At 37.5% G+C, this 123799-nt stretch overlaps 2 protein-coding genes across 2 annotated transcripts; both read left to right on the top strand.

The window, feature by feature from the left end:
* The first annotated feature begins 29304 nt into the window (after window positions 1-29304).
* LOC120364701 (translation machinery-associated protein 7-like) lies at window positions 29305-29499 on the top strand. Its single transcript, XM_039471520.2, has one exon. The coding sequence runs from the start codon at window positions 29305-29307 to the stop codon at window positions 29497-29499; it is 195 nt and encodes a 64-aa protein (XP_039327454.1).
* Window positions 29500-32543: 3044 nt separating this feature from the next.
* Window positions 32544-100621, top strand: SESN3 (sestrin 3). The gene is made up of 10 exons (XM_010332757.3): window positions 32544-32964; window positions 72376-72441; window positions 74297-74494; window positions 75923-76105; window positions 80526-80762; window positions 81391-81565; window positions 87127-87245; window positions 88042-88232; window positions 90590-90734; window positions 92816-100621. Exons 1-10 carry the CDS (start codon window positions 32887-32889, stop codon window positions 92900-92902), a joined length of 1479 nt encoding a protein of 492 aa, XP_010331059.2. The 5' UTR covers window positions 32544-32886; the 3' UTR covers window positions 92903-100621.
* Window positions 100622-123799: the final 23178 nt, after the last annotated feature.

The following is a 123799-nucleotide window of genomic DNA, read 5'->3' as shown; positions in this document are numbered from 1 at the left end:
AATGTACTAATGTTACTGAATGTAATACGTGCATTTCACTGAATCCTATATGCAAAAAGCATTTCAAAATACTTTACAAAGTCTCTTTGTAACCTATTCTTAGAAAGAGCATCCTTTCATCTTTGCCGTATTCTATTCATTAGAAGTGAGTTACTAAGTCCATGCACATCAAGTCATTATGAAAGGGCATGAATACAAGGAGGCAAAGATTATTGGGGATAATTTGAGAAACTGCCAATTACACTTTCTATCCTTTACCATATTTTATTTTCTTCATAGGACTTAGTATTCACTAAAATTATTTGTTTGCGTATACATATATGTAAATATATATATATATATATATATATATTTTTTTTTTTTTTTTTTTTTGAGACAGTCTCGCTCTGTCACCCAGGCTGGAGTGCAATGGCAGGCTCTCTGCTCAGCACAACCTCCACCTCCTGTGTTTAAGTGATTCTCCTGCCTCAGCCTCCCAAGTAACTGGGATTACAGGTGCACTCCACCACACCCGGCTAATTTTTGTATTTTTAAGTAGAGATGGAGTTTTACCGTGTTGGTCAGGCTAGTCTCGAACCCCTGACCTTGTGATCCTCCCACTTCAGCCTCCCAAAGTGCTGAGATTACAGGTGTGAGCCACCACACCCAGCTTGTTTGCATATATTTTTATCATCTATTTCCCTTCTTTAGAATGTAAGCTCCATAAGAGCAGGGACTTTACCTGTTTTGTCTGCCACATTATCCCCAGAACCTCAGCTGTACCTGGAATATAGCAGGTATTGAATAAATATTATTCAGTTGGTTAATCAGTTGATACATCTGACAGAATACAATGGACTGAGAAAGCATGTTTATTCATCAAGAGCAAGGTCTGTTGAGTCAAACAGACTTGAGTTACATTCCTGTATTTGCCACTCACAAACTGTGTGACCTTCAGCATATCACCTAACAATTTTCTATCTCAATTCCCATATTGCAGTTAGTTGACTTGCAGATTTAAGTTGACCTTGACATAACTCAAGAGACAAAGAGAGAGAACTTGGCACATAGTAAGTGTCCAATACATAGTCATTATCTTTATAATTCAAACAATGGTTCTGATCTGTATGTAAGACTAAGCCCAGCAGCTCAGCCTTGCGCTAGGACCCATTTCCGATGAAGACACCTGCCAGGGAGGAGTCTGTGCATCACTTCCCAGGAGGCTTCACCTCTTCCCCACCCACCTGGGGCCTTGTTTGGTAGAACTTACCCAGGGAGAAAAAGAAAGAGGGGGTTGCCAAAGCAGAGATCCACCTTGCCAGGAACCCATTTCCAGTCACTACCCAGCTCCTGGACACTGCCCTCAGGCTGAACTGCTGCACTCTGCTGAGTTTGTGCTGACCCCTCTGAACTCTTTCACTCTGTCCCCCTTGAAACGGAAGGGGAGGCCTTGCCCTTCAGAGTTTCCCAGTACCATCTGATGCTGAGGCGATAACTAACCCCAAATAGGAGCGTAACTGAGAAAACCAACCTTCTGCACACAGTCTGACTAACTGAACTAAACCACTGTCAGGCCACAATCTGATTAAACAAGTCAAGTTGGTTGAGTAGGGGTTAAATTTTTTCACTTACCTCAGATGAGCTAAAGATTTTCACAGTAAACAACAGTACATACAGACATTTATAGTAGTTAGAACTTGTTTATTATTTATTTGTCCATCTACCACCACATTTATTTAGTTTAGTGCAAAGAACCATGCATGGATCTGGTAAGACTGACAGATGGAAGAACTGATTGAAGAAACTTGTGATAATACTGTGGGATCTGGGAGGGAATGCCTAACTCGGGTATTCATTTACAAAAAATCTTTGAAATGCATCCTGAAGAATAAATGACTCCTTTCTTCAACTCATATTTATCAAGTTTTTACTATATGTTGAGGAAAGTATTAGGGAATAGAGAAAAAACAGTGAATTAAGGTCAGGTGCAGTAGCTCATGCCTGCAATCCCAGCTCTTTGAGAGGCTGAGGTAGGAGGATTGCTTGAGTCCAGGAGTTCAAGACCAATCTGAGCAACATGGCAAGACAACATCTCTACAAAAAACAAAAAATTGACCAGGTGTGGTGGCCCATACCTGCAATCCCAGCTATGTGGGAGGCTGAGGTGAGAGGATTGCCTGAGCCCAGGAAGTTGAGGCTGCAGTGAGCCATGTTCATGCCACTGCACACCATCCTGGACAACAGATTAAGACTGTCTCAAAACAACAAACACAGGCCGAGCACAGTGGCTCATGCCTGTAATCCCAGCACATTAGGAGACCAAGGTGAGTAGATCACTTGAGCCCAGTTCGAGACTAACCTGGGCAACATGGCAAAACCCAGTTTCTACAAAAAATGGTGGTATACACCTGGGCATGGTGGTGGGCATGGTGGTGTAGGCCCAAGCCCCAGCTACTTGGGAGGCTGAAGTGGGAGGATAGCTTGAGCCTGGAAAACTGAGGCTGCAGTGAGTTGTGATTGTGCCACTGCATTCCAGCCTGGATGACGGAGGAGACCCTATTTCGAAACAAAAAAACAGTGAAAGAAATTCCTCAAATTGCTCCCTGTTTTGTGGAAAATAAAAAGGTAGGTGGGAAGTCTCTAAGAGCAGGTGGGTCCAGGATTTAAGAAAAGAGAAGTTCATGACTTAATATCTTAGTATGGCTAGAATGCATGAAATGTGGACATGAGGGGAACTGAGAGGGAGTTCGTGGGAGACAAATCTGAAGAGAGGTGTTTGGTCCAGATTTGAAGAGCCAGGTGTCAAGCTAAAAAGTTTGAACAGGATTCTGTAAGCAGCATCAGCTGTAGAGGGGGTGTGTAGGGGAACTGCATTATCAGATCTCTGTCTACAAAGATTCCACAGGCACTTACGTTGTACAGTGAGAGAATGAAAGCAAGAAAAGCTTTACAGTTTTCCAGGCAAGAAATAACTGGGCCCTGAACCAATACATAGGCAAGTAGAAACAGAGAGATGGGAGGGAGTCAAGGCGTAGATCAGAAGGAAAGCTATAAAACATTGGGAGATACTACCTACTCTCAAAAGAGTTTAGAATCCTTTTAAGTCACCTACTCCACTCCTATTTCACAGGTAAGAAAACTTTCTTCCAGAGGGGTCAAGTTATTCGTTCAAAATCACACACAGCTGGCAGCTTTTCCCAGTCTGGTCATTTTGGTTGTTGTCATATATATTAGTTTGCTACGGCTGCTGTAACAAAGTACTACAAATTGGGTGGCTTAAAATCATAGAAATTTATTGTCTTCTACCTTTGAAGAAGTCCAAAATCAAGGCAGCAGCATGGCCAAACTCCCTCTGAAACCTCTAGGGAACCCTGCCTTGCCTCTTCCTGGCTTCTGGTGGTTTTCCAATAATCTTCAGGGTTTCTTGGCTTATAGAGGCACCAGTCCAATCCTGTGTGTTCATGTGGCTTTCTTCCTGTGTGCACCTGCCTTCACGCTGTCATCTTCTTTTTTTTTTTTTTTTTTTTGAGACCAAGTTTCGCTCTTGTTGCCCAGGCTGGAGTGCAATGGCTCGGTCTCGGCTCACCACAACCTCTACCTCCCAGGTTCAAGTGATCCTCCTGCCACAGCCTCCCGAGTAGGTGGGATTTCAGGCATGTGCCACCATGCCCAGCTAATTTTATATTTTCAGTAGGGACGGGGTTTCTCCATGTTGGTCAGGCTGTTCTGAAACTCCCAACCTCAGGTGATCTGCCTGCCTTGGCCTCCCAAAGTGCTGGGATTACAGGTGTGAGCCACCGCTCCCAGCTGTCGTCTTCTCATAAGGACACCTGTCATGTTGAATAAGGAGTCCACCCTACTCCTGTATACCTCATCTTAGCTAATTATATTCCCAAATAATGTGACCTTCCCAAGTAAGAAATTTATTTAACCCATGATGCCATATCAAATTGTTCTGACAGAAAAGAAAAATGACACTCTTGGAATGAATTGGCTTCCTTTTGCCCAAATATAGGTAAAGATCTCTTAGAGACAATATACAGAGATTCAATTTACTCAAAAAAAGGCAGGTCCTAGAAATAGAAATTCCATTTGACCCAGCAGTCCCATTACTGGGTATATATCCAAAGGATTACAAATTGTTCTACTACAAGGTCACATGCACACGAATGTTCCTTGCAGCACTGTTTACAATAGCAAAGACCTGGAACCAATCCAAATGCCCACTGATGATAGACTGGACAGGGAAAATGTGGCACATATACACCATGGAATATTATGCAGCCATCAAAAATGATGAGTTCGTGCCATTTGTAGAGACATGGATGAACCTGGAAACCATCATTCTCAGCAAACTGACACAAGAACAGAAAATCAAACACCACATGTTCTCACTCATAGGCAGGTGTTGAACAATGAGAACACATGGACACAGGGAGGGGAGCATCACACACTGGGGACTGCTGGGGGGAAATAGGGGAGGGACAGTGAGGGGTGGGGAGTTGGGGAGAGATAGCATGGGGAGAAATGCCAGATATAGATGAAGGGGAGGAAGGCAGCAAATAAAACTGCCATGTGTGTACCCATGCAACAATCTTGCATGTTCTTCACATGTACCCCAAAACCGAAAATGCAATTTAAAAAAGATATTTTAATTAGAAAAAAAAATAGGCCAGTCCTGCACTCTTGGTTAAAGGTATTCATTTTTAACTTCTCCATTTGGACATGAAGTGATTAGAATAATGGAGGTACTGTCTGGAGATCTCAACTCTCTGTTTCATTGTTTCCACATTCAGTATCTCCATCCTGACGTTCTAATGTGATCTTTCACAAGTCCCGGAGCTTAACCAGAGGCTCAGGGACTCTCTGTACAGTGGGACAAAAGAGACCTTCTCTACATTGCAATAAGCTAAGCCTTAAGTGGACAGCGAATCTAAGAAGTTATATCTCAGTCAGCAAATGCATTTCTCACGAGAAAGGACCAGTGGCTATAGCAGAATGTTGCCATTTCTGTAGTCTTCTTGACTACTGACTAATGAGGAACCAAAGAGTCCAAAATAGCTCATTTGCCCTCACCCAGGAAATGCATCCCCTACCCAACTTCCTCCAGAAGTCTCTGGGTTCTACAGCTGCTATAACCTCATACCTTCCCAGGGCTTTCACGCCTGCACAGCCGCCTAGTATGCTCTGCTCTTTCCAAAGCTTTTCTAAACCTCGCTGGGCACCAGAAGCACCCCTTGAAGGATGTTCAGATGAGGAAGGGGAATGGAGATAACGGGATTGGTTCAGATACTTCACATTTACATCTCTCTTGTAAAGAGTGCCAGGGCCTTATAGAATCATTTGAGGACCCATTGCATTAATCCCAAGGCTCCCAAACAAGTGAAAGTTAGATCACACTAAAGCCACCTTCATTTAGAGTTTGTGGTCAATCAAACAGAGCCTAAACTGAAATTTAATTTTGCCCTAGCAGTGAGAATTTGCTAAGCAAATTAATGCTAGATGGCAAACAAGGCTTCTTGAGTCTGCCTAAGAGCCTTTAAAGGACAACATGCTTTCAAGGCCTGGAAGCAGTCTTTTTACATGCTAATTACAAATCCTACAGTATTTGTGAAAGCAGGTTCCTCTGGGATTTCTATTAGCCAACAAGTTGTTTATTTCCAGTTTAAAGGGGGTGGAGGGTCTATGAAATATTGAGTAGCTACTATGTGTTTTGCCTGTGCTTGGTGGTGAGAGTTTATCTTCACAACCGTCCTTGGAGCTAAGTGTTGCCCCAGTTTGCACCTGTGGGATACAGAAGTGGCTGGCAGCACAGAGTTGGTAAGGGATGGAGCAGGAATTCAAACGCTGGAGAGTCTAAACTCTGGAACCTGTGCACTCTCCTCCATCCTATTAACAACCTTTGAATGTAACGTCTGCTTTTCTTAAAGGAATATTCTCAAATTCAGCCTTCTTAATGCTTCAGAATAGCCCATCCTTAATTAGTTCAAATTAGTTAGCTTTGTAAACCCTTTTTCACTTCAGTAATGAGGAAAACGAGGCATTCAGCCAAGAAGCAAACTGTGGAAAGGTAGGTTGCAGTCCGTCTGGGCTAAGAAATGGTAATCCATGGTGCTTCCTGAGACCTACCAAGGACTCCGAAAGAAGACAAAATGAAAAATCACTCTCTCTCTTAGATACGTGTTTCTTTTGGAAAGATGTGTTTTCACCACTCACAGGAAAGACTGCTTTCTAGCCTTAGCACAGAGATTGTGCTCAAATGATACTAGTGAGAAACAGCCTGAGAGGTCTAATCAACCTGGGATGTGTAAAAGGTGATGTCAGGTTGGTAGGTTTAACCCTTCAATTGCACCCTTTCCCAGTACAGCTGTCACTGCCTACTAAGATCAAAAAAAAAAAAAAACTGAGGAAATATAGGGAAATAGCTTCATGTTTTGAGAAATGCTACAAAGCCCCTTCCCCACCCCCACCCATGAGACAGTATCTACAAGTCACATCATATCCTTCCAGCTTAGACTTATTTTTAAAGCACACACAGAACACATTTTAGTGTAATTTTAGAGAATTTGTGCTTTTACCCCAGAAATGAAACTGCTGTTGATTTCCAAGCTGCTTGTCATTAAAGAGAAGACTTGAAACATCAGAGGCAAGTTCAAACTCTCTAAGATGCAGTATTGAACTTTACTTGTAGCTGATGTGCCAAGAGCTGCCCAGCAGCACAATGCATGAAACAAAACAGGTTTCAAGCCATTATAAGGCACAACATATAAATCAAGACTTCAGAATATTTATTAATGCTGAATTTTTTATTGCAAAAAAATACTTTCAGAAAAACAAATATGACTCTTATGACTTATGAAACTGGCTGCTTGGATGCAGATCATCTTAACTGCTTGCACACTCCTTGGTATCTTTTCAGCTAAAGAGCCATTCAGGCTCAGCTTCAAGCGCAGAGGAAGTGCAAATAACCCCTGCACTTCAGAGCACAGCCTGCTTTGCTAAGAGACAGTTGAGCAAAATCCCAGCTCGCTCTGATTCATTCTGCCTGCTGATTGGTCGTTCTCCCTGGCCGCTGACATCATCCTGTTGCTGGGTGGAAAACGTATGCAGCACAGCCCTCATACAGACTTCAGATTCTTGTGAAGGGGATGTTGTTGTACTCAACTCCGAAATCAGATTGCAACTCAAATGGAATCGGAAGATACCTTTTTTTGTGTGACCCCTTCAGTCATCTGATGCCTCTTACATTATAGCGCCCTCCCAACCCCCATGCCGTAATCTAGCAAATGCTTTTGTGTGGCAGTTTCTGTTCCAAGCCACCCAACCCCCAACAGCCTCTAGAATACAAGAGAATAAGAAAAAAATCTTACCGTTTGCCTTTGACTGTAGATGGAAGAAGTCTTACATGTCTCCTAGATGGGGCTGGCTTTCCGATTAGTTCATTTGCCTTTACCGTCAGAATTAAACTATGTCTTCACTTGCTGCAAGGAATTGTGAAGTCATATTTAGGACTTTCTATTAAAAATGCCTTTTTACCTCTATTTATTTTCCCAGCATTCTGTAAGCCTTAGGTAAACTGGGGAAGTGATGGCAAAGGCCAGCCTGTCTGTTGCCCTTTACAGTGTGCAAATAACTTTTTTATATACAATGCCTCATATGTTCTTCACAGCAGTCCTATGAATTAGCTACTGTTACTTTCCCCACTCCATAGATAAGAAAACAAACCCCCAAATAGTAAACCCTTTGCCAGCCACATAGCTCACACATGACAAAGCTGGGACTCAAACCCATGTTTTTTAATCCTAATTTCTGAACTCCTTTCACTCAGACATAGGATCTTTCAACCTTCGGAGCCTAAGCCATTTTCAAGAACCAGTCCAAATTAAGCAGTTAAACCAGTGCCAGAACCCAGCAATTCTTGTTCTTTACACAAGGCCTTTTCTTCCAAACCTCTTGGTAGCTCTCAAGACAACATTGGAGATGAGCTTAGATACACATTTATTTTAGAAATCTTTAGGCTTTCACAAGCTTTTACTGATTAAGTGCAGCTTTGAGGGAAAAAAATAGAAGCCTAATAATTCAGATGCACATTTGCATTTATTACATAAGGCTTCTGTGAGGGATAAGATTATCCAGTTGCAGGCTTATTTTAAGTTTTAATGGAATGACTTTGACAGAGCAGAAATAGCAGGCTTAGTAACCAGCTCAGTAACTTAGATGTCAGAGACATTTCCATGGTGGATAGCGGGGCTCCTCAGCTCTCGGGAGACACTGGATTTCTCTTGTTTATCTCTGGCTAGGATGATTAACCACCCTTTGCTTGGCTTTCATCTTTCCTGGCACAGCTTTGTCTTTCATCTCATTGCTCCAAAACCTTCTTCTCTTTAACTTCTAATACACACACAAAATATTTCAGCTTTCCTAAGTTATTTTTACATAAACAGAGCAGAAAACATGAATATACTTCACGGAGGCTGCCACATCTGGTTTGCTCAGGTGAAAACCATACTCCCTTACCCATCTTTATTTTTAAATGAGACAACGAATCCTTCAAAAAAAGGCTTAAGAGACGAAAATGTTGGACGAAAGGAATGGAAGAGTGGGGGAGAAAGATTACTCAGACATAGAGGTGAATATTTTTATTTTCTATCTTGATCTTTATGACTGTAGCCCCCAAACACAGTGTTGTGACTTATATTTCACTATCTACATAGCTGATTCCGTGCACTTTGCATTATTCTCTCATTTTCCAGTTGCCTTTTTGGGTGGTGGGGGGACATTGCGGGGCCGTGTGTCCCCTGGACAGGTCTTCTGCTTTCTATGTATGACTTAGGCATATATAGCTCACTCTCAATTTCAGCAAAACGTTTTCTCTGAAAGTGACTTCATTTCACACCACTCAGATCTTCACATTTTCACTGCCTGTGGAAATACAAACTTACTGATTTTTGTCTTTCTGTGTTATTTGAAGGTAACAAACAGTTTGCTGTGTAGAAAAACAGGATCTTTGCCTCATAGACTCCCCAGAGTGAACCTGGCCAGTTCCCACATCCAGCTCTCTCTCTCCCTGTTCAGTGGATGTACCACACCTTTGTTCCTGCTATCTTTTTTGCCTGAAGCGTGTGTCTTAAAATATGGCGCAGTAAATGCTGAACAAAAACAACAATAAAATCCTATGGTCACATTGTTAGTGGCAGTTAAAACTGAAATTAGACCCCAACCTCATATGATTATTAAACAAACATTTTAATGATGAAGAAAGACATTAATGAGGTTTAAAAAAAAAAATGTGTGCACCATCCAATTCTGAAACTCCAGACAGGCACAGTGGCTCATACCTGTAATCCTAACACTTTGGGAGGCCAAGGTGGGCCGATCACTTGAGGTCAGGAGTTCAAGACCAGCCTGGCCAACATGGTGAAACCCTGTCTCTACTAAAAATATAAAGAAATTAGCCAGGAGTGGTGGGAGGAGCCTGTAATTCCAGCTACTTAGGAGACTGAGGCTTGAATTCTCGAGGCTCGAACTCCAGAAGGTGAAGGTTGTAGTGAGCCAAGATGGCACCACTGCACTCCAGCCTGGGCGATAGACCAAGATTCTGACTCAAAAACAAACAATAAACAAAAAAACAAAATTGCAGACATGAAATTCCGTCCTGGGAGTCTGGGACTTGGAATCAACCCACTCAGCCCCCCTCCCACTTCATCCATTTCCCTTACCTATTTTTTACTCTGGGAGGTTCATTTTACCCAGAAAGTAAGAGCAAATCAGGTCCACAACTAGACATTATGTTCTAAGCTAGATGATCTCTAAGGACACTTCCAGCATGGCATTCTATGTTTTTGAGCCCTTTGCAAAATTGTGTGCTTGGTTAAGAGTTCAGCCTCTGGAATCAGGTCCCATTCAAGCCTCAGCTCTGCAACACACCAGCAGACTACAGGGAGAGACAGAAACCAAGATAAGAGTGGGGATGATTTACCCTCCCTCTGTCTATTTCTTTTCTTTTTCCTTCTTTCTTTCTTTTTTTTTTTAATAAATCAAGCAGAGTAACATACCTGCATCTTACAGAAGAGGATTAAATAGGATAATATCTATGAAATCCCTAACACAGAACTGGATGTGGGATGTTCAAAAATCCCAGTAAATGTTGTCAAGTATTTTTGCCAAACTGATAGAAACTCGGATACCTTAAAAAAAAAAAAAAAAAAAAAAGATGGAGAGGAATTGAAAGCAAATTTCAAAAATGAGTATCTGTGGTACTCATAGTTTAATTAATCAAAGAAGAAGGCAAAACACGTGGGGACAGAATGAAAAACTATAAATATCTCAAGATGGTTTACATCAAAAGAAGACTTTTTTCTTATTTCTCTTTCAATGAGCTTTCCCAAATTAAATTGTAGTTTTTATTATATTTAGTATAACGTTAACCAGAGTTCTATTCTCAAATTCCAGGCTCTTTCTACATGTCCTGCCGATGAAACTGGAGATCAGGGGATTACACATCTCTTCTCTCCTGATTTCACTGCATCATATGTGGAATCTCTGAGATGATCTGAAGATACTGATAACTCCTATGACATATCAGGAAGTGCTCCAAAGACCTAAGTGTATGATTCTGTGGAGCCAACACCAACGCAGAAATGTGGGACCCAGATCCTAATCACATAGAGCTAAACTGGCCGCAGACCTGAGAACTGTCAGAAGGGCTAAATTTATATTTTAACCCTCAAAATTTATCAAATAGCTTGGGTGTTTGGAAAGTCCATAGAAATCATGCAGGTTAGGTCACTGAACATTGTTTATTGAGTGTCAGTCACATGCAATACGTGGTGCTCAATGTTGAGACTATAGTGATGAATAAAACGGCAGCCCCATACTGACAGATACATAACAGTATTAAAATGTAATGTCACAAATAGTGTAGCACAGGTGTTCACAGCTGCTGTGGGTGCCCATAAATAGGGCACTTATTTCTAGCTATAAAATAGAGAGAGGCTTCCCAGGTAAAAACATTGTATGGTACTCTACAGGTACTGACCAATCAATTAAGAACCACCTGGAAAGAAATCTCTAACTGGTGCCATGCTAAAGGGCTTAAGGACCGTCTGAGACCTGTCATCAATTTTTTTTTTTTTTTTTTTTTTTGGAGACAGTCTCACTTTGGTGCCCAGGCTTCAGTGCAGTGGCTCACTGCAACCTCTGCCTCCTGTGTTCAAGCGATTTTCCTGCTTCCACCTCCTGAGTAGCTGGGATTGCAGGCACACACCACCAAGCCCAGCTAATTTTTGTGTTTTTAGTAGAGATGGCGTTTCAGGCTGGTCTTGGACTCCTGACCTCAAGTGATCTGCCTGTCTCAGCCTCCCAAAGTGCTGGATCCATTTTTTAAATAAGATCTTGAGTTAACACAAAGAAGACATGATCATCAGATCTGCATGTAGCATAAAGTTGGAAGAGAGAGCTAGTAGCAAGATGCAAAAAGATACAGCAGGCTGGGAGGATGGCCTGAAACCAAGAAAAATGTAAAAATTTGTATTAAAAAAAATCAAGTGTATAAGAACAGGAGGTGAAAAAACTGGTTCAGAAGCACTCCATGTGAGAAGACACAGGGAATGGTTCACTGGAACTTCTTGGTTTGACTATTAGCTTCTTTAATGAAGCAAAATGTCATTTCTAAACTGTCATATCCTTAAGGGCAGGGATCACATCTTAGATACTTTAATATCTCTTCTTTGTCTAGCATATGGCCTAAAACAGAGTATGTGCTCAATATATCTTTCTGAAACAGAGTCAAAACTAAGAATGCCCAAAGGAACAGTCTCCACTAATGAATGGGCTGTGATCAGAACCACCAGAGAAGGCTGTTTCAGTTTTTCTCTCATGTACAGTCTTTCTGACACTGTTCTGGGCTTTCTCCTTCCATTTTCTTCTTAAGATAAACATCAAAATCTTTTGCATGATTTAGAAGGTGGGACCTCTTCCCCATTTGACCTCAAGCCCCACTTCCCACAGCTCTCTTCCTGGCTCACCTACTGCTTCCACTCTTTCAATTCCTTCCAGTCTGCACAAGTGCCAGTCTCTTTTCATGGAGTTCTTCTTGCAGCCTCTCACACTCACACACATGCACATACACTTTCCACCTGTTTAACCTGTTTCATCTCTGCTTGTCTTTTTAAACTCCCCTGAACCCACAGCCCAGGCTGAGTCCCTCTATTACATGCTCTCCCACTTCCCCAGCACTAATCACAGTCATTATTCAATGCAAGCCATTATTCCGGGTTAATTATTGTTTCAAAGCTGCCTTCCTGCTGGAGTGGAACCTCCAGGAAGGCAGGAACGTCAGCTGTCTTCACCATCGTATGCACCTGGGTCAGTGTTTCTCAGACTTTAATGTACCTGTGAATGATCTGGGCTCTTTTTAACCTGCAGCTTCTGATTCAGTATGTCTGGGGTGGACCCTGAGGACCTGCATTTCTTGCAAGCTTCCAGGTGCTTCGGATGCTACTGGTCACCTGACCCACTTTGAGCAGCAAAGCCCTGTTGCACAGCCTGGCCTCTCATCTTCACTGCCTTTAAACTAACCCCAGCTTTCCATCCCCCCAGCTACTGCCATAGTGGCATTTCTTGGTACCTCTCGTCCAGATAATCTAGTCTCCCAGCTGGATTTTCTGCTTCAGTTTCCTAGAGGTCCAGCCCATGGGTCGCATACTTTCAAAGCATCATTCTAAAATATAAACTTAATCATGTTGTCTCCCTTCTTTAAAAACTTTAGATGCGCCCTGTCAACTTGCAGGAAAAAAAAAAAAAATCCAAGGTCATCAAGGCATTGGCATGGCATTCAAGGCTCTATCATGAGCTTATCCCCAAATAGTTTTCCAGTTCCACCTCTTCTATACCCTTATCTCACATTTCACATTTCTGCCCTATGACAGCCTTTGTAATTCTTTGGTCACTAGACTGATTCATTCCTCCGATCTCTGCTTAGGCCACTGACTCTTCCTGGAATACCTTCTCCCACTTCCATCCACCTGTCAAATGTCTACATTCCTCTCCTGACTTCCCTCCCTTATGTGAGAAGCTCTTTAGGGATCCCCCTAAATGGCTGCTTTCTCATTTAGGTTCTGTTATAGCTGCCTGTGCTTGACTGGCCTATTTACATGGCCGCCTCCTCCTTGTGGGCAGTGAGTCCTTTGATCACAAAACTGTATCTCATTCATCCTTGCTATCTTAATGCCTCGCACTTGGTTAGGACCTAAGAAATGTGTAACACAAATGAATTAATGCTATCATGCTCTGTTCCGTATTTTTCAAAAGGATGATTTGACACAGGGGAGTCCTTCTAAGGAAAGAGCAGCAGTATTGGTCAAGAATATCTGTGACATGAGAAATGGTTTAAAGAATGATCTAAACATACAGCCTGGAGAAGAAAATGTGTCTGTACATAGTAGGCACTCAGTAAATATTTATTGAATGAAAGAATGAGTAAAGTGAGACCTAAGTTCTCTCTTCACGTGGAGTTGTCAGATGAAAGACAGATTACATGAATTTGAGTTTTCTGTAGCTTCAGAAGCTGGAACATTGTATTTAGGTCAGCAGATTTTAGTCCAATAATACAACACATTTCCTGATAACACCAAGACCTACCAAACTTCACTTCCATTAAGAGCCATCTAAATGAGCTCTTTATTTTGAAAATATAAAAACTAAGTAACATAATATAGTCTCTGTACTAGTGTTATTTTTGTGGCAAATGACAGAAAAAATAAAGTTGTGGGCAATTTAAAGCCTCTAATGGTGCAATCAGGACCCTCTGTCTCTTTCTCTTTCTCTTTCTCCCCACTCCCACCTTTCCCTGTGTGGCTTCAGTGTAGGAGCCTCACAGGTCCAGCACATTTCTCCCCAAAGCAAAGGACAGCCTCCCACTCGGGGGCTCCTCTGACAAGACCAGCTGAGTGTATGGATGCACAAAGCCTCATGACCACAGCGAGGGCTGTTCCCTGGAGGAACAAAAGATCATATGCTAATGCTAGACCCACTGCATCTCAGGGAGGAGACACCTAGAAAAAGGACAGGGCTGAATGCAAAGGAGGGGGCAATTTCGCAGACCCAAGCTGGCTAAGAGTTACCCAAAGAATGACAAAAGTAGCAGTTACGTACTGCAGCCTGAACACTAATTCCTATCCTGAAACTTACAACTACATTCAACATTACATTTACACATTATACACGATAAAAATTCAGTTTACAACCACTAGTTATTAAAAACTCTTGAGTAATGCCACTCATATTTGATTAACCTGATAAGAATTCACTATTCCTGTGACATAGACCAGATGACTTTTTTGCATGGACTTACTTTATTCATTTTCTTCCAAAACATTATTGCATTGAGGATATAATGATGAGAAAAACTGTCCTCATGAAGCATATAATCCCGTGGAGAAGGCAGCCAAGCAAAAAAATGATTGCAAAGAAGGTGAGAAGTATTGCAAGAAAATAACCTGTATCCATATTATTGTATCAAGATGTAAAATGATAAAGTGAAACAGTTTAATCAAGCTCCTTCATGAATAAATATCAGTTTTCCACATTAACTTGATGAAGATGGCAGAAAGGTTATTTTTTGCTGAAGTAATTTCAGGTTTTTTTTCCTGGCATATCTGAAGAAAAGGCATCTACTTGCTTGGAGTATCCAGTTTCAAACTCAGCAAAGACACTACTGTAACACAGCAGACACTGAAATCGGTACCTTCAGAGGGACAGAAAACATAGCAGATTAGTTCAGGTCAAACAAGTGGCTTCTGTCAGTGGTTGGGGTTGTAAAGAACAAAAAGGAAGAAAAGTGAGGATATTGCCAATGTCTCGAATCCCACACCCCCTCCATCCCTTATGTCATCCATAGTTCTGATGTGGGTCCTGAGTTTCACTTATTTTTCTCAGATTGATGCTTTCAGCTTTTTCTCCCAGGGTGTATGACCTCTCAGGTGTCACCTGTGCTGTGGATATTCTTTTTTCTATCTGCAGTGACATGGCATATGACTCAACCTTCAGAATTTGAAGTTAGTGAAAAGGTTTGGATGATCCTCACTCTTTTCCTGGGCAGAGAATAGCAATGCTTTATCTCACTTGCCACTCCAGCCTCCATCATATATTTCAAGTTCTTTTGCTCCTGAATAATGACAGTGGTAGCTGAATTACGAAGTTCACTGGAATTCTGATCTCAGCTTTTCACCTATTTTTAAAAATGTTTCCTGTTGCTTGTCAAATCTTAGTTGCTATTGTTAAGTAGCACACTGTATTTACAGTGAGTTAAGGAACATCAAGAAAACTGCTCTGGCTTACTTTGTCAACTCTTTTACAGAAAGCACAGATGCACTACCCTCAGGTGACCTAGGAGGCAATGGGTTCCATTGTCATCGTTGGCCTGCATTGTGTACCCAGCTGGACTGACATTTTAATTTCTGCCTCTTTTGTGCCTTCCATTATCCTGGGGAGCAAGGTATAACGTGTCTGGAATCACAATTTGTGGAACGTTAGTAAAATTTTGAAATAGGGCCAGGACCATTCAGTGCTTGGGATGGATTTCTTGGAGTCTCTCCAAATGTATGGGTTGTCCATTTGTGCCATGTGGCCAGACTTGAGTCTAGAATAGACAGTTAAGACAAAATTATGCTTACTGCAGGCTAGTTTTACAATGGAAAAAAACTGAGGGGACCAGTCTGGAGAGGGTTTCCTCTGTGCTTTAGAAGGCTTGTTCCATGGGGGAATGCTGCTTGAACATAGTAAGGCTTTAGGAGCCTTAGGAGGCCGCTGCTATATAAACGATGATTTAAATGGAAAATGATGGCGAAGACTGAAAAGCCTCTGGTTCTTGGCAAATGTTCTATCTACTCAAAAGGAAGGTAGTTCTATGTGATGTATAAAAGCAGGGCATTTTGATTCAGCCTCAGTTGGTATCCCAGCAGCACCAGGTATCAGCTGTATGAATTTAAGAATGTTAACTTACTTCTTAGAAAAGCAGTGGTCTTATGAAGTTAGGGTTAAGTGAGTTATTACATGTAAATGTTTAGCATGATACCTGACACATTCAAAGTGATCTGCCAAATCTTATAGACAACTTGAAAGATTATACTCTAAGGTTTTCAGGGTCCCCTTTGGGAATCTGATGAAAACTGCAGATTCTTACTCCTCAGGAAAAATATATATACAAAATTTTTGCACAGTTTTAGGAAATTCAAAGATCCAAAGCAGTACAGTGTTTTAGATTAAGATCCTTTGTTCTAGGCTTAGACCCATTCCCAAAGGAAAGAATAACATTCTCAGTTTAAATTATATTTTATATATTTTTGATCATTTACAATCATAATCTCTCTTAAATTTAGAAGGATCTTATCTAGTCTAAATCACTTATTTTATTTATTTTACTTTATTGAGGAATAATAGTGCTAAGGTCCTGAGAAAAATACTTAGTATTTCAGTTAAGCAGAGAACTCTTTATCAATTTTGCATCTCTATAATTAAAAAAAGAATGCATTTTATCTTGATCCACTACGTTTCATATTTGAGATCCTCCTTAAATTGTGCTTATTTCTACTTTGCTCCTAATCCTGTTCTCTGAGATACATTTACAGCCCTTATAAATTAATGCTTATTCAAAGGCCCATGATGGATATAACCATCTTTTCGTTTCTGTGTATTTAAATTAGCACATTAAACTCTACCCTGCCATATCCAGTTGACATTGTGCTATTTAATGGAAAAGAACTTCATGCTGTGCTAGAGTAATAACTTCATCAGGTATGAATTTAAATTAACAAAGACTTACTCACCTATAACAGGTGAAGCTTCATTCTATGTCACCTCAAATACATGAATGAACAGAATCCAGACACAATGTGTACCCTCATGAAGCTTCGAGTCTAGCAATAAAAATGGTCTTTCTTTCAGAAGAACATTCTGGGGGTGGAATTCAATTCATGGGTGGGGCCAGGGATGAGCTGCAAGTTTACAGCCATGTGAATGCCACCAATGTCTCCATTACCACTCCAGAAGGACACTTGCTTTCATTTGCTTAAACAATAGCTGATTAACGATGGACAGCATGAAACACAGGATGACCAAAGTATGTCTAGGCAAAATCCCACCCATAACTTCCCTCTGGCAGGAGCATGAACCATGGGTGGCAACTAGGACAGATTTAGGTAAGTCATCTCTAGGCTTTTTACTGCAAAAATATTTTTAAACTCTTCTACTTTGCTACCAGGATAATTTGGGTGACTTTTGAGGAGAATTTAACAATAGAGCAAAGGTCCTAGGGTTTAGCAGTTTGCTCTAGATAGAAGGTGGCAGGAAGTAGGGCAGATGATTTAGAAAGAAGCAGATTAATAAAAGGGTTGGGAGACTGGGACATGAAAAATTGGAAGTAGATCAGATATATGTGACAGGGCCAAAAGCAAGAGACTTGAAGAGGGCTTGAAATCATGTTAACGTTGTTGAAACTGCTTATTCCTCAGAGCCCTGGGTCCCAATGACATGTTAGCTCTTCTGACTTTGTGTCACCAGTGGTGATCCATGGGATCTGATGAATTCACCTAATCTTACCAGGTCGAATGATGTTGCTGCAGCCCCGTAGGCAAAAGGCAAAGAAAGAGAACAAAATGAAGAGCTGGCTCAGAGCAGGTAGGGTATGGCTCCAGCCTCTACTCACCCTGGGTTGTTGCCTCATCTAGGGGAATGGACTGCTGGTCTTCATTTCAAAGGTACTATGGAAAGCACCAGGGCTATGGAAACTGTGAGACCAACGCATAAAAGCATCTACCTTTTCCTTTGCTTTTTCCACTCAGAAAAATGTTACCCCTCTTGGTTACCCTCCATGTCTAGAAACTTATTCTTGTGTGGCTAAATATACCCCCTAGTTCTTTGAAAAAGGGAGAAACTCTTCTCAATATTCTTAGGAGGACTGAACTCAGACATTGCTTCGGCCCCTCTTGCCTGAGATGTCACTGCACAATGAGCTAAGGACTATAGGTGAAAGGCAGAAATTAGCTTTATGACATCTGAGGAAGGTGAAATCAACCTAAACGAGTTGCATCATTAACTCAAGAGAACAAAATCATTTATTTATGACCTGGTAAAGCAGGACTTTTTCATGTACTCTCATAATTCATAGGCCACAATATATTTAGTGGAGGAATTGCTTTTCTCTTCTTCCGGTGAATGCTTTCATAGATAACAGTATAAATATCCTGTAGGATGGGTCTATGGTTTTGTAAACAACCAGAAATAAATAAGGCATTTTGCTTGATGACTGAGCCAGACTTACAAAAAGGCTTCAACAGACAGAAGGCAATTGTAAAAGGCAAGGAAGGCCTTTTAGAAGAACTGTGGTGCTCAGAACACGCTTAAATACTCTTAGCTATTTACCACCAAGGGGACTCTCTCAACCTGGCCCCATATTTATAAAAAACAGACTTATTTATAATATGTGTGGATTATTCCTTGAGTCATACAGAATATACTGGGCATATTATCTTTTACATTTTGTTCATATCACAAAAGGTAATTGCTTCCTGCAGAGTAAAAGTAGAAATCATTAGCTAAGCTAGTAGACAAAGCTCTTGAGGTATTCCAAAGAACTCTACCTCAGTTCCAGCTCGTCAATGGGAATAATATTTCCTTTTCATTAACTGGCAAACTGTTATTTTTCAGTTAAAAACTTAAAGGATGGTCTTTAGCTTAGAAAAAAAAAAAGAATTTGTTGAAAGCAGGACACATAAAGGTATATATATGTGTGTGTGTGTGTGTGTGTGTGTGTGTGTGTGTACGTACACATACACTCACCTGCATACATATGTAAAGCCACATTTTAGAAATCATCTTTCTTCATTTAGAGAGAGGTTAGAATGAAGAATACATTCGTGCCATTTAATTTCTCCATGACCCTAGCTTCTTCATTATCCAACATTATCACTGATGCTAAGTTTTCTTAGAGTGTGACTGGATAGACTAACAAAAGGCAAAAGTGTACTTTGCAAACACAAGTGCAGTAAAGATGTTTAATGATAAACCCTGAGTGGTAGCAAGCACTTGAGGCCCTTTTAAATCAAAACAAACTGTCTTGTTAAACGGTACTAGGGAATCCCAAACATTAAAATTCAAGTAAATTTTGATTGCTATTTAAAAAATATATTATTTTTGTATGCAACTTTTTAAAAATAATACAAATAGCTAACATTTACTGAATACTCATGATAGGAGAGACACTGTTCTAAGTGCTTTACATATGTCTTTTAATTTACTCCTCACCAAAAGAAAAAAAATATAAAGTAATGAAAAGTGAAGTTTGAAGAGTTTTTGAACAGTGACTAGATTATACAGTATTGAGGTTAAAAAAAAAATAACAGAAAATTTTCAATTTGACCCTTATAGAAGTCTTAGGCAATACATTTTAGGTCACAGCTAGTTACACTTGCATAATGAGAATGTTTCCATTTGCTTCCATTCCTGTACATTCTAGTTCCCCATAGACAAGTGGAATGCCTAGATGTTCATGTCTTCACTGAGAATAGAAAATGCAAAGTGACAGGTCTGGTATATACAGAAATAACAGTAGTGCTATCTCATCAAGAGCAAGGCCAGTACAACCACAACCCATCTAGTATTGCCCAGGGAGGACATTTTCTTTTCTTCACCATACCTGAAAGATGGCAGAGTGAAGTACCTCCTTTATTTTCCAGAGGTTTAGTGAATCCTAAGAACTATTTCACATATCAGATAGAAAATGAGTTCAAGGGTTGCTGAGCTCAGCATGAGTCCAGGATAAACTAGGGAGAGATAGAGAGACGGAGAGAGTGAGAGTGAGAGAGAGAGAAAGAGAGAGAAAGAGAGAGAGAGAGATGGATTTAGAAAGGAAAGGAATGAGCAGTGGCTCCCGCAGAGATGAGAAATATGATACAAAGGAATGGAAAACCAGAACAGTCTGGCTCTACTGTGATTAGCTGAGTCTCCTCTAAAGTTAGCAATTGACCCTAAAGAAACAAATCCGTTAGTTGTCCAGGGACACTCTACCTCTGGCAAGTTGAGCGAAATTAAAACATTTACACATGTTTACATTTCCAAAACTAAATGACCTCCTAGTATCCACCTGGTCCCCTTTATAACCACCCCACAGAGGCTACCACAGTGATATTTAATTTGCCTCCTGACAAAAAGTGCCCTCATTCCCTTTATTTTTGTCCTGACAACTTCCTTCTTAAAAGCTTTTGAGGAAATTTAACTTTGATTTTTGTTTTTATTGCTTTGTTTTTCTTTTTCGTTCATAAACTCTGGGAAATCATTAAACCGGACCTGGAGGCCTTAAGTCTGAATGAAGGATCATGTGTGGAAAGGGAGAAAGCCTTTGTCTCTCAGTTTTCTGTGTAGGCAACTGATAGCATAGACATACTAGAATCACTTTAACCTGAAACCTGGAGAGGTGAAGCACTCTGGGTAATAGACTACTGATTGTTGTTCTCTAACTTGAAACAAAAAAAGGTTCTAAACAGTTTGAGGTTTTTGCACAGCAAACATTCTTAGTGAAACATAGACTGTAAGAATTTTTCTGTGTAAAAACTGAAACGGGGGTTTTCTGGCTCAGTAAGTTCTAGTTCTTTCTTTTGGAATGTCCTGACTTTCACATCCATTTACTAATGAGAACTAAGGGTAATATTTCGTATGTATAAGTGCCTGACATTGAAATGAAGGAAGATTATTTCCATCAGTCTCTTTCGGTTGAAAGAAACAGAATTAAGTTACTTTACGAAATCAGCAGTGGGAGGAGATTAGATCAGTGAAGGAAATTATTACAAAGATACACAAGGACTGGAAGTGGAAAGGCATCAGGATTTAAGGAACTCTAAATGCCAGCATCTTAAGCGCCTTTGCTTGCTTTCTGTGTCTTGCCCCATCCTCCTTCCCCTCCCAGCTTCCTCACCCTTTGCTTCCTATCCGTTTTGTTCCTTCTTCGTTTTAGTTTGCATATGGTTCATGACATCCTCTTACAATCTGACTTTGCTGCCAACTGGCTTAGCATCATAGTTTCCTGATGCCAAATTTCCAAGAAAGGAATCTGATTGGCTCAGATTATCATCTTGAGCTAGTCCATACAGATGGATGGCTAGGTTACAGAATGACTGTATTTGAGTCAAGTGTCTATTCCTTGGTTGACTCACATAGCATAGAGCATGATTATTTAGAATAAGGCCACCAGCAGAAAGATTTATTTGGAGGAGGCTGTGGATAGGACAGGTTGATATGAACATCTTGAATTTGCTGGCAGGTTATGTGGAAACAAGTTTATTCATCTTATTTCTAGAGAATCTAATCCTAGCTCATTGCATTAGACCTGTACTTGCCTTTATATATCATGTGAAAGTACCAACAGTACCTCCTTCTTCTGCCCTTGTTAATTTTATCAAATTCATCTTTATCATGTCCATCACTTTATCTCCATGACTAGCCAAGTGCTTAGGAATCTTCAGACTTATATCTCAGAACATTTGGAATTTTGACTTGAGTGCCAACAAAAGTATTTTTTAATCCAAAGGTCACCCAAAAATTTTTTTTTAGCATAATATGCCAGTAGGTAATAAAATACTAGAATAGAGAATAATGGATATGGGTCTTTGTCTATGTTCATAGGATTTATTTCAATAGGTGTCCAGTGAGTTACATTTGGTGGGTGTACAAGAGATTTACTCTAGTGGAACTTATAGTTTTATAACCTAACAGAGATAGTTAGTTCAGAGAATATTTATAAAAATGACTAACTGAATAATACCAAAGCATGATTTCATACACTGTAAATGCTGGTGGCATCAAGCAGATCTGGGTTCAAATCAGAGCTCTACCTTGTGTGACTCTGACCAAACTTTCAATTCCTACAAATCACATGTAAAATGAAGATAATAATTATTATTTCATAGGCGTTTTATAAATATTAGGCACAATAATGCAGGTAGGTTATTAAATAATTATTGGCACATACTAAGTACTCAGTAAATGATAGTGGTTGCTTCTATTACTATATCTATGATGATTATCACTACCATTAGGATGGTGGGGATTACAGAATATAGATTAGAAATATGGTGGTTATCATCAAGTACTTTACTGTCTTAAGACAGATAATATAGATGTACTTGTTAAAAGGTGCACACATATCACTTGCACATACAAATGGAACTCAGCAGAGTAGGAGCTAAGTGTGAAATGCTAAATGTTAGATAATAAAGTGATACTACTTAATTTGGAAAAAGATATTAAAATTTTGGTGAATTTTTAATAGGGATAGTGCCCGTTAGAAAAGAAAGGAAGATTTGCACTCCTCATGAAAGTTTGCTTACTACAATGTAAAAAGCCAGGATTCACAGGAGTTTTGCAACTGGAACATGAACTATATTAAAATGGGGAACTGAAACACTCGGAAAGGACCTACTAGGTAGGAGATCTGGGAGTTACTGTTGGAAACCAGGAGACAGCCCATTTCTTGGGTTATTTCACTTCCTCAGGGAGGCCTAGAGCAGGTTTGATCTCCTGGTCTTTGTGTTCCCTTCTGGAGTTTTCCCCTACTATGACACTCATTACACACTGGCATTATTTGTTTAAAGTCCATCTTCTCTGCTAGTTTACAAATTCTGACTCACGTTCATCACTTGTGACCATGACTAGTCAAGTGGCTGGCACGTAGTAAGCACTTCACAAACACGGAGTGCTTGAATGCATGAATGAGTGAAGTAATGAACATGGAATTAGGAGATGATTTCATTATACGCTGCTTTGTATTGTTCTCTGGTATTCATAGGAGTTAAGCCTACCTTCCTGTTGACACTGTAAATTGCGTTGAAACACAGCAAGAGTTTTGCATCATACGTCTTCAACACTACCACTGAGATGTACCCAGTTACAGGCATAAATGCACAGAAGATCTTTCAGGACTCTGCTGATAATCCTTTTTATATTCTATTTTCTATTTCTCCTCCGTACCAATGCAGAGATTATACTTCAGTCTCACTGTTGGATTATAAGCCTGTCCTTTGTTACTTTTATCACCAGGACTTACTATTTGGTAAGGGTTCAATAAATAAATGACTAATAAAGCATTATCTAGACAGCATATATTTCAAACCATAATTTTCCAATTTTGCAGCTTTACAGAATCTCAAAAGTAGCTGCTGTGATTCCAAGCTTGCAGTTCATGTGAGAATGCACCATCCCAAGACATTTTATCTTTGAAATTGCTGTCTTTGTTGCCATGATTTACATACGTTTTGTGAAATGTGTCTTCTTGCTCATAAGGCAAATTTTACCTCTGTATAAAAATATATTCACAATTTTAAGACATTTAGGAATTGTTTGGTTAAAATAATCTGTTTACTTGATTTCAGGTTAACAAACTCTAATATATCCAATCATTTCATTCAGTGAGTTTTTTGACCACTTCTTAGATTCCATCTTTGTCCCTAAAGATGCTCAAAGTCTGGATGTGCCATAGTCGCATCCAGAAGATCTGAAAGTGGAAGTATAAATTATTCCCTTCAAAGGGCTCCTTCAATCCCACCTATGTCCTGTGTCAATTTCCTGTAAATTCCTTACAATAGAATACTCTTTATCTAAGACTTCTAAGTCAACAAATTGTAACTCCTTTGTACTTTCATTAACCATATCCTACTCACAAACTGCCTTATGCCTGTGTGAATTTTTCTATTCTATTAATCTATTTCCCTCTTTAACATTGAGACAGCCAGTATATTTTACAATAATGTTATATATATAATATTTCTGTCTTAATTACCTCATTTCTGAAGAAGGATTGAATATTTGGGACAGTGGATTTGGAAGATCAAGAAGACTGTGGATAATAGAAAAAATAATTCCTGAGAGAACAAATGAAAACCAATACAACTCTAGAGATATCTGAGAAAAGAGCTGCTTTTACTTTTTCCCTGCCTACTTGAAAAAATTCTCCTGCTTCTCCTATACACTGTTTCCACTAGATTCTCATTAAAATATACTAAGACAAAACAAATTCACAAAATTATGAAGTTTAAAGAGGTCTTTGAAATTCTCTGCTCACACATGAATTAATCATGAATTTAATAAAGTTTAAACTTTAGGGTCTCTCATTAGCATTGGCCCCTTTGAGGCCCTGGGAGAGGTCCAGGCAATTTACTCACATGGTCATACTTTTTAAAACATTCCAAAAGTAAGCTATTATAACCGCTATTGGTAAAGACCACAGTTTCTTTGTATTCCAGTTTCCATCCTTCATAGTCTCCCTCATGCTGGAGGCATTGGAGAAGCTGTGGGTATCACTGTTGATCTGGCTAAGGGGAAGTTGAGATGGATATACCTTTAGCTTGAGTTTAGTGAATTAAATTTATGGTTATCACAGTCATTTCAGGTATGGTTGTTATTTCCAGTGGTCCCAATAAAAGAATGGGCTCTAGGAATACTCCCACTGCCCACTGGGCTAATTCGCCAGGCATAATATCACAAAGATGTAAGATTACAGACTATTTCAAGACACACATATGTCCTAGGACACTCAGCACCGGGAATGTGTGCTAGGAGAAAGACTGAATTATCTTTCTATTCCCTCTAAAAAAGATAGTATTACAAAAATCATTAATAGGCCAGGCATGGTAGCTCACGCCTGCAATCCCAGCACTTTGGGAGTCTGAGGCAGATGGATTACCTTAGTTCAGGAGTTCAAGACCAGCCAGGCCAATATGGTAAAATCCTATCTCTACTAAAAAAAAAATACAAAAATTAGCCAGGTGTGGTGACATGCACTTGTAGTCTTAGCTCCTAGGGAGGCTGAGGCAGGAGAATTGTTCGATCCTAGGAGGCAGAGGTTGCAGTGAGCCAAGGTTGCCTCCCTGCACTTTAGCCTGGGTGACGGAGCAAGACCTCATTCAGAAAAAAAAAAGAAAAAGAAAAGAAAAAAGTCATTAACACATGAAGAGGAAATTGGAATATACAGCCTGAAAGATGTAGGGAAAAAGTAATATAGGGTTGTGTCAGGCAGTTAATAAACATATATTATTTATCTGGATTCTGTGACTTTATAGTATTTTTCATCTTTTAAAAAATGTATTGTGATTTTATTTCTAATTTTAAGTGAGTATTCAGTTTCATAACTATTAATAATTTTGCATCCAAGATTTTACATTCCTTTTTTCAAAGAAGGTTCCTATAGCATATAAGTTTTGGTCCCCACAAAACCTGATCTGCTTTGACACGATTTAATCACCCTTCCACATTTAATAGATAAGGAACATGAGGTCTAATATCATATAGTTCATAGCATTACTGAATTAAACCCTAGGTCTCTTGACTTTCTGTACAGTGCTATTTCTACTATCCTATACTATCTTACTTTTGAGACAAGTATCCCAAAATCAAAGCTCTTCACTGGAAAAGAGAAAAAGGCAAATTTAAAAAAATCTCCTGGGCCAGGAGTGGTGGCTCACACCTATAATCCCAGTACTTTAGGAGGCCAAGGCGGGAGGATCACCCGAGGTTAGGAGTTTGAGATCAATCTGACCAACATGGAGAAACCACAACTCTACTAAAAATACAAAATTAGCCAGGCGTGGTGGTGCATGCCTGTAATCCCAGCTACTCGGGAGGCTGAGGCAAGAGAATCACTTGAAGCTGGAAGGTAAAGGTTGCGGTAAGCTGAGATTGTGCCATTGCACTTCAGCCTGGGCAACAAGAGTGAAACTATGTCTCAAAAAATAAAAAATAACAAAAAAGACTCCTGACAACGGTATATAATAATGTTACTTACATGGCATTTATCATAAGCTATGCATTGTTTTAAAGTGCTTTATGTAAAATTCATTTAATCTTCGAAAAACTATATGACAAAGCTAATCTTAATATCTTCATTTCTGCATATGACAAACATTGAGATGCAGAAAAGTTCAGTAACTAGACCAAGGTCACACAGTATGTGGAGATTATAACATCCTTTATATCGTGTCAGATCACAGCAAGCACTTATTTAGGGCTTACACTGTTTCGGTCACTTTGTTGAGCACTATAATGCATTATTTTACTCCATCTTTACAATTACCCTTTGAGTCAGGTAGCATTGTTACTACTCCTCATCTTACAGATGAGGAGATTGAAAACATAAAAAAATTTGCCCAAGGTCATACATTTAGCAAGAGGCAACGTCAGTACTCAAATTTATGTCTAACTCCAGAGCCAGGGCTGCTAGCCTCTATGTGACTGCCCATCAAATAAAACACTCTCAATGCATCAGGCCTGGCTTCCTTGCTCTTTCAATATTACCACGTTCCCTGTGGCTCCTTTATCCTAAAGCGACAATTAGAACAGGGATTTGAGCAGAATAAGGATAAGAAGTAGAGTTAGCAACATAAAGGACATAGTAGTTCCTTCTTAGTTAGATAATTTTCCTCCCCATTGTGAAATATATATATTTAGTGTATATATGTGTGTGTGTATATATATTAGTTCATTTTCACACTGCTGATAAAGACATGCCCAAAACTGGGAACAAAAAGGTTTAATTGAACTTACAGTTCTACATGGCTAGGGAGGCCTCAGAATCATGGCAGGAGGCAAAAGGCACTTCTTACATGGTGGAAGCAAGAGAAAGATGGAGAAAAAGCAAAAGTGGAAACCCCTGATGAACACATCAGATCTCAAGAGACTTATTCACTATCTCAAGAATAGCATGGAGAAGACTGGCTCCCATGATCCAATTACTACCCCGGGGTCCCTACCACAGCACATGGGATCTCTGGGAGATATAATTCAAGTTAAGATTTGGGTGGGGACATAGCCAAACCATATCAATACGCATATATATCTTTTTTCAGGGTACCTGATATCATCATACATCACAATATTGCTTGCATATTCTTAGCTTTTGTTATAGTAAAGAGATGACAAATTTATTTTTAATTAATGTTTTCTGATAAAGTTAACAGTGATAACTAACAGATCAGTAATTGAGATACTGGAGGTTTATGGAGTTTGCATATTCAAATCCCTACAAAGGGTGAGAAGATAATAGAAATAAAGTGGGAAAAATTTAACCCCTAGGGAGTGGCAGGGACTTTAGTCCAAACCAAATACCAGGTACGGAGCTCGACAGATGGTTGCCATGCGGGAATATAAGCCCAATGTGACCAGATCTGATAATTTTTCTAGAGAAACTGGAAATCCAGATTTTTGGTGTAAAAAAAAAATCCTAAATTGTGAATATTTGAAAGCAATTCCAAAAAAAAATTTTTTAAAGCATCATGGTAGCTGACATTGTATAAGCCAAACAAATAAACCACACCCTTCACATCTGTAGGCCTTTTGTAGTCTGCTTTATATGGAGGTTAAATACAGAAAACTCTGATCCAAAAGGTTAGAATAGAAAGCTGACAGGAATTTGGGTCCTGGTGGAATATTTTTTTTTTTGAAAAATGAGATTTGATAAGAATAATCTTAGTGGAGGTGGGTGATTGAAGAGGTGAAATAAGGTGGGAACTAAAGTAGTGGCTTTTTGGGAACAGATCATCTTATTTTTCCTTTGAAGTAGTATTGGTCTTGGGCCTTAGGAAAAAAATAGCAGGAATCTAATTAACAGCTCTAAGGGAGCAATCAATTTACAATTGTGTGAAGTGTAAATTCCTTTGTGCAAGAAACAAATTAGAGTATTTGCAAATGTGTAAATAATGCAGCACTTTCCAAGCAATCCAAATGCTTTGGGTGTCCCCATGAGAAAGAAAAAGAAGCTGCAAGAGGCAAAATGTTAGAAAATGACTTCTTGTCCCAAGAAATGGAATTTTAAAAATATCTTTAGTAATTAATTTTTCTCAATTAACTCTTTATCTAGAAACTATAGACGATCTCAGTTTTTTGGTCAATAAAGTGAGAATATTTAAAGTAGTAAACAATTTCAAGTCCAAAAGTCACAGCATATTAATAACAGGGTAACTTATTTCAAAAGTGCTGAACACAGAAGTTTTCCTTCATCCCTCCCCTATATCTCTGGTTTGTAGACAACAACTTTCATTTTATAAAAGAAAGAATGATGCCCAACCCATAATAATTAACATGTTCAGTGTCAGAGAAGAATTGGTGAGAGATAAGAAGATGAACCTAAACTCTCTGCTTCAAAGTAGCAGATTTTTGTGAACAATTCAATTCACACTTATTGGGGCACTTAAAGAGTGAAACTCATTACTTTCTCCAATGTTTTTTTGAGCACTTCCCTATGGAGTGAGCTGGGAGCCAATGATACAAAGTAAATGTTACTTTATCCTGCCTTCAAGGGGTTTGAAGTCTAATGAGAAAACAGGATTTAAATCTATCATTTCCATAGTGAGTTTTTTGGTAAAGAAGAGGTATAGAGGGGCACTACGGGCACTTGGACAAGTGCTTCATTCAGCAAATGTTTCAACAGAAGATATTTACCAGGCAGAAGGAAGAAAGGAAAGGGATTAAAGGTAGAGGTATGTGGAATACTGACAGGCCTTATGCAGAATTATAGCTTTCAAATGATTGCACTCACCTGTGTTTTTGTTGTTTGTTTGTTTGTTTGTTTGTTTGTTTGCTTTTGAGACAGAGTTTCGCTGTTGTTACCCAGGCTGGAGTGCAATGGTGCGATCTCGGCTCACCGCAACCTCCGCCTCCTGGGTCCAGGCAATTCTCCTGCCTCAGCCTCCTGAGTAGCTGGGATTACAGGTACGCACCACCATGCCCAGCTAATTTTTTGTATTTTTAGTAGAGACGGGGTTTCACTATGTTGACCAGGATGGTCTCGATCTCTTGACCTCCTGATCCACCCGCCTCGGCCTCCCAAAGTGCTGGGATTACAGGCTTGAGCCACCGCGCCCAGCTCACCTGTGTTCTTATTCAAATCTTTCCACAAAATATTTTAGCAAGTTGCACCAGGCGCCTTAAGACATGTGTATATCCCTTTACTAAGAAATTCCAGGCCTAGGAATCAGAGATGCTGCCAGAAACTTAACATAAACTTACAGGAAATTTCATTATTTGCAACCATGAAAAACCTGAAACAACCTACACATTCAACAGTAGCATAAGAATTAAGTAAGTTATGGTACATCCAAGCCATGTGATTTTATGGATTCCTTGTTTTAAAAAGATCATATTTTAAAAGAATATTTCAAAGTAAGCAAAATGACTATAACAGCTTTGAAATGATATGCAATGTTTGTTCATTATCATCCTAATTGTGTAATAAAAGAATGAAAAAGTAGTCCAGTGGCAGGGTCTGAGGAAGGGGTGGCAGGTGCCATGTCCATCCAGGAAGGTGGCAAGAAGAAGCCCCTGAAACAGCCCAAGAAGCAGGCCAAGGAGATGGATGAGGAAGATAAGGCTTTCAAGCAGAAACAAAAAGAAGAGCAGGAGAAACCTGAGGAGCTAAAAGCGAAGGCCAAGGGGCAGGGGCCCCTGGCCACAGGTGGACTTAAGAAATCTGGCAAAAAGTAAGCTGTTCCTTGTCCCTGAGGAGATGGTGGTCCTTTATTTCATCTTTATTTAAACATCTGTATTCCCTGCCATAACATCTTTTGCCACCGATAGCTGGAATTAAGTGTTGTCTTGGAGCTGTTGTACATTTAAGAATAAACTTTTGTTAAAAAAAAAAAATTAAAAAGTAGTTCTCAATATTGGGTGTAATTTTCACTCATATCCTACTTTTCTAAAGTTCTTTCTTGTTTGAGACATAACAGACAACAAAAGGGTGGAGTTTCTCCTTGTTCTATGTAAAATAAAAAGAACTGGCTTTTGTTTCCTTCCCTCCTGGGTTTGCAAATCACATTCAGCTGGCTAGGAACGGAAGAAAAGCCAGGTGAAGAATGGAAGAGAAAGGAGACGTCCAAAATTGGACATTTCCCTGGGAGAGGAGAACAAGTATGATGGGAGCGAGTGTGTAGGGACAGGCCAGGAAGGGTGGCTGCTGTGTTAAGAATAAGGAACTGGCATTGAATAGTTGAGAGCAGTACATAAACACATATATGATAGTTCAGTATAAGAAATGTCACAATGCAATACATGATTAACTGCCAAATAAATAGTACTATAGACAGTACATATTATAATAGTTCAGAGGAATTTGGTGGAGAAAGCCATCATATGTCAGATACATATATGTGACCATATATTATTGAAGATATTCATCCTCTAAAATCTCCTGTTAGCAATCTTTGTTAGAGGGTGTTATTGTATAGGGCTGGATTCTCTTGGCTTTACTTTCTGGGGGATTGAGTTACTAAAGAACTTAAAGGATTTCATTTTGAAAGGATTTTTAGCTGTCAAATGAAAAAAGAAAAGGTTATAAGAAGAATGTGCTAGAAAACAATATGAATTTAAAATACTATTTGAGAAAATTCAATCTGCACAAAAATTCACTTCATCCTTCAATTTCTCCTTTCCTTTAAAATGTACTCACATAAAATCTGCTTTAAAAGACAGAACCAGCCAAGAATATAGCCCAAGAAATTTACCACTAAATGGGGACACATATGTGTTTCTTAGAAAAACTGTGCCTTGCTGACTTTCTCCTTAGATTTCTTGGTTCTCTGCATCGAAGGGCATGTGGTAATTCCTTCCTTTTCTGAATTCGGTTGCTTTTACAGTTTCTTCTAACTGAATCTTAAGCACCTTCCCCACACTATTGCTATTTAGGTTATATATGTCTACACAGCATCAAGCGACCTTAGCCAACACTGGCTAAATGGATCAACACCTTTACCCAACTACATAACTTAGACTCTTTTGGGGTTTTCTACTCTATTTTAATCTATTTAAACCTGACACCAGCAGATTTCCATTTCCTTTGTTCCTTGTGTAGACTAGGTTTATATGTGTTGGTCTCTAAAAAGGGACAGAGAGGAGACAGCTGTTGAGAAATGAGATTGGCAGTTTTAACCACACAATTTGGTCTAATAGCTTTGATATGCTAAACTTGCTAGCTTCTCCAAGTGTACCTTTCCCATTTTGCATAACACCACCCTGAATCCCTAAGGAAACGAATTTTTTTTTTTAAATTAAAAAGGAAAGAAATGCAAACCAGTGAAACTGTTCTTTTAAATCATCTCCACACAGATTTCATTCTACGAACTGCAAGCCTTCACAAATCCTGATACGCTAGAGACCTTTCAAAGAGGAGAAGCCTAGAATGCTGATTAGGTTCTAAAAATCGAAAACAGGTGATGTCATAATGCATAGTCCTGTGGCCACGGCCATGGCCGAGTGGGGAGCTGGGCTCCAGTGAGCACAGCGCTCCGTGCCGGTAGGCGATGCAAGTTATCTCTGAGGCCCGGAGCACACGAGTGAGAACCCGGCACCAATCAGGTTTTCACTCTGCGCCTGCCTTTGTTCTCACTCAGGAGCAGGTTGCGGGAGTCCAGCATCGGGAACCCGCATTCGACTCGCACGCGCATTGCTAGCCCCTTCGGGAGACCTGGCTCCACTGCCGGTCTGTTCCCCCAACACTCGGTCAGCCCGCGCTTTCCCCAGGCACGTCTGCCTTCTCTCCGCATAACGTGACGCTAAAACCCTGACACAATTTTTAGCTTTGGAAGAGGCAGGTTTGGTCTAATAGTTTTAAAAGATAATTTGTTCTTTGAACCTTTCTTTCTGAGCAGGGCTCTGTTCTGCATGAATCCGAACAGCTGCCTCAGGAAGGACTTTTGGGCGAGAAAACAAGACCCTTTGGCCTTTTCGTGCTGGACAAGTAAAGAAACTTTCATCTCTTAAGATAACTGCGAGAAGGTGCTTCTATACATAGAGGAGAAATCCGCTAAACCAGAGGTTTTGTGTTTCTCCCCTCAAACTCGATTACTTGCCTAAATATACATATAACTCAGACATTTATCCCCCATCCGCCTCCCAAGCCTCAAGTAACTGAAGTCTTTGCAGAACAAGGTTCACAATAAATGATGCATAAAGTTCTTTGAGATCCCTGGATACAAAGTGCTACATAACTGCAGTCTTTTTCACAGCTAAAGTTAGATTTTGGTGGAGAGAAAGCCTAACCACTGCCCTGAAGGAACATTTAATCCTCCCGCCCCCTCCCCCTTTCTCGAGAGATCAGGAAATATTTAGCTCAGTCTTAGACTCTCTAGCGAGCTCTAGCTCCCAACTATTTATCTCATTCTCACCATTTCTGCAGGGACCTAGATAAGGGGGCGTGGCTTGTCTTGGGGTGGGGCTTGGATGGCTGTATATTTGCATATGACACACCCTCGTCCTCTTATTGGCAGAGGAGAGCAAACTGTTCCTTGCTACCCTGCTACTTAGCTAACCGCCATCTCCCTGCAGTTCGGAGCCTCGGAGATAAACTTAACTTGCCCGGAGATTCAAGGCGTCCTCGGCCCCTGCGATTGGCCGGCGCGACTCCCAGTCCGGCTCTCGTTGCTCATTGGCTGCGGGCTAGCGCCCTGGGGGCGTAGCCGGAGCTGTCGGATTGGCGGGAGGGGCGGTACCGGAGCGTGGAGGTGGTGAAGGTGGTGGGGCGGCGGAGGCGGGGCTGCACTGAGGCGCTGCGGCGGCGGCGGTGGCGGTGGCAGCGGTGGTGGCTGCTCGTCCTAGCCTGGCGGGGGCTGGGGTCTGGAGGATGGGGGCGGGTGGAACAACGGGCCGGTGAGGTGCAGCGGCCGCCGTCTCCGCCGTCGCTGGGGCAGCTGCCCCGGTGGTCGCCTCGGGCACTGCCGCTCGCTTTCGGGCCGTCGCCTCTCCTCCCGACATCCCGCCCTGAGGAGGCTGAGGCGGAATAGCGGCTGGCGGCGGGGGGACGGACCAGCCCCGCAGTGGCCGCAGTGACAGCCCGGCCCCGGCCCTCCGCCCGCTCTCGCCTCGGAGCCCGCAGCCAAGATGAACCGCGGCGGCAGCAGCCCGTCAGCCGCCGCCAACTACCTGCTCTGTACCAACTGCCGGAAAGTGCTGCGGAAGGTACGGGCTCGGCTCTGGGTCCTGCCGGCGAGGGTCGCTTCCTGCCGGCCGGGGCTCGGGCAGCTCGGCCCCGGGCGCGCACTGGGGGAGGCGCAGGGGGATCCCCGGGCACAGTCCCTCTGCAGGGACTGAGAAGGGGGGCGTGGGTTGAGGGCGGGAGGGTTTGGACGGCTGCTGCTTTTTATCTCCGCCGGGACAGACCCAAGTCCGGAGGGGTTGGGATATTTTTTCTTTTCTTTTTTTTTCTTTCTTTCTTTCTTTTTTTTTTTTTGGTGCCTTTGGTCTCCTTTCCGGCTCGTTTCCCTACCTTGGTATGCCGGGTCGGCTCCTTGGGCGGAGGGAGAGAGGGACCAGTTCGATCCTCCTCCCTGTGCAGCTGAGCTGTTGTTTGGAGGTCGCTGTGAAATCAGAGCAGCCGGGTCGGATCTGGAGGAACCTGGCCCCTCTTTGCGAGTGTTGTTTTTGTTTATTCGGTTGCTTCTGGCTTGCGCGCCTTGCCCAGCACCCCCGTTTCCTAACTGTTTGGATGGTAGTCCTGTGCCTGTAGTTCAGTCTCGAAAGGAACCAGTAAAGCATCTTGAACTTTATGCCCATGGGAAATGCAATTCGACCTGGCCAGTTTCTGAGGCTGGGGTTGGGGGAGGAAGAGACTGAGGTGATGTGGGTTATTCCTTCTTAGCACCCTTCTCCCCCGGTGTTGATCCAGAAAAATTAGACACACCTGATTTCAGTTTATTGCTGCTGCCGAGAGTGACTGATAGAAAGTTTACTCCAGTATTGTTTAGCTTACTTGGCTTAATCACCCCGTGGGGAAGGGCGAGAGGGATGGGGAAGGGAATGAAAAAAAAAGGTCTCTAGAGTTTTTGATCACATTTTAACAGCTGCCCCAAAGTAATAGTATAGTTTATTCGTATTCAAACTCTATTTTTACATTTTATTAAGTGGAAACGTTAGGTGAGATGCTTCTGTTTGTTCACTACAAATGAATTAAAATTGCTGAGCTGTGCAAATGCATCGGGACTGAAAGCGGAGATGAATATGGTATCGTTTTTAGTCAGTTTCTCTAAATACAGTTCACTTTGGGATTGTTCTTTCTACATTTTTTTTTTTAAAGGAAGAAAGAAAAAAAGCACATCAGTAAGCAAGCTCAAATATTTGCGCTCTTTGTCCAAAAACTGTTTTTCTTCCTCTGTGGGTCAGGCCAAGTGCCAATCAAAGTTGTTTTTCAAGCCTCTTTTCCCTGCAGTAGGGCTGCTGCTTTTTTTTTTTCTTCCTATTTTATTTGAGAGCGTGAGAGCAAAGGGATTGCAGATTTGACGTTAATTGAACAGTTAAATATGCCTTAAATTGTGTTTATTGGATATAATTCTCTTGAAACAGATTTTTATTAAATGTGCATGTTGAGTGTGTGCAGTTATTTTTTTCCATAAACTCTAGGATCAAATTACAGTTGATACTCGCTCAGCTCATTGTAGGGCAGCTTGTGAGAAATGTAATGGATCAGAAGTGCAGATCAGCTTAGGTGAATGTTAACTCTTTAACTGCAGGGCCAGATGTCATCTGAACTTAGCTTTCAAAAAATTTTATTTCTTAATTTTAAAATTGATGTTATGTCTTTGACATGAAAAAATGTGTGTTTAAGACACGTTTGATTCAACTTCAGCCTGGTTAAAATGAGAGCAAGTTTTTTAATTGAATAAGGAAAAGAGCACTGAATTGGATAAAATTTTTTAAATGCCTCTGGCAATTTGTTAGGCTAATAAAATGTCTGGAGGTATTTTTAGGCTTCAAAATGTATTTCACTTTTTTTTTTTGAGAGAGCTGTGGCTATGGATCCATGACACTTTGCTGGCATTTAAGATATTACATCTTTCCTTCAGCTTTTAATAAACTATTTCTGTTTACCTAGAAAGAACATCCTCATTTCTCGCCATTATTAAAAGAAACATGTGGAAAAGGAGTATTCACATTCTCATATTTTATAATTGCTGTGTACATCTCTGCCAGTATTCCAGTTTTCAGTAACTCCAAGGTATTTAATATTGATTCATGCAGTGGCATGAAATAACTTAATGGAAATAGGATTCTTCGAGCCAGTTATAACATGACTTGGCAACATTTGCAGCTTTTTAAGAGTGCCATTTTTAAGTGCTCTTAAGGGAATCAATATGTAGCATTTTAAATGTTTCATCATTCATAAAATAGCAATGAAGAGTTTATTTCTAATAAAGACATGTCTTGTTGATAAAACTCTAAAAGTCGTGTATAACTCATAAAATGTGGTTCTTTGAATTTATCTTGTTTTTTGTTTAATAAAGTATTCAGTAGTATAGCCAGGTGAGTCATAGCATTTTGAATGTTTGTTCAGTGTAATTCATAATGGAAGAATGAAACTCATGCTGATCCAGTGTGAATTACTTTTGCTTTTATACTTCTGTATAATGATGGAAGAAGCGTCACCTTTATATGTAGCAGAAAGTGTTTTTCTCTCATTAAGTGGCTTAATTTGTTACAGTGTGTTGAATTTTAGGGGAACTTCAAGAGGAACAGAATTCACCTTCAAATGAAATAATTTGGGTTAACACAATGCCTGAATATTGAATTGTGTATTTTATGAGACTCACCTTTATTCTTAGAAGTCCCTTTACAGTTTTGATTTAGTGTCCTCCAAAATAAAGAGACTTACTAAAATATTGTAAGTACCTAATTTGGCAACCTTAGGTCAGTAAAAAAAATGGAGAGGTAAACCATATCCAGAAATAAATGAACCATCAAAACTACCCTAAAATCTATAACTCTTATTAAGTCTAACTTGCTCCATTGTCTATGTGATAGTTCCATAAAGTTTTTAATAAAAGAGGAAATACTCTTATTTATTTTGTAAAGTTAATGAGTTTTTAAGTTTAATATTTTACTTGAAGAAATTCTAGTGATAACTAGAAGAACATAATCCTTTAATTTGAAAAGTGATATGTCAAACTACATCAAGGAAGGGAGGTAATTATCAGTCTACTCATCTTCCAGTAAATAAAAAAGTGGTATATTACAGTGTACTTTTGATTATTGAGCAGTTAGTGCTACTTAAATGAATAGTTTTGTGCTCTATGTTTACAGGATCTAACATTTAAACTTTCTTCATGTTAAGATAGTTATAGTGCTATATCTTTGTATTGTTATTATACTTCTCACTGCTTATATGATCATATACTTTCACAACTTTTTGATGGTTTTATAAACATACTGTCAAAATGAAAAATACTAGATTGAACCATATGAGCCTCATTTTTATAGTCAAAATTAAGTAATAGCAACTTTATATGATTTAGCCAATAGATTGTATTCACTCTATCTATGGACCACTAGTTATATTATATCTTGGTTAATCTGTTTTCTTGTGTTACATATTTTTGATTGTCAAAGGCAGTTTTCATCTTGAATATCTTTAGTATTCTAAGCAGAGATCAAGTAGTAAATTCTTGATGACAACACTTTATGCAATGATATTCAAACTGTTTCGTATAGACTCTCAAGATTCTTTGGGGTTTAAAATGATGGAGTTGTCTCAAAATTTTAAGTGTGTTTTAATTTATTTTAAAACTAATTTTAAAATATGTGTATCCCCAAATATGTGTACATAGTTTTAACACACTGGTATCTACCACCATTATCTTTTGTTACAAAATTATTCTTGTGCAGGTCTTGAATTACAATTTGTTCTGCTGTCTTTGTACAGATACTTGAATTTTTTTTTTGTTACTGTGTCATGAATGTGAAAGACTGTCACTGATTATGAGGGCCTTTTCAAAAGAATCCCATATTTATTTAGTTCAATGTTGACATGTGAGAACAAAAATTTAGTTAGTAATAGTTGTTACTTTATTACAAAAATATTAAAGTTGCTTGGTATATTTATATGCTTTATAGCTCAGGTTCAATAGAAGATTTAATTTGTAAAAAGAGTACTGCTGCTTCCCCCAATTCCCCACCATTTAATAAATACAAAACATTACTACTGTAGTGATACTGGAAGCCATAGATGTTCTTGCAGTTAGGTCTTTGACAGGTGTTTTGATTTCGAAGCAGCATTTTCTCTGTAAAATGTTGATAATTTTTACTTGCCTTACAGGTTGCTGTATAGTTGGAGAGAGATGTGTGTTAAGAACTTTATAAACCGTGAAGTACAACCGTAAGAAAGAAAAGGACAAGTCTATATATTTTTCCATTTTCCCAGAACATCTTAGTTCTTTCTGTGTTATGGGACTATATTTCAATACATACTGAGTAATTTGCTTAATACTCACTTTTCTGTCCTGTTTAATTATTGCCCGTAAAGGAAAGGTAAAAATTATGCTTTTAGTCAGAATGACTTCTCTAAACTTATTTTTGATTTCCATGTTTCTATCTGTATTTCCGGCCCCTTTCCCACCCCTGCACTTAAATAGTAATTTAAGGCAATGACTTTTGATTCTCAAATAATTAAATTGCCTCCTTGACACATTAGCAGATAAAGGGAATTGGTATTTAGTTTGAAAAGACTAAGAGGTAAGGATAATTGTGCTTAATAAAAGTGGGGGTAAATCTAGTAAAGCAAAAAGATTTTAATTATTTTAGTTTAAGAGAAGAGTTATGGAAGTAAAAGTCTCTTAATCTTTTCTCCCCAACTTTTCATCTTTTTAATTTTCTTCGTTTGAAAGAATTAGATTATAACTACTTAAGTTTGTATTGACCGTCACAGTTTTTGGGGTACTTTCACATTATCTCAGTTGATTCTCACGAACAGAAGATTTAAGTGGCCTGGTCTCTGTCATACAACTAATAAGCAAAGGAATCCATTTAATTCTTAATACTGCCTTTGTAATAAGCTGTTTCTAATTGTCCTCTGTGCAATTAGAATATCCCTACTCCAGTTGTCCTCTAATAGGGAATATCCCTACTCCCAGCTTCAGCATCTGTGGGAATACCCAAAGGTACCTAGGATTCTCCAGGTAATATTGGTTGGAAACATGAAAGTTAGCCAATCTTTGACATACTATTGTAGATTAACTGAAAGAGTAGAAGAGTAGGCTGGCTACTTTTATCTAACGGTTGTTTGGCTAATTCCTTAGTAAGATAAAGCAGCAATTCTCAAAGTGTGATCCTTGGATCCCTGTGGGTCCAAAACCCTTTCAGGAGTCCTGAGGGGTCAAAACTGTTTTCATAATTATGCAAAAACTTTATTTACTTTCTTCACTGAGTGCAAAAGCAGTGGGGGTAAAACTATCCCAGCCCTTAGTGTAAATCAGGATAGTGGCACCAGACAGTTATCACTGTATTCTTTACCACCGCACATTCAACAATGCGGGAAAAATTTCAGTATCACTTAAAGTCCTTGAAGAAGCAGTAAAAATTTAAATTTTGTTAAATCTTGACCCTTTTGTGTCCATCTTTTTAATATTTTGTATGACAAAATGGCAAGTGTATAAAGTGCATCCATTGCATAGCAAACTGGCTCAAGGGGAAAACCTGTGCAGTTGTTTTAGTTGCAAGCTGAACTAGCCACTTTTTTCATGTAGCTCCATTTTTACTTGAAACAGCACTTGTCAGACAAACTTTGGTTACTGAGACCTGGGTATTTGATAAACATTATCTTATAAATGAGTAATGTGATCCTAAAAATTCAAGGAAACTGATTGACAATATTTGCCGCCAGTGAGAAAATTCAAGATTTCAAGGAAAAATTAGAATTTTTGAAAATATGTATCTGCCACCAGTAGCCTTAAAGCATCCCAGTTTTTAAAAGCTGTCCCCTTGAGATCAAGTATGATACTGGTGAATGTAATTTTTTGATAATGTATAAAAAAATTGTCAATATTTGAAAGATCTACATAACTCATTGAACCAATATTTTTCAAATGACCAACACAGAAATACATTATTAATCGGGGTCTTTCTTTCCTTTTCAGCCAAAAGCAGCCAATAAGAGCGTAATGGCCAAGGTAATCTTTGGATCTGACCATTCTTTTTATCACTGGCAATGAATATTGTCAGTTGTTTTCCTCTAGTTTTCAGGATCACCTTGCTCATCTTGAGGAAATGTTTATCAAAATCCTGTATGGGTAAAATCTATTCAAACTTTAAAATGTACAAATAGATTTTAATGTGATATAAACAATTGAGATCATGGATATGATTTCAGATACCACATTGCAATTAACCTTTAAGAAACTATACTTGTTGAGTTTTAGTGTGGTATCAGAGAAAATACACGTACCATCTTTTTTCAACTATATAGCTGTGTCAGGTTGGATTTTTCTCACATAGTTCAATCAAAACATATCACAACAGATCGAATGGGGAAAATTCAGCTGTCTTGTATTAAATAGGCATTAAAAAGATTTGCAAAAAAATGTAAATATCACTCCTCACTTTTTTTGTTTTTGAAAATACAATTATATTCATAAAAATCTGTGATTTATGTTAATGTAATAGATTTTATTACTATTGTAAATGAATTAAACATTGAAAAGTTTTCTCAGGTTTAATTTCTAATACAATAAATATGGCAGTTATAACCCACACATAAACAAAGGCTCTTTGGGGTCCTCAATAATTTTTAAGAGTGTGAAGGGGTTCCAGGACCAAGACGTTTATGAACTGCTGAGCCAGAGTTACTACTGATGCCAGTGTATGGTATATATAAATGTAATTCTATGGGGAAAATAAAAAGCTTAATACCACTGACAGAAAATATTGATAAGGCCAACTCAGTTACCCCTGTTTGGTGTGTGCTATCACTTGGAGATGCTGCCTGCCACCTTTTCAGTAACATCCTAGAAGCTTCTCTACTACCACAGTAACTGGCTAACTGAAAATGCTCTTTCCCTAATTTTCATGAGCATCTTTGTATCTGATAGAAACCAGGGAGGAAAAAAAAAACAAAGTTCATTCGCTTTGAAGGAATATTCTCCTTTAGTAATGTGCAACAGCTGAAGAAGGGTCAAATCCAAAGATTATAACTAATTGACTAATTCTTGGCTGCAAGGGAAAGAAAGATCCTGAGTAGCAAGGTTAGCTTGGTTGCCTTGAAAGCTGAGAAGTGTGGGAGAAGCACCAGCAGCAGCAAAAGGAATAAGAAAAAATCAGAGAGAAGAGACAGAACTATTAATGCAGGGTCCTGATAACAAGAGTTGTTAAGACAGGAAAACAAAAACACTGCTGTAAACAGGAGATAGGATAGCTCTGAATGTGGGAGTTCCTTAATAAATCCACAAAGGTATAGTGGACTTTCTATTGTGTGTGTGTGGTGGGTTTGAGAGGGCAGGGTGAAGGGGGTGTGATACACTATATACAAAAGTTATGACAGCCAACAACTACCTGCATTCAGTGTGGTCTTGAAGCATAAGCATAAAGGTCTATTTACTCTATCTGATTAGCTCTGGAGAGACCTATAAGTGACTACCTGTATCTAACTTGTCCCTTAGACATCACTGTGATAGGAGTTGTGATGGTGGGAAGGAAGGGGAATTCACTATATAAAGTAAATGCATTACCAAGCCAAAACGTTTAGTCATATATCCCTATAACAGTTACCTTAAACATGTGTGATATAAACTATTTAAAAATATATATTGCATATAATTTAAACCTGTAGTTACTATGTAGAATTCCTATTTGTCTTTCAAAGATGTTCTTCAAAAGTCTGATGACATTTCCAAAGAGCCTTTTCTAATCTTCCAACTCTCTTCCTTCTCCCTCTATCCTCTAAACTGCCATGCTATTCAATTGCACTGCATTTATTGCACTTAGCATATTGAATTATAATCAACAATTACATAAACCTTTCTCCTACCAGGTTGCCTCTTACTTTGGATCTAGTTAATTGAGAGTTTATTAGCAAAATAGGATTTTGATTTAAAGATATTTATCTTGAAAATATCAGTAATTTATATTATATGCAATACAATATAACAAATAATAAGAAAACTTTTCGGCCGGGCGCGGTGGCTCAAGCCTGTAATCCCAGCACTTTGGGAGGCCGAGGCGGGTGGATCACGAGGTCAAGAGATCGAGACCATCCCGGTCAACATAGTGAAACCCGTCTCTACTAAAAATACAAAAAATTAGCTGGGCATGGTGGCGCGGGCCTGTAATCCCAGCTACTCAGGAGGCTGAGGCAGGAGAATTGCCTGAACCCAGGAGGCGGAGGTTGCAGTGAGCCGAGATCGCGCCATTGCACTCCAGCCTGGGTAACAAGAGCGAAACTCCATCTCAAAAAAAAAAAAAAAAAGAAAAAGAAGAAGAAAACTTTTCTTATTTTCCAAACTATGTCTGTTCTTTATGGTTTTATTTTCTTCTCTATAAGAAACACTTTCAGAAGTGCAATAGCAAAAATTATTTAAGAAAGTACACTGAGTGCATTGCTGCCTAGACTTCTTTGTTTTTGCTTTCAAGCATTTCATCATCCTTGTGGCCACGAAAATGTTTCAATTAAATGTCATATCACTTTTGAAGGAAATTGTGATAGGGAGCAAGAATGTCCCACCAAGAGACAGGGTCAAGACAGCAGCCTTAGCTGCTGATCCTCCTCCGAAATGTGAAGTGGCCATTGCTTTTAAATGGACATATGCTCCACCTCTTGGAATCTGCTAATATTTTTTAAGGGATGGCTGTGTTAGAGTAGTTAAGGATATACTTTCAAACTTCCAAGATTATAGGTGAGCCTAGGATTCCAGTTTGACTACAGAATTCTGGCTTAGCCTTTCAGTCTTCTACTTCCTTACAAGCCCTTTACTTTGAAAGTCTCCCAAACTAGCTGTGATCCCCTTGGCCACCAGGCACTCCCTTAGTAAGTGTAAAATAAAATTGTTCATAAGCCCAGACTACCCTGTAACTAGCCTTTACTTTTTAAATCCACCCAGAAGTGAGTCATTTATTTTATAGGCCAGTATATTGGCTGCCCCTTGAGAGACACATGAATATTATGAGACATTTTATTCCTATTTAGGCAGGTTGAAATATCTTGCATTATACTGCTCAAAACTTTTAATAAGGTATGATAGGCATTTAACCTTATGTTTTACAAAGAATGTATTGAAAATATTATATGTGAATAGATATGACCAAAAATAAAAGTAGCAGATTTAGGGCCATATTATTTCTTGCACCACCGGAGACTTCTTTACAAGTATAAACTATGTATTTTAGTAAGACTTATTTTCTTTTTATTCTCTGCTATTAATACAAGTAGTTATTAATTTTTTGTTCTTTCTAGATACATATTTTATTTTTACATCTTCCTATACTGAAAAGATGGAACTGGTCAGTTGAGGAAATGAAATTCATCTTTTCAATTATCAATATACTGAATATTTAGAAAAATCACATTTACCTCATGGATAACTAAAGCTGTGTTTTGTAGAAGATCATTGTAATTATCTGAGACTGTGACTCTTTCTTTTCTTTTTTTTTTTTTTTGAGATGGAATCTCGCTCTGTCACTCAGGCTGGAATGCAGTGGCAGGATTTCTGCTGCAACCTCCCCATCCTGGGTTCAAGCGATTTTCCTGCCTCAGCCTTCTGAGTAGCTGGGATTACAGGTGCCCGGCACCACAACCAACTAATTTTTTTGTATTTTTAGTACAGATGGGATTTCACCGTGTTGGTCAGGCTGGGGTGAACCTCTGACCTCAAATAATCTCTCCACCTTGGCTTCCCAAAGTGCTGTGATTACAGGCATGAGCCACTGAGCCCGGTTGTGACTCTTACTTTCAAAATACATTTTATAATATATAATGACAGTATCTTCTACTGGATACTGTTTATATGCTATAGTCTGTGCTAAGCATTTAAGCTCTACATATGTTATCACATTCAAGCATCACAATTAACCTGGATAAAGAAACTAGGGCTCACACAGCTTTATTAACTTCTTAAAGGTTATCATACCAATAAGTAACAGACTCAGGATTTGCAGTCAGGTCGAACTCAAAAGCCTAGCTCATTATACAGGTATGAACACTGCCTCACATGTTTTTCTTTGTGTGAAAGCCTGTTATAAAATGTAAAACTAATGAAACTCAGTAGGACCTGATTATTCAAGAGTTTATAGGAGTGATTTCAAATTCATACGTATTCTATCTTACTTTTACATTCGAAATTCAAAAAATCATTTTATAAGGTTAAATCAATTGAGAAATGCATTAAAGTTATTATGAACAGTTTTAACCTATATTATTATCTCTTTTATCTGTATAAATCCCAATTATGTGGCCATTCTTTCTTAACCTCAGGATTTTTTTCCCTAACTTACCAGCATACTTTGCCCTCCTCCTCCTGCCAACCAGTCATTAATTAGTTCAATAACATTGAATCATTTAATAGTGCTCTGTTGTCTGTGACAAACAATATTATCTGGAAACATTTGAGTTTAAGTATGTGTCTCTTGAATTGGACCTCTAAGAAACAGTCTCACTTTTGGTAATTTTTTTTTAATTTTAGTAAAACAATTATTTCTGAAATAACATGAATGCTCATTTCCACCACTCATTTGGCTTTCATTATATGTTGAGACAAAAATTTTGTTAAAAGGAAGCAAAGAAACCTACATCTCTAGAATTTCTAGGGTTTCCAGTCTTACAAAAGGTTTGTGCTAGGGAGAGGGATTTATGGGGAGATGTGGTTCTGCTCTTTATTTTTAAGTTAGAACTCTGACTCTGAGGTTTTCCATAGAAACACAGTAAGATACGTGGTTAAGTTCCAGCATACTATTAATATTACAGTTATGTTTAGGCATTTTCTAAGTAGCCTAGAAACCTAACCACTAGGTATAATATTGTTTCCAAAGGAACATACATCCTGAAATTCAAGTAATTGCTTCACTGGAGACTCTCTTTCCTAACTTGTTTACTCAACATTAAAAAGGTAATCGTTTTGGCAAAAAAATATTTTTCAATATGTTTACTCCAAGGATGCGTTTGCCAGTTGATTGCTGTGTCTAATAGAAAAACTGTGTTAATGAAGTTCCATCCCATATTTAGACAGGAGTTGAAATGAAGAAAGAGATCAAGTAGGGTAAAAAGCGAGATGTTGGGACAACTGATGGCCACTCTCAAGCTGGCTTATCCTTGTTCACATGGTACTGACTAAGGCTTGGGCCCAGCATGGTGAATTTTAAGTTGGGTGGCATATTTGTTACTACTTATTTTTGTCTTTAACACAAATGAAAAATCATATTTCACCTACAAAGAAAGTTCCTCTATGATATAAAATGAGACATTTAATATGTATTTCTTAATTTTTTGGTGTAAATTAGTAAAACAAGTCAGTCTAGTAAATGTGCTCCACTAAAGAAAAAAAACTTTAATAAAAATAAATGGCATTTAAGCTAAAGTAAGATACCTTAGCACTAAATCCCATATACTGTTCAAATTCTTTTATTAAAACTGTTTTGTATGTTACTTGAAATTAGTGAATCCTTAGTAGGGATGTGGAATACCTATTTGTATTGTAGTTTTATTGTTTTACTACAGTATGACCTATATAGTTAATAATCTTAGGAGATCAAGTTTTATATTGCATAGCTATTAAAAATAACTAAAGCTCTAGTTTCTAATATTCTTTAGGCAAAGTGCATTATTGAGCACTCAAAATTTGCATAAACTAGTATTTCACTTACATAAGAAACCTATTTAGTATTTGGTGCTCTTAAAAATGAGGGTAAGTATATGTTTAGGTAGATAGGAATGTAGAAAGTTTTCTTTCTTCATAAAATTATACAGATTGCCATTTTGTGCTTATCAGAATTCTGTCAAGTGGTATTACCTTTTACTGGCATTCAGCTTCTTAGGCAAGAAGTGTTAAGGCTGTTAACATTTATACATTACTGAGTACTATATGAATATCCTTAATTTATTTATTCATTTAGCAAATATTAAGTGCTTTCACCTGTTAGGCACTGAACAAACTTAGAATGAAAACATTAGGGTGTTTACCTATGTAGCATAGTTATTCCAACATATGTCTGGGTCTCATAGAGATCTTCAAGGTTATGCCTTTCACTTAACAAGACAGTCAATGGCAGGATTTTGTAAACTTTCTGTGATGCGCTGGGTAATAATATTTTGGGCTTACAGGCCATATACGTAAGCATAGTATTTTTTCTATAGTAAATAATTGTAAAGCAGGTGTCCCCAGACTTTTTACACAGGGGGCCTGTTCACTGTCCCTCAGACCGTTGGAGGGCCGCCACATACTGTGCTCCTCTCACTGACCACCAATGAAAGAGGTGCCCCTTCCTGAAGTGCAGCCGGGGGGCTGGATAAATGGCCTCAGGGGGCTTCATGCAGCCCTCGGGCGGTAGTTTGGGGACACCTGTTGTAAAGCTTTGAACTAATCATCTTACTGTATTAAAATCCTAATTTCCTACCTACCTTCCCAACCAACATTAATATAGTGTGGTGCTCAAGAAATGTGTCTTGTAACAAATGAACCATACACTTACTCCAGAGGGGACAAAAAAAAGTGGTACCCGATGCAGGAACATGTGAATGTTGGTATTGGGAAGTGTTGTAAAAGGAAGGTAATTCAGCAGAAACAAACTCTTCCTCTGATGAGCAGAAGTGGTAGATGTCAGTAATTAAAAAATGGAAAATCAAGTGATTCAGAATACTTTTTTTTTCTCTTGAGACAAGTCTCACTCTGTTGCCTAGGCTGGAGTACAGTGGCACGATACTGGCTCACTGCAACCTCCGCTACCTGGGTTCAAGCAGTTCTCCTGCTTCAGCCTCTGAGTAGCTGGGACTACAGGCGCCTGCCACCACGCCCGGCTAATTTTTGTATTTTTAGTAGAGACAGGGTTTTACCATATTGGCCAGGCTGGTCTTGAATTCCTGATCTCGTGATCTGCTCATCTCAGCCTCCCAAAGTGCTGGGATTACAGGTGTGAGCCACTGCGCCTGGCAGAAGAGTATCGAGTCCAGTGGCACAATCTTGGCTCACTGCAACCTCTGCCTCCCAGGTTCAAGTGATTCTCCTGCCTCAGCCTCTCGAGTAGCTGAGATTACAGGCATGCACCACCATGCTCAGCTAATTTTTGTATTTTTAGAAGAGACAGGTTTTCACCCTGTTGGCCAGGATGTTCTCGATCTTCTGACCTCGTAATCTGCCACCTCAGCCTCCCAAAGTGCTAGAATTACAGGCATGAGCCACCATGCCCAGCCCAGAATACTTTTTATAGGGATAAGCTTTTAAAATTGCACAGTGATCATTTAATCAATGTAATTAATGTGGCACCATTATTGAGGATGCATATTTGTGAAAGCTTCAGTGGATGATGCTTTCCATGGTTGAGAGCTAATGATACCCAGATCAAGCCATGACACAACCAGTGCAATGTGTAAGATTCAGTCCCTAGTCAGAATTCTTCCTTTGAAATGAGAATTGAAATTAAGCTTTTTTTTAAAAAAAAAAATATGTAGTCTTGCTCTTGTTGCCCAGACTAGAGTGCAGTGACACCATCTCATCTCACTGCTACCTCTGTCTCCCAGGTTCAAGCAATTCTCCTGTCTCAGCCTTCCAAGAAGCTAGGATTATAGGCGCCCACCACCATGTCCTGCTAATTTTTGTAGTTTTAGTAGAGTTGGGGTTTCACCTTGTTGGCCAGGTTGGTCTGGAACTCCTGACTTTAAGTGATCTGCCCGCTTTTGCCTCCCAAAGTGCTCGGGTTACTGGTTTGAGCCACTGAGTCTGGCCGACAATTAAGCATTTTAATAAAGTATGTATATCCTTCAAATTGGATTTGGTAGGGAGTCAGTCCCTTTATGAACTTGTTATTTTTATGTCGTTTTATGATTAAATATGGGAGAATTAAATGCACAAAATGCATGCATTGAAATGGGTGATCTTTCTTATTCTCTTTCATCTTGTGAAGTGAATCACTAATCTAAATGCATATGGTTTTTTAAAAATTCCCCGTTATGTATAAGCATATAGTGGTAGAAAATGTTTTACTATTAACTGATGTTAAAACTTTTTTGTTTTTTGTTTTTTGAGACAGTGGTTTCACTCCTGTTGCCCAGGCTGGAGTGTAGTGGTGAGATCTCGGCTCACTGCAGCCTCTATCTCCTGAGTTCAAGCGATTCTTCTGCCTCAGCTTCCCAAGTAGCTGCCATTACAGGCACCTGCTACCATGCCCGGCTAATTTTTTGTATTTTTAGTAGAGACAGCGTTTCACCATGTTGGCCAGGCTTGTCTCAAACTCCTGACCTCAGGTGCCTTGGCCTCCCAAAGTGTTAGGATTACAGGTGTGAGCCACCGCACTCAGCCTGATGTTAAATTTTTAAACTACCAAGATATCTGTGTTTTTTTATTTATCTTTCCTCATTTACTAATTATTGCTAACATCTATGTGATTTTTGTCTTCCTTTACTAATTATTAGATTTTCATTAGCGCTGTTGTGGAGAACATATTTGTCACAATGGAAAATGGAAAGAACTCATAATAAATACCTCAGTGATAATTCTATTTAGAGTTACATAGATATTTATAGAAACAATTGGATTTCTCAAAAACACTGAATAAGAAATTACCTAGGATGTGCTGCAGCATCAATATGCTGCAGCATTTCATTTTTTGTTTTAGATGCTACTAAAATTCGAACTCACTGTGACCGTGTATATTTGGTAAATTTTGCATTTAATAAACCACTGTGTTATTCATTAAAAGTATCCTGATGTCACAAAATGAAGTAATATGTCCTCTAGCATGCCTAACCTGTCCATTGCCTTTTCAGGGATAGGTATATGTTACATGACTGTAAAAAGTTCATTATTACTATAAAAGGCTATTTCTTTTTATATAACCTTTATAGTCTTCTTAACACACTGTAGTGTTTATGGATCATCAACTATTTGACAGAAAGTGTAGAGCACTTAGAAACTAAAATGCAGTGTGCTGTCTATTGTATATCAATCAAGATAAATGATTTCTAAAATGAAGACTTAGTAGAAAAGCTAGATCGAATTCACAGAAACTTGATACATACTTTTTCTAGAACATGTAACACAAAATTGGTTTACAGTTATTTCTAGGAAAAATTTACATTCGAATACTAAGTTCCTCTTCATTATTTTATAATAGATATTTGTTTGTTAAGGCCAGTTGAATTAACGGGACACAGACCATTTACTACATGTTAGGTGTTTATTTTCCTGTATGTCATTGTAATTCAGCAGTTCCCAAACTAGATAATAATTTTTAAGAATTTAACTTGGTCTTCATTGAATTAATATCCTTCCCAAACTGCTAAAATTTACTGTTCCTACTTCCCCTTTCCCAGAACGAAGCTATTGTTTTATTTAAAATGGTTGATTTTGAGAAAAGTTTAAGTATTTACCAGCGAGGCATAGCAATTCCGTTGGAGAATCAGTTTGTTGAATGTCTAGGACAGTGGTTTTGCAGTGTGGTTCTAGAACAAGCAGCATCAGTATCAAATGGGAGTTTGTTAGATTACTGCCCCACCCCCCACCCCTAGACCTGCTGAATCTTCTGAAATTCTCGGGATGGGACCCAACCATCTGTAGTGTAACAAGCCTTCCAGGTGATTCTGATACTCTTAAGAATTTAGAGCCACCGGTCTAGTATTATTAACCAAATGCTTTCACAAATGAAAACTGTTTTTAGTTCAACATCTATTATCAGTTATTTGAGACAGATGATAGTGGCAGTACCAGTGCTAGAATCAGGAAGATTCCTTTTGCCTGCTTTAAAAAATACAGATTTGAGACCTTCAGATGTAATATGCTCTAACTGTAAGAAAAATAGATGTTACTGGCCAGGGGCAGTGGCTCACGCCTGTAATCCCAGCATTTTGGGAGGCTGAGGTAGGCGGATCACCTGAGGTCAGGAGTGCAAGACCAGCCTGGTCAACATGGTGAAACCCCATTTCTACTAAAAATACAACATTTAGCTGGGTGCAGTGGTGTGTACCTGTAGTCCCAGCTACTTGGGAGGCTGAGGCAGGAGAATCACTTGAACTTTAGCTTAGGGGAAAAAAGAATTGGGTTTTGAAAGCTTGTTTACGACTGAAATCAAGTGAAAATATCTCTTGGAAGTGCTTGCTTACATAAAAATAAGTGTTTTGGCACTAACATTAGTAGACTCTGGTAGGTCTTTCCATCTTAGATTATTTTTATTTCAAGTAAGACTGATATTTTAAGCTTTTGTAAAGAAAACATTTTTTTAATCAAAGAAGAAATGATAATATTTGTACTGATGACAGATTTGGGATCGATACATTTTTTTTTTAATTCTGTTGAATCTCTTGGACAATATTAAATGTGTGTGTGTATATATATAAATATATATATATGATCTCTTTCACCTATAGTAACTTACTCTTCAATTAAAAATGGAGTGTCAGAAAGTCTCCATTTGGTGACAGGAAGCCTACAAATGAAAACAAAAGAAACTGATGGCACGTGTATTATATATGGATTATAGGTAAATAGAAGATTGCTCTTTGAAAAGCAAAGATTGTTTCGGTTAGTTGCAGTTCTATCTAGGACAGTAACTATAAGCAATTTTCTTTTGTTCTTTGGTTGCGTCTAATTTTGAGATAATGGGTATTTCCTCATATTGCCTCTAAGTTAGTACTAAAATTTAACCTGTATTGGTGTTACTTATGTGAATAGCGGGCCGTATTAAATTCCTCCACTCCAATTCCAAATTTCCTTATGAATGGGCTGCCCCAGAAGCATATGTAGTTACTGAATTGTAAACCAGGGTAAGTCATACTTTCCTATTGACCATTTTTCTATCCTCCTCCTGTGAGGAAAGGGCTAATATACTACCTTAAATAGAATTGTCTCCATGGCAATGGAGAGTCAGCTTTTGACTTTGAGTCTCATGAAAAAGGAAAATTTAAAAAGCATTTTCATGGACTAAAATAGCAGGATGGCAAAAGTAAGGGATGAGAATATTTCCTCTCAGTTATTGCATGACTGATTAAGGTAGCAGAACTTAATCTTTTTTTCTTTTACATAGGACTTTTTATTTGAGTATTTTGAAATGTTATAGAATTCCTTCTTTGAATTAATAAATGATAATTATTATCTTTCTATCCAATTGATAGAAAACTTGAGAAGCTTATATATAAATTTTTAGGATGGGGTCCATGCCTGTGAAAAAAGGGTTGCCTAGCTCCGTTTGTAATTTACTCTCATAAAGAATAAATATACTGACTAAATTATGGGTCATTCATAATTACATTTAAACAGAACTATCTCTGGAACACTGGAAGCAATAACAAGATTAAAAATAAAAGCTTAACAAATTATGCTGGTTTTTTTCCTAGGCAACTCCTATAATTTGGGGTCTACAAATTACTTATTTTAAAGACTCCACTGGCGATCCATCTCCCTTGTTTACTCTTGCATCCATACTTAAGAGGTAGAGCCCTTTGATTCTAGCTGCTTGTTCACCTAGCTTTCAGTAAAGGTCAGTGACAGTGCTGTGTATTAGAAGCTAAGAATAAGACCACATTGTCATCTGTAATCTTACTTTGTCTTTTTCCTTTCTATAGTTGTTTCCTCCTTGACTAAATCTTATGTCCATATACGGCTCATTTCCAGTTGAATAAGCTCTCATCTTTATAGTATCTTTAGTAAATGCTTACTACTCTGAGGTTGCTATTTATGAGGGAATTGGTTAAACAAATTATGTGACATAAATATAGTAGAATATTGGGCAACTCATGGGTTATAGATCTCTGTATAAAAGTGGACAGGTATAGTTTATTGAGTGGAAAAGACAGGTTTTTTTGTTTTTTAAGAATATGAAGATTTTTGTTTTCATTTTTAAAAACAAATACAGAAGGAAGATATCAAAAATTAACAGTATTAATTTCTGGGTGGTGGGGTTACAGGAGATTATTTTTACCATTTACTTCTCTTGATTGTGCTTTGTTTTTAACAATAAATATATATTTTATAAAAATTTAAAAAGCTATTACCATTTTAAAATAATAGGGAACAAATAATTTAAGTGATGGATGGTACAGAGAGCAGATTCAAATGACATGGCAAATTAAAGATGCATTGAGATAAAGACAAATGTTCACAGGTTTAATAGATATCCAAAGTAGCTATGGGTAAATCACCAAGGGAATAATAATGTGTGTGGAGGAGGCTAATGAGAACTCAAATGCGTAGACATAGATAAATACAATCTGGAAATGAATGAAGGTACTGTGCCTATCTATAGCATATTTCTGTATGTTGTCATATCAATCATTCTCTTTAGGAATCTGATGGGCTTATTAATATTTCATCAGAATATTAGTTCTTCTCCTTAATGATGAATTCAAAAGATAGCTGCAGTTCTATTGCTCTACTTTTATGTCATATGGTAGATAACAAAACTTAGTGTATAAATTTCAGGAACTCAACAGATATGTAATTTGAGCACTATATGTTAATCTAGAGATATTATCTATTAGGAACTGAAATAGAAAAAGATGGCTACTTTATAAAATAATGTAATTTTAGATAATTTAATTAATATCTATACTAGGATTTTTGAAGACTAAGAAAAGGTGTATGGAATCTTACCTAGGTTTTAGAGAGCTTACTGTGTGGTCAGAGAGAAAGATGTTTTCTGAATAACTATAAAAACAGCTAAAACTGGGAAATTAGGCCTTTTAACTTTTTGTAGAGGTTATAGATGTATGTTCTCTTGTGCAAGCATGGATAATGTTTCAATTAATATACTACTGAATGGAAAAGAAGGGTAGTTAAATATTAAATACTTGTTCTTATGTTTAAAGCAAAAGTATGTGGTTTCAATGGACTGTCTCTATTTTTAATGATCTTTTAAAATATATATTTTAATCCTCAAAAATGCAAAATGTGCTATAGAATCACATTATAAAGTATCTATAACCAGTTATTTTATAAATGGGTATTTTTTATGTAAGTGGTTTTACTTCCTATTTTCTTTTCCATTTCTAATAATTTGGGTCATTTATTGAACAAAATATTGAATTTAGGGCCTACTGTGAGCTAGTTGATAGTTTTCTAAACCCAGCCTATTCTTTAACTTGTAAAATAATTTCTAAACATTTTGGCTAGTTATGTTGTATTAAGGAACTCAATATTGCATAATTCTAATAGCAGATACTTTTATAGTTGTATAGATAATGTCACACTCTTTTAAGAGGTTACAGATATTTACTCATAATATTTTCCCTGCCTGTTTAAATAGCCTTCAGTTCACCCACTGCTATGGGAGGGGCTGCCACCCTTGGGTCATGGCGGTGGCTGAACATACAATACCTAACACTGGGCAGATGAGATCAACAGTGGTTTATTAGTCACATACACTCACAGCCCAGGGGAAAAGGACACTTCACACCATGCAGTGTACTTGGAAGTTGTACTCTGGAACAGAAGGAATAACCAGTGACAGTGAGAGACAGGCTTTGTAGAATAAAGAGGGTGAGATGCTCCAAGTTTCTACATGAAGCTGTGATTGGGTTGTTTACATAATTGCATGAACTGGCAGTGAACTGAAACCTGCCACCTAGGAATAAGTAGAAATTATATCTGGTTCATTTGATAAGGTGAGTTGTTTGGCCAGGGGACCTTATCCCCATGAGCAAGGTGGGGGAGGTGCGGGGAACTTGCAATTAGCATTTGAGATCCTCCCAATTTTACCAGATGTCAAGGGATCATATAATATTGAATCTCAATTTTAGGCCTTATACCACACTTACCCTATGAGGTATGTGCTGTTACCCTCATTTCATAGATGAGATTATTAGATACATAAGGTAATTTGCTTAAAACTATAGCAACCATTCCCTCAATTTTTTTCTTCTGTGTTTGCTTTCTTGCAACCAACATATTATAAAAATTCTTGGCTGGGCGCAGTGACTCATGCCTGTAATCCCAGCACTTTGGGAGGCTGAGGCAGGCTGATCACCTGAGGTCAAGAGTTCAAGGCCAGTCTGACCAACATGGAGAAACCCCATTTCTACTAAAAATACAGAATTAGCCAGGTGTGGTGGTACATTCCTGTAATCCCATCTACTTGGGAGGCTGAGGCAGGAGAATCACTTGAACCCAGGAGATAGAGGTTGCAATGAGCCAATATTGCACCATTACCCTCCAGCATGGGCAACAAGAGTGAAGCTCAGTCTCAAAAAAAAAAAAAGAGAAATTCTCAATGCCCAGAAATAAAAGGAAAGCATATAGATATGTGATGTTTTACCCCATTTCCAACTCAGAAATGAACTGCCTTTTTAAAGAAATGAACTACTATTTTTACTAATTGCCAAAGTTTTTAATCCAGGTCCTTTGATGATTATATTTTCATTATTACTACTTTTTAAAAATTTTTTAAATTGCATTTTAGGTTTTGGGGTACATGTGAAGAGCATGCAAGATTGTTGCATAGGTACACACATGGCAGTGTGATTTGCTGCCTTCCTCCCCATCACCTGTATCTGTCATTTCTCCCCATGCTATCTCTTCCCAACTCCCCACCCCCTGCTGTCCCTCCCCTATTTCCCCCCAACAGACCCCAGTGTGTAGTGCTCCCCTCCCTGTGTCCATGTGTTCTCATTATTGAGCACCCGTCTATGAGCGAGAACATGCTGTGTTCGATTTCTGTTCTTGTGTCAGTTTGCGGAGAATGATGGTTTCCAGGTTCATCCATGTCCCTACAAAGGACACAAACTCATCGTTTTTGATGGCTGCATAATATTCCATGGTGTATATGTGCCACATTTTCCTTGTCCAATCTATCATTGATGGGCATTTGGATTGGTTCCAGGTCTTTGCTATTGTAAACTGTGCTGCAATGAACATTCGTGTGCATGTGCCCTTATAGTAGAACAATTTATAATCCTTTGGATATATACCCAGTAATGGGATTGCTGGGTCAAACGGAATTTCTCTTTCTAGGTCCTTGAGGAATCGCCACACTGTCTTCCACAATGGTTGAACTAATTTACACTCCCACCAACAGTGTAAAACTGTTCCTATTTCTCCACATCCTCTCCAGCATCTGTTGTCTCCGGATTTTTTAATGATCGCCATTCTAACTGGCGTGAGATGGCATCTCAATGTAGTTTTGATTTGCATTTCTCTAATGACTAGTAATGATGAGCATTTTTTCATATTTTCATTTATTAGTCTACAAACTCTGATATAGGTAAATACATTTGCATTTCGTGATCGAGAGCAGATAGACAAAGTCTTTATAGAGAAAGGTAAGGGATTTGGTTTCCTCTTTAAGAACCTTTAAAAGCAGAATGAATATTAAGATAATTTGGATTTTACTACTGTTTGGAAAGAATGGTCTACTGATCATCATTTCTAAAGACCAGGTTTTCTGTGAATAATTTTAACTATCTGTGTTTCTTAAAAATGTATAAAAACCTTTTGGTCAATAGAAATTTTGCCGATGTACTTAATTACAACTTTAGAGTTTCCAAACTTGGTTTGTCATTGTTTTCACACATTTTTCTATATACTAGGAAGTAATTAATGATTATCTGAGATAGTAATTACTATTTTTCTATTTAGGAATAGCTAATATATAATAAATAGATATTTATTATTCTCTTCTTTAGGCCTTACAGTAACCACTATAATTGTGTCAGTGCATCTTTTCATTTCTCTTGATGAAACTGGATATCTTTCTCTGAATTTGTTTTTATAAAATGCAAGTATCATGCATTTCACATAATGCAAATGTAAACTAGCTGCTTTTGTTTTTTCCCTTTAGTGTGGCCAAATCTTTAATATGAAGAAGAAGAATATTTATTTATAGAGTATTATTTATAATGAACTCTGTGTCCTAATTAAAAGCAGATTTGCCAAGTTTGGGTTTCTCTCATTCCCTTTATCTTGCCTGTGAACTTTGTCAAATTAACTTTTTAAAAATACAAACAATTTAACCTTGTTTATTAAAGAGTCTTGAATCTACTATATTGGGATAATAAGTTTCTTTAGTTTTTTGTTTTAATAGGAGCTATGCTTAAGTGATGTAGTGGTAGAATGCAAAATGCTCACAGTTCTGCTATAACACTTATGCAGATTTGTTTCAATCGATGTATTAGGGAATAATTTGAGCATAACAGTGAATTTTGTGTATTAGGATACATACTTCAAACATCTACCCTCTATCTTAGTTCGTCAGTGTGTTACGAGCTCCGTCCATTCATATCTGGTGTTACATTTTCCGTCTTATTTCAGATCATCCTTCTGCTGATTCATAACTTACAGGCTATAGGCCTTGCAGTAACCACCTCCATAAGCAATTTTCTTTTTCAAGGTAGGGTGCCATATATTATTGTACTATTTGTATATTTCTTAACCATTTAACCTGTGTAAAACTGTGATACCATATTTTATTTGATTTCTTTTTTTTTTTTTAATGTATAACTCATGCAGGTTTTTTTAGTGTTTTGCCCTTAACCTCATTTTTCCCCATAATTGCTGTGATTTTTATTGTATGATTTTGCATAGTAGGGGCACATATGTTGTGTTATAATCGAATTACTGTAATTGAAAATTAGGATAATTTCTATTTTTAATTGGATTTAGTTAATTGTAATAGTATGATTAATTTAGTAAGTATGCTAATTATAGATGTGATAAATTCGGTATTGAAATTCAGTGGTTTTCTTTTTAAAAATATAATTAGATAATTATAGGTCATAAATGTCTTTGAAGTATGCCATCTATGAGGGCACTATAGAGAGCTGTCATGAACTTGTCACCTAAATTCATAATTAAAAGTACTAATAATTATTGTGAAGTTCTTAAAATTTAGATTTTGCAGGAAATTATGGAGAAAAAATTATAAAATAGTATAAAATTCCCATTTCTATTTAGTAATTTTATATTTTTTATTTCCACTTATTTCATTTTGGAAATGGAGTCTCGCTCTCTTGCCTGGACTGGAGTGAAGTGGCAGAATCACAGTTCACTGCCACCTCTGCCTCCTAGGTTCAAATAATTCTGCTTCAGCCTTCTGAGCAGCTGGGATTACAGGTGCTCGCCACTATAGCCCACTATTTTTTTTTTTAATTTTTAGTAGAGATGGAGTTTCACCGTGTTAACTAGGCTGATCTTGAACTCCCAACCTCAAGTGATCCTCCCACCTTGTCGTCCCAAAGTGCTGGGATTACAGGCATGAGCCACTGTGCCTGGCCATATTTAGCATGGCCTGACCATATGTAGTAATGTTAAATTTATGCATATACATTTAAAATTAGTAATTTAGTAATTTTAGTAAATTAGTAATTTAGTAATTTTAGTAAAATTAGTAATTTAGTAATTTTAAATGTATATGTATAAATAAAAATTATGCATCAAATTTTATGCATAAATTTAAAATTACTAAATTTTAGTAATTTTAAAATTACTGTGCCTGGCCATATTTAATAATTTTAAATTTATGCATATATGTATGTATGCTTAGAAAAACATTTTAGAAAAATAGAAACCACCATGTTAATAATGGTTATTTTTGTATGGTGAGATTATAATGAATTTTTGTTTGCTTGTTTTTACTTTATTTTCTACCTTGAGGAAATACTACTTTTATAACCAGAAAAAGGAAAAACCTATAGAGGCAAAAGGAAAGTGCCCACAAATGGACATTGGGGAGGGTGTAGTACTACTAATAATTTATTTCTTAATGAAGCTCTTGGGAAAGCGTAATCTAGAATAGAGGTAAATTAGTAAATCTTGCCAGAAATGGTTCTAGTGAAACTTTGAATATAGGGCTATTTTTCATTTCATGTTCACTGTGTTCTTGATATAATAGGTTTTTTCCTTTGTATCTTATCTCATTTAATCCTCAACAATCTTATGAAGTTGAGATCCCATCCTCACTTTATGAAAGAGTAAATTAAAGTTTGAAAGATTAAGTATTTACCTGCTGGTTAGATACTACACTGTTATTATTACAACATATTACTTTTTATTTTCTTTGGAAAATGTATTTTTTGAACATTTTCATTTTTAAATTTGTAATACGAAAAATACCATCTTTTTCTCTATGTTAGAAAAAGCATACACTTTTCTGGGGGAAAAAATTTGTCAACTTTTATGGAAAAGGACCCAGTTGCCTTATAATCTTGAAGAATATTATCTCTCAAGACTTATGAATGTCTATTTCATGTTATGGCACACAAGACTAAATGTTATTTCAGTACCTATTAATGAAATTAAGCTGGTGCCTGTATTTCATATAGCCTTCTTATTTGGTACTTTCATGTTGTTCTCTAAGAAATGAAATAGCAGTAACAAAAAGAAGTTCGCATTTATATGAGGTATCTGAAATGTACGTCTGTTGGTTTGTTAAAACTATTTAAAAACATTTGCCAACTAAATTCTGCAGGTTAAACAGTTATGTAGAGCTATCCAATTGTATTAAAAATATTTTTATTCACATTATGGGTAAGAGTGACCTAAACTTTGCTTTGATAATTTTACTTCTACTCTTGACCAAAAAGTAAAATCACCATTTAATTATTTTTAAAATCCTCTAAAAACTATCATTGGACTAGTTTTACTAATTTGGAAATACACTTTGTCATATGGACCTTAATTCTTGCGTCTTCTTACCACTCACGTAACTACTGAAAAAATACAAGAGTTGTTCCTGCTATAATATGAAGAAATGATTGGGTTACAACCAGGCAAACAAAACTTCTTTGCTTTTGAAAGTAAAAGTAGCTTTTGAAAACCTAACAATAAAAACTCATGGGTAGGATCTGCAGCTTTACTCTTTGCCCATTTGGATGTTTCCTTTTGGACCCAAGCTACCATATTTGGAGGTGACAAAAGCAGCTCACTTGAAGGAAAAGCAAAGAACTCTAGCCAACACCAGCACCAATGGCCAGCCATTTACGTGAGGCATTACTACCTACCAGCCAACCCATGTGCTCTGATACTTATAAACACATTTGGCACACTGATGATCATGTAGCTCTTCTTAAAAATTATTTTTTGGTGATTATATTCTTGGAAAGGAACAGCTATATTTGAAGTCCTGTTATGATTATATGAACTCTCTACAAAACAGTTATGTAAAGTTAAAACTCACTAATCTACACAGGCCCAGTAATACTTCATGCTGAAGCTTAAGTTATTTAATACACTTTTAAAATAAATACATGTAAGGACCTTGAAAAGTCATTCATATACTACCAGATTATAAAGGTTATTAATCATATAAAGATTATTTAAAAGACTACTCCCATCATTTATGTAAAATACCATAGCATAATCCCTTGATTTATTAAAAAACTAGGGAAAGAAGAAAATCATTGAATACCATAAATCCTGATAATAAATAGATTATTATTATTATTTCTTTTTTTTAGAGTATGGTATGCTTTCTTAACTGGATCATTTATAAAGAACATAAAGTGGCTGGGCATGGTGGATCACACCATTAGTCCCAGCTCCCAAGGCAGGCAGATCGCTTGAACTCTCGAATTCGAGACCAGCGTGGACAACATGGTAAAATCCTGACTTTACGGAAAAAAAAAAAAAAGAAAAAAAAAAGTGGGGGTGGGGGGAGAGAGAACATAGAGTGTACAACACTGAAGAGAATTTTAGATATATTTAAAATTACAGTTCTTCTGCTATGACATTATGTAAATTATGTGATATATATCTACAATAGAGCTTTTTTCTAATCTCGATTTTGTAACATTTTACCAAAAATCCAGAACCTATCAGTTCATTAATAGGTTAAGTTAAATTATTTTTAAAATAAGAAAACATTTTTTAAACTAGCAAAATAATGGGAACGTAATTTTTAAGCATTTAGCTTACTTTCTTTCTGAAAACTTTGTACTGGCATTTAGAATCTCTCACAGCATTCTGTATAACTATGGAATGTTAATGCCAAAAGGCCTCATGGAATGTCTGTCTGTCTGTCTCTCTCTCTCTTTCTCTCTCTCTCTCTCTCTCATTTTTTAAATGTGAAAATTGATTCCTTATAAAATGATCAAAGCACTGATCCTTTCAGTGCTAAGAAGGGAAAATAACTCAGGTTTTAGTACTCTTTTCATTATATCACCTTACCGCTAGCATTCAGTTATATATTATTTTGTTTATTACTCTTTGGGTGTCTGTCTCTAATTTTACCAACTAGTTTGTAAACCCCTTTAGGCAGTTTTTACACTTTCTGTTCTTAAAAGAGCTATTACATGAGCTGTGTAACAATGAATTTAGTTTGTATGTACTGATTGGTTGGTTGATTTCTTTGATTTGAAGGTGTTTTAAACTTAGAATGCTTAGTGCAGTTCTCTGGTCTTCACTGATGTCCTTTCAATGCTTAAAAAGTAGTAATGTTTAGGTCATATGATTGTTTATTTTGAGCTAACTGAAAAACTTGATTTAGTACACTAACATTGAAACCTTAAGTACAGGCAAAGGATAACAAATCCTGTTATCCTTAGTTCAGTTACTAAAAAAGAATGGTAAAGAAAACAAACGGGTCTGAATAGCATCTGTATGCAAAGTAATCTGGAAAATGGGAGGAGATATTAGAATGACAAATTAAAGGAAGTCTTTGTGATTATTAGAAGATAATTACTTTCACAGATCTTAATTATAGCATAATTATAGCTTTTTCTTTCTATCAAAAACTGCACTCTGAGAACTTTCTTGCCAAAACAGGATAGGATGTTGTGAAGTCTATTAAATTGTGTGTGTGTGTGTGTGTGTGTGTGTGTGTCTATATTTTAGGACTAGCATAAATCCAGGATGCCAAAAAACATTTTAAGGTGGTTATTGTTCAAAATAGTTTCTAATATTATTAAATGTATAATAGACTAATATATAGAAATAGTATGTTATCAATCAACATTTATTGAGCACCTGATCTGAATTAGTGACTAAGATGGAACACTTCTTTTATAATCAAATTAGTGAAAGAGAAGATAAACATCTTTATATAAAAGGTGTATAAAAGAGGTTTATCTTCTCTTTCACAAAATGATACCAGGTGTCATATAAATGGAAATTCAGAAGATGAGAAAACTCACTGTGGGTTTGAATGAGTCAATATACAGAATTTAGGAACTGTGTTGAGGCTTATGTGATTACTTAGAAACGCAGTAAATTATGAAGAAGAGTTGCAGCATTCTACATAGAGGCTCAAGAACAAAGGAACTAACTAAGGTGTAGGAATAATAAGTAAAAGAATGTTTGGAGAGTCAGCAGACCACTGTAGCTGAAGTAAAGTGTTTATATAGGGGAACCCTTGGAAAACAAAAGTTGAAAAGTTAGATTAAGAGCCAGAATGTTGGAGATTTGCCTTTCTGCCTCTACTGTCCTTCTCCCCACTCCACCTCCTCAGTAGCTAGGGATAAAATAATAGGCTAACGTGGGGTAGTAGTGTTGGAAATAGAAAGCAAATTAGAGTCACTGAGAAAAAGTTTGTGAACAGGTGGTGAGATAACCTAGTATAAAATTGTTATTAAATATTAGAGTGTAATGCATAATAAAAGTTTGGGTCTTTACATGCAAAAATAATGAAACACTTGATTCTTGACACTTTCGTCTCCCTGAAACCCATATCCTTCCACATGGCTGTCTTATAAACATGTATCCCTAGATTGTGAGAATCAAACTCAGTCTAAGCTGCCTTATTGCGTTGATTTCTTTTATATCAGTTGGTGTCACCATTATTCATTCATCCAGTCATCTAATTCAGAATTCTGTGAGACATCCTAGACTTCTCTCAATGTTTTACCCTGATATCCCATTAGTCACTCAATTCTATTTAGTCTCGTAAGTAGCTGTCAATATAATTATTTTTCTTTAATCCATACTGCTTAATTAACCCAAATCTTCTCTTGCCTAGATAATATAGTAGCCTATTAATAGCTTATATTTCTTCCAGGCTCCCCTTCCCCATTCCACTGGATGTCAGAAATATTTTCTTAAAAGACAAATACAATTATTTTACTATTGTCCATTGTTTACATAACATCAAAGCTCTTCAGTATGACATTCATGATATGACTCCTACTAATGTCTCTAGTCTTATTCCCTGAGAAAGTTTCAGGAATCATGTAGAACAACATAGTTCCCTCAATGTGTCATGTCTTTATATTTTATATATATATATATATTTGGTGGTGGTGTATCCTCATAGACCTAACTATCCTTTTCTAGGTATCCTGAACAAATTTCTACTCCTTCCCAAGATTTATCTCATCTGGAAAGCTGTTTTAGTCCATACTCTTGCAGGCAGAGTGAGGCGTTCCTATTTTGGTTACTCCCATTATACCTCCTAACATATATTGTAATTGTGCATCCATACTTATTTACCTGGCATTTCTTTGAGGCCGCACTTATGCTTGATTTATCTTTGTATTTTCAAGTACTTAGTTCAAGGTCTTCCAGGAAATGAGCTTGTCTTAGTCCATGAAGCCTGCTATAACAAAAACTGAAGATTGGGTGGCAGAAACAATGAACATTTATTTCTCACATTTCTCAAGCTGAGAAGTCCTAAATCAGGGTGCCAGCAAATTGTGTCTAATGAGTGTCTACTTCCTAGTTCATAGACAGCTATCTTTGTACTGTATCCTCAACAGGGCAGAAGAGTGCCAGGGAGCTCTTGCAGTCTTTTTTAAAGGGCACTAATCCCATTCATGAAGACTCTACTCTTACGACCTAATTACCTTCCAAAGGCCCCACTTCCTAATTCCATTACATTGGGGGTTAGGATTTCAACTTATGAATTTTGAGGGAGGGGAACACAAACATTTTGTTTGTAACAGAGCTTTTAAAAAAATTAGATGAATAATTCTTTATTATAGAAGTTAGTGTTTAATTTCAGTGTAAGGTTTATTAATAATATTTTTCATTAACTTGTATTATAAATTATAAAACTGTATTTTAATAATTATTATTCATTTAAATGCCTATTTATCTCAAGTACGTTGATAGTCACTTAAAAAAATTACCATGAAAATTTCAAGCAACACAAAAGCAGGAAAAATTGTGTAATGAAGCTTCGTAAACCCATGACCAAATTTAATCTTGGAAAGATTTTGTCACTCTTAACTTCATCAATCCTGTGTTGTTATTATTGCTCCTGAAATAATTAAATCTCAAAACTCATTTTCTTCTACCCACTGTATAATTTAGTATGTATTTTAAAAATATAAGGACACATATAACTGCAATACCTCCTAGCTTTTTGAATTTGCCGCAACAGGGTCAGCTGCCAGCAGGATCCAGTGATACTGGATAAGGATGTCTTTGATTTGCTTCTTGGAAGCCTTATTCACATATTTCTGGTAATAGGCCACCAGAGACTTGGAGACATACTGCTGGATAACACAAATCTGAGCCACATGACCACCACCCTTCACAGGACATAGATGTCCACACCAGCAAACCACTCTTTGCCCAGAAGCAGAGGGTTCAATAATTTTTAAGACTATATAAAGGTCCTGATATTAAGACGTTTGTGAACTGTTTACTTAAGTGAGCATAAGAATGGTTTTAATTCTGATTATAGTAGGTTTTAAGTTTACCTGTGCACATTAAAACACAGTCTTGTAGTTTTTTGCTTATAGACTTGGGGATTGACAAAATAGAGCAGAAATGAAATCTTTGTGCATTTACTGTACAGATCAGATCGTTCATTCTATTCCAGGCAAAAATGAAAACGACTGCTTCTTTTAAAACTAGGTATAAAGACTTCTGTTCTTTTAAGTTTCATTAACGCTGAAGTTTAATATAATTAAAAGTAAAATATAAAATACTTGAATTTACACAGTTGTTATCCTGGGAGGCTGTGTGAAAGCCACTTTCTCACTTTAAATGAGAACATGAGTTCTTGTTATTTATGACTCAGTGTGTAAAGAAGTGTTGGTTTTCATATGGCTAAATGTTTATTGTTTGTTTTGTAAATCTCTAGAAATCAAGTGCATTTAATGCATTTTCCCTGATTAAGCTGAGCAAGTGACTTATATTTTGTTTATCATTGTGTTTTGAAAAATCTGAAAACCATCCTGTTATTCTGTGTTCAACTGGAATAACCTAAAGCCCTTTGATTTTATAATCTTATGGTCAAGCTGGTAGATGCTGAATATGGAAGCTTGATTTAAAACTCCACTTTCCCTCATACACCAGATAACTACATTCAGAGCATATTTTTGTTTCTCCAAGGTACTAGTAACTATCAACCATCTACTGAGTAATATTAGAATGTTATATAATTGTCTCTAATGGGAATTTTACTTTCTAAAACCTCCAGTTTTAATTTCTTTTCATCTAATTGAGACATTATTTTAATAGGTAAAGCTTTCTAAAATTCAAGGTGAAGTTTTATTATTACACAATACAGAAACTTTTAAAAATTGTTCATATAGAAGTAAAGCCCTTCTTAATACTTTTTTGGGACCCGATCTTACAATTAGTGGTAGAAAAGTATATTGTCTTTATGTTAATAAGGAACCACTGAATTAGGTGCTTATGATGGACATGCATTATCTCAGCTACAAAGATTTATAGTTACCTCCTCATTTTCTTGGGCTTTAGCTAAAAATTTTACTAGCATATTCAACAACTATATTTTTTAGCTCTTAGCTCTTTAGAAAGTGTTAACACTTAAAAGCTTATATATGAGGCTTTGTTGTCCCAAGATTAGTGTCACAGCACGCAGTATTACTGATTTCTAAGAAAGTGGTACAAATTATGAGAAATTACAGATACTGTTTGTTTTAATAACTAAGAAAATAAATAGGCAGAGGGTACATGGAAGGTAGTAAGTAGACTGATGTTTAGGACTGTGTCTTATATATTGCTTTAACTTACTGGTGTTTCTAATAAGAGTACAGAGAACGTTAATTTCCTTAAATCCACAGGATGTGCTTGTTCTGTTCAAGGAGGAGAAATGAGTGAAAGAGCCTGTAGCCAGACTCCTATCACCTTAATTCCATTCAAAAAATATATGAGAAAGCATTATTTTCACTTTGCTGAGCTATATTGCTACAGATACTGTGTTAGAAATTGATCATTCTCTTTAAGGAGCTTATAGTCTGAAAGGAGTGATAAAATAATGATACATGGTACTAGCTATAAGAGAGAGAAACAATATAACTGAATCTTAAGAAAAATAAATTTAAGTTCACAGAAAAGCTTGGGAATTGGCAGGAGTGAAGGAAAACCGAAGGAGTTGGTATTTGAGACAAGGCTTAAAGGAAGTATAGATTGCATTTCAGTAGAGATGAAAATGGAAGGCAGATCCTCAGGAATACACTGGTTCAAATATAGCTAAATTCCACAGAGCACAGAAAAGACAAGTCATTTTAAAACTACCAATTACCTTTTAAATATACAGGTGACTCTAGCTTTGATTTATGTCACTCTGTGGCATTACATGGAAAATAGAAAAAGTATGTTCTTTGCCACTTGCCTCTGAGTGACACTGGACATGAATGTGATTTTAGATTTATTTCCAGTTTAAAGGACTAACTAGTAATATAATGCTAATGGTGTAGTTTAAAGACACTCTTACAGCATTTGTTCTTAATTATTTCCATTTTTGTAGATTTGTACAATGCTGGGGTCGTACAGGGTTCTAGGGCTACCTTGAAGTAGTCCTTTTGTTTTCAGAAGCTTGCCACTCCAGAGTCAGTGTATAAATATAAAAACTCGCTTGCACTTTGAACAAATTCACTATGTGTTCTAATGAGTAAAAAATAAGGGATTTTGTTACTAGCCAAGCAAAAGCTTGTTTAGAAACTCAGCTATACTGCAATCCAAATTAAACTCATTAGCTTCCCTTTGCTCTGTGGATACACATTTTTAATTATTATTTTTAATTATTTTAGTACTCGGATGAATCCGTTTGTCTTTGAATACTTAACTGCTTCTACTGCAATAAGTACTACTGCCAGTTTCCCCTAATAGCAGTACTCATGGCTACCATTTCCAGAGTACTCACTAGGTGAGCTTGTGTAGCTGTGGGCTCACAGTTAGTAAAACAAGTAAAATTATGTAATGGTTCTTACTAAATGGCACACCAAGATTTTTTTTTTTTTAATGAGAGTTGCTTAATCATAATATATTATTTCTTAGAAACATTTCTTTTGGAAAAGTGAAATAGAAAAAAAAAATACTGCTATGCAAATGATCATTATTACATAAAGCTGTAAAAACTAGACCAGAAGTTTGCCTCACATGTACACCATTCTAAGGTTGAAGTAGTCAGAGATGAACAAAGTACTATACAGCCAGCCTGCAAGGAACTGATGACTTAGTAGAGACAGAGGAGTTAAAGCAATTGCTATAATACAGTTGATAACCTACAGTACTTTTGAGTGGAAATGTTGTGAGAGTTCAAGTTAAAAACTGAATTTCTTATATATTGTAGAAGAAGGTTAGATTTCACGCTATTAGTAATAAGATCTTTTCAATGTTCCTCAAATGACTACCCAGAGGTAAAACTGTTGCAGGAAGGACTTGATAGCCTTGTTTCTAATAGCTCAGTTAAAAGGAGTTCACTCTTAAAGTCTGAGGCCTGTAGGATGAGATCAGATTCCCCATTATGAAGGAGAATTTTGAGTGCTCTTTGGAGTTTCAGTGAATTTCTGACACCCCTGTAGTATCTGCTGGGCTTCTGATGCTCAGTGGTTGCTTGAACCACTCTAGCTTCAAGTAAAAGAAGAGATGTTGGTGTAATTTAAAAGATTCTCACCCTTAATGCCATTGCCATTTTCTGCTTTCAGATCTTTTCTTATGGAATGACCTTGGATCTCAGTTATTGTAATCTCATAAACATCAATACGTATTTTAATATTGAATAGAAGTCGCAATTTTTTAAATCGTCTTTTGGATTTTTCTTTTAGAAATAGTGGAAATAGAATTTATGTTCCAGTCAGTGACTGTCTTTAAAGTTAAGTTTCCTATAAAAATACCAATCCATTATTATTCATTTAAAACCTGTCGTTTTCTCACTTGGGGTTACATCAGCATTATTTCATAGCATAAAGCTGCCTGTCCATACCTACTTTTTTTTGGTTACAGTGTTTCTGCGAAAATGGATTATCTATAACAAAAAGTCAAAAACTGAAATTTACTATTTATACATATATATACCATTACAATTGTCTTTCTTACATTCACGCTTAAAAATTTTGTTTGGGGCACGTATTTTGTATTTAAGGTATTTTGTAATTGTAGTACATTTAAAAAAGAATGTTGACACTATTATCTTCTAAGGATATCTTTAAAAATTGTGGCATACTCTATGGAGTCAAATTTTACTTTTCTGGTATATTTTATATGTTGAACAGATTTTCTTTTAAAAAAAGATCCTTAAGTGTTTCTATGTAAATTATACCTTTTGCTCTTAATATTTTTCTTCTCTACAGAGATAAATTACAGGCAACCTTTACATCTTAATGGATAGAAAAGCATGTTTTTGCTTTTCCATTTCTAATGAAATATACTGAAAAAGATAAATGAATATTAATTTTAATAATTTACTATAAAGCATTTAGTACCTTAAAGTGCAGCAATTAATTTTATTTAGAAGTCAGTCTTTTAGGGGCAAGTAATTTGCTGATTGCTCCTAAAGACTTAAAATTTTAAGAGTTTCTAACTTCCAAATACAAGTATCTTAAAAATCTGTTGGGATCAATTTATATAAAGAGATCTAATAAGGTGCTTAGCTTGTTAAGTGTCAAATAAGTAATTTTCTAAATATAATTCATCCTTTCAGTGTTGTTTTTCAGCAGATAATTACTTAATAAGCGTAATCTCAACTGATGAATTTCAAACATAACTTTTTTCAGCTATAATGAGATATCTGTAAAAATGAATTTTCCTAATCGTAGCATTCTTGAGATTATAAACCTTGTAAAATAATCTCTTAGAGCACATACAAGTGACACATAGAAGGTGTGAGTTTCTATTATATAACTAGTTTTTTCTTGATTAAAATTATTAGATTTTATTAAAAAAGTAAATTTTGAAAATCATGATTAAAGTTATTTCTGTTTAAAATTTCTTAAATTTACATTTTTTAACACAAGTCAACATTTTAGAGAATTTTTTTCATTGTTTTTAGTGATTTCAAAGTTGTCATCAAATTAAGACTCTGAAGCATGGTATCTCTCAACTCCTCTGTTATTAAGGTTAATTGGTTGGTTTTATTAGGTTTTTCAGTTTTAACATCCAAATCAATTTTTTATTTCTATGAAAGTTCTTCAGTACATGTTTATTACGCTGTTTATTCCTGATTTTGTAGGCATTTTATATCTTTGTATTATCCTTGCAGCTGAGCAGTATGAGGAAGCAACACTATACCATAGAACCTTTGGCAGTGTCCAGAACAGTACCCAGTAGCCACATGTGGCTATTAAACACTTGACATATGGCTAGTGCAGTTGAACTCTAAATTCTTTATTTAAAGTTAATCAGCTTAAATTTAAATAGGCGCATGTGGCTAGTGACAGTGAAAGAAACTCTTAGCACTTGCTTTGGGTCTTCACAGAAACTGAACAAGATTTATTATTTAAAAGCCATTGTCTAAGATTTACTAGATCTTTGACTAAATAATCAAACTCGTTTATTTCCCCAAATAAGATAGTAGCTTTAGCTTAAACATTTAGAGAAAAATGTGGCAGTATTATTCCTCAAAATTAGTGCAGCTACTGCTTATTTTCACTCATAGCGTAGAGCAACCCTTGCATTTTTCGAATCAGATAGCATCTGTTGAAAAATTATAGCTGTTTTAGTTTTGCGGTCATTTTTGACATTGAGGAAAATAAGCAGAAGAAAAATAAAAATATTTTGTATTATGCTTTGTATGTTTTACATTTTTATGTGGTGGTTTATCAGAGCTTCCCAACAATGGGGAAAAGCTACAGCCTAGAATTGACATTATTCTCAGTTGTGAGGGGAAAAGATTTCTTGGCATGAGAGAAATCTTAAAATTGAGAAGGGGCTGTGGAAAGGATGACTTAAAGATTTAGTTGGTAAAAGATAGAGGATTTGGCAACTGTTTGAATGCAGACCCCTAGGATAAAGAGTCGAAGATAACTGTGAATCTGAATGAGGGGTGCTGGTATATGTGGTGATTTTATATCTACAGAGGAAAGTAAGGAGGAACAGCTGGTTTGAGATAGAAGATTTGTTTTAACCATGTTGATTTTAAGATGCTGATGTTGCATCCAGGTGATGTCACAAAATACCCAAAGCCAGACTGGAGGGCAGAGAAGAGCTGGCTAGTTCGTCTCTAGATATAAAAGATTCAGGAGACAGTTGGATGGTTTGCTCATTTTCATATCATATGCCTTTATTTTTTTCTTCATCTGCTCCATTGTCTTCCCTACAATATAGTGACCGTAATAAATGTAAGTAGAATTTTATGGAAAGAATATGGAAGCCATAGACGAGAACATTGACTTGAGAGAATCAATATTTATAAGGAAGGAGATGCAAGGAACATCTAGGAAACATATAAAAGTAAATGATCAAAGAAGTTAGTGAGTTGTGAGACAAAGCGATATGGAAGCTCAGCAATGAGAGAATTGCCTAGAAGGAGGTAGATATGATTTGTGCAAAAAGGTAAGAGAGCTGGGGATCACGTAGGGTAATCTCAGCTGTGATCAGAAGACCGTGTTTACATAAAAAGCAAAAAGCAGTATGGTGGTTCCTAGAACTGGGGATATGAAGAAATGGGAGTTGCTGTTCAATGGCAATAAAATTTCAGTTACGCAAGATGAAAAAGTCCTAGACTTCTTCTGTAAAACGTTATGCATATAGTTAACAAAACTGGGATTGTACACTTAATTTAAGAGGGTAAATCTTGGGTGTTTTGTATGTATGTAGGTACATATGTAGGTATGTATTACCACTAAGGGAGAAGGAAAGAAGGAAAGTGAATGTGCCCTTGATACTTTCTGGAGACTGTAATTGTAAGCAGAAATTGAGACAAGGATCCTTGAAACTGGCTGATAATTTTTTTCTTCCTTATTTGCCCCTATTCGGGCAAATTAGGTTGATTGGTTGAGAGCATTTCTGCAATTACACTAAAATGCTTGGTTCTGCGATTGCGTAGGTGTGACCATCAAACCAGTAACTCTGCAGAGCTTACTGTTAAATGTTAAATGTCATTTAACATTTCAAAAAGGTATAAAAGTGTCTGAAAATGCAGTTTTAAAAAAGCAAAACCAAATGGGTTCAGAGTAGCACTGTTCAGTAGAACTCTGCAGTGGAAGATGGAAATGTCTGCACTGTCCTGTCAAGTTCCCATGGCCCTATGTGGCTACCGAGCACCTGAAATTGGTTAATGTGGCTGAGAAACTGTTTTTAACTTTAATTCATTTAAATTTAGCCATGTGTGGCTGATGCTTACCATGTTGGACAATATTGATCTAGAGACTTAAGAAAAGTTAGAGTATGAGTCAAGTAGGAACTTGGTCCTTGGACATTTGGGATTTGAAAGAAAGGTGGGGTAAAGACATTATAATTTGACCAGAACTCTAGCTTGTGGTCTTATCTTTAAAAAATCAATATTTTTGATATAGTCCCTCCTATTTCTTTTGTATTTTATCTTACTTTAAAAGCTTACAGCAATAGAAAAGTGGGTGGAAATGAATTTTCAGAATGAAATGTGTTTAAAGTAGAATTTATGAACAGCTTTGATCATTTTTAAAATTGTTTTTCACCTTCCTGTGAATATACAGAGCAGCCAACTGAGACAATACAGTAGTAGAGTCCTTACCAGAAAAGATTCTCCTCATGGAGAAGCAGAAACTAAGCTGATCGTTTGAAAAGTGGCAACATTGAAAAATATAATTGAGGAAGAATACATGATGGTAAAACTTAAAAATTGTGTCAGTTTTCCTTTATGTTTTAGGTCAGGCCATATTTTCTTTCTCCTAGACTATTACCAGAGCTTCCCAGCTGGGATTTTTCCCTCTCAGGCCCAGGGCTATGTCACCCTCAACACTATTAAAAACACATGTCTGATCCATGTCTCTGCTTAAGAACTTTTTACTACAAATAAGCATACAATAAAATGCTTCAAACACATTTTTGGATGCTGTATTTTTCTTTTGAAATTAGCGAGTTAAGTGCACATTTTCTCAGCTGATGAAAATAAAATTGGTAAGACATTTTTGTTAGCATATTGGCAGTAAGCAACAAGAAGTTTAGAGATATTTATAACCCAAGCCACAGTAAGTCCACTTCTGGGAATCTTCTAAAGAAACTATTGTAAACACCGCAAAATATGTCCCAAGTATTTTTATGTGAAGGTGCTCATCACAGGATTACATATAAGAGTGAAAACTGTATATAGCTAAAATGTTCAACAGTAGGAAAATGACTAAGTAAATGATAATTGCTAAAATGATGTCTTCTTTTGTCACTTTTTGTATGCATCTGCTGTGGTGTATGTCATATGCCATAGTTAGTTGTATGCATTTCTTCCAGTCTAATTCTTTCTTGTGTCCTCACTATGCCAAGCACATTGTAAATGCTCAATTAATGTTTGCTGAATAAATGAAGAAATCAGTGTTGACACAAATGAAATTAAGTTGCTTTTTTTCAGCTGCTAAACACTAAGGGATGTTATATTCATTTAAGTGCAGTACCTTTCAGTTCCATTTATAATGAAAATGTTTTTTCGATTTAAATCTTTTCTGTTCCAGAAAAGATTCAAAATAATCATCTCAAACATTTAAAGGTAAATTTAGTTGCTAACAGTATCAAATTGTGGTTTTTATAAACAAACTTAACAAATCATTCTTTGTTTCCAAAATCCCACTGTGCATCTAAAAGAGTTTATGTTTTGCTCTCCCTACATATTCTCTAAGTTTTATGTATTTTTTATTATTTAAAGATTTCAACCTCAAACCTATAATTTTTCCTCATAATTAGTTTTTCCAGCTGCTTTGTTCATTTGAAATAAATACTTGTCCAGAAAATTGCTTTTCATATACTACTTCATTAAGTTTTTTGTTGTGGTTGTTTAGTGAGATGAGGTCTCACTCTGTCACCCGGGCTGGAGTACAGTGGTACAATCCTAGCTTACTATAACCTCGTAGTTAATTCAGTCATACAGAGAGTCTTAGAATTTTTTTTTTTCTGTATCTTATGGAGGCTAGCAAAAGGAAGAAACCTGTTATTTTCCTTTAAATTATCTCTCTGGGTAAATCTAGATTTGGTTGACATAGACAAGAAATACCAATATACGAATTCTTTGTCCTCTTAACATGCAGTCCTCCAGTGTAGTTGACCAGGAGATTGAGGCCTCTGTCATCATTTTGTAAATATAACCTAGATGCCTAGTTATTTCTGAAACTTTACCAGGTTAAGAGTACTATTGTTTAATATATTTATTTCAACAGAACCTTGAAAATTGATGAAGATTGTGTGCTAAGCTCATGAGGGCAGAGAGCCTATCTGTTTGCCTCACCCTGTATCCTCAGAGTCTATAACAGTACCTAATCAGGCTCTGAAAAAAAATCATGTTGAATGCCTGACTACCTAACTTTCACCAATTTCTTTTTTAACTGCTTCCTAATGAAGTAAAGGATTTAAGAAATTTAAGTAACTATTTTGTGTTTAATAGGCTGTTTGATTGTAAGGACTGAAAAACACTCAGATTGCCTAGTAAGGTGGGGAGAATGGAAGGGAGAGAAGAAGGACCCTATTCTCCTATTAGAATTTTTATGGCTTATATCACACTTAAATGAGGATACTAAAATATTTTTCAATTTAAAAAGTTAACAGAATTTTTAAAAACTTAAATCAGCACTCAGACATACCATTGGCAATTTATCAATTGTTAATACCACCAATAGAATAGCAAATAGAACAATTAAAATCAGTATTTTTTCCATTCTTTATATTGAACTAAACTTCCCTCTAATTTTTACATTTTTCCTAGGGTTTCAAAACTTCATATTAGATATGCTTATTGCTTTTTTAGGGAAAAAAAAACCACAGGTTAGGTAATTGCTTTGGAGAGTTGTTATGGAATTCTCGTTGAATTTAACCTTTAGTTTTCAAATTGATGTCTAACAGAGTACTACTATAAGACACAATTTTATTATGGAGGTTAATGGTTTTCAGGCATATCAAATACGGGTTTAAAGTCTATAATGTAGACTGTGACTAAAGGATATGACATTTTGAGGAGGCTGTGCTGTACTTGGCACTATGGTAGGCATTTGCCCCATTATCTCATCCACACAATGGCCCTATGGGTTTTCTTTGATTTGAGACTCTACACTTATTCTGGTTACACATAATTTTATTTAACGATTTATTGTATTTATTTTAGTACCTTAGCAATGAATGTGTACAAATTTAACATTTCTTAGAAATTCATCATTAATAGATAAAACTTTTCTTTTAAAAATAGGATAAAAGAATCAGAGTGTCTCAACCCTTGACAAGAGGACCAAGTGCCTTTATTCCAGAGAAGGAAGTAAGTTTATCTGTCTTAAAATATACAAAATATAATTTAAAAATAATTTCATTGTATCAAAGAATATCTCTTTTTAATATGGAAGTAAGAATATATTTTACTCTTGAGTTTCTTATTCACATATCAGAAAACCATGGAGATATTTTCTTTTCAGCTTCACAGATATTTATAGAGCGCCGATTATGTGCCAAGCATTGTCTTAAAAGAAGGGACTAGTAGAAATAGAATAATACCAGATCATTGAAATAGAATAATACCAGTCGACAGTTTTTTTATTATCAAATCACTTTTTTAGTGACTTTACCACTTAAGTGCAAATCCAAAGTGACGTAACATTTTGGGAGCTTAGTAACAACAGTTAATCTGGGTGAGGACCATGCAATGGAGAAACTGCTGTGCTTATGCCTATTTTTCTCAGATAGCTTGAGGCTGCTCTAAACTGCCTAATACATACAAAGACTTCCTGCAGCACAGTCATTTTTCACAGTATATATTTGAAGATAATCTGGTTTTTAGGATTCATTGCATCATATGAATCTGTTAATGTATCATAAGCATCCAGTTAGAAGAAACTTCTGCTGGGGAAAGTAAAACAAAAATAACAAATATTCTATTCATAATTATGTCTTTCATTGGGATCCCATTATATTTTTAACTTAGTCCCTGTAGTTGACAAAATGGTGGAGAAGTGAGCAAATCAAAGTATACTTGGCTCCATAATGAGTTATACCATTATAATTAACATTTCCTCACAATTTATACTTTTCAAACATTGTATTTCCTCTGGGATTAAATTTCCCTAAGTCAGTAGTGCCTTTGTATAATTTGTATTTATTTTTCAAAAAAGACTGAAGCCAGCTCTGAAGAGTAAACAGTTTCTTAATAGCAGTGTGGATGTTTGGAAAGATCATTAGTCTGAACTTCAGTCAATCTGGATTCTAGACCAGGCTCTGTTATTAATAAGGTGCATGAGCTTGAATTTAATCTCTTATCTGTTTCCTTATCTCTAAAATAAGTCTAGACCTCTAATTCTGAAATACGAATAAACAATGAACCACTCCTAGAATTACGCATTTCATGTCCATTAACGCCCACAGGGTTGGGTCTTTCTACAATGTGCTAATAAGCTCTTAACACTTTCAGAGCCAGTTCTTGGTGTGATGCCCAAACTGTCATTGTGTATGAAGCTACATATAAGTAATCTATTTTTGAAAAAGCTCTTTTGATTTCCTAGGATGGAGAATGTCCATTTTAATAACTTGCCTTGTTTTTAGTAATTAATATTGTTAGGCTCAAGATAGAAATAACAGTATTCAAGTGTCCTCATTAATTTTTCAATTAACACTTTTCTACAAATTATCGTATATTCCTTTGTCCCTGACAAGACTTGAGAAAGCTCTTTTTATGTTGAATCACAAAAGCAATCAAAGGATTCGTCTGAAAATATCTGCCTAAAAATGATGTGCTTATCTTCATAGGCTGATGAGATGAAATTGTAAATGTACGTAATCAGATGCTGCTGCTTGTGCTTTACCACACATTGGTGTGACAATGGACAGGCAAACGGGCCCTGAAAAATATGGCAAAACAGATGGAAGCAGCTTTTCTTCACTTTCATAGCTGTGTGTATAATGTTTGATAATTTAACATTTGTTGTTTAATAAATTGTGGTACCAGAGCCAAAAATGAATGGTGCTTTTTTTTTAAATTTCTGTTTCCAGTATGAGCAACTGCATAATTTCAGTGTCTGTTAATATCAAATGAATATTCATTTGCTTCAATAGTGGCATAATTTATGTAAACCAAGGGTGTGTTTATGTCTCAGTAGTCACTTTATTTTGTGTTTGGTTATAAGGTTGTCCAAGCAAACACAGTGGTTGAACGTACTAACTTTCTTGTGGAAGAATACTCTACATCTGGTCGTCTGGACAACATCACCCAGGTCATGAGTTTACACACTCAGTACCTGGAGTCTTTCTTGCGGAGCCAGTTTTACATGTTGCGCATGGATGGTCCCCTTCCTCTACCATACAGGCACTATATTGCAATAATGGTAGGTGCTTATTTCCTGTATTTGGATAAATCTTCCTGACTTATTCTTTCTCCCTTCCAAAATATGTGTATGTGCCCATGTGTGTATAAAGCTAAGTATAATTTAGGAATTGAAGAAGCCTATGGCCTTTTAGATACCAAGTTTCTTGGATACATTTGTAATATGTTAAGCCACTTAATGCACTCAGTGTTTCTCATTTAATTTTCAATAAAATCTTTTTCATATTTAATCTCTTACAATTAAAGACACTTATAGCATGCAATGTAATATCTCACAAGTTTTGTCTTTTTTCTTGACACCTTGTTTTTATAAAAACCCAAGTTCATGACATTTTTTCTTAGTAATTTTATACATAAAGAATATCACTAATTTGGCCAAATAAGAGGAAATTATCAGTCAGCATTAATGGAGAATCTGAATGAGAGAAGAATTCTTGAATGAATTGTAACCTTCTAAGTATATTTCTTATTACAAACTGGTTAACTAGTTATTGGCAAGCAGTAGAGGTCAGGGAGGAGAATTATAAAGTTTTCTCTGTGTTGGACTTTAATGGAGAAAAAGAAGAACAAGAACATGATGCAAGTGCTAAATATTTGGAGAAATTAGGGAAGAAACTGGACTGATAGGGCTGGCATAAACTAGCCAGGAGTTAGCAGATTAAGTTTGACCACGTTTGATTTGGTTGTCTTTTTTATAGTCTCACTGAAGTTTTACACAACCACAACAAAAACCAACATTCCGTGTTTTATTGAATGATGAACTTGACTGAGCTAAAATTATAGCTTAAGGTTTTGATGACAGTAAGGCTGAACACAGACTTAGAACGCTCACAAAACGCAACAGAAATAAAATGCAGAGAACAGAAAGAATAAAATAATACTGTTTTACTGAGAAGGAGCCCTGAGGAAAAAAGAGGTCAATTGAGGGCTGATTCTGACTGCATAGGAAGAAAAGGGTCAGTGAGCTTCCATGTCATCTGAGTAGGAGGATGTGTGCAAATATGACTGAAGTCACATTTATCTTAAAAAGGATAAGAGAAGTACTCAAATTAGGATGAATCCTGAGTTATTAGAATATAAGTTAATGAGATTTATGTTTTAAGTAGAATATAGTAGATACATTTATCATATTGAAAAGGAAGTGTATTTCCTATTCATAGCTAGAAAGTGGGCTCCGGCTTAATCTATACCAACTTCCAGACAAGGAAATAAATGGCTTCAGGTGACAATTATTTGCTTATACAAGTATCAACTTCATGTATTGAATTGATTACATCATTATGATGGACGTTTTAGAAAAATGGTTCTGTAAGAAAAGAGGTATTGGCTATAAAAATCATTAACTCCATCCGAATTATTTGTTTAGAAATAGTGGGATGAAACTCTACCGTGATACTTTTATCAATGAATTCTTTTGTTTGTGCTTTAGGCTGCAGCTAGACATCAGTGTTCTTACTTAATAAACATGCATGTGGATGAATTTTTAAAGACTGGAGGTATTGCTGAGTGGTTGAATGGTTTGGAGTATGTGCCACAAAGACTGAAAAATCTTAATGAAATTAATAAGCTGCTAGCACACCGACCTTGGCTGATCACAAAAGAACACATTCAGGTACTGAGTGTTTCTTTGAAATAAAAAGGAATTTTCTTAGGACTTAATTTTTACATACTTGTATATTAGGAGCTTGAAATATAAATAATAGTGTCTTAATAATTGTAGAAAAGGTAAATTTAGAAAGTAGGTTTAATTAAACGTAAATGAATACTTCTCTTTAATCATGAATTAGCTTATACAAGTACTTTGGTGAATGGCTATGAGAAAATTTGGTTTCTGTTTTTAAGTAGTACGTAGAACAAAGAAAGTACACTAGCATAATAGGATGCCTGGGATCTAGTCTGTACTCTGTTACAAGTTTGTAAATTAACTTCTATGGGCTTCAGTTCTCCCCTCTACAGAATGAGGGAGCTAGATTACATGAGTTTTAAACTCTTTTATAGTTCTAACATTTCATAATTTTTAGATTTTCAAAAAGTGATTTTGCAAATAAAACAGTGATTTGCCAGCTGGCGTGTGAATGCTTAAATGCCTTTTAAAACTCAAGCTTAGATGAGAAATAGAGTTGTCGTGATCGACTGAGAGCACTTGTACTTCTGATGGTACTTCCATCAAAGCCCTACAGGGTGAGGTCATTATTCAGTATGCTTAGCACTATTCTTGGCACATGGTTAATTATTCAATAGATGGGAGCTATCATTTAAATTATCAGTAGAAAATTCTTAAAATCTCTGTCCCTAATGCATAGAAACGACCTTGGTTTTTTTATCCTCTCGTTAGACTATTTTGTTATTTGCCCTTTCAACCAAATGTAGTGTTTATCAGTCTGTATGCTCTCAGATTTGATGATCTGCCTGGGAATCTGAAGCATGATGCTGTCTTTAGATTTATGTTCTGATTTGATCATATGTTAGCTAGATAGAGGAATTAATCTTATTTATTTATTTTGAGACAGTCTCACTCTGTCACCCAGGCTGGAGTGCAGTGGCACAATCTCGGCTCACCGCAACCTCCAACCCTCAGGTTCAAGCGATTCTCTTGCCTCAGCCTCCTGAGCAGCTGGGATTACAGGCACCTGCCACCGTGCCCAGCTAATTTTTTTTGTATTTTTCGTAGAGATGTGGTTTCACCAACTTGGCCAGGCTGGTCTTGTACTCCTGACCTTGTGATCCACCTGCCTTAGCCTCCCAAAGTGCTGGGATTATAAGTGTGAGCCACCACTCCCACCCTAATCATTATTTTTAATGTCATATCTTAATTACTCTGTGCCAGATACTTCGGTGGGGAAAGATAAAGACCCTGCCCATAGATTTGCTTGGAGTCTAGAGAAGAAGAAGAAAAGGGTAATGACAATAATCACTGCACAACAGTGTATGAATGTATGAACAAAAAGAATGGGACCAGAAAGTTTCTTTTCTGAAAGAGGTAATGTTTGAACTAGGTCTTGAACAAGTGGGAGTTTTCAAGTAGAGCAGGGCATTTCAGAGAAAGAACAGAGTATTTAATATTATGGTATATTGGAAGAATAGCCAACAGTTTCAGATTATTGAAGTGTAAGGATGTTTATGTAAGGTGGGAACTGGGAAGAATTGAGATCATATTGTACGACCCAATGAATACTGTATTAAAGAATTTGTATTTTATTTCAGAAAGTTATGGTCGTCAGGGTTGTTACGGTACTCAGGGTATACACAAGAAAATTCTCCAAAATATTACCAAATATTTGTGGATATTCTTCTAAAATTTTGTATTTGTGTATTTTATGTTATTACAGAATACATATGGAAATTATATAAAATATATTTTATGTGTATAAATTTACAAATAAATACACATAATATCCAGGGTTAGACCCCCCCCGCAATTGTTACTTTTGGAAGTACATTTGATCACAAGACCATGGAGATCAATATGATAGAGAATTGAGAATCATTAAATGTTTTCATGCCAAGTTATAATATAAATACATTAGATGATATAGAAGATAAATTACAGATTGTACAGACTAGAAGCAGTGAGACCAGTCACAGTACTATACCTCAGAGGTGATTTGTTTTTTAAAGGCATGGGAGATACATAGGAAGGATAAGATTATAGTAATTATTCTGCATGAGGATAAGCAGGACTTTGGTGACTGGTAGGATATCAGGATGGAGAAAACAGGACAAGAGAATGACTAAGGTGTCCTTCTTCATGACATGAGCATACACAGGCTGACAGCAACAAGTGATGACATCCGCAAAGTGATGTCTAGTTACTAAAGGAAATACAGGTCTTTAATTCAAGATAAAATGTGAGTTAAAAGTAAAATTGAATAGTTTACAGATAAGCAAAGGTCAGCTTGAAGGAATGAATGGTCCATCCAAAAAGATAATACACAAGGAAGGAAGCAATAGAGAAAGGTTTATCTCAGGGTAGAAAGTATACTTCTCTCCTCAAACTGTGGAATTGTTGAAGTCAAGAGAGATTAATGTCAAGAAGGGAGAAAGTAAACAATGTAAATTCTGTAGAGATCAAATAAAATAAGGACTAAAAAGAAATAGTAAGATTTGACCATTTGGGAGGTCATGTGTAATCTTAGTAAATGTAGCTTCAGGAGTTTGCTTGTAATAGAAACCAGATTGTAATGAATTTTTTAAAGCAGAAATGAATGTGAGGCAAGAAATTAGAGATGATGAGTGTTGGCTGTCCTTTCAGGTTTAATGATAATCCTGCAAAGATTGGTGAAGGCATTGTAAATCCTACCAATCCTTTTGGAAAGCTCTTTGGCAGTAATATCAGAAGTCATACAAATATTAATACTCTTTGTTCTAAAAATCCTATTAGGAAATGTTTCTAAAATAAGAACAAAACTATAGCATGAAGATGCTGTTTATAGAAGCAAATAAAACAAAATTAGAATGTGAATAATGTTACAGGAAAGGAGAAGTAGTTAAGTACATCCATTGATGCATAGTATAGGCATTGCTTAAAAATTAATGACTGTGGCCTTATGAAAAATGAACACATCAAAATGTCAAATTTGAAAATCAGAAAAATAGAGACATAGGTAGTTATAACTGTATAATTATAATAGAGAAAAGAAGATACATAAAAGTGGTAGAATTTTTTTCAGTCAGTATTGCAACCATTTAATACATTTATGCTACAACGTTAGGTGCATAGAGATGTAAAGCAAGTATATTTTTCTGGTGTATATTCTTTTATTATTAAATAATGACTTTTATTTACATTATTATAAATTGCAATAATGATATTTTTGTCTTAATGTCTGTTTTTTAAATTTTATTTTTGACATATCCATGAGGTACACAGTGATATTTTGATATATATAATGTATAGAGATCAGATTAATTAGGATACCCATCATCTCATTTATTATTTCTTTGTGTTGGGAATGCTCAGCATCCTCCTTCTAGCTATTTGAAACTGTATGTTAAACTATTAATCATCCTACAGTGGTATAGAACACTAGAATTTATTCCTTCTATCTAGCTGTAATTTTGTTCTTTAACAAATCTTTCCCTATCTCCCCAACCATAGGGTGATAGAATTTGACTGATTTTCTTTTCTTTTCTGAGATTTTGGTAATATATTAAATTATGTATGTGTGTGAAGTTAAATAATGGGGAGTAAAGCAAAAGAAAGCAGTTTTATTTTTTTGTTTTGTTTTAGCCATTAAGTAAGCCAAATGAAAGTTTTAGATTTGGAAAGAGGGGAAAGGGAGGGATGAGATTCCCCCTTCACGCACACCACACACATACACACACAAACACGCATGCATTCTCACACACACCTTGAGAGAGAGAAAGGGAGAGAAAATGAACACCAGTGGGAAAGAATCCCTGAGGGATTCTTTAATGGGTGGAATTCACTCTTGGACAAAGTGGGTGGAGGAATTACTGTTTATAATGGCTTCATTTGTGATCTCATCATTCAGCTGGAAGGTCAAGTGAAATACAGAATATGAAAAAGTGCTTTGAAATTTTTAAAATTCTTATTCAAATGTGAGGTAGTATTCTACATTTTCTGTCATCTGCTGCAGAGTATTTCTCTATTAGAAGATAGCTAGAGGATAACCGAAATTTGTCTTGCTGAATTGGGGTTTTTCATGATTTTGTGGGATGAAGTTTCCAATAAACCTTAAAGTGAATGGTTTTGTTCGATAATCTTTAAAGTCCTATCTAGCTTCACCGTTCTTTGATTCTCTGAAAGTATTTCATTAAAATAGCAAAAAATGCTTTGGAAGCAGAAGATCTATTGGATAATAAGATTTAGGAAAAGGTACGATATAATTGTATTGTTAGGCATGGTAGTTTTAATGGAGCATTGGCCAAAATCATTTCTTTAACATGTGAAACATGTTTTAAGTTGTATTACTATAAATGGATATATGAAAATTGGTAGATTTTCATTGAAATTGCTTTGTAGCATTCTAGAATTTTGATATTTGCTCTGATTTCCTTTCTCATTTCAGAAACTTGTCAAAACTGGAGAAAATAATTGGTCTTTGCCTGAACTGGTACATGCTGTGGTCCTACTGGCACATTATCATGCTTTGGCAAGCTTTGTCTTTGGTAGTGGTATCAATCCAGAGAGAGATCCAGAAATCTCCAATGGATTCAGGCTAATATCAGTCAACAATTTCTGCGTTTGTGATCTTGCTAATGACAACAACATAGAGAATGCATCCCTTTCAGGCAGCAACTTTGGGGTTAGTTTTCTTAGCCATTTTTCTTCACTATTTTTGCTTTAAACTTCTAATATTAAAAATATCTAGAGAGAATTGTTCTCCACTTAGATATTATATACTTAAAATATTTTTGCATAATTTTTATTACTGTAAAAATTTGATTTATCTTGAGACTTTTAAAGCAAATACAAATTGCTGCAAATCATAAAGACTAAACAGTGATGCATTCTAGTGATCATATGCTTTTAATGTTAGATCTTTAGATAGTAGATCACAAAACAATACACTTGTATTTATAAGATGCTGGAACAACCAATGGAGAAAACATATCTTCTGAGAGCAAACAGTTAAAAAGTGTGCTGTCTCATTTTTAAACTATACTATTTAATACACACCAAATCCTAGAATTCTAGATATTATATACACATATATACTTATAAGCTTTTATATTTATAACTGAAAAAAAATCATACTTCTGAAAATGTTGGAATCTGTCATGATTCCCTTTGAAACTGGTGAAAAACTCACTTAAGAAGTTAATAACTATGCCTGTGCCACTGCACATAGTTAGGTGACATTGGGAGATGGACACATTTACTGGAACACTTTTAATATTAATAGCACCCAACATTATCTTATCTGGTTCTAGATTGTTGACTCTCTAAGTGAGCTAGAGGCCTTAATGGAAAGGATGAAAAGACTTCAAGAAGAAAGGGAAGATGAAGAGGCATCTCAGGAAGAAATGAGCACTCGTTTTGAGAAGGAGAAGAAAGAAAGTCTTTTTGTGGTCTCTGGAGATACTTTTCATTCATTTCCTTATTCAGGTATTTTTTTTGTGTTTTTTTTTTCCTTTTAGTTGTTCTTAGAACCCTGACAGAGCAGCTTCAATGTTTTCCATATGGATATGTAAAAATGATTCTGCCACCATCTTCCTCTTATTTAGTTCTCCTCTTCTGTGTTACTCTCACATTATTGCTTTCCTGCAGGCTGGTTCATCCTTGAATGTATTTCAGATTGAGTTGAGAGAAACTTTCAGCTTTGTGAGTTCATACCCTATCCTGGATAAAATGTTATTTAAAGTAGATAAGTTGCTTATAAAGTTAGATGGGCATATTTAATTTTTCCTACTTTTGTGATTTTTTAAATGATAAGTGAAATATTATTTCAATAGATAATTTTTTTTTAATCTTTGCTTTTTTTTGTGGGTGGGGTGTGTGTGGGAAGATTATTCTCACACTGCTGCTTTTCCAGATTAGTTCTAAAATTACACTGTACTTGCATTTACATTTCTTTGGAATTCTATAAAAATGTATCATTTAGGTCATTTTCTTAGCTTGAATTTGGAGGAATTCATTTTGTGTAAAAGCTGAGATTCTTTGCTGTATTCTTGAAAACAGTTTTTCTAACACTTGAAGAGACTGAAATAGGGAGGAAACTTTTCAATTACAACTAAGAAACATATTGAACACCACACAGTGATATTAAAATAACACAGATTCAATACAAAGCTTAAACCCTTTAAAAGTAATCCATCTACATAATTTTTTTTTTTTTTTTTTTTTTTTTTGAGAAGCAGTCTCACCTTGTCACCGAGACTGTAGTTCAGTGGCACAGTCTTGGCTCACTGGAACCTCCACCTCCTGGGTGCAAGCAATTCTCTTGCCTCAGCTTCCCAAGTAGCTGGGATCACACATAACATATTTATTAAAAAATAGAGTTCTGTTGATTTAAAAGAGGTCTTTAAAGTTACTGCCTGTCTTAAAAGTCATCAATTTCTTAAATTTTGAGAATTGTTTCAGCCATAACTTACCATAAAACATTACTCAGTAGTTCCTAGTTTTACCAGAAAGAATAAGAACCCTTTTTATCATTTCTCCCGATGATCTTTTTTATGAAAAATGTTAGCTACCAAATTAATCATTTTAATCCTTTAAATTGATTTAATCCATTGAAGATTACTGTCACTAAAATCAGCCTCTAGTTCATTAGGAAATTGCAAACAAATAAACTTAGTGTTTTGGTTATTGCTTTAATATTCACTCTGCAAACACTTATTGAATACCCCATATAGTTTCAGCATGGTGTTAGGTACTAAGGTTTTAAGACTAAATAAGGCATGATTCCTGCCCTCAGGGCATTCTCATTCTAGTAGCAAATAATAATAATAATTGTAACACATAGCAGAATGTGAAAGATGTAAGAGCCTAGAAGAGGGCACTGAATCCAGTCTTGATAGGGGAAGGGTGTAGGCAGAAGAGGAACCTACAGGAAGAATGCCTGGAGCCCTTGGCTCTAAGATAATTCTTAATACAGTTGAGTGTGGGGAGTCAGACAATGGCTGAGGGGCATAGGAGGACATAGTAAACAGCATCCAGGCCCAAACAAAAGCACAATAGTAAGAAAACAGGATGCTGGGTCCAAAAACAAGTGGTTCTTTGTTGTTAGGATGTACATCATTAAACAGGTAGTGTAAAGAGAAATCTGGTTAGGGAGGTAGAGGCCCTACCATAAGGATCTTGCTAACCTTAAGAAATATGTAACCTACCATGTTTTGGACATTTCAAGTAGAGATGTCTATAAAACAGCCAGTCTGGAAATGTCTTGCACAGTGCTTCTCAAACTTCAGTGTTCATATGAGTCACTTGGGAAATCTTGTTGAGATGCAGAAGTTGAATCAGTCTAGGGTACGGCCTGAGAGGCCACATTTCTATCAAGCCTCTAAGTAATGCCAGTGCTGCTAGTATGCAAACCACTCTTGGAATAAAAGGGTAGAAGAGATAGGAAATCAGGAGAGGGCTTCAAGTTCAAGATAGAATTTTAGAAGTTATCAGCATATAACTGGGAACAGAATTAAAAGTTGATTATAAAAATCAGCTAAAGGGAACAGGTGAGGGTGAAGGAAAATAATCTATGATGAACCTTCTAGGTAAACAAATGTTTAAAAATGTAAACATTTTTATCAAAGTTAGTAATATCTGTGTGTTCAGAAATTAATTTCTACGAGCTTCATTAAGATCACTAAACTTGAAAAATATCAATGTTTTATTTACCTTAGGTCTTTTGAAATATTAAAAATATATTTTAGATTTCAGTCTTGACCTTCTTAAAACTTTAAGCAGAGACTGCTGCCTTCAGAAGTGAATTTTGACTAGCAAGTTTTGGACCTTAGCCAAAAATTATGCTATAATTTTAATAGAAGAGGTTATTTCAAGGAAATAATGTCAGTATACATACATATACACCGTCACACATATATATACACACACACACACACACACTATATAGATATATTTCACTCAATCATTGTTATTACCAAATTTGCTGGCTGCACAAAGAAAATACAGAAAAAAGACTCAGTACAATAGTTAACTGAGTCATTTGTATAGACTTACCATGTTTTAAAATAGAAATAAAAAGGGTTTTTTTTGTATAAAAAAAAAAAAGTCTTGGTTTGACCAGTGTTATAAAGTCTTTCAGATTCTTTGTAAGGATTCTAAGAATAGTTTTTCAAGTCTTTTGAAGAAAATAAATGTTTAAAGTATTCTACAGGAGTCATACTCTGTAGCTTGGTAACAGGGTTAACTAGCTTTTACTGTTGTTTGTTTTTCCAGTTAGGCATTCCATTACTGCAACAGAATGTTCCTGTATTATGTCAGTAACTACTTCTTAGGGGCAGAATAATGCAGATAATGAACAAAATACAATTGACTACAGACTTTGAAATATTTGTTTAGATAGAAATAAAACTAGAGTTTTAGGTTTAATAATCAGAATGCTAATTTTAACTTCTTAAGATAAATTTGGAAAAAAAGTATTTGTGGATTGAAGGACCTTTGTACATTTCTTTCTGTGAATAAAAATTGTCTAGGAAACAGATGTTAATTGACTCCTAAATTAAAAATTAGTGCATAGTGATTTTTCCTAGGATCATTTCTCTTATTTGGCTGACTACTTACTTTTTACTGTTTATTTTTAAATGTTTAGAAGTCATACAACTTGAAAATGTATATGAGCAAAACAAAAAGTAAAGAACCAACTATGCAATAGTCAACTCCAGTATCAATATTTGCCAAATAAAACCACTTGGTTGTGCAGTGTCAAAGGAAAAATCACTTCTAGAGAGACACTGTTTTATAGTTTAGTTATTATTTACTGTTTTTGATTTGATTTTACTTTGCAACCTATAAAACTCCTTTTCATATCAGCCTCAGTGATTGCTACTACATTTTATAATTTTTGCTTCAGTTCTATTATTATGTAATGAACTGAATTAAAGAAAGTATAAGCTGGTTTGTAAATGTTAAGAGATAACGCATTGAAAATGCCTTTTTTTTTTTTTTTTTTTTTGAGACGGAGTTTCACTCTTGTTACCCAGGCTGGAGTGCAATGGCGCAATCTCGGCTCACCGCAACCTCCACCTCCTGGGTTCAGGCAATTCTCCTGCCTCAGCCTCCTGAGTAGCTGGGATTACAGGCATGTGCCACCATGCCCAGCTAATTTTTTGTCTTTTTAGTAGAGACGGGGTTTCACCATGTTGACCAGGATGGTCTCGATCTCTTGACCTCGTGATCCACCCGCCTCGGCCTCCCAAAGTGCTGGGATTACAGGCTTGAGCCACCACACCCGGCCTGAAAATGCCATTTTTAAAGTGTTTCTGTTGACCTGAATAGAGTGCTGGAGCACAAGGAGAAAATAAAGTGGTTACAGGATTGGGCCGGGGACAAGCCTGAAAATTCTCTTCACAGGACTGAAAAATCACCTAAAATCTTCAGATCAATTTAAGCATTTAATCGTTTTTTACATCATCTTATACATCTACACATTGTATTTCTTATTGACACAGTTACAGTACTGACAATGGTATTAGTAAGTTACAGTTAATTTGTTTCTTAAATGGATATTTCTTTCTGTAGTAATGAAACAAAATATAGATACTAAGTGTGTAGTATAGTACTTGGTATATCATAAGTATTCAATAAACGCCAGTCTCTTTTCTTTATATGTAATAAAGAAGTTTGGTAAGAACTTTAATAAGATTGATCCAAAATTGGGTAACCAGAGTACTTAAGTCTTTCCTGCTGTGTTTATCAAGCACCCAGTTAAGTCCACAGCAGCGACCTGAAGACAGCTGAAAACTTGTGAGAAAAGAATACTTATTGTTAGGATTTTCATACAATAGCAAAGATTAAAGATAATGAAGTATTGCTACTAGGTCTTTCTTTTGGAATAATTAACGTAATTACATTTGTCTTTTAAGCCTCTCAAAATTTTCCCAGTTAAGAATTGTAGTGTTATTATACCATAATACTGTTTTACTATTTATTATTTATGAAATGTGACATTTAATACTAAAATGCAATGAAAATATGATTCCTTTCAGGGAAATAGCTAGTTTTTTATTCTGAGAAATACATGTTCATTTTCTAGACTAGAAGCTAGTAAATGAAGCTTGTTCATTCCCTTTTAATGATTAAAATCAGAAAAAAGTTTAATTATAAAGACAAACCAACCTAAAATAAAAAGTGATAGAACTATTTTTACATAAATTAATATACATTGGACATTTAAACATTTTCAGTGATAAACTGTTAATGTCATCAAGTATGTAGAAATCAGTTTTCTTAAAATATTATTATTGCCTTGCTATCTTCTTGAATGCCACATTGGTAATATTCTAATCATAGTCTGATTAGTCCATATGTTGTATACTTTTCGTTTTCATATGCATGGAAAAGTGCATATATTTTAGGCATAAAACTAAGTAAATATTCACAAACTGAGCCTCCCCTGTTTAGCACTCAAGTGAATTAAGATAATGATAAAGGCTCTCCTCCCCGTTGACTGTCCTTCCTGATCCTTCTCCCTATGTCCTTCTTTGTAAGCTAAAAATAAACTATATTGAACTAATTTTTACTGTGAATGCATCAAGATAAACTTTGTTAAAATTACATGGTGTTTTATCTTAAACTCAGAGTGGTCTTTCACCTTCGTCTCTTCTCCTTCCTCTCATCCCACTTCATCCCCTGGAGAGAGAAAAGCAAAGCAAAAAACTGGTTAAGCATTGTACTCACAGGCCTATGCTATCTTCCATTTCTAAATTAGTAAAACTAGCATATTGATCCTTCGCTACTACTGTTTAGATATTTCAGTTTAGTCAGTTTACCTGAAAAACTAGTCACATGGTAAGACTGTCACAGTATTTGGTAATGAAATTATATTTTAAAATTTAGCAGTATATATTTTATATAAACTTAAGTCAAGAAGTCAATGTTTTCACTTTCGAAATCCATGGAAAAGCTAACAAGTGGAAGAATATGGAGTTCTGTTTTATTGTCTTAACCATGTACAGTATCCTTAACACTCAATTGTTTATTATTGTCTTTAGAGTTTGAAGAGGACATGATCATAACATCTGATGTGTCTCGATATATTGAAGACCCTGGTTTTGGGTATGAAGACTTTGCCAGACGAGGAGAAGAGCATTTGCCAACATTCCGAGCTCAGGTATAATAAGTCTTTAATTCAGAGAAACTAGAAAATACTGTCATTTTAACTGTCAGGTGTTGAAATATAAAAATTTGGCATCTAAAGAATTTTTGATAGGCTCTAGAAGTGTTTTTATTTCACATAGTTTCAGCCTAGTTTAATTGGAGGTCCCAATAGATGGATAATTATTTCAACATTTTTCTCCCTAAGAAGACAAAAGCAAACAGTCTGCCTTTTTCAGTTACTTCTGTTATTACATGGTATTTGCATAATGTTTATACCATTTTTTGGAGGGGAAGAGGGAGGAAAACAACTGACATCACTTTTTCTTGGAATAAAATCATACACTAGTAGTCATGGGCTTAAGGGTTACTCTAATCTTCACCCCTAGGAAATAGCCACGACAGTGATATGACTCCTAAGAGGGTATATGATTGAATTATGACAAACTCCTTCTTGATTATTTTAGATGATCTGCTAACTGTCCATGTCATTGGGTAGGTTTGTTCACATAGGAATATTCCAAGATTTCCTGGGGCCCTTCAGATAAGGGCGTAAGGTGCATAGTACCTGACTATAGGAGGTGACCAGAGTTCATTACTAATATGGCAAATCCCGTACCCTATGAAGAAACATCCTGACACTCTGATCTAACTGATATGAAGGGTTCTTGGTAAAACCTTAGTAAAGCTGCAAACCTAGAACTCAATTAGAAATATCCTGATATACTTGCTTCATTAGTTGTATTTAATAAAGACATAGAATTTACATGGAAAATACCCACTTTGTAATTAAATACATTTTATTCTTTTAGGACTATACCTGGGAAAATCATGGGTTCTCCCTGGTGAACAGACTTTATTCTGACATTGGGCATCTTCTTGATGAAAAGTTTCGGATGGTCTACAATCTCACATATAACACTATGGCCACCCATGAGGATGTTGACACAACCATGCTGCGCAGAGCTTTATTTAACTATGTTCACTGTATGTTTGGAATCAGGTACGTTCATTGTAGAGACAGTTTTATACATTTCTAAGTGAAAGTTCAAGTGTGAGTTTTATTTTTGTCCTGTTTAGAAGTATATGACTCTGGGGAGAAAATATTACATGTAGACTTCTGATTTTAAAAATTTCACTTTACGGAGAAGCATTTTTCTTAAGTGTTATGAATCTTAACATTGATGCACATATAAATTTACTAAGGAGGGAAAAAAGCATCAGTAATCATTGGGGATAGGATAGAATTAGATCAAATTTGAGAATCCTTCCTGGAAGAATAGACGAGTTTTAAAAAAACATGTGTAGTGTCCCTTTAGATCACTATAATAAATTGTGGTTTGTATAGTTTTGTTTTTTAAAAATTATTTTTTAAGGAATGGTAATTAGAGTATAAACAAAACTAGAACAGATGCCTTCATAAGCTTACATAAGGTCATATAACACTGAAATGAAACATACCAGCCAATATAAATTAATGACCTCTAAATTTAGAACATTAGCATTGAGAGGACACTGAGTAAATAAGATTGAATAGTCTAATCAAGAAAGCACTTTTTGGAGAATGTGCCTTTTTGAGTTGTGATTTTGAGGCTTTTATTGAGATAGATTAGCAGACAGAAAAGAATTACCCTTACAAATATATTCAGCTTGACCATAGATCAGAAAGACTTTATGAGAATTCTAATTCAATGTGTTAAGTGAAGTATTTTTTATAATTTTAGCTAAAGAACTCCAAAATTTACTGATAAATTGACTAACAACACAATATTCCATGTAAAAGCTTATGGTTATATGTAATAACCAAGCGATTTGTCCAAGAGTCAATACATTTTAAAACACATATACATCATGTCTACCTACTTAAGAAAAATAAACACTAGTAGAGCTCAATTTAAATGCAATAAATATGTATTGTATACAGGCAACAAATGTTATAGTGGGTATATTTATCTGTTGGATGCTACAAAATGAAGCTTACATAAATTCATCAAGATACTTTTTTTTTTAAACTAAGCATTATATTTGGGTTAAAAATTAACTGAAATATAACAGAGAAATTCCACAAGCTCCCAATACCACATTTACCTACCTGTCTGCAACTGTGCTCACTTACTCTGCTGTCTCTCTGTTGCTATTACTGTGTTCCTATATACTTACACACAAAATCCCATTTCTCATTTTCTAAAGATCTCAGTTCTAGCAATACTCCCTTCTTTCTCCAGCATAATCAGCTTTATTCTCTTTATTGGATCTTTCCTTTTAGCATACAAACACACTTTTAATTTCTCCCATCTTTAAAGAAAATCTGTTTCACCTTTCATTTCCCTCTGGCCTATGGCCTCATTTTTCTGTTGTCATGCAAAGCAATTCTCTGACAAAATTGTGTATCTTTATTGTCACTGTTTTTTCATCTCCCATTCTCTCTTGAATCTGTTCACAGTATCAGGCTTTTGTCCCTATCAACCAACAAAACTGCTCTTACCAAGGTTGCCAGTGACCTCCATATAGCTACTTCCAGTGGTCAGTTCCCAGTTACCTTTTTTTTTTTTTTTTTTTTTTAAGAGACGGAGTTTCGCTCTTGTTACCCAGGCTGGAGTGCAATGGCGCGATCTCTGCTCACCGCAACCTCCGCCTCCTGGGTTCAGGCAATTCTCCTGCCTCAGCCTCCTGAGTAGCTGGGATTACAGGCACGTGCCACCATGCCCAGCTAATTATTTTTTGTCTTTTTAGTAGAGACGGGGGTTTCACCATGTTGACCAGGATGGTCTCGATCTCTTGACCTCGTGATCCACCCGCCTCGGCCTCCCAAAGTGCTGGGATTACAGGCTTGAGCCACCGCGCCCGGCCAGTTCCCAGTTATCTTACTTGAATATTTGGCAGCATGGGACTCGGTGATTACTCCCTCTTCCCTGAAACATTTGACTCCTACTTCAAGTCCTTAACACTTGCTTCTTTACCACCATCTGGTATTTGTTCAATTATCAGCCTTTCAGAGAAGCCTTCCTGTTCACCCTATTTAAAATAACAATCCCTCTCCTCCCAGACCAAGTTCCATTTCCTCTCCGTGGCAGTTATCACCATCTGAATACAATGTGTTTATCTTTTTAATTGTTTTTCCTTTTTTCTTCAACAAAATTTAAGCTCCATGAGACCAAGAATTTTTGTCTATTTTGTTCACTAATACATCACTATTGCCCGGAAGGGTGCATGGCACATAATGGGCACTCAGTAAACATTTGTTGATTCAATTAATTAATGAGCTTTTAGTATTTAATTACTAAACAATAAATGTCCATAACTTTAGAAATTAAATATTTTGATTTTGTCATTATAAAGCTATTGTTATATTGCTCATAGGTATGACGACTATGATTATGGAGAAGTTAATCAATTACTTGAAAGAAGCTTGAAGGTTTACATTAAGACAGTGACCTGCTATCCTGAGAGAACTACAAAGCGCATGTATGATAGTTACTGGCGGCAGTTCAAACACTCAGAAAAAGTAAGTGTTTCAATGTTAAGCACTATACTATAGACAGTTCTTCAGATAGGAAGTCATGGTTATAAAAAATGACATATGAAAGTATTAATAAATTATTGCCATTGATGTGGAAGTGACATCATCTTTCCCTATCTGGGTTTTTGTTTTGTTTTTTGAGACACAGTCTCACTCTGTTGCCCAGGCCGGAGTGCAGTGGTGCAATCTTGGCTCACTGCAACCTCTGCCTCCTGGGTTCTTGCAGTTCTCCTGCCTCAGCCTCCCAAGTAGCTGGGATTACAGGCACTTGCCACCACACTCAGCTAATTTTTTGTATTTTTAGTAGAGACAGGGTTTCACCGTGTTGATCAAGCTGGTCTTGAAGTCCCCACCTCTGGTGATCCGCCCGCCTCAGCCTCCCAAAGTGCTGGGATTAGAGGTGTGAGCCACGTGCCTGGCCACTATCTGGGTTTTTTAAATGTTCTTTAAATTCAGGTTTATTGAATAATAACTCAATTTTGGTTATATGCTTTGTTCAACATAGTATATAAAGTAAAAGTTTAGTGTGAGCCTTTGAAATACTAGATCTAAGTATTGATCTCTTCAAAGTACATTTGAAAACTGTGTACAGTTCTATTAATAAAAATCAGACCTACTGAAATTTTGTGTTAGGTGTAATTATATATTATATTCCATTTAGAGATTCTTTAACCACTAGAGTCAACCTATTAAGAAAATGGTTTCAGCTGGTGCAATACCTCATGCTTATATCCCAGCACTTTGGGAGGGTGAGGAGGGTGGATCACTTGAGGTTAGGATTTTGAGAACAGCTTGGCCAACATATAGTGAAACCCCATTTCTATTAAAAAATACAAAAATTAGCTGGGCGTGGTTGCATATGCATGTAGCACCAGCTACATGGGAAGCTGAGGCCAGGAGAATCACTTAAACCTGGGAGGCAGAGTTTGCAGTGAGCTGAGATCACTCCACTGCACTCCATCCTGGGCAACAGAGCAAGACACTGTCTCTCAAAAAAAAAAAAAGACAATAGTTTCTTACCCCAACATAGTAATTTAGTATTTTGACAATGTAATTAAGGACTTTTGAGCCAATTATACTGTTACATAAAAATATTTATTTGAAAGAAATATATAGGAAACATTACGTTAAAACCTAATAAATGTTAAGGATCTTTATCAACATCATAGTATAAAAGCTGGCCTTAAGTCCTAGGTCTTTTAACCTTTAAGTTCAAGAATCTCCTTTATACCACAGTTTCAAAGCTTGAGAGTAAGAAAATTTTTTAAGGAAACATTCATTAATAAACTGCATGATCTTAGCAGAGAATATTATGGCCTCAGTACCTGACAGATTTTTTGAAGTCTTAGAGCCGATCACATCAGGTAAATACCCATTTTATATCTAGCATTTCTCCCTGATGGGTCTTTATCCCCTATTTATATGTTTGCTCTAGATTTTCTTCCTTTTCTACATTGTAGGTAGAAATTCTCTTTACTCATGAGGAGAATATATCCAACCATATGTCCAACTGGTAGAAATATATCAATATAATATTAAAACTTTTTTAATAGTAAATTTTGCAAACTTATGTATACTCATTTTAACTTACTAGCTGAGATGTGATTCCAAAAGAAATGTTCTAGGGAAGCTATGTATGTCGAACAAGTATCAAACAATAATTAGAAACGTTAAGCATCAGATTTTCAATTTAGTATCTTTCAAGTAAATACTAGGAAAATTGTTTAAAGCTTTTTCAGGATAAGCATAAGCTGTAAAAAAAAAAAAAAATGAATGGCTGATTTTTAGTTTATAATCCAAAAGATTGCCTTTACAAAAATAAAACTTTATTCTAATAATCAGAATTTTTTAGATTCTGTGGGTTATTTTTACTGCTCACAGAGCCATTTTTTACAGACACAGGTTTGAGTGTTGCATCACAAACATGGATAAATATGCCTAGGTGTGTGTTTGTATATTGCTTATATACACATAAAAAACCTTTACGATGTCTAATGTATGAGAAAAGTCTAAAGATTTTTAGGTATTTATAATGGTTACTAAACTGATAACATGTTTGCTTCTAGGTTCATGTCAATCTGCTTTTAATGGAAGCACGAATGCAAGCTGAACTTCTTTATGCTCTTCGTGCCATAACTCGGCATTTGACCTGAAGTATCACCCAAGGAAAATGTCATACATGTGTAAAGACCTTTCACATAAGATAAACATCAGAAGCTATTTGTGATATAGCATCAAAAATTATTCAGTTATCTAGTGTCAAAGTTTAGCCGTTTGTTTTTCGTTTTTGTTTTTTGCGGCTGTAATGTGCAATGATGTGTTTTATTTTCCTTGATGCTTAACATTACTAACAATTGCAAAAATAATACTGAGGAGCACTACTTTGCATTGTTTATAGTTGGAGTTTTGGATACTGATCATAAATCACAAATCTGGCTTATTAATGCTTAACTTCAGCGCTTTTGGGTTGTGTGTATGTGTATTTTTTCTCCCCCCGACCCCGCCCTTTTTTTTTTTTTTTTAAACAATAAGGACAAGCGCTTACAATCTGCTCAAGCAATTGTTTTTCAGATATTGGAATTCAGCAAAGAATGACCTTTCTGGCCATTCTAAAATTTTAATGTTGTGTCCTAAATCTGGTGGAGGAAAAGCATGCGCTGTTGAACCAAGCTGCTCACTGGACACCTATTTGTGTCCCCAGGAGATTATTTGTCAGGCACTGTTTTTTTTGTTTGTTTGTTCATTTGTTGTTGTTTTACTGCTATTGGTGATAACATGAAATGTGATACAGCCATTGTCCATAATTTAATGTGAAATTAATCATGATGAATTCTATAGCATGCTACTGAAAAGCCAAATTCAGCTATTTTCTTTCTCTTCTAAAACAGAAGTTTCAGTTTTCCTATCAGATGTATATATTAAAAATGGAATTATACACAATCCTATCACTGACAGTAATCCTCAGTCATCTTAAATAATCAGTGCTCACAGTGCTGCTTATAGTTCATTTAGTTGGCACATATAAACCTGTACCCACACAAGACTGACCAAAAATTTTCTTTGCACATTTTTCCCTTCTCATAGTTTTTTTTTTTATATTTTGTTAAGCAAAGGAAGGTTACTATGCCTATTTTTTTCCTGTTAGGCTTTTAGAAATTATTTTCCATGATTTTTCTTATAATAGGTTAGACAGTTTATTATTCAAAGGTAAAAATTGTGTTTCTATGCATTAATGTGATTGAACAAAAAAACAGAGTGCAATATGTTCAAAAAATACTCAACTAAACTTTCCCCGTCATGTCACTGCAAAAGTGTCCTTTTTAACAGAGCCATAAAGAAGTTTTTTCAAATTTCTTTATTGCACAGGCTGTTTTCACTTTTACCTTACTGGGATTGAACAATGTTCCTTTCATAATGCCAAAGCATTCCCTTCCCTTCCCCATAAAAATTTCCATGGACAATTGGTTAAAAAAAGATATCAAGTCATAGGGGAGGAATAAGCGGCCAAAAAGTCACATTTTTGCATTGGTTTACGTTGCTTGATTAGACTATCTTCAGAGAGCACAACATTATGTGTTTATAGCTTTAATTTGTATTATGTCAACGAACCAGTGAAGTGCCTAAAGAGATGCTTACAACTATCCAGTAGGACACAACTGCACTGCTTTTTAAATACTTTTTGGTTAGTTAAGGGTGACTTGAATTGTACACATACATGCTAATTTTTGAAAACATATCCATTTTTTTCATAGTAAATAATATAGGTAAAATGTTCTGTTAGAATTCCCTCAAAGATTTCATTTTAGACTTAGTTGTGATACAGGATTTAACTTTTCTTTTGAGAAAGAATTGTGAACTAGTATTTCATTAAATCATTTTCCTCTTCCATTTATCATCCTCTTCTGGTACAATATATTGGGTTGCTTTCTTTTAGATTTTGTTCTAGATAGGAAAACATAGATGACTGTAAACTTATTAACATAAGGTAGTTCTGTATTTTTGGATTCCAGGATCCTGTCTGAAATCTTCCATGTGAGGAAAAAATCACTAATATTTTTAAAGACAGGGTGATTTATTTAAAGAGATTATTCGGAGAACTTGTGCCGTCTCTCTTCTGTTTTATTACATATGCCATGTGTTTTATTCAATATCACATTACGTAGATCTGTAATACAAAGAAAACAGGAGAATGGCAAAACACAAACGGCAACATACACGTCCATTTGACTTCCCTAACTTTACAACTTTCCAGTTGAGGATGTCTTTTATTCTTGAATTTGTTTTTTTACTATGTGCTTTCAGTTAATAGCCCTATACTTTTGTGCAGGTGAACTGTATAACAGGATAAAAAATGACTTGTATGTATTGAAAAGAAGGAGAAATTCTCACAGAACATCGTATGAGCTTTAGACCAAAAGGGGAAACAAGGTTTAAGTAACCTAAAATGGCCACTTAGTTTTTGTTTATTTTTTTCCCTGGAAATGGAAATTGTTGGAGTTTAGGCTATGAGAATATTAGTGCCTTTAATAGATCTCTTTCCTTGCAAAGTTTCTTTTTAGCTCAGCATTGATCTATCTCATCAATAGTCAGGAAAATAAGTTGACTTGGAACTATAAACAAAAAACAATGTATTTATGAACCTCAGTGAACCAGCCTAGAAGAATTGACTTCTGAAGGTGCTGAAGCACCTACTAATAGGCAGCATGCACAGCATTTCAGGTTGTGAATACCATTTTACAACGAGTTTGCTGTTAACTCTTTATCCAAAGCAAACTTGAAATCTGATGCGGTTTTCCAGGGTGGTATTTTTTCAGAGTATTGAATTTACTATGTAGTAATTTATAGTATAGCTTTTTATATTAAAATGTGATATTTTTAAAAAGAGATATCTGGTTCAATTGGTATAATGATGTGATTATGCAATATGCTAATCTCCACCTTGCGCTCACATTGTGCCAAACTTAACTGTGCGCGTGTACGTGAGAAAAGCACATGTGAATGTGAATTCTTTAATTCTTTGCTTATTATGTTAAAATTAGTCTAATAGTCCACTGATGTGTATGCTTGAATAATGTCTATTTACTTGGGAATTTCAAGATTTCCAGCTTCAATGATAATTTGTAATTTCTAGATCATGTTAAGAAATACTGAAATACTCTCCCATCTGAAAATAATCTGTTATTTGACCCACCTGACTATGGGAGTAGCCAGGCAGGTGCCTCATTGGCTTCTTCAGACTAGGCTTCTTCTGGTGGATGTGTGACCATAAGGGGAAAAGAGGCTTTTGAGACAGCTTATTACCTCCTTCACCTTTTCGAACTAAGTACACTGTCTCAGTCCCAGGACAAAATTGTCCCATTTGGGGTATTTTTAAAATAAAAGATGGCTAACATGGAATCTGGGGCATGGCCTTGGCCTTTAATTATGGTTTTAAGCCCAAATAATGGCAGAGGAACACAGGGCTGTTTTTACAACAGAAAACTAAGTTTTATATAAGAATCCTTTAAAATTTGAACCAGAGCTCCTATTTGTTATAATGTTTCCTAAAGATTTTACATGTGTCTGAAAGTTAATTATTCCAGAGCTTCTTTTTCCTTTTCCCCTTTATAAAGGCTTTTTCCAAAATCTTAGATTTCTATGCCACAGCAAAATAAAATGATCAACAATGATCTATACTTAAAATAGTTCACCATTTTCAGTGAAGGGAGGGTGTATACCTATATGATGGTAAGATCCTTTTCAACTCTAAGGACAATTCATCATGGAAAAAATAAATTTTAGTGCATGTTATAAAAATGATTTGCACTGTGTTAGCAAAATAAAGTGTTTTAGGTTGTATTTTAAAGACAATTCTAAATCGTTTCTCTGGAAAGCAAGACCTTAAATTCTTCTCTTTAATACGACTGCTTTTAGGCAAAGAGATGGTCTTACATGGAGTAAAGAATAGATAACAATAATGCTGTGTAAATACTATATGACATTTGCTTTGTCATACAATTCAACAGCTAACAAAGACGTGGCTCCTCTGTTCAGACTGAGTTTTTAAGTTACCGAATTTATGTAATCAGAACCTATTCTAGGTGGCCATCAACGTAAACTGTGTTTCCCTATTATATCCCTCTGGAGACTGAGAATCAAATTAAATAGTCTTTCTTCAAAGCAGTACTGTAACATGAATGTATTTATCTCAGTCAACAGAACTTCCATGCCCACTGTATGTGGAGCTTAATTCAATGCTAATTTGGCTTAGTTAACAAACCTAGAATATGCCCAGGTGAGATCTAGAACAAAAAGAGCTGGGGTGAAATGGATAATAGAGGTAGAGATATCTGTCAAGGCAGAGCCCTATGAGGAAGGAAAAGTTTTCAAAAAATACAAGGAACATAGTGCTAAGAGTATGGCTGCCCTCAGCATCATACACCTAATCTAGACAAAATACTTCCCATGTGGGTGCTCCTACCTGCATTCAGCCCACCCTTTCCTGCCTGCTTCTTCTTCCTCCAAGTGCCTCAACCTCTACATGCTCACTCTCCTCCCCTTCCCTCAGCCCATGTTGGTCTGAACAGCTTTCACAATCCAAACCAAACATCACCAGCCACCTGCTGATAGTCACCAGCATTTACTTTTCTGAGTTCCTTTTTCTCCATTCATTGAAACTATGGATTCACCCCAACTCCTTCTAAATCCCTCAACCATCCAGCTATATTTTGGCTAACCTTTGCCCTGGACATCCTGCCAGATGTTACGCAGTATCAAGTGTAAATTGTGTCACCCTATTCTGTTCTACCCCTTTCCGAGCTGCCGAAATATCTTGCTCTCCTCTACCTCATCCCCAAAGAGCCTATAAATTCAGAGTATCCAACCTTTTCATGGATTCACTCACTGTTGTTCAGTAATACAGCTTCCATATTTTAAATAAATCATAAAACATTTTTGCCTTTATCAAAGTAGGAATCTTTATATTTATACATGATACAGAAATTGAACTATTTCTATTATGCAGAATTAAGCATTTAGCAGGATTTTAAAGTGACTGATTTGCCATCCTAACTTGGATTTTTATTAGGTTATGAATACTGTTATTAGTCCAAGCTATGTGAATGTAAAGTCAAAATTCTCCAGCAATCCAGAATGACTTGTAACCCTTCAGTGGAATGGGAAATTTCTGGCATACAAATAGGGTGGTGTTCCAGACATTTGTTTTATTGGTGGTGTTTGGGCCTTGAAACACATTTCTAATAGAAGGACATAAGGCAAAGGGTATTTAGATGGTCCCATGGGATCACAGAAGCCCATTTGATTTATAATATAAATAAAATACCACAAGATTGGGTCCATAAGGGTTTGACTAGGCTTTTGTGAGTTACACTAAGCCTCTAACCTCTGTTCCTATCTTGTTCTTATGGGAGGAAAAAAATGTTCTATGGGATGAAAAGAAAATCCATTGAGTTTGGAGTCTTTATTCTCTTAGCCACACATCAGGTATATCCAGAAGGAACAGGAAATGCAAAGAGGAAGAAGATGTAACGGTTCTTCCTCTCCAGCTAGGTGCACTTGAGGTTGTTCATAGATGTAAAATTCTATCAGGTTTCTAACATGGGACACTACAGACGGTTGTCTGACCTGATGAACCATCCCATTTGAAAGTATAGATTATTATTGTTTCTTGTGATATTTGGATGTTCTCCATCTCATTCATGAACAACTCAACCTGATAGTAGTATCCAATAAATGCCTATTAGGGCTCAGGAATGAATTGATGTCCTAGTTAAGATATGAGACTTAATAATGGAGACTGAATGAGGTGGTTTGTATTAAATCATATGCCATGAAGTGTTCATTTTCGCTTTAACCTAATTATGACTGTACCACCATGAAGTACAGAATGAAAAATATATATTTATATATGTATATGGGGGGGAAACAGAGAATGAATATCTGATTCTTTTGAATGCTTGTGGAAATCTTTGAAATAGTGCAGGGCATACCACAAAATAGCCTTTAGAAGAAATACCCAATTTTACAGTTTATAGGACATCAATAATTAGTAAGTCTAAATACGAATAGAATTTTTGTTATGTAAATTTTGCTAAAACAGTCTATTTTCTTGCACCCCTCAAGTTAACCTCTTAAAAAAAATGAATGTATAATTTCTACTGAAAAAATATCGGAGAGAATCTCTCTGGTCTATAGTGTTAAAATATTGTTCACAAATCCTGATTAGTTAAGTCCATACATTATGAAACAGAATAAAACTTAATATACATTTTTCTTAAATTAATATCGTTGCACATTTCCAACTGGCTCCCCAAGTATAATAAGGAAGGATCAAAAGGTAGAATAAAAGAAATCTATTAGTTGGGTGGCCAAGAAGTTTCCTTTGTAATGTTGAGAGATTTCTGCTTTCTGAATTTCGCTGGTTCTCTAAGGTAAAAGAGTTAAATGGTACCCTTGTTCACCAAGGAAAGTGATGCCAACTATGTATCTAGTGCAAATATTTCCTTTGCATTACTTAGTCTTCTCTAGAGAGAAAATACAGTTTCCCCTTCCTCTTTCTCTTCACATTTACTCTTTTCGACTCAAAATAAGAGATATAGAAAGCAAACCACAGCCAGTTTGGCATCCTCTCAGTGCTGCTAGTATAGGCACATATACATGCAGTCTGAGCAAGGTAATAAAGAAACCTGTCAGGTCAACTTGGAACATGGCCTTGCTACTTGGATTAGCTCCTTTAAGCCTGAAAATAGCTTTCCTGGTCATGGAAGAACTGGATGTATCTTTTAACTTATGAAATAGCAGTTGAACTTGAAAACTCTTTTTTAAAAAAAAAAAAAATCCTGGTTTTGCAGGACAGCTACATAATGAATGTATATATTAAGACTTGGTAGCTGAATTGCACATGAAATCAGATTGCCAACTTCTTGACTTTCAACGTTAGACATTTATCCTTAAGTTGTGAGCGATATATGTAGCATGCTGTGAAACGTCTATTATAGTTCTTTAATTCATCAGTATTAATACAGAATTATCTTCTGCGTTCCTTGGTACTTTTTATTCAATGTAATCAGAAGCTGTGATGTTTTTGCCTTTGTAGTCCTGTGCTTTGTTACTGTAATTTTTTTTTTTTTTTTTTACGAAGCACGTGACTGGACTAACGTAAGGCAGATGACGTGATCTTTAAGACTGCTCTATATATCAGTCTCTTACTCTATAAGGTTTTAAATTAGAATAAGCTTTTATCAAATAGATAATTGATGCAATTTAGGATTCACACAAGTTTCAATGTCAAATGGCGGTCTTATATTTATAGTTTCTATTCTGAAAATAGCAAACTTAATGAACAGCCACTTTAAACTTGTTCTGGCAAACCAGACCCTACTGTAGTTATAGTCTAGGTAGTTAACCATATAAGCCTTTTCAACTCTTAATGCCCTCCATATGAGTCAGCAGTTAAGAAGGTTGTAGAACCCAAGAAAGCTTTTTGTATGTATTACTAGGTTTTGTTTTTCTTACGTTGCTGATTTTACAATTCTGACTAAAGCTGACCTAAATGGATCAGTTTATCTGTAATATTCTAGTGCTTTAATGCCTCTTTTTTTTTTTTTTTTTTTTTGAAGGGATGGGTAATATTATTTGGACAGATGCAGAAGGAACTGTTAGTGAGTCAAGACAAACACATTTGAAATAAAGAAACTGTGTATTAACATGTTAACAATTCATAACTGCACTTTTTATGACATTTTAAAAATCTATTTATAGGTACAGAACAATGGGTTTTGTTAAACTGTATCACATTTATACTTGCAGAAATTTATTTCATTGTTAGTAGGAATTTTATTGGTTCAATAAAATTGGCAAAACTGAACACCGATCATTTGCCTACTTTGTTTATTTATATTTGAGCAGCATCTCGCTTGGTTATTTCTGCTTGATTACTGAGATGTGCATTCCTAAAGATACCAGAATTATAGGAGTCATTATTTTCACTGTATTTTTTCTGACCCATAGTTTCCTGGTGACATTTCTTATCACTCAATATTCCATTGGTGGAATATTGTGATATTGTAAGGTGTGCAAAATGTATAGTTATTGTTATGTTTTAAAATATCAATTGTGATCTCAGCAAGAGGCAAATTAACTTAATTATTATCTCTTGTTAATCAAAGCAATAATTAGAATGAGGAAAGAGGCACTGAACATATGGTTGGGGCCTGGATTCCAAAACCTATTTTTTTCATATTCTACTAGCTTTGCAACCTTGAAAGTAAATTAATCTCTATGATCTTTGATTTCTGCACTACATTCTATCAGGAGTAATAGCTACTTGGATGGTTAAGAATTAGGTGAGGTGTACTAATGTATTTGAAATATATAGCACAATGAGTTTGGATAAACAAGCCCAGAGAATAGTGTTGTTATTTCATATAAAGTAGAAAGAAAAATTAATGGAGAGAGGAAGATGATACATGTGTAACGTGTAGTGGTGATAAGACTTCTGAGGATTGTAAAATAGGCTTTTGGAAAGCTATCAGGGATGTGCACTCTTGTGCACGGTTTTCTAGGGAAGGACCTGACTTTTCATTTATCTTAGTTCACATATTACATAAAAATTTGTCACAAAGGCAAAATCTCTTCCTTTGTGCCCTGTGTCTAGCTGTAATAGAAGATCAGTAGAAACCAGCTGCTTGCTGATTAGAGTCTATTTTTTGGTTGGGTGTGGTGGCTCACGCCTGGAATCCTAGCACTTTGAGAGGCCGAGGCCGGAGGATCACTTGCACCCAGGAGTACAAGACCAGCCTGGGCAACACAGTGAGACCCGGTCTCTCTCAAAAAAAAAAAAAAAAAAAGAAAAAAAAAAGAAAAAGAAAAAAAAGGTCTGTGTTTTTTTTCAATACTATGCAACCCCAGCAGGAGACCAAGGACAGGGCACATTGGGCCAAGCTTAGCTAACAACCCAGTCCTTCTACAAGTCCTCCCCCGATTCAAAATTAGGCTTTTTGACGCTAGTTTTCCCATGAATTTGTTAACTTTGAGCCATTTTTAAAGTAAAATAATACTTCATGTTTATGTGTGTACTTTGTCCTTTCACATACACAATTTCCTTTAATCCTCACAACTAGGTGAAGAAAAAAAATCCTCACAATAATTTTGCAATGACGCTGTCTTCATTTTATAGATGAGAAAATTAAGTCATAGAAAGCTTTACTTGCCTAAGAGGTGGCACAGTTTTTAGAAATGGCACAGTGGAGATTCGAACTCTGGCCTTCCTGACATCATTTTTTCTATTGAACTTCACTACTTTAATTCAGCTTAAGTTTCTTATTGAATAATATACATGACCATGCTATCTACATGACATTTTACTGAAAAGTAAAAGGATAATCCATGTTCCAGACAAGGTTAGATAACTTTCCTTTCTGGTTTGCAATGATTTTAATTTTTAAAAATATATATTTTTTTCCTCCAGTCCAAAATGGACTTTTTATTCAAAAGATGGTCCCTGAGGGGAAGATTCACACACCAAGAGACAAAATCAGTACCTGTAAATTTGAAGTCTAAAAATTCTAAGAGAACAGTAGGGCTGATCCTAAAGAAGACTCAGGAAAACTTAAAGCTGTGTTGCATTTCTATTTTAGGAATGTTCTATTGTATAGTAAGAATTATGAATTCAATGGCCAACACGGTAAAACCCCGTCTCTACTAAAAATGCAAAAAAATTAGCCGGCCGTTGTGGCACGCGCCTGTGGTCCCAGCTACTCGGGAGGCTGAGGCGGAAGAATCGCTTGAACCCAGGAGGCGCAGGCTGGAGTGAGCCGAGATTGTGCCACTGCACTCCAACCTGGTGACAGAGCAAGACTCCGTCTCAAAAAACAACAACAAAAAAAGAATCATGAATTCAAGTCATAGTTTTTAATGCATGTAACTTTCTAACACGGGCTTCCCTTTCAGTAAATTTAGAAGAACATCTTAGAAAATGTTTCTTCTCTAATAATCTCACCTACTTGACATGTTTCAAAACACAAGTGAGCCCAAGCCTTCCCATAAAACTCTTTAAAAGGAATTTGAAGGCAAGAATTTTTATTTATGTATTTTGAGATGGAGTCTCACTCTGTCACCCAGGCTGGAGTGCCACAGACTGATCTTGGCTCATCATGACCTCCAACTCATGGGTTCAAGTGATCCTCCCACTCCAGCCACCCGAGTAGTGGGACTATAGGCACCGCCACCATGCTCAAGCACTCACGCTTCCCTGAGTGCTTTTGGTAGGATGCCAGAAGGTACTGCCTTTCCACTAAGTATGCACCACCAAAATTGTATTTTTAGTAAAGCTTCACCATGTTGGCCAGGCTGGTCTTGAACTTCTGACCCCAAGTGATTCACTCGCCTTGGCCTCCCAAAGTGCTGGGATTACAGGTGTGAGCCACTACAACCGGCCTTGACAAAAATTCTTAATACTCCTTCCTCCATAGACATGCTTCATTTTATAAATAAATCAGTCATCTTCACATCAAGGTGAAATTCAGGAAAACTCTCCTGGTTACAGTACTTTTCAGCACACATTGACTCTCTCCTTGCTAAGAGGCATGTAATGCACACCTCTTGTACACCCCTTCACAGTCACCTCGCCCATCTTTAACTTCAGCGCTGGTATGGTGGCAACCACTTCTCTGCAAGCTTTTGACCAATTTTCACAGATACTGCTCTTGTGGCCTGGACTGCTTGCTTCTGGCCTCCTGCCTTGGGGCTTCCCTGAGTGCTTGTGGTAGGATGCCAGAGGGTACTGCCTTTCCACTAAGTATGCACCACCAAAAGTGCGAGAAGTTAACTCTGGTTAACCCATAACCGGTGCTTCCTTTCATTCCCCAAGCCACACTTTTGAAACTTAGAGGGCTTGGTGGGATCGAGCACCAGTTCAACTCTATCAGTTGTCCCTTTCCTATTTCACTCCCCCTGTCCTTCACTCCTGCCTGCTTCCTTCCACCCAGTCTCAAATAAACATTGGTCTCAGGCTTTATTTCCAGGGGGAAGCCAGGCTAAGACAAGGCAATACATACAGGGTAGGGGTATAGAAAGCAGTTCCTAAAATAAATTCAAATCTCAACTCCAGTACTGCCAACTATCTGGCCTTAAACAAGTTACTTAATCTTGTGGTTCCTCAGTTTCCTCATCTGTAAAATGCAGAGAAAAGTAATCAGAAGGAAGACGCCTGTCCTTAAGAAGAGGGAAGCACAGGGAGCGACAGTAACACAGGCATCGGTTGGGAATTAATATAGAAAATAAGAAGGTAATGACTTATACATGGGGTCATAAAAAAAGCCATCATTTATCAAGGACCTTGTAAATGTTAGAAACTTTAAATACAGTATTTTTATGATAATCACCCTGCAGGTGGGTATTATCACCATTTTAGAAAGTTAAGAAAAATAGGTGTAGCAAAATTAAGCACCATGTCTGAGTCTAGCAGTAAGTGAACGGTAGAACTATTCTCAAATTTGAGTTTACTTGCTATTTTTTCCATCTCTTTGAAACATAAAGAAGAAACACACTTTTGTCTGGGGTTATCAGTGAAGGGTTTTTTAAGCAGAAGGCCATATTTAAGAAGACACTGTAGGATTGTTAAGATTTGGATTTGCAGAGACTGAGGAGCATCACGTTGAAGGTAAAAAAGGCAGAGGAAACAAAAATCTAGAGTGTGCTGTTCAGGCCATATGTGTGGGACTTCACGTCACAAGATGAATTCGGATAGTAGAGTTCGGTTGGACAGTGTAGTGTCTAAAGGCAGTAGGCTAAAAGATTTGTATTTCTTCACTTAGAAAAGGAAGTGAAAGCCAGATTGGGCAGATTATAAACAGAGCCATATTCAATGCACAATGATGTGTCCCACTTTGAAACAACAGCATCTTCTTGGCAATCAGAGACAGTCTAGGATTTCAGAGCAGCATAAAGACAGGATCTTCAAGGTAACCATAATGATCTGTTGAGTGTGTGGGAATTTTCTGAATATCTTGAATCATTTCCTGAATACATTGCATATCCCCCTTGATGTACATCATTGATAAAGCATAAGATACTCAAAGCAATCTGTTGACATGCAAGGCCTTACCTTGCCAGGTATGTGCACACAAACTCTTCTGATGCCTGGGAGCAATATGATAACCTTCAGAACTGAATGCCTTATAACTATGTGTTAGGTAAACAGGTAAAGCTTGGGTGATGGATGCAGTTGATTGTTTATATAACTGACCCCAGTGGATGAAGCCGATTGTTTGCATAAATCCATATTCACACATTTTGGAATGTGACTTTATAAGTTCTCTCATCAAGAGGTAGAGTCTATTTCTCCACTCTTGGATCTGGCCTCACCCTGTGACTTGAAATGGCCAAAAGAAGGCAGCAGAAGTGGCACTGTACCCGCCACAGACCTAGGCTTTAAGAGACTGTGTGCCTCCACTTTCTCTTTCTGGCCTGCCATGCCTGGGCTAGGCTGCTGGAGAATGAGCCACCTGGAGCAAGCTCAGTTGTCTCAGATACTCTGGTGAAGGCTAGGGACACATGAAAAAACTCAAAACCAGTGAAGTCAACTAGCTTACCTAGAACCGACTGCAAACTCATGGAGGTACCCCATCAAACCCAGTTAGGCCAGCAAAATCACCCAGTCAATCCACTGACTCATGAGCAAAACTTGATATTTGCTGTTGTGCACCATTGATGTTTTCTGGTTGTATATTGCCCAGTACAGCATTGTTGTAGCAATAGGTAACTGACAGAATGTAAATGCTGGAGGTAGTAAGTGCTTTATCCATAGAAAAGCTGGATTGGAAAACTTCTTCCTTATATCAAAGTCTATTAAGGATAGCACTGGAGAGTCTTAGGGATTTTTACTTATATCTCTAAACTAGAGTCACTATAGTTGGTAACTTAATAATCAGCTCTTTGCTCATCTCTGCCCTCAGAATGTTCACCTTTGTGTAGTTGAAACGTATCACATTCCTGTTAAGCCTGTTTTTTGTTTTTTTTTTTCTTTTTGAGATAGAGTCTTGCTCTGTCTCCAGGTGCCAGTCTGGAGTGCAGTGGCAAGATCTCAGCTCACTGCAACCTCCGCCTCCCACGTTCAAGCAATTCTCCTGCCTCAGCCTCCTGAGTAGCTAGGACTACAGGTGCCACCATGCCCGGCTAATTTTTGTATTTTTTAGTAGAGATGGGGTTTCACCATGTTGGCCAGGATGGTCTCAATCTCTTGACCTTGTGATCTGCCCGCCTGGGCCTCCCAAAGTGCTGGGATTACAGGCATGAGCCACCATGCCCGGCCAAGCCTCCACCCTCAGTGTTTCAGACCCTAAGCATGACTGTATCTGTAAGTGGACTGGTGCAATTAGGACAGAAATACTCCAACATTAGAATATAAGAATCACTGAGTGTGACGGTTGATTTTGTGTGTCAACTTGATTGGGCTAAAGGATACCCAGATAGCTACTCAAGCATTAATGATCCTCAGCACTTCAGTGGCACTGAGTCCATCCTTCTTCTGCTGAAAGGGAAAATCAAGTGCTCTGGCATTTCACTAGAATTACTGGGCTGCCCCAGTTGTGTCTCCAAGTGTGTTTCTGAAGGAGATTGGTGTTTGAGTTGTGGACTGAGTGGGTAAGGTCTGCCCTTAGCATGGGCAGGTGCCATCCAATCAGCTGGGTGCCTAGATGGAGCAAAAAGATGGAGGAAGGGCAAATTCTTACTTTCTCTTCTGGAGCGAGGATGCCCTTCTCCTACCTGGAGTTCTTGAATGTCAGAATTCCAGGTTCTCTGGCCTTTGGACTTTGAAATGTGCACTGGTGGCTCCCTGGAGTCTTGGCCTTCCCCTTCAAACTGAGAGTTATGCCATGCCATTGGCTTCTTTGGTTCTGAAGCCTTTGGACATGGACTGGGCCATGCTAGTGGTTTCCCTCGCTCTCCAGCTTGCATATGGCCTCATGTGGGACTTCTCAACCTCCATAATCATGTGAACCAATTTCTCTAACAAATCCCTATATGTGTATATACATACACACAGAGAGAGAAAGACAGAAAGGTTCTAATCTAGTGAGTACAGCGCAAGGACCAGGAACCTCCTTTTTTTTTTTTTTTTTTTTTAAGTATCCTGAATAACACAGCCATACTCCAAGGGAAAATGCTTAGATTATAAAAGGAGCTGTCCAGGTCTAAATGTAATAAAACTTCAATACAGGTACATACCATAGAAGAATAATGGAAGGCTATAAGGAAAAAAAAGAATTTTAAAAAAGCAAACCAAACCACAGGAGCACAAGTGGCCACAGAGGCAATCATGAAATCACAAAAGGGAGAGGGTACAAGGGAAAGACAGCTTTTTCTCCTGACTTTTCAATGAAAGTTCAGGCTACACTTTTTTTTTTTTTTTTTTTTTTTTTAGATGGAGTCTTGCTCTAACACCCAGGCTGGAGTGCAGTGGCACAATCTTGGCTCACTGCAACCTCCACCTCCCGGGTTCAAGCGATTCTCCTGTCTCAGACTCCCGAGTAGTTGGGATTACAGGTGCCTGCTACCAAGGTTGGCTAATTTTTGTATTTTGAGATGGGGTTTCACCATGTTAGCCAGGATGGTCTTGATCTCCTGACCTTGTGATCCACTCTCTTCGGTCTCCCAGTGTGCTGGGATTATAGGCATGAGCCACCATGCCTGGCCCTTGCTACATTTATTGCTACCCCAGGTAGAACTTAGGCCAAATTAATAGTTCTCAACTATACAGCACCTAGAATCATCTGAGGACCTGAGAACCAACCCTCACCCTGAGATGCTGATGTAACTGGACTGAGGTGCATCCACGGCATTCGGTTTTGAAAAGTGTTCCTGGTGATTGCAATGCGTGATACATTTTGAGAACCACTGGCCATAAGTGTTTTATTAACTCTACCCAATAGATTATCTTTCTTTTTTTTTTTTTTTTTTTGAGACGGAGTTTCGCTCTTGTTACCCAGGCTGGAGTGCAATGGCGCGATCTCGGCTCACTGCAACCTCCGCTTCCTGGGTTCAAGCAATTCTCCTGCCTCAGCCTCCTGAGTAGCTGGGATTACAGGCACGTGCCACCATGCCCAGCTAATTATTTGTATTTTTAGTAGAGACGGGGTTTCACCATGTTGACCAGGATGGTCTCGATCTCTCGACCTCGTGATCCACCCGCCTCAGCCTCCCAAAGTGCTGGGATTACAGGCTTGAGCTACTGTGCCCAGCAGATTATCTTTCTAACAGCAAAAATAATTGCAGCTGTGATGTACCAAACTGGCCTACAGGTGGACTGGAAAGACAACAATTGAGTTAGGCAGAAATGAGAAAAAAGAAACATAGCTTTTTCTAAGACCACCGCTTTAGGATGGGGCCTAAGAAGTGCTGGAAAGGGGAAATAGAAGCAGGTCCCATTGTCACATGACCCCTTGGAAAAAAAAAACAAAGTGCCTCTGCTTGCTACTGAGCAGAATATGTTGCATCCTGAAGTCATTCTAGATTTCTCTGTATCTGTATGCAGTGTGTGCACTTAAATGTGTGGCATATGGGTTACGTAGTTTTTTTGTAATGACACTCCTCCCTATAACTTGGCAGTGAGAATGCTTGTCTAGTATTTCAGATATTTCTTGAATGTATGAATCCCCTGTGACATACTGTATTCCATGAAAATAAGATCTAGTAGAATTTCTTAAAAATGAAATAGACTCTGGTAGATTACATTCTAAACTGTGATTATCAGACCTCTATCTGAGAATCAAAATCTACAGGAAACCTTGTTAAAAATAGACATTCCTGGAAACCACCGTGACTTGCTGAATCAGAATGGGAGATGAGGGGCTCATAAAATTTCCCATTTTACAAGATCCCCACACAATGTTTATTCACTCTGCACCACACCAGTCTGGTTTTGGAAACCGTATGTCCTTTGGGAGTAGCCTCTCTCTTAGACAACATTATTCACAGAGTTACACAGCCTTAAATCCACCCTGACTTCCTACACTCTCTTTCTGTGCTCCATATATAACTGGGAAACTGACAGAGTTTCATGAAGTTATTAAAGGAGCAAATCAAATGGAATTCAGAAGATGTGACATCAAAGATGGATTTCCCAAGGTGAAAATAAACTCCCCATTACAAACCTGCTAGAAACTGCTTTTAAATGGAAGTTACTGAAATGGAATTTCCCAAATGACAAAAACACCCTCAATACTCTTGATACACATTTCTGAATTGCTTTTCAGAAACGTTGTGCCAATTTACAGCAGTGTGCATGAAATGCACCTCCCTGTGGTCATGAGCACTTCTGACAAATTGCATCTCCTTCATGAATTTGTCCAGTGCTGACCTTGGTGAGATGAGACAGATATACCCTGTGAATGGACCAACGACTCAGTGAGAGGCAAGGCCCAGACAGCCATGGGACTTCTGAGCAAGAGAGAAGGATTCTTCTTACCACTTGATTGAAGTGGAGATTCTGGGTAATGTTTAAGAGAAGTGTGGCTGTCCAGCCTGGCCAGGGTATAAGCAGCACTTAGGTCTCCAGTTGTGGCCCAGGGTTGGGCGATGCCTCTTACAGAGTAATCTCTGACACAAGCAGCTCCTCTAGGCTGAGGCCAGGAGGCATCGCTGGGGAGGAACCCTAGATGAGGTACAGGGAATGACTGGGACGGTGAGAGATCAAAAAAGGGTGGGACTGAGGGGATCCAAGAAGGCTGGATAGACACAACTTCAGCGCACTACACCCAGCGAGAGAGATGCAGAAATCCGGAGCTCTCCTAGCTCCAACCGAGGTACCAGGTGCATTTCAACAGGTCTGGTCTGACGGTTAGCAAAGCCCACTCAGAGCAGACCAAGGCGGGGAGGGGTGCTGCTTCACCCAGAAAGTGCATCTGACCGGTGACTGGAGGCTCCCCCTCTGGCACTCTGAGCCAGATACAGCGCTTCCCCCAAAGTCTCAGCAATACACAGAACAGGAGATCTTTGCCAGTCAAGTGCCAGGAATTATAAGCGTGAAGTTGAATAATAATCCAGGATGATGTCCTGGATTTGCACAAAGACCTAAAATGACGCATAAGCCCGAAAGGCGGAGGGGAGAACCTGCAGATTGAGCTATTGCCCCCTCCTCTGGCCTGTAGAGAGAGGGAGCTAGCTGTAAGCTGGAGCAGCTGGGCGGCCCCTACCCCATGACCTGAGAGAGAGAAAGCTGAAAGGGGGAGACTGCCCGGTGTGACTGGGCGGGTCCCTACCCTCCCCCACAAGCCCCAGAGGGCTGAAGCTCTGACTCTAGTGGGTTGTGCAGCCAGTGCCACAGTCTGAGCTGAACCCTGAATGATCCAACCCAGTGGAGGAAGGGCACAACCCACCATTAGAGGGGTGGGACTGGGCTACATGTTTTAACAAAAAACACAGGAAGCCTACTTAGCAACCGAACTGCATTCTTGACAACCCAGCAAAGCTTGCAGGTCAGCGGAAGAGGTGGGCCTAATTTCCCAGTATAAACAGAAAGGACCCAGGAAGCTTCCCTAGTAACCTGAAGGAGTCCCTAGAAACCCAGTAGTGCCTCCACAGGCAGACAAGCCACCTCATCAAGGAGCATCCTGACAACACAGCCAGGTAAACCCACAAAGATGGGAAAAAAACAGCGCAAAAAAAAACGTGAAACCATCAAAGACCAGAACACCTCTTCTCCTTCAAGGGATCACAACTCCTCAACAACACAGGATTGAGAAGGAGTGCAACGAATTGACAGAAACAGGCTTCAGAAGGTAGATAATAACAAACTTTTCTGAGCTCAAGGAACACGTTCTAACTCAATGCAAAGAAACCAAAAACCCTGAAAACAGGTTAGATGAAACGCTAACTAGAATAACCAGCTTAGAGAAGAACATAAACGACTTGATGCAGTTGAAAAACACAGCATGAGAACTACATGAAACAAACAGAAGTTTTAATAGCCGAATCGCTCAAGCAGAAGAAAGGATATCAGAGATTGAAGATCAACTCAATGAAATAAAAAGAGAAGGCAAGGCGAGAAAAAAGAGTGAAAAGGAATGAACAAAGCCTCCAAGAAATATATGGGATTATGTGAAAAGACCTAACCTATGCTTGATCGGTGTACCTGAATATGATGGGGAGAATGTATCCAAGCTGGAAAACACACTCCAGGATATCCCAAGCCTAGCAAGGCAGTCCAAATCTCAAATTCAAGAAATACAGAGAACTCCACAAATATATTCCTCAAGAAGAGCAACCCCAAGGCACATGATCATCAGATTCACCAGGGTTGAAATGAAGGAAAACTGTTAAGGGCAGCCAGAGAGAAAGGTCAGGTCGCACACAGAGGGAAAGCCAATCAGGCTCACAGCAGATCTCTTGGCAGAAACCCTACAAGCCAGAAGAGAGTGGGGGCCAATATTCAACATCCTTAAAGAAAAGAACTTTCAACCCAGAATCTCATATCCAGCCAAACTAAGCTTCGTAAGTGAAGGAGAAATAAAATCCATTACAGACAAGCAATTACTGAGAGATTTTGTTACCACCAGACCTGCCCTACAAGAGCTCCTGAAAGAAACACCAAGCGTGGAAAGGAACAAGTAGCAGTCACTGCAAAAGCAAACCAGTGGGCAAAGACCAAAAATGCAATGAAGAAAATGAGTCAACTAATGGGAAAGAAAACCAGCCAGTAACAAAATGCAGAATCAAATTCACACACAACAATAGTAACATTGAATGTAAACAGGCTAAACGTCCCAATCAAAACAGGCTAAACGTCCCAATCAAAAGAATGTAAACAGGCTAAACGTCCCAAAAAAGCATAAAAAGTCAAAACCCATCGGTGTGCTATGTTCAGGAAACCCATATCACATACAAAAACACACATAGACTCAAAATAAAGGGATGGAAGAAGATTTACCAAGCAAATGGAGAACAAAAAAAAAAGCAGGGGTTGCAATCCTAGTCTCTGATAAAATGGACTTCAAACCAACAAAGATCAAAAGAGACAAAGAAGGACACTACATAATGGTAAAAGGATCAATTCGACAAGAAGAGCTAACTATCCTAAATATATACACACCCAACACAGGAGCACCCAGATACATAAAGCAAGTTCTCAATGACCTAAAATGAGATTTAGACTCCCACACGATAATAGTGGGAGACTTCAACACTCCACTGTCAATATCAGACAGATCAACAAGACAGAAAATTAACAAGGATATCCAGGACTTGAACGCAGAGCTGGACCAAATGGATCCAATAGACATATACAGAATGCTCCACCCCAAATCCACAGAATATACATTTTTCTCAGCACCACATTGCACTTACTCTAAAATTGACCACATCATTGGAAGCAAAACACTCCTCAGCAAAGGCAAAAGAACGGAAGTCATAACAAACAGTCTATCAGACCACAGCGCAATCAGACTAGAACTCAGGATTAAGAAAAACACTCAAACCCGCACAACCACTTGGAAACTGAACAACTTGCTTCAGAGCGTCAACTGGATAAACAATGAAATGAAGGCAGAAATAAAGATGCTCTTCGAAACCAATCAGAATGAAGACACAACCTACCAGAATCTCTGGGACATCTTTAAAGCAGTGTCAAGAGGGAAATCTATAGCAATAAAAGCCCACATGAGAAACAAGGAAAGATCTAAAATTGACACCCTGTCAACAAAATTGAAAGAGCTAGAGGAGGAAGATCAAAAAACTCAAAAGCTAGCAGAAGATAAAAAATAACTAAGATCAGAGCAGAACTGAAGGAGATATAGACACAAAAAACCCTTCAAAAAAATCAATAAATCTAGGAGCTGGTTTTTTGAAAAGATCAACAAAATAGACTGCTAGCCAGATTAATAAAAAAGAAAAGGGAGAAGAATCAAATAGATGCAATAAAAAAAGATAAAGGGGATATCACCACTGATCCCACAGAAATAGAAACTACCATCAGAGATTACTACAAACAGCTCTATGCACATACACCAGTAAACCGGGAAGAAATGAATCAATTCCTAGACACTTGTATCTACCAAGACTAAACCAGGAGGAAGTTGAAACCCTGAATAGACCAATAACAATGGCTGAAGTAGAGGGAGCAATCAATAGCCTACCAACCAAAAAAAGTCCAGGTCCAGACAGGTTCACAGCCGAATTCTATCAGATGTACAATGGGGAGCTGGTTCTATTCCTTCTGATACTGTATCAAACAACACAAAAGGAGGGAATTCTCCCTAACTCATTTTATGAGACCAACATCATCCTGATACCAAAACCAGGCTGAGACTCAACCAAAAAAGAAAACTTCAGGCCACTATCCATAATGAACATCGATGCAAAAATCTTCAATAAAATACTGGCAAACAGATTGCAATAGCACATCAAGAAGTTTATCCATCACAATCAAGTAGGCTTCATCCCAAGGATGCAAGGCTGGTTCAACATACGCAAATCCGTAAATGTAATCCATCACATAAACGGAACCAAAGACAAAAACCACATGATTATCTCTATAGATGCAGAGAAGGCCTTCGACAAAATTCAACAGCACTTCATGCTAAAAACTCTCAATAAACTACATATTGACGGAACATATCATAAAATGATAAAAGCGATATATGACAAACCTATAGCCAATATCATACTGAAAGGGCAAAAGCTGGAAGAATTCCCTTTCAACTCAGGCACTAGACAAGCATGCCCTCTCTCACCACTCCTATTCAACACAGTATTGGAAGTTCTAGCCAGCGCAATCAGGCAAGAAAAAGAAATAGAGGGTATTCAATTAGGAAAGGAGGAAGTCAGACTGTCTCTATTAGCAGATGACATGACTGCATATCTAGAAGACCCCATTGTCTCAGCCCAAAATCTTCTCAGACTGATAAACAACTTCAGCAAAGTCTCAGAATACAAAATCAATGTGCAGAAATCACAAACATTCCTATACACCAATAACAGAGAACCAAATCAAGAGTGAATTCCCATTCACAACTGCTACAAAAAGAATAAAATACCTAGGAATACAACTAAAAAAGAAAGTAAAAGACCTCTTCAAGGAGAACTACAAACCACTGCTCAACGAAATAAGAGAAGACACAAACAGATGGAAAAACATTCCATGCTCATGATTAGGAAGAATTAATATTGTGAAAATGGCCATACTGCCCAAAGTAATCTATAGATTAAATGCTATCCCCATCAAGCTACCAATGACCTTCTTCACAGAACTGGAAAAAAAAACACTTTAAAATTCACACGGAATCAGAAGAGAGCCTTCATAGCCAAGACTATCCTAAGCAAAAACAGCAAAGCCGGAGGCATCACACTGCCAGACTTCAAACTATACTACAAGGCTACAGTAATCAAAAACAACATGGTACTGGTACCAAAACAGAGACATAGACCAACGGAACAGCACAGAGGCCCCAGAAGAGATACCACACATTTACAACCATCTGATCTCTGACAAACCCAGCAAAAACAAGTAAAGGGGAAAGGACTCCATGTTTAATAAACAATGTTGGGAAAACTGGCTAGCCATGTGCAGAAAGCAGAAACTGGCCCCTATCTGTCACCTTACACTAAAATTAACTCCAGATGGATTAAAGATTTAAACATAAAACCTAACACCATAAAAACACTAGAAGAAAACATAGGCAAAACCATCCAGGACATAGGCATAGGCAAGGACTTCATGACTAAAACACCAAAAGCAATGGCAATAAAAGCCAAGATAGAAAAATGGGATCTAATTAAAATTCAGAGCTTCTTTGCAGCAAAAGAAACCATCATTACAGCAAATCAGCAACCAACAGAATGGGAAAAAAATTTTTGCCATCTACCCATCTAACAAAGGGCTAATAACCACAATCTACAAAGAACTAAAACAGATATACAAGAAAAAAACAACCCCATTCAAAAGTGGGCAAAGGATAAGAACAGATATTTTTCAAAAGAAGACATATGTGAGGCCAACAAACATATGAAAAAATGCTCATCATCACTGGTCATTAGAGAAATGCAAATCAAAACCACACTGAGATATCATCTCACGCCAGTTAGAATGGCAATTATTTAAAAATCTGGAGACAATAGATGCTGGAGAGGATGTGGAGAAATACAGACACTCTTACAGAGATGGTGGAAGGGTAAATAAGTTCAACCACTGTGGAAGATAGTTTGGTGATTTCTCAAGGATCTAGAAACAGAAATTCCATTTCACCGAGCAATCCCATTACTGGGCATATACCCAAATAACTATAAATTGTTCTACTATAAAGACACATGCACACATATGTTCATTGCAGCCCTGTGTACAATACCAAAGACCTGGAACCAACCCAAACGCCCATCAATAATAGACTGGACAAAGAAAATGTGGTACATATACACCATGGAATACTATGCAGCCATAAAAAAACAATGAGTTCACGTCCTCTGTAGGGACTTGGATGAATCTGGAAACCATCATTCTCAGCAAACTGACACAAGAACAGAAAGCCAAACACCACATGTGATCACTCATAGGTGGGTGTTGAACAATGAGAACACGTGGACTCAGGGAGAGGAGCATCACACACAGGGGACAGTTGGGTGGTTAGGGGAGAGACAGTTGGGGGTGGGGAGGGAAGAGAGGGTGGGGAAGGATAACATGGGAAGAAATGCCAGATATAGTATGCACCTAAAGTTAAATAAACTTTTTTTAAAAATATAAAATTTCAAAAAAAAAAAAAAGGAGGGGTGGGGCCAAGTTGGGAGTGTCAAAAGACCTTCATTCTAACTTCAGGCATCAGGCATATCAGCGAAAGAGCCAGGTTAACACTATGCCCTCGAATTCAGCTTCCTGGTGCTGTTATGATGCCTCTAACTGCTCAAGACTGCACCTACCCAGCTTTTTCAAAAGGAACATGCCCCTTCTTGTCTGAAAATGGTAGATTCTAACTGACTCCTTCCATCAAGTGAGCATTTTCTAAAACAGGATTCTGTAAATAGAACTACTCAGTACTGGCCATGGCCAAAAAGGATTCATTCAAGAGGCGGCAATGTGTTTCCATACTGCAAAGTGAAATGATGGCACATTAAGGATTTGTAAAAGTGGTGATCTCAAACCCATTCTGTGAGCCTTACCTCAACCTCAGTCCTGGCTGTGAAAAAGTGGAAGCTGAAGATGCAGGAAGAGAGGATTTGCTTAGAAAGTGCTATGCTTTGACTTCCAGCTCCCTTCAAGGAGTTTATTCTAAAAGATTTAGATAAATCTTGTGAATTTTAAGGAACAATATAGACTGGCATTCAACTCCAATCTAAAAGAAAGCATTCAGGTGGCTTGAGCTGTGTGTATATATATAGGTAGGCTAGCCCGAGAGAGAGGGCAGCCACAAGAACAACTGCCCTTGCAGTATTTGGCAGAGCAAAGGAATGTGAGCTCTCTGTAGGTCAAGAGAAGACCTTGGAAGGTAACAGGCTGGAGCTGTCTTGAAGGGACACTGCCCAAGAGGGTGGCTTGCCAGAGTGAGGTGCCCCAAAACACAAAGGCCAAAGGTGAGGGGATCATAAGAGATCAGCCAAAAAGTGCATTACTGGAGTCAGCTTACTGTATGATCTGGTCTACAAAAGCCTTTAAAGCCCACACAAAGGATGTTGGCTTTTTTTTTTTTTTTTTAAGATGGAGTCTTTCTCTGTCACCATGTTGACACCACGTTAACCAGGTTGATTCAGGCTGGAGTGCAGTGGTGCAATCTTGGCTCACTGAAACCTCTGCCTCCTGCTTTCAAGCAGTTCTCCTGCCTCAGCTACCCAAGTAGCTGGGACTACAGGTGCACATCACCACACCCAGATAATTTTTGTATTTTTAGCAGAGACGGGGTTTCACCATGTTGGCCATGCTGGTCTCAAACTCCTGACCTCAAGTGATCCACCTGCCTTGGCTTCCCAAAGTGCTGGCATTACAGGTGTGAGCCACCGCACCCAGCTGGATGTTGGCTTTTATTGTAAGAGCAATGGAGGCTGTTGGAGAATTTTACTTTGTGTGTGTGTGTGTGTGTGTGTGTGTGTGTGTGTGTAGTAAGGTAATGATAGTAAAATGATCAGATGTGCATTTCAAGGATACTCTGGCTGGAGCACAAAGAAAGGAGGTGGACCAGAACAGAAGCAGGAAGGCTCATTAATAAGCTAGTCATGTGAAAAGAGCAGGCAGTGAAGACTACAATTCGCACTGCAGAGATGGGGCGAGGCAGGTGGATTTGAACAATAAGTAAAAATCAACATGTCTAAGTGACTGGCTTGGGGGGAGGGTAAACAACAGGGAGGCAACAGGATGACTCCTTGGTTTCTGTCTTGCCCATATTGCTGCCTGATGGAGCCATTTACTCAGGGAACACTGGGAAAAGGCCAAGTTCTAGGGAAAAGATCAAGTGTATTGCCTTGGTAACTTGGAAATCTGAGATGCCTTTAAGATCTACAAAGATGTCAGGTAGACTAATTGAAGCTTTATACCTGGGTGAGGTTTAGGAAAAAGCAAGAGATAAAGGCAACCTAAGAGCCAGTCTTGAGGGACTCCAACACTTAAAGGCCAGGAAGAGGAGAATGCACTAGTGAGGATGAAGGAGAGAGAAAACGAATTGCCAGAGTTGCAAGAGAAAAGACCATGTGCCCCCCTCCCCCAGTCCTCAATGCCAGCTACAAGAGGAAATAAAATGGAGGTGGCCCCTGCCATATGGAACTCACAGTCAGGGGAGTGAGGTGGACAGTAAGCAAGAAAATCACAAAATTATAGAACTACCAATTGTAGACAGTGTTATAAGGGGAAAGATAGAGAATAAGACTGAATTGTGGGCTGGGCACTGTGGCTCATGCCTGTAATCCCAGCACTTTGGGAGGCCGAGGTGGGGGATAACCTGACGTCAGGAGTTCGAGATCAGCCTGACCAACTTGGTGAAACCTCATCTCTACTAAAAATACAAAATTAGGTGGGCATGGTGGCAGACTCCTGTAATCCCAGCTCAGGAGGCCGAGGCAGGAGAATCTCTGGAACCTGAGAGGCGAAGGTTGCAGTGAGCCAAGATAGCGCCACTGCACTCCAACCTGGGCGACAGAGCAAGACCCTATCTAACCAAAAAACAAAAAAAGAGAGTGAATTGTGGGGCACGGAAGAGTTCTTTGCTGATCTGCATTAGGATGCTTATGAGCGGCAGCTGTCCCAGGGTGCGTGTCAGGGAATCCTCGGCAATTTCTTAAAGTTCCGGCATTGAAGACACAAAGGCACGACAGACAGGCAAGTGTTTGGAGAAGGGGAATTGCCTGGCTTTCCCACTGTAGCCCTGTTCTTCTCTCCCCAGGTACTTCTGAGGAGGTGCCAGGGACCTAAAGACTAAGTGTCTTTGAGCAGTGAGTGTCTCTGAAATGAAGGGAGTGAGGAACTTGAGAATGGACCCAGGACAAAAAAGCCCAGCTGCCCATTGTGGGTTGGAAAGATGCTATCACAGAGCCTGGTCCCACTGGAAGATGTTTGGGCTTTTTCTCCAAGGCCTGGTGACCTCCACCACCTGATCTGAGACGGCCCTATAAGAGCAAAGCCCTTGATCAAAGCAAAATGAACCTTAGAGTTTCAGGTACTGCACAGCTCTGCCAAACAGATTCCAAAGAAATGTGAACTGAGGTTATCATGGTGATTTTGTGCTAATGGAACCAGGGTATCAGATGGCCATGGCTTCTTAGGGCCTGAGCCTTGGGGTTGCCACCCAAGTTCCCTACCCAGGCTTTCTGAAATACACTCCAGCCTAAGGACGTATTTATTCACCTAAGGTCCCCCTGTCAGATTCCTTTATTAGGTTCTTTTATTTCTCTAAAAGTAAACAGTGCAGTGTAATTCATATACAGTCTCATTTAAGAAGGCAAACGGAAAGTACTGTTTTAAAGCAGCAGCCATAGACATTGTGAGAAAGCCCGAAGTCAAGGTGCAGGTCGTAGGCTCTGGAGCCGGACACACCCAAGCTCAACATCCAGCTCTGCCCCCTACTGGTTCAGTGATGTTGAGATGGAGTCTTGCTTTGTCACCCAAGCTGAAGTGCAATGGCATGATCTCAGCTCACCGCAACCTCTGCCTCCCGAATTCAAGCGATTCTCATGCTTCAGCCTCCCAAGTTGCTGGGATTACAGGTGCCCACCACCACATCTAGCTAATTTTTTTATTTTTAGTCAAGATGGGGTTTCGCCATGTTGGCCAGGCTAGTCTTGAACTCCTGACCTCGAGTGATCCACCTGCCTCGGCCTCCCAAAATGCTGGGATTACAGGCGTGATCCACCATGCCCAGCAAATTATATATCTTTTTAATGCCTTCCTTCTTCATCTTTACAGGGATAATAGATGTATATCAATGAATTAATGACATGAAGTTTAAAGCCTTTCCCTGTCTAGCCTGAACTCACATTTCTAGACTCAGCCTGTAATTTTACTCCCTTCTCCCAAGCCACATGAGAGTCCCAGTCTGCAGCCACACTAGCCTCTCTACTGCTCCTTCCAGCCACCACCTTCTCTCTGTCCCTGACTGCGCTCCCCACTGTCTGGGTTCCCTTATGTCACCCTTGTCTACTGAACTCCCACTCATTTTTCAGAGTGCAAAGCAAATGTCACCTCCTCTTTGAAGCATCCGCTGCCTCATCCAAGCAGTCAGCTGCCGCTTGCTCTCTATGCCCATATACTTTCTCTCCATCTTCTCAACGAGCAATAAACACTCACAGTGCCAAGCACTGAACTTAAGTACTTTAACTTGCTAAACCCTCACAGGAACCCTAAAACCGATTTTATCACTAACCCCATTTTTAAGATGTAAAACATAATGCACAGAGAAGTTAAGTAACTTACCCAATACAACACAGCCCACAGCAGAGCCAGGGAACAAGCCAACCCCTGTGACGACAAAGCTGGTGCTTCTAACCACTACAGCACACTGCGTACTCCTTACGCCTTACCCACAGGGTGTGAAGACCACTTCCTCCATCCCGTGGGAGGGCCAGGGACTGCATTTTCTTCATTTCTGCAGCCTCAGCTCTTAGCCCAGTACCTGGCCCATGAGCACTTGCAACTTTCTTCCTCTCACCTGCCAAAACTAGACTAGTTAAGGAAAACCACTAATTCAGTAACATTCCCCCATGTGTCCTGGTCTCCTATTCTTTTTAATCATAATTTCTGATTAAAAAATACTGCCCTGTAGTCCTGGCCAAGGGGCCTCATATAGTCTCTTTGTAGTTGATGAATAACAGTGAACCTCTTCTAGTTCATTCAATTAAAAAAGAGAAGCCATTTTTTCCCAGGAAGAAGTTTTGAGCCAAAGGATAAAAGAGAGACACGGAGCTGTCATGACACCTTTTCCCATTGAAATGAAGAGAATCTGTTTATAAAGAAAAACAGTAAAAACAGAATTCAAAGGGCAAGTGGGCTTCCAGAAGGACCTTCCCTGGCCCAGCAGCTCCTGGAAGCAGTTGTGGAATCTGGAGCTGGAGGAAGTCTTGAAGACAGAGCTCTTTGAAGGCACAGCTGGCTACAAACCAGTCCCGGAGCCGGCAGCCCAGCCCAGCCCATCTCAGCTCAGCACATCTCAGCCAGAACACAGCTAGGCAGGCCAAGGAATCTTGAGAAGGGATGATATTTATAAAATCTCTAGCGTTAGCAAAACCGAAGGTTGCCTGGCCAGTGCTTGTCTCTTTGTTTTTCCAAGCTCAGTGTCTAATTTGTGTATTTCCAGGATTCTAAACCTTTCCCCAGCAGATCAGGTCTGGGTGCAAATGGTCCCTAAGTCACCTGTGTTCCTTAGGCTTTTTCCCTCCTTAGAAACAAAAGGTGGAGCTTTGCCAAGATTAAATGGCATTCCATTCAAAGCTCCAAGTCTGGCTCAGTTCAACATGCTCATGAGGAGGCCTTTGAAAGTTCCGTGGATAATTTTCTATTAAGGCACTATTACCCAGCAAGACTGATACCAAAAAAGAACCCTCTTTCAAATGTAAGTTCTTACCAGCTCTGGGGGAAAAAAAAAGATGTTATTTAAGCCCAAGAATTGGGAGGTAACAGAGGTGTGCAAAGGAAGTGTGGGGGTGGGGGAAGCAATGGCTTATGATTTTACTTCCCATCTGCAGTCATTGAGTTCATGAGTTTGTACACTCTTGGACCTGCTGCTAAGAAAGTATATATTGAGCGTGGATGTTATAGCAAAGCCCAGTACAGCATTTGGAATCATATGAGACAGAGTTGTGACCCTTGAGTGATTCACCATCTCACTAGGAAACAGGGAACACAAATCAGCAAACATCTGTTTAGAGGACTTGGCATATGGTAGGGGCCTCTCAAAGTCACTTCCGGATTCCCTTTGGGGTGCTGGAGAGAAAAATGATGTGACCACTAAAGGTGTCCCTGGGACAGAGAGGGGTCAAAATTGACCATGGAGAGGGAACGCTCACTGTGGACTTGAGTGGCCTGTGAGACTGGCATGGTGAGAAGATGGCTATGGGTGAAGGAGGCCATCCATGATGAGCTGGTGGAGGAGAGATGGGAGGACCCACGGTGGAGAGTCATAAGAGTGAAGGGCAGAAGGCCCAATCAGAGGCCTTTAATTCCAGGTCAAGTGGTTTGGCTTAGCCCAGGTTTCGGATTGGAAGCCACTCTTTGATGACCATGGGTGTGTGGTGTGTGTGTGTGTGTGTGTTTCTTTTTTGCTTTTCTTTAAGTTGATTTTATATGTTTGAAGTCCGAATTTGAATGTCTGCGGTCAGGGAACATTTGTTCTTTAATTCTGAATTTAGCTCCAGGCCCCACTTACCCAACTAGTCACTTAATTTGAACGTTTATGTTACCTACCTATAAAAATTCCAGGCTCCAGTCCTTCAGGTAAAAGGGAACTAAAGGATATTTTTGGAATGATGGAAATGGTATTTCGTGATTATCACGGTTGCCAGATAAGATACAGAACGGACAGCTAAATTTGAATTTCAGATAAACAACAAATAATTTTTAATATAAGTATGTCCCATACAATAAAAATGATTCATTTTAAAAATTCAAAGGTAACAACATAACTGAGTATCTTGGCTTTCTGTTTTTTTTTTTTTTTTTTTTTTTTTTTGCTAAACTAGGAATCTGGCTCATGTGGCTTATATAAAATTAATGGGAGGAAAGAGACAATGAGATTACATGAGGAAGTTGTACAATAGTCTCAGAAAGACACAGATAGTGCACTCCTTTGACAGGATGGATGGCTGGATTGGAGGTGAGAGACATTCTCAAAAAAGAATCAGCAGAGCACGCAGCTTGGTTAGAGATGGGGAGCCAAAGAAGAAAAGGAATCCCAGGGTTACAGAAACGCAATTCATACACCAGCTTTGCCACTTAATTACACAAGATACTCCCAGCCTTGGTTTCCCCGTTACCGCTTCTAATGTGTCATGAGGAGTAAGGAAAATGCCTTATAAATGCTGCACCAATGTGGTAATAAATGCCCCAGCCCTATTCTTTTCCACATGTGATATTACTAAAGCCATGTCTCTTCCACGCTGTCCTTGTTTAATTCTTTTGAACACAAAGGTAAATGATCCTTTGTTCCATTTCCCTAGTGGCCCACAGGGCTCGAACTTACACAGTTCCCTGTTCTCCGCACCGGCACTTGCAAACACTCAGAGCTTCCTGTCCTTGGCAAACTCGCTAACTTTTCCTCTGTTTTTTCAGCAAGCCATTGGTAAAAATGTATTTTAGGACAGAGTTAGGGACACAATGAGCCAGAAGCTGCGACCCTCCAGGTGGCCTTGAGTCCATGCATGAATACTCTCTCATCCTATCTAATGTACTATACCTGGACTTCGTTTCTCTGCGCCCAAATATCAGACAGAGACCCCTTGTGCAGATAACATGAGCTGATGGGCCTGAGACTGACTACCCCTGCTACTTTCCAGCTCAGTGTCTTGGGGCACATGGTATAGCTTTTCCTGTAAGATATTTTGTTATTTACTGTCCTTTTATTTCAATTGCTTTTTCCTTTCTTCAATGTCAATTTTATGATTAATGCTTACACTAAAACTGTCTAAACCTTTTCTTTCTGGGTGACAAATGACGGATGGATAAAGTGCTCCCTCTGGCCTGGCTTTCTTCAAGCCACCTTGCCCCTGCTCTCGGGAAGCTCAGCTTCTCTTTGGTCTCCAGGGCTCTGGCCAGAATGCTTCACCTTTTCTTAGCCTCTGTTGCCACCTGCAGGAGCATTTGGAGGAGGGTTCCAGGACCCTGGATGGCAGAGAGGGAAGCAACAGTCGGGTGAAATCTTGGGTTTCACCAGACAAAAATCTCACCTCTCTCAAGCTCAGGCTCCGGTATTTGTTTATTTATATTTATTTGTTTGAGGCATAGTCTCACTACGCTGGGCAGACTGGCCTCAAACTCTTGAGCTCAAACAATCACCACCACCCGCCCCCCGACCCCCACCTCAGCTTCCTGAGTAGCTGGGATTATAGGCACGCACAATTATACCTGACAAAGCTCCAATATTTAAATAGTGGAGTGACTTTGGGCAAATTACTCCTTTTAGCCTATTTCCTCTTCTCTAAAAGAGTATTTGATATCCATAAATTTGCTTTGATAGTGACTATAAATGGGTCACTCATTCATTTACATATTCGTGAATCAAACAGCATGTTGAATAAAAAGACGTGAAAACATAAAAACCTTTCTGAGAGAAAAATCACAATTTTACAGGGACATCAGTCAAACCCATAGGAAACTGTCAGTTTGTTTTGATAGACCTACGAACGAAGTGTCACATGATGTAAGTCATGCCTCTTGTCTGGTGCAAGCAGGGAAAGCTTCACAATAGAGGTGACATACTAACTGGATTTGGAAAACCACACAGCAGTTCACCAGAATTTGCAGGAACACACAGGAGTTCGTAAGGCAGACAGGAAGTGAAAGGACTTTCCAGAAAGGGGGAGCAAAACGCCAAAATGTTTTGACCTGCAGATAGTTCCCAAGGAGCGACTGAAGCAAGTAGACCTGCAGATAGTTC

Source organism: Saimiri boliviensis, chromosome 6 (genome assembly GCF_048565385.1).
Source record: "Saimiri boliviensis isolate mSaiBol1 chromosome 6, mSaiBol1.pri, whole genome shotgun sequence".
NCBI classification, from domain to species: domain Eukaryota; kingdom Metazoa; phylum Chordata; class Mammalia; order Primates; family Cebidae; genus Saimiri; species Saimiri boliviensis.
This window is presented reverse-complemented; position numbering and strand designations above follow the sequence as displayed.

Excerpts from the sequence above, each read along its gene's own strand:
- LOC120364701 (XM_039471520.2), top strand. The coding sequence starts at position 29,305 with ATGTCCATCCAGGAAGGTGGCAAGAAGAAGCCCCTGAAACAGCCCAAG.
- SESN3 (XM_010332757.3), top strand. The coding sequence starts at position 32,887 with ATGAACCGCGGCGGCAGCAGCCCGTCAGCCGCCGCCAACTACCTGCTC. Across the intron at positions 74,495-75,922 it reads GGCACTATATTGCAATAATG|GCTGCAGCTAGACATCAGTG; the intron begins GTAGGTGCTTAT and ends TTTGTGCTTTAG. Across the intron at positions 90,735-92,815 it reads AGTTCAAACACTCAGAAAAA|GTTCATGTCAATCTGCTTTT; the intron begins GTAAGTGTTTCA and ends GTTTGCTTCTAG.